The 139,727-nt window shown below is 41.6% G+C and overlaps 15 protein-coding genes, 1 long non-coding RNA gene and 4 pseudogenes across 20 annotated transcripts; 10 read left to right on the forward strand and 10 right to left on the reverse strand.

The window, feature by feature from the left end:
- Window positions 1-6,199: 6,199 nt before the first annotated feature.
- On the forward strand, window positions 6,200-9,331 carry LOC115675733 (subtilisin-like protease SBT1.7). The gene has a single exon (XM_030598486.2). It carries the CDS (start codon window positions 6,688-6,690, stop codon window positions 8,983-8,985), a length of 2,298 nt encoding a protein of 765 aa, XP_030454346.1. The 5' UTR covers window positions 6,200-6,687; the 3' UTR covers window positions 8,986-9,331.
- Window positions 9,332-10,061: 730 nt separating this feature from the next.
- LOC115675737 (protein arginine N-methyltransferase 2) lies at window positions 10,062-13,935 on the reverse strand. The gene is made up of 3 exons (XM_030598492.2): window positions 13,565-13,935; window positions 11,647-12,039; window positions 10,062-10,881 (listed from the first exon to the last, which is right to left on the reverse strand). Exons 1-3 carry the CDS (start codon window positions 13,836-13,838, stop codon window positions 10,568-10,570), a joined length of 981 nt encoding a protein of 326 aa, XP_030454352.1. The 5' UTR covers window positions 13,839-13,935; the 3' UTR covers window positions 10,062-10,567.
- Window positions 13,936-16,912: 2,977 nt separating this feature from the next.
- LOC115675736 (uncharacterized) lies at window positions 16,913-21,592 on the forward strand. Its single transcript, XM_030598491.2, has 5 exons — window positions 16,913-17,063; window positions 17,398-17,512; window positions 17,619-18,251; window positions 18,376-18,559; window positions 21,157-21,592. Exons 1-5 carry the CDS (start codon window positions 16,987-16,989, stop codon window positions 21,180-21,182), a joined length of 1,035 nt encoding a protein of 344 aa, XP_030454351.2. The 5' UTR covers window positions 16,913-16,986; the 3' UTR covers window positions 21,183-21,592.
- An 859-nt stretch (window positions 21,593-22,451) lies between these two features.
- Window positions 22,452-23,340, reverse strand: LOC115675738 (cytochrome b5-like). Its single transcript, XM_030598494.2, has 2 exons — window positions 23,182-23,340; window positions 22,452-22,924 (listed from the first exon to the last, which is right to left on the reverse strand). Exons 1-2 carry the CDS (start codon window positions 23,263-23,265, stop codon window positions 22,571-22,573), a joined length of 438 nt encoding a protein of 145 aa, XP_030454354.1. The 5' UTR covers window positions 23,266-23,340; the 3' UTR covers window positions 22,452-22,570.
- A 1,633-nt stretch (window positions 23,341-24,973) lies between these two features.
- On the reverse strand, window positions 24,974-27,732 carry LOC115675739 (protein TRIGALACTOSYLDIACYLGLYCEROL 5, chloroplastic). Of its 2 annotated transcripts, XM_030598495.2 has the most exons (4): window positions 27,131-27,657; window positions 26,913-26,957; window positions 25,579-25,611; window positions 24,974-25,478 (listed from the first exon to the last, which is right to left on the reverse strand). In XM_030598495.2, exons 1-4 carry the CDS (start codon window positions 27,168-27,170, stop codon window positions 25,327-25,329), a joined length of 270 nt encoding a protein of 89 aa, XP_030454355.1. In that variant the 5' UTR covers window positions 27,171-27,657; the 3' UTR covers window positions 24,974-25,326. The 2 variants fall into 2 exon arrangements, with proteins under 2 accessions (XP_030454355.1, XP_030454356.1); XM_030598496.2 differs by lacking the exon at window positions 26,913-26,957 and having other exon boundaries at window positions 27,131-27,732.
- A 213-nt stretch (window positions 27,733-27,945) lies between these two features.
- Window positions 27,946-29,763, forward strand: LOC115675735 (3-oxo-Delta(4,5)-steroid 5-beta-reductase). Its single transcript, XM_030598489.2, has 2 exons — window positions 27,946-28,308; window positions 28,415-29,763. The coding sequence occupies exons 1-2, from the start codon at window positions 28,270-28,272 to the stop codon at window positions 29,546-29,548; spliced, it is 1,173 nt and encodes a 390-aa protein (XP_030454349.2). The 5' UTR covers window positions 27,946-28,269; the 3' UTR covers window positions 29,549-29,763.
- A 661-nt stretch (window positions 29,764-30,424) lies between these two features.
- On the reverse strand, window positions 30,425-33,155 carry LOC115675734 (uncharacterized). Of its 2 annotated transcripts, none has more exons than XM_056317256.1 (3): window positions 32,442-33,155; window positions 31,572-31,919; window positions 30,425-31,282 (listed from the first exon to the last, which is right to left on the reverse strand). In XM_056317256.1, exons 1-3 carry the CDS (start codon window positions 32,931-32,933, stop codon window positions 30,698-30,700), a joined length of 1,425 nt encoding a protein of 474 aa, XP_056173231.1. In that variant the 5' UTR covers window positions 32,934-33,155; the 3' UTR covers window positions 30,425-30,697. The 2 variants fall into 2 exon arrangements, with proteins under 2 accessions (XP_056173231.1, XP_030454347.2); XM_030598487.2 differs by having other exon boundaries at window positions 32,469-33,148.
- A 4,855-nt stretch (window positions 33,156-38,010) lies between these two features.
- LOC115675884 (peamaclein-like) lies at window positions 38,011-39,053 on the forward strand. Its single transcript, XM_030598672.2, has 2 exons — window positions 38,011-38,580; window positions 38,698-39,053. The coding sequence occupies exons 1-2, from the start codon at window positions 38,496-38,498 to the stop codon at window positions 38,880-38,882; spliced, it is 270 nt and encodes an 89-aa protein (XP_030454532.1). The 5' UTR covers window positions 38,011-38,495; the 3' UTR covers window positions 38,883-39,053.
- A 10,779-nt stretch (window positions 39,054-49,832) lies between these two features.
- Window positions 49,833-52,747, reverse strand: LOC130139754 (pumilio homolog 11-like). Its single transcript, XM_056317416.1, has 3 exons — window positions 51,537-52,747; window positions 51,293-51,449; window positions 49,833-50,456 (listed from the first exon to the last, which is right to left on the reverse strand). Exons 1-3 carry the CDS (start codon window positions 52,409-52,411, stop codon window positions 49,878-49,880), a joined length of 1,611 nt encoding a protein of 536 aa, XP_056173391.1. The 5' UTR covers window positions 52,412-52,747; the 3' UTR covers window positions 49,833-49,877.
- A 2,534-nt stretch (window positions 52,748-55,281) lies between these two features.
- On the reverse strand, window positions 55,282-59,917 carry LOC115675880 (metal transporter Nramp2-like). Its single transcript, XM_030598667.2, has 4 exons — window positions 59,036-59,917; window positions 58,276-58,412; window positions 57,501-58,153; window positions 55,282-55,948 (listed from the first exon to the last, which is right to left on the reverse strand). The coding sequence occupies exons 1-4, from the start codon at window positions 59,647-59,649 to the stop codon at window positions 55,751-55,753; spliced, it is 1,602 nt and encodes a 533-aa protein (XP_030454527.1). The 5' UTR covers window positions 59,650-59,917; the 3' UTR covers window positions 55,282-55,750.
- A 5,876-nt stretch (window positions 59,918-65,793) lies between these two features.
- Window positions 65,794-68,805, reverse strand: LOC115667304 (cytochrome P450 81Q32-like; annotated as a pseudogene).
- Window positions 68,806-81,551: 12,746 nt separating this feature from the next.
- On the reverse strand, window positions 81,552-84,322 carry LOC115675835 (cytochrome P450 81Q32-like). Its single transcript, XM_030598617.2, has 3 exons — window positions 83,595-84,322; window positions 83,159-83,498; window positions 81,552-82,696 (listed from the first exon to the last, which is right to left on the reverse strand). Exons 1-3 carry the CDS (start codon window positions 84,140-84,142, stop codon window positions 82,076-82,078), a joined length of 1,509 nt encoding a protein of 502 aa, XP_030454477.2. The 5' UTR covers window positions 84,143-84,322; the 3' UTR covers window positions 81,552-82,075.
- A 9,447-nt stretch (window positions 84,323-93,769) lies between these two features.
- LOC115675834 (cytochrome P450 81Q32-like) lies at window positions 93,770-96,090 on the reverse strand. Its single transcript, XM_030598615.2, has 2 exons — window positions 95,074-96,090; window positions 93,770-94,455 (listed from the first exon to the last, which is right to left on the reverse strand). The coding sequence occupies exons 1-2, from the start codon at window positions 95,974-95,976 to the stop codon at window positions 93,826-93,828; spliced, it is 1,533 nt and encodes a 510-aa protein (XP_030454475.2). The 5' UTR covers window positions 95,977-96,090; the 3' UTR covers window positions 93,770-93,825.
- Window positions 96,091-96,901: 811 nt separating this feature from the next.
- Window positions 96,902-99,585, reverse strand: LOC115675917 (E3 ubiquitin-protein ligase APD2). Of its 3 annotated transcripts, none has more exons than XM_030598728.2 (8): window positions 99,272-99,585; window positions 98,958-99,184; window positions 98,739-98,835; window positions 98,571-98,648; window positions 97,950-98,170; window positions 97,798-97,867; window positions 97,394-97,706; window positions 96,902-97,315 (listed from the first exon to the last, which is right to left on the reverse strand). In XM_030598728.2, exons 1-8 carry the CDS (start codon window positions 99,381-99,383, stop codon window positions 97,237-97,239), a joined length of 1,197 nt encoding a protein of 398 aa, XP_030454588.2. In that variant the 5' UTR covers window positions 99,384-99,585; the 3' UTR covers window positions 96,902-97,236. The 3 variants fall into 3 exon arrangements, with proteins under 3 accessions (XP_030454588.2, XP_030454590.2, XP_030454589.2); XM_030598730.2 differs by having other exon boundaries at window positions 99,304-99,463; XM_030598729.2 differs by having other exon boundaries at window positions 99,268-99,428.
- Window positions 99,586-107,496: 7,911 nt separating this feature from the next.
- On the forward strand, window positions 107,497-109,811 carry LOC115666509 (uncharacterized). The gene is made up of 6 exons (XR_008817849.1): window positions 107,497-107,605; window positions 107,694-107,755; window positions 108,046-108,073; window positions 108,185-108,476; window positions 108,575-108,613; window positions 109,372-109,811. It is a non-coding gene; the product is annotated as an uncharacterized LOC115666509 (long non-coding RNA).
- A 5,422-nt stretch (window positions 109,812-115,233) lies between these two features.
- On the forward strand, window positions 115,234-117,368 carry LOC115675703 (putative cyclin-A3-1). Its single transcript, XM_030598453.2, is given in 9 exon segments — window positions 115,234-115,305; window positions 115,307-115,648; window positions 115,860-116,092; window positions 116,210-116,285; window positions 116,396-116,472; window positions 116,570-116,603; window positions 116,718-116,870; window positions 116,965-117,099; window positions 117,194-117,368. Coding segments are annotated over 9 exon segments (1,194 nt in total). The 3' UTR covers window positions 117,266-117,368.
- A 4,984-nt stretch (window positions 117,369-122,352) lies between these two features.
- LOC115675705 (cytochrome P450 81E8-like) lies at window positions 122,353-123,987 on the forward strand (annotated as a pseudogene).
- Window positions 123,988-125,143: 1,156 nt separating this feature from the next.
- Window positions 125,144-129,889, forward strand: LOC115675928 (cytochrome P450 81Q32-like). The gene is made up of 3 exons (XM_030598743.2): window positions 125,144-125,762; window positions 125,943-126,385; window positions 128,859-129,889. Exons 1-3 carry the CDS (start codon window positions 125,237-125,239, stop codon window positions 129,513-129,515), a joined length of 1,626 nt encoding a protein of 541 aa, XP_030454603.2. The 5' UTR covers window positions 125,144-125,236; the 3' UTR covers window positions 129,516-129,889.
- A 4,202-nt stretch (window positions 129,890-134,091) lies between these two features.
- On the forward strand, window positions 134,092-136,957 carry LOC115675819 (cytochrome P450 81Q32-like; annotated as a pseudogene).
- Window positions 136,958-137,663: 706 nt separating this feature from the next.
- Window positions 137,664-139,529, forward strand: LOC130139786 (cytochrome P450 81Q32-like; annotated as a pseudogene).
- The last annotated feature ends 198 nt before the right edge of the window (window positions 139,530-139,727 follow it).

Consider the following 139,727-nt stretch of genomic DNA (forward strand, 5'->3'; position numbering starts at 1 on the left):
CCGATAGATACAATGGTGGATTTGGTCATGTTCAATCCTAATCGATATTATGGGCGATTGGACAATTTATAGACATAGAGAGGCGGGAGAGAAAGGGTAGGGTTGACAATTCTTAACACTACTCGTGTTCACAACACGACGCATTATCTAAAAGGTTTTGGTTTGGCATAAACAGGTCAACTCGCCTAAGACACGAGAAACATCATGTCATGCACAAATTGACTTGTTTAATCCGTTTAAACACGAGTTAACACTTTTAAAGTAAATGCGTTGTCTTTTTAACACGAGTTTTTTTTTTGGTTGACTTTTTTTAAACACAAGTTGATTAGATATATTTTAACACGTTTAGTACCCGTATCGAAAGACTTTTTAATCGTTAAAATTTTACAAAAATAATGTATATGTTAAAAAACAACAAAGCGATAATCGAAAACATATTTAGGGTTACAAAAGTCATTTATGCCGTGAAAAAACACCAACTCAATACCCATTCCAAATGTAATTTATACTCAAATTGTGTGGAAAAGTGCCAAACATGTTAATACAACTTATACTGTATGAATGTGTTTTACATGCTTATTATTGTAAATAGGTTAACGTATCGTGTCGACACCAGGCGCAGATGTGTGTTTAATAATTGTGTTAATCGTGTCCCGTGAACCGCTTTATTAGGTGTTTTGTGTTGGTATAGATGCAGTTTGATATGTTTATTAGACGTGTCATATTTGGGTTAGCGGTATTTGTATTATAGTCTTATTTCGATGTGACACGAAACGAATTGTTGGCCTTAAGAAAGGGAACGCAATATTTGGCAACTAAGGCTGCCAGCACCTGATAGTTGCATTACCTTGTGCGTGCGACCGCCATTGTGGTTGTGTGGTCTCAAATGTACCAAATCTGTGTGTAAGAGAGAGAGAGAGGAGAGAGAGAGTGAGAGATTTTAAGGTGATCACCAGTGGCGCCACCAATAGCACTAACAGGGACGTCGCTAATGTCTACTAGGAGTTATAAGTATTAATTATCATATTTCATTTCAATTTAGAGGAGATAGTATCTACAGCAGACCCTAAATATGGGTAAGTTATTCATCATTCTATCTAAAGTATTTCGGATTTCTGCAATATCATGCGAGGGACACTATCGAACGTTAGACATGATATTTACCTTATTCAGGCTCAAATTCAAGAACATTCAGAGCATATTGGGGGGCGCGACTGAGTCCATGCACTTGTTTGGAGATCATAAAATTTCTGCAGCATTGCCTGTGTTTTGCCGGAAATGCTCCCGCAATAAAATATAATTTACCTAAAGTCGTTCTTCGGTTCTTAATGAGAAGAAACCGGGTTCTGTGACTAATTCCGGACATGAGATATCCAAACGTGAACAAAGAGCTTGTTTGTTTTGATTAGCAACATAGGTTTCGTACCATGACGAAATTTGGCTAATAAAACATTGAATTTTATTGACAGTTCAGACAAATCCGTCCAGCTACTGATTGGCGGTATCCAAACTCCGTTGATGCAACATTACAAAGCTATTGGGCTAAAAACATAGATAATTACAGCTATGGAAACTAAAAGTGCCATACTGAAATTTTTCTGGCTGTCTGGTAATATTTATACTACAGATCTAATAACCGCCTTCTGATATCATATTCAATAGCCACCGTTGATCTCATCTTCGTTGTTCATCTGATGACACATGTCCATCTACTACCATCAATCTTATCTTTTCGTTCTGACACCTATCCTTTTTTGTGCGATAACCGTCGTCAATTTCCTTCTTGTCTTGACATCCTTCCTTCTTTATCAGAAAGTTACTGTTCACGCACTGTTCATCACTGTTTGGCAAGACAATTGATACAAAACTCTCAACTGTCCAAGCCCACCAGGAAAATACCAATTTATGGTTTCATATGGACCACCCAGTCACAAACTCCTTCTCCAGCTCCTTAAATCCGTCGGACGCCTTAAGGAAGGTTTATAATATCTTCCTCCTTTGCAAATCTCTTTTACTGGGAAGAGAGTTCTGCAGATAGATGCCAGTGATCTCTTTTCGTCTTGACACCTATCCTTTCACTATGTGATGATCGTCATCGATCTCTTTTCGTCTTGACATCTGTCTTTCCTGAGGCGATGACTGTCTTCGATCTCTTTCCGTCTAAACACCTGTCCTTCCACTATGCAATAACCGTCATTGATTTCTTTTCATCTTGACATGTGTCCTTCCTGAGGCGATAACCGTTATAGAACTCTTTCCGTCTTGACACATGTTCTTTCACTATGCGATAACCGTCATCGATCTCTTTCCGTCTTGACACCTGTTCCTCTACCGTTATTGATCTCCTTCCGTCTTGACACATGTCCTACCTCCTTTTCTCGTCGATAGCTTCGATGACTTGGACTCCATATAGCAGTTTTCATCGACGACTTTCGATACGAAAGCTTAGGTGGCGCTTGCTTCATCTATGATTCCAGTCTTTTCAATTTCAAATTCTCAAATTTCCCATCAGGATATTTCAGTGCTTGCCAGCTGTCCGCTTATATAAACAGCTTTCTATGGGCTACGTCATTTTTTTACGATCTTCATGCATTTGTCTCTGTTACTTTATTTATTTTTATTATCAACAATCTAATTAATTACAGGTGACAACAGTAATCCATACCCAGGCAACCATCCAAATCTCCATCCACCACGCCCCTGTCATCAGTCATTACCCGTAACATCTTGTTTGCCGATGCGAAAAGGAAACATCTCTTCCCCACCCGAATGGTCCAATCCTCACCTTGCTTTCGCCCATTAAGTGTTGGACACGACCTGCGAATTATCCTCAGAATTCTTTATTACAAGGCTAATATAGAGTATTAGGTTGTCATATGAGTCCGAACGTCAAGAAGAGTCTTTGGAGTCCGCATTTGCTTCATGTGTAACTCTTCACTTTACTATTGTTAACATCGGATAATCATCATCGAAAGCAGCCTCAATCTCAACTTTATCTGCACCGAAATTATGAGTGGTAGGGTCCAACTCCAGCCAACATCCCCCAATCATCCCACGTAAAAGCTGGGGGACAATCTCATGGTTATGCTTCTCTGTTATGCTTTATGGGTCATTAAGATTCTAAGTGTGATGTCTTTTCAATAGCGACATGTCTTTTCTCTTGAGTACTCTTAATAATTGTCTTTGATTATAAACCCTAGACGGCCAGATACGTCCAAATTTCACCTCGTTTGATAGTAGGGTTCCTAGGCCTCCACGATTCGTCTTCGACGGACATTGGTGATCGGAATCCTCAGCAGGTAAATTGCCATTAAAAAGCTCTGAAGATAAGATAGCCCACCCCAAATAATATGAAATGGAAATCAGTGATGATTCCACTACAAGCTTAATATCTAATACAATTCACGTTTTGGTACGCTGAAAGTGCTAAAAACAACGAAAGGGGGACAGCTAATCTAGTGCCTACAGGAATAAGACGGCTATGTAAAAGTAGAGGTAAAAGTAATCCGATTTTTTTTTTATAGCGATTAGTGCTTTTTATTGGCACGTTGGCAACGTAATAATTATTAATTGAAAGGGCTAAACGATTTGCTCGGCGGACATTAAATTCTTCAATTAATGTTCTGATTGGTGAGATACGCACATCGACAGCACCCATATTTGCTTTTTGTTCAGTCAGTATGTGCATTATAATGGTAACTATGTGCATTATCATGGTAACTTGCTATTTGCCTAGAAGGAAAATATAACCCATACTCAATTAGCAAGGACGGTAGGAACTTCAAATTTTCTCTTAACGAGCTGCTATCTCAATTCCTATAGCAAATGATTCGTGTTTTAGTCGGTAGGTTTTTGTCTGGTTGTGATCTTGCTATTAGGGTTGACCATGTGGAAAATTCGCATTAGCGTGCCATAATCGTATCTGCAATTCATGCCAACTTAACTTTTATCGGAATGACCATTATAATTTTTAGTTTCTCAAGCTATATAACCGACTTATAACAAAAACGCGTTGACTCAAGTTAATACATGGATTACACACGTTGTGGCGCGTCATTTCGCTTGAACATGTCACGTACTAGCATTGTTTAGACCTTGAGCTCGGTGTGATGTGATTTGGTTCCACAGGATTTTGGTGTCCGCCCTGAACCGTGTGAAGCTGTGCACCAATTTTCTAGAGGTGATTATAGATACTTGTAACGAAGTAAGAAATGAATCCACCGAACATTTTCCTCTAAATTCTTTACGGGATAGAGTCACGTTGGATCACTACACATCCAAAACCTTGTGTTATTGATTGATTGATTGATTGATGGGGCAGTTGGGTGCCCAGCTTTTCAAACTTAGGCTCGAAAGCAACAGCATTAGGCAATGGATAATGACTTGTAAAGAATACACGATCATGTCCTCACGCTAGGGTCCGCCAGGCATCCCACTAACACCGACTCTTGATGGAAATAATTAAACCATTGGCCAATTCCTCATAGGCAACAGTATTTTTCTGAAGATTCCACCAATTCGGTGCCTTATACCCTGCGAAAATATACTGTTGATCTCAATAATGGTACTATTGTACAAGACTACCAGATAATCGATTCGTGCCCGAAAAGTGAATTGTTTAAAGATGAACCGAAGTTGCGAGAAAAGACCGGCTTCATAGGTGCCAATGATCAGGATGGAGTCCATAAAATATCCTACGAGTCTCACAAAAAAGGTTGAGTTGAGATGTGTGGTCTTTGTAAGTGCCCTAACGTAGAATTGCACATAGTTGGTGGAATTTGATCGGTTCCTCGGTTGACGATCCCCCGAGACCTCGACCAATTGCGTCGACTCAAGCGGGTTTACGAGTGGGTATTTACGACACACTAATACATACAAACATTCACTCTGTTCATTCTCACTACAGAAGTTGAGGCAATCATAAGGATCCCGGCTTGCCCCTTAGCTACCCATTTATTCAGTACAAAATATAACACGAAACCCCGGGAGAAAATATCAATACGAACTAACATGTTTCCATCGTAACTTAACTTGTTAATAGATGTTATGATGTGAATTGTCAGACTTAAAGTTGTGGGCCACTGATATGAAATTATATACAGAAAACCTCTTCTACCCGCATACGTCAATATCTTTTTCCCCTTCTTAAGAGGTCACATGAGGGTATGGTTATATCAATGGAGAGAATCATTTCATCTTTTGATTCTCAAAATCTTTCACTCAATTACACCCCGCAAAGATGGCCTACTAACTTTGTCATCCTTTCCCCTGGTCTTTTGCAAAACCTATGGCTCTAAACCATCGGGGAACACAAACGGAAAGGCTTTTGAGTTTGTCTTTCTGATGTCCAATGACATGACGCTCCCCAATGATTCCAAACGTATTGTATGATCGATATGGACTTACATTTCTCTCGACTGGCATCAAGGAACCTCTCACGAGTGGTCCTCGTAGATGCCTTCAACTTTCTACAGTGAGTGGTGAAATACACTAGGTCATTAGCCCCCACGGGGACGTGGTGTGCCCACAGCCACCAAAAAAACGAAACGCCTCTAGAATGCCTAGTGCGCTCGACATGTTGGGAATTTCTCTGTGCAAGCTTCACAGAGGTATCGAACTAGTAAAACAGAAGAAACCCCATTTTAAACGAAAAACGAACCAATCTGTAAAACAAAGTGTAGGGCCACGACAAGATTCTCTCCTTTGATTGCGGGTGTAATTATAATTTTAGGAGAAAGAACTGGGGACAAACGTGTTGTCGGTGAGCGATGGTGGGGGTACAGAAACGAGTGTGAAGGTCACACACTTTTCTTGGTTTAGCATGGTCCTCTCAATTCCCAATTGCTAAAATCTCAAATCCTTACCTAATTTTCTTCAATGAACAGACCTCTCCAATCAGTAATCAGCCACCTTTGTCGTACAAGGAAAGAGAGTGCCGAAAAGTTAGTGGAGAGATTATAAGGTATTGCCTAAGTACAGATCATGCAGCACTAGGAAAAAGAGAATGCTCACCAATCCAACCCAAAGACTACCTTAGTAACTTACTTCATGCTGAGTATTACTGCTCAAAATTAATTTTGTTTTCAATTCCCAGGAAGATTACTCCACGGTCATAACTCCAAGTGGTTACCATCCTTCATTTTTACCTTTGTGCTAACATCAAATTCTCAAAGAATTCTAACACGAGGTGAGTATTTGTCTCTTGATTGCTTCCCAAACGATACAAGATCAAACCTCGAGATTTACCCAAAATCTATCTTCTCTCATCCCTCATTTGTTTAATCGTCGATGCCATTTTGTACCCCATGAATCGGAAACAACGAGGTCAACCTTGTATAATGTACTACTGCCTGTCATGCCCCACTAGAGATTCATCAGCAAAGCACCAAAGCTGAGACAGCCACTAATAAAAAGGCAAGCCTCCACCTCTGTTTCATCACTTCATTCCTCTCTGCTTTTTCCTTGAGCAAAAGCTTCCCAAAAAGAGAGAACTACGCTTGAATCACCCAGATTCAGTGAAGAAGATGAAGCTTAGGCTTCTGCATAGAGTGGCTCCAGCACTTCCGGTTCTCTCCCACTAAGAAAAAGGCCAGCCATTTCATCATTTCATTCCTCTCTTCTTTTCCCTCGAGCAAAAGCTTCACAAAGAAGACAGCTTCGCTTGAACCAACAGATTCATTGAAGAAGATGAAGCTTAGGCTTTTGCATAAAGTGGCTCTAGCACTACTAGTTCTCTCCCACTATGAGGTAGCTGAAGGTACCAAGAAACCAGCTAAAACCACCTATATCATCCACATGGACAAGTCCAACATGCCCGAGACATTTGCTGATCATTTTGAATGGTATGATTCTTCGCTGAAATCGGTATCGGACGAGGCAGACATGCTGTACACCTATAACAGTGTGCTCCACGGCTTCTCCGCGAGGCTCACGGTTGAGGAAGCAGAGTTACTCGGGAAGCAAGCTGGAATTCTTTCGGTCATGCCAGAAGTGAGATATGAACTCCACACCACTCGGACGCCGGAGTTTCTTGGACTGGGAAAGAGCGAAGTTGTCTACCCCGAGTCCAACCTGGCGAGTGAGGTGATTGTCGGAGTGCTTGACACTGGTGTGTGGCCTGAGCTGAAAAGCTATGATGACGCAGGACTCGGCGAGCGGCCCAGTACCTGGAAAGGTACCTGCGAGGTGGGGAAGAACTTCAATTCATCGAGCTGCAATAAGAAACTCGTTGGCGCGAGGTTCTTCTCTAAAGGGTATGAAGCAGCATTTGGACCGATAGATGAATCCGTGGAATCAAAATCACCCAGAGATGATGATGGGCATGGGACCCACACCTCTACTACTGTGGCTGGTTCGGCCGTCCCCGAGGCCAGCCTCTTTGGTTTTGCTTCTGGAACTGCACGGGGGATGGCCACACAAGCCCGTGTGGCCACCTATAAAGTGTGTTGGCTAAGTGGATGCTTTGGATCAGACATAATGGCAGCCATGGACAAGGCCGTCGAAGACGGTGTAAACATCATATCCATGTCCATTGGGGGAGGCATAACCGAGTACTACAGAGATACCATCTCCATTGGAGCTTTCAATGCAATGGCACATGGAATCCTTGTGTCGTGCTCCGCCGGGAACGGTGGGCCTAGCTCCGAGAGTGTGGCGAACGTAGCTCCTTGGATAACCACAGTAGGAGCCGGTACTTTGGACCGTGATTTTCCGGCCTACGTCACTCTTGGAAATGGCAAGAAGTATGAAGGCGTGTCACTTTACAATGGGAAGTCATTATCTGGTCCAGTTCCACTGGTGTTTGCAGGTAATGCAAGCAACTCCTCTAGTGGTGAATTATGCTTTACTGGTAGCTTGGTTGCGAACAAAGTTGCAGGGAAAATAGTGGTCTGCGACAGAGGAGGGAACTCGAGGCCACAAAAGAGTATGGTGGTGAAGAACGCGGGCGGGGTGGGAATGATTCTTACCAACACGGAGTATTATGGTGAAGAGCTAGTTGCTGATGCACATCTCTTGCCCTCAGCAGCTGTAGGACAGAAAGCAGGGATTGAGATAAAGAAGTATATCTTCTCAGATCCAAGTCCAACAGCAACCATTGCTTCCGGAGGCACAGAACTTGAAGTCGAACCTTCACCAGTTGTAGCATCATTCAGTTCCCGTGGTCCTAATCCACTCAATCCTCAGATTCTCAAACCAGACCTCATAGCACCTGGTGTGAACATCCTCGCAGGGTGGACGGGAGCTGTGGGCCCAACTGGCCTGGACAGTGATAAGAGGCGCGTGAATTTCAACATAATCTCAGGCACGTCAATGTCTTGCCCACATGTAAGTGGGTTGGCCGCCCTCCTCAAGGCTGCTCACCAGGAATGGAGCCCCGCGGCCATCAGATCAGCACTCATGACAACAGCCTACACAAAGTACAAAAATGGTGAAACAATTGAAGATGTTGCCACTGGGAGTTCATCAACCCCTTTCGATTATGGAGCCGGACATGTTGATCCAATGGCAGCCCTTGACCCTGGTTTGGTCTATGACGCCACGGTAGATGACTATCTCCGCTTCTTCTGTGCCCTAAACTACACCTCAGACCTGATCAAGCGCTCCACAAACAGAGACTACACCTGTGACTCAAGCAAGAAGTATAATGTGGAAGATCTTAACTACCCATCATTCGCAGTTTCCATGGAAACGGCTTCTAGCAAAGCAGGTGGGGCTGGTGCTTCAAGCACTGTAAAATATACAAGGACTCTAACAAATGTTGGTAGTCCTGGTACCTACAAGGTGTCAGTTTCTTCACAGATCCCATCAGTCAAGATCTTGGTTGAACCCGAATCGCTGACTTTCAGTACCATGGGTGAGAAAGAAAGCTACACAGTCACCTTCATTGCTGGCTCCATGCCATCTGGTACAACCAGCTTTGCTAGTCTTAAATGGTCAGATGGAAAACACAGTGTTGGAAGTCCAATTGCTATCAGCTGGACATAACCACTGTTTAAAGACACGTTGCTGCGGTTGTAATCAAGCTCTGAGAAGGGGCAGGTGGATGAGCTTTCTCTGTCGAAACAAATGCATAGAAGGCTGGATAGATTAGATTGCTGCCCTTCTCGTGAGATCAAAATGTAGGCGAAGGGAAGACTGTAATTGTACAGAAAACCATCGCTCCAATATCTAGCATACTTAAGATGCCTTTCAAACTTTGAAACCTAGACATGCTTCTGCTATAAGTACATTAATCGAAATTGAAGCATTTAGTTGTCATCCATTGTATCTACAGCACCGGCAGCATCAATAATGTGAAATACCATGTGGTAATAAAAACTATCTTCCCCAATTCTTTCCTCCTCAATGTCAAAGTCATCAGCAGACCCCCACTTCAACCTCAGAACTTGTAGTTGTAACATAACAGAGACTACCTTGAGTAGATGAAAATGGATGAAGAAATACTAAGACACCTCTCTTGAATCACAATCTTGACCAGAATCAATTTTAAGTGCTAATTTATGATGCACAAAATAATGGATCGAGAAACAATTTACTTCTTTTATAGTTTAATGAGTAAAACAAAATAACATTGGTACACAATTTAAATAGAATATAAGAAACAAGCAGGATTTGTACAAATTATGGAATGAAAAGAAATCTATTGATGTTGGGTTTCCGTTTGGGAAAACATTTAGTAACAAGATACAATATTTCCTGAAATGCCACCCTCGAACACTTTTGATCTTAGGCTTTCATTCTGCAATTTGGGTAGCTGAGCAGGTGCAAACTACTAACTTAAAAAGGTCACTGGAGGTTCATAAACAACAGCACACCGCAGCCTAAAGGCAACCTCTCAAATATTCATCAAAAGTGTTCAATTTTAACGAATGAAGGGACTTTGCACTAAAGGCAACCTCTCAAAATGTTGACCAAATTCTCTCACGTTGAGATTTTAAATAAGCGTTTAAGAGCCAAGAGGAGAATATGGTTTTACAAGAAATGATGTCGCCTTGCAAATCTTATCCAAATTTCACATCATTACATGCTGCATATTGGTGACACTTGAAAGAGCTACTGGATCTCAAGAAGAGGAGAAGGTTCTCATTGGACTCAGCATCCCACAGAAAAAGAAAATAATCCAAAGAGGATCTAAAATTCCACCCTTAAGCATTTGAACGCCGAGATTGAAATTTAATTGCAACAAGAATCTCAAAAGTGTCCACTAGTCTAGCTTCAGTGAACTGCAATAGATAGTGATTTACTGAATTGAACAACTGTGAATGTACCACATCCATCTCTTCAAGAGTAGGACATGGCTTCACTATCAATATTCTATGTTTTTCTTCTGAGTCTAACATATGATATTCTGCTGTATATCTCTACTGAAGAAGATGAAGCCTGAAGAACACCACTGGTTGAATGGAAAACCTCAAAAGATACTTGATAGATGGTAGAACATACCCATCCTTTCCACCAATTGCTTATAAAGTTGCAACCCTATCCAGATAGTGAAAGCCAACTTAAAATGCTATTTTAAGCGCCTTCAAGACAGTGCTTTCAGAGCTTAAGTCAAGAGTAAACAACATCATTCCTCGTCTTGCACAGTTTGGCAAACTGGGAGGTAATACGTATCAAGCTGCCAATATTTCTGTTTCACACCTTCCCAAACTTCTTCTCCCAGACAAGCCTTCACAGGCAAGGGAATTAATTGCGTGGAGTAGCCCAGATTCTCCAATTCCAGAGAAACTAAATGGCAATAAACAACATGGAAGAAGGCATTATCTCCACAAAGCCCATTGAAAAATGAGTAGATTCCCCCAGGTTTCAATAAAACAGGAAGATGCTGGTGGAACTCCCTCATATCTTCATAATATTCTCCATACGTGTCGAAGAATATACCTGAAAACATCAATTATATTACTTAAGCAAGACTGTAGTGGCATAAAAATTTCATCTGAGTAGAAATGAATAACTGAAAGTGATCCAATTATATCCAAAAAGTTCTAGCAGCATCTACTGGACTTTAAGCAAACTCTCATGCGCACACTCTCCTGAAATCAGATTGGTGTACTAGGTTGTAGTTTCTCCAATGAATTCTGTCTGCATGAGGAGATAGACCATTGTAGCCAAGTAATTGATAAATGGAAAATGCATACTTCAAAGAGGATAAGCAGGAAAAAAATAAAAATTGGACTCAAGCAAAAAACAACTCTAGCTGCAATCCCAATTGACCGGTATAGTTTTAATAAACATACAAGAAATCTCATAAACATTGTCTTATCCAATTCTAATACACTAAAACCATTATACAGAAAGGAGGTCCACAAGCTTTCTTTTGCAGAAATTTCGTTAAATAAGAATATAGAGGCCTTGTTGGAATTTCACTGATGTTAGAGTTTATTCTTTCAGAAACATTATTACGAGCTTGGCACAAGACCAGACAAAAAACTGATTTTCTGATGACATAAGAGCTGGTCAAGAAATGTCATATAAAGCCATGAAACATAGAAAACGGTGTGTCTTGGAAATTTTAAAGTACACCAAATTTTGAATCTCTGTGCAAAAGTAGAAGGATTGAGGAAAAAAATCACAGATGAAACGTCATGCAACACTTAGCTATGGATGCTAATATTCTAGTTAGATGGGAAATGAAGTTTCTCTTACCATCATAAGATCCAAGTTGACAAAGAACATCTTGCCAACGACCAAATATTATCCTTACATTGTCCTTATCACCCCAACCAGTGTCAAGCATTCGTTTAAAAACATCAGGGTGAGCCTCTACTATAGTGTGTGTAGCAGGAGCATATTGCCGAATGGCTGTATCGACAAGACCCATTCCAAATCCGATGTTCAGTATGTGACCACCCTGTGAACAAATGGCTTTGGCATGAGCCTCCATCAATGGCTTTTCCCAAGCCATCATGACAGCTTTGCTATTTGTGTCCATCAGCTTATCCTCACTAAAATTGACCCTGTCATCCAAGTAATCCCCATGACAGTCACCGGCTTTACTTTTCCTTGCAATTGTCCCCAGAATCAGCTCCGCTTGAATTCCTGTTGCATAGAATATCGTTGGTCAAAGTCCACGATGAGAACAACAAACGTCCCTTAACTGGACTGAAACTATGCACATACCTAACCTGTAAATCATTTCTGTGGTCCTTGAATCACACCAATAAGTAATGTTAAGTATCCAGATTTCGGTAGGTTATGCGGAAGTATTTGAGACAATGAGTTCCAGGATAAGTAAATTTGGCTTTACCATAAAAACTGCTAAGAAACTTCATAATCAATAGTCTTGGCCAAAGCAAAGGGAAGCATCTCATCATGTACAAAACTTCAAATTAAAAGAAAGTTCTCACTAGCTTATGCAAATCATTAAACGACAGACAAAATAGCAAGGTGACTCTATTACTAATCTTCCGTTACATATTCCTTGTGTGTGGCCATGGTTGAGATGGGTCTTGTGGAAGCTACAGTGTGCTGTATTCATTTATCAAGCTGTAATAAAAAGATACATTAAAGTAAATCAATTTACATGGACTCACAGAGAATCAGAGGCAGCAATGTATTGGTGGTTCTTGTACTATACTTAGCAGGAAGGTCATCTCTTGCCTGTCCTGACTAAAAGGTGTCTATGGTGGGATTCAGAGGGACAATGTATTGTTGGTTCTTGTACTATACTTAGCAGGAAGGTCCACTGTTGCCTGTCCTGACTAAAAGGTGTCTTGATGGGAATCAGAGGCGGCAATGTATTGTTGGTTCTTATACTATACTAAGCAGGAAGGTCCACTCTTGCCTGTCTTGACTAAAAGGCGTCTAAGAGGTCGCTTGCACGGAAACCAGACAGACAGAACTTTCGGCATCCCGATTGAGGCTTCAACTAGCTTTTCAGGAGGAAGCATAGCATCCCTTTGTCCAATTCTACTTTGATTAGTCATTCTGATAATCCTATTGGAAGATTCATTGGTTTGATCCTTGTTTAACTGTCATTTTGCAACGTTAGCTTGAGTCAAGTTCTACCTCAACACATCAGCACAGCACAAATTTAGACGCAGGCCAAAGCGCAAAAGAAGAAGCCCGACACCACGAATGGATCAAAGAGGGAGAAGGAAGCAGAGCCCACAACACCCACATGCTTGAGTCAGCGAATAAACTGAAAATGCATCAATTCTTTGATCATTACCGATTGCAGCATCAATTCGTCTGTCACTCATCAAACTCTGCGTCAGCGAGGTTTTAGAACCTAAAAGCGATCCCTTCAATTACCTTACATTTTCCTTGTTGGCCAAGATAGACACACCATTATGAGTATGAGATGTTTAATCATGCTGTTAAGCAATAATCCAAGAGCATTATCTTCCACAAATCTAACCTATCATGGGCCCAAGGTGAATCCTAAAAAGCCTATCTCTCCCAAAACAATTCTTCCTTTTCCTCATAAAAGAACTAGAATTAAACATCCGAACCGCAAGTTATGTGCAGAATCAAGCAAGCATCACCAGCACATACGAAGCTCATCGCTGGCCATCACCAAGGACAAATGACAACCGAAGCAGAACTGCAGATGCGCACGTACCGGCGTTGAGGAGAAGCTCGAAGGCTTCCTGATGACCCGACTCCATGGCGAAGTCGCCGGCGGAGAGATTGGAAGGCGAGAGGGCGTTCCAGGGCGCACCGGCCTCGAGGAGCGCCTTCGCCGCGTCGGCGCGGCCCGACTTGGCCGCGTGCATCAGCGGGGTGAGACCGTCGGCGTCGAAGTGAGAGACGTCGGCCCCGGCGCTGATTAGGGACTCGAGCCTTCCGATGTCGCCGTTCCTCGCCGCCTCGCAGAGCTGCTCCGCCTCGTCCATTGCCGCGCCGCCGCCGCCGAGCTCGACGCCGTGAAGCAGAATACTCCTCTTCACTTCGGCAAGCGTTCGCCGATTTCCAAGTTACTTTTATCCTCTTCTTGTGTAATACCTTTTTATGTTATCAAATCGTAATTTATTATAATACAATCTACTAATTAGTGATCATATAGTAGTAGTGCATCATGCATCATTTCAAATCGTAATTAATTAAAAAAAATGTAATTAATTGATAGGTGTGTCGTGTTTGGTTTATTTTATAGGATGCCATATAACGTTTTCCCTTGTTTTTTTTTTCTTTTTTTTTCTTTTCTTTTCGTTTTCCCTTGTTTAAGTGGCCTTTTCTTTTTGGAATGCCCATAGCAAACAAAAAATATAAATTAATTTGTTTGCAATCGTAAATTTATAGTGAGTTATAATTAATTAAACCATGGGAGTTGAGTTGAATTTATCATATTAGCCATACAAATAAATTATGGAGGTAAAACGATTAATTACAAATATGTGTTATATTAATAATGGACATCAAATTCGAAAATCAATTTATTAGCACAATCGTATATAATATTATTCTTCATAATTTTTTGAATAAAATATCATTATAACTTACTTATTAACATACTGGATTTTATGATAATAACTTCGTTTGTGATTATTATGAATTTTCATTTATTAAAAATCTAATAGTTTTACATGTATTTCTTGAATGTTAACCTCATTCCATGCGAACAATATTTTTTTGTCACGTACAAGTAAAAAGTCATCATTTTCCATTCCTACATTTTACCATACATAAGTATTATCTATTTTATTTCATTACAGTCATATTTCTATATAGGCTAGATACGAGCAAAAAACACAACAAAATTTCTTACGCTAAAAAGAACGGAGCCTCTTATGCTGGGGACGCTCCTTATGCGACCTTACAATTTATTAGGGATGATCGGTTCCCGATCCGGTCCGGTTTCAAGGTGGAACCAGGAACCGGACCGAGAGAACCGGTTCCCAATTTTGGGAACCGCGGACCGGACCGGTTAGTTCTAGGACCGGGAGCCGGACTGGACCGCCGGTCCGGTTCAATGGAACCGGTCACTTAGAGTTTAGTTTTTTTTTTTGGTTAAACACTTAAGGTTTGATTCACATTTTACTAATTTTTGTCAATGAATTTATGTCAATGAAGTTCACTTAGGGTTTAATTCACATTTTACTAATTTTTATCAATGAATTTATGATAATGAAGTTCACTTAGAGTTTAGTTCACATTTTATTAAATTTTTTAAAGAAAAAAATAACAAAAATATATATTAAATAATCGGTCCGGTCCGGTCAGGTCCGGTTCCCCCTTGGAACCGGACCGCCCAGAAACCGGTTCCGCTTTTAGGAATCGGGAACCGGACCGATAGTCCTGAGAACTGGACCAAACCCGGTCCGGTCCGGTTCGGTCCGGTCCGGTCCCGGTTTGGGCGGTCCAAGTTGCTCACCCCTACAATTTACCAATGCCTATAGAAACGGCACAGCATTTTACTCGCGGAGCAATTTTAGCATCTGTTGAGCATTTTGTAAAAATAATCACCATTGAAATCCTACATGGCAATTGACATAGATGGCAATTTGTGACACGGTTGCCATGTCATTGTCCAATATTTTACGCCCATTGAAATGCCAACCGTTGAATCTAACTTTAAATTTAAGTGAAAAGAAAAATGCGCTTTTTCTCTCGCACAGTAGCTCTTTGTGTGACGCACGTATGGTCGTTGTTGTAAAAAAAAATTGCCATTGCCCATGGAGCCATTGACATCATCATCGAGAGTCTTTCGCCTTATAAAAGGACGACTTCTCGAATTCTACTATGTCTTCATCGGTGAACTAGAATTCTACCTTCACCCTCTCACCAACATCCAAATCTTCCTCCTCAGTCGAAGTGACACTTATAGCCGTCGCTCTAAACTCACGGCGCAATTTGGCCCAAACCTTCCGACAATGTTAATGTCGGAGCCCGATCAAATTTAGATTTCGCTTTTCGGAGATCCAGATACTTGTTTGCCCTCGCCTTTCTTCTCAGCGGAACTAACGGGATTCTCTAGTTCTCTTCTCTAGACCACAAGTTCTTAGGCCCGGGCCTCCTTTGTTCGTCCATCGCTCGAGACTAATTTGCCCGGTTGATCTATAGTCGTTGCATCCTCCCGTGCTCCAGTCAACTGGCTCGTGGTATACACTATACCGACCCTTCTTCTGCCTCAACACTAAGCCAAATTTTTCAGTGCCCGGTGTCGACATTCTTGTCGACCTGAACTGGGCCTTTTTTCGATCATGCTCGCTTCGTTGACCGTGGATACAAACACTTGGATTATTATCGTTATCATTAATTTTGGTGTGTTGACAGTGTGTTTCCCACGTATTGCTGAACACTCCTCCAATTTTTCTAGATTCAATGGGAACCATGGCGGAAAGGACAGATTCCAGAAACAGACGTTGACCATCATCCTGTTCATGGACGAGCTCCAGAGGAGGAGCAGTGACGGCCGCCGTAGGCGAAGTTTGACCGCGAGTCCGAGTGGGACAGCTTTGACTCGCTGCCCCCTTGCTGGCGTGTCGTGTCCCTCGTCCGCGTGGAGACCCCCTCCCCTCCCCCGCCCCAAAAAACACAACGAACGTCGGGAAAGAGGGAATTATTACGTCAGCAGGCCTAATAATTATCCAGTCAATTTTTTTTTCCGGACAAAAACTATCCAGTTTCTCACGAAATAAATGAATAAAAAGGAAAAAAAAAGAAAAAAAAAAACGTTGCTACGTTGAAAAGCGGGAGCGCATGAACAAGTAGAATAATCATGTGGCTGCACGGTCGTGGTGCCTTTCATTTCACGCGTTAATTTAAGTAAATAAATAAATATATAAAATTCGACCAAAAATAAATAAATAAATAAATTTAAATACACATGTATATTTAGAAATCGTATGCATTGCCCCCTTTCTCTCTCTCTCTCTTTTTCTGTGGATCCCCATTTCTTTATTTTTCTCTTGAAATCCCCCAAATAACATCTGGATTTGCTGATTCGCTCCATTGAGGAAGAGATTTGTCTTGCTGCTTTTCGGGGGAAAATCGGAGTCGCGGGTTAGCTATCGAGGCGAGGCGAGGCGTTTCTCCCCCGAAATGGCTTCGAGTTTCGATCGATGGGAGAAGGATCCTTTCTTCTCCGCCGCCGAGGAAGTCCAGGAATCGGCCGACAGGTACCCGCGTCCCCGTGCCCGTTCGTTTTCGACGATAGCGATGATGTCGGATCCCCATTGCGAGCCCCGCGATTGGCTGCGATTTGGTTTTGCTTGAACGAACTACATTTGCTGCGTTTAGCGGGACCAGTTTCGGCCTAGTTGTGCGGAATTTCTAGGCTTCGTTTTTTTTTTTGGGACGTTGTTGTTCGTGCAATGCTGTTGATCGCCTCGGTTTTTCGTGGGGGTTTTGTTTGGTAGCTTTTGGTTTTTATTCCGTAGCCCGTAGGTTGTCCTCATGAGATCCTTATGTGCTGGAATTTGTGTTGAGAACGTCGTTTATATGGTTTTGAAGGATGCAATCGACGTATAGAACATGGATCCACGCGAAGAAGGACGCTTCGGTCACGTGGAATCTGGAGGAACTCCGGCGGGATCTCCATACTGCTTTAGGCACTACCCATTGGCAGGTCATTCTCTCTTTGACAAGCCGGTTTTGTGTGCAGTTTAGTGAGGGACGGAAGAAAAATTGATGTAAATGCTGATGTCGGACTTCTTAATTGGTTTTGGGTGCAGCTGGAGGAGTTTGAACGAGCGGTGCAGTCGAGTTACGTCAATAGTTCAACTGATGATTCGAGGGACAGACACCGTGATTTCATTGTTGCCATCAATGAGCAGATTTCGAAGATTAATAACTCATTGCAGGAGTCAGCGCTCTTAGATGGCGAGCCAGCGCCGTCTTGGGTGCGTTTGGACGAGCGAGAGCGCAATGAATTTGCATCGTTCCTTTCTGGTTCATCGGCATTTGATGCGGCAGGCGCTGAGTCGGACCATGTTATGGATGATGAAGACCATAAAGAGTCGCAGAAAGAGTCCACGCCTGAGTGTTCGAAGAATTCATGCCAGTCAACTGAGTGGAGTTCAATGGATGCCAGGGAGGATAAGTCATATGGGCATAGAAGAACAGCCAGTGCGAGTGCTGACATCAGTGCTTGGAAAATTGCTATAGCTGGAGAAGCCTACCCGCAGAGTTCCTCCAATGGGCATTCTGTGGTACCTCCCCGCAAGGTACCTAGCGTTTCAGGGTTCCTAAATTCCATGGGCTCTGTCTCCAAGTTGAAGTGGTCTAAAAATGGCTTTAGGAAGTGGAAAGCGGATTCTCATCAAGAAGATGATACTGCATTATTGGGACCGGCTCAGCTAGAGAGAGTGAGTTTTTGAACTCTTTTCTCTATGTTTCTAGTTTACATTCTGCAATTACATTGTTGTATAATTGTCATCCATTGATTTCTGGTGTGATTGCTGAATAAATACCTGTATTTGTTCTACAAAGGGCGTACATGCATGCTATGAACGGAGTAAGAGTTGCCTGGATAACTGTGATGACTGTTATGAAAAGCAACTTTATGGATGGTACGGAGCTATCCAAAGGCAGCTTCAGAGGTCTCAGTATCAGATGCAATACAGTCGGCCTGTAAAATTGGCCTTTTCAGCCATTCTTATTCTCTGCTTGATTGGTGAGTTGGCTCATCTATAAGCCCATTTTGGTGTTACTTTTTATGACTAAGCTACCGTTTGTGTCTTTATGGGTGCAAACAAAAATGTTGCTTATGGGTTTGAATATATTGGGGTCACTTGTGTCTCTCATTGCTGAATTTGTCTAATGGTTTATTTAGTTGCTTTGTCCCCTTGAAATGACTTGAAGTTGCTACGATATGAATCCTTTTTATGTTTGGACACTTTATGCAATTTCTTTCACGTGAGAATTGCCTGATGTGAATAAAATTTTAGCTTCTTTTGTGTATGTTTTCATTTTGCTTAATTCTGGCCAGATAGCAGCAGTTTTCTTTAATGTCAAGTTCTTTCACACGAGGATTATCAGATATTAATACAACAATTTTTGACTTTCTTTCCTCCTTGAGGCTGACCAGATAACTGCAGTTTTCTTAAGGTCCATTCATGTAAATTCGAAAGTATGTTCATGGCAGAGAGCATGCAGATTTATTCTAGTTGGTCAACCAGTCATATTTTTTAGTGTGTTTTCTTGTCATCATTTTGAAACCTCTGTCCCAATCCTGTTAGGACTTTGCAAACGTTTCAAATGTGAACTCAGGCCATGAGCTTTTGCACAAAACTGCATGTTTTCGACAAATTAATTGGAGGAGGAACTCTCTCGAACAAAAGAATGTGGTGTGGATTTCTCTAGAACCAAACCAAACTGAGTTACAGCCATCAATCAAATCGAGCTTGCCTGAACTGATTCTGATTCGGTTTGGTTTGGCTTGGCTTGGCTTTGTGCTTATTGATTTAAAACCCCATTTGTTTCAATTCCCTTGCTTTGGACGTTTATATATTCATGTACTTTCATGTTTATTTGTAAAGCTATGCGTAAAAAGAGATTAGTTAATTATTTTGTCAAATTGAAGAACTTAGGAAAGCTTAAAAACGCGATACTTGTACCTTGGATGGACCAACATCTCCTATTAAACAAAGTCTTTCATATTTATCGGGTGTGTGCTTCAGAATGATCATTATTCAAAAGATGAAGAGGCATTAAACAAAGTCGTAATTTTTTTTGGTCGAAAACAAAGTCATATCACAGAAGCAGTTTGAGAGCATATTTGGATTGATTTATAAGTTATGAAGTGCAATCTGTTGCATATTGTTTTTCAATAATGCTAGGTATGCTTAGACTGGTCTACTTAATTAATATACCAAGTGATGTGGTAGATTGTCACTGGACCTTTAAAGAAGTGGGCCATATTTTAATATTCACCCAATATTTGGCACATCAAATAAATTTGTATACAAGTCTCAGTATACATAGCATTGTTCGTAGTTTCTTTAGAACTCTGAAAACAGCTCTTATTTGCGACCTTATTGATTAGAGGACTCAACCTTATACTACTCTAGGATCTTATGATATAATAATAGAAACTGTTGCTATGATTAGAAACTTCACGGATATACTTTATATTCACTGTAGTGGAGTTCTTTTATTCTTGTTATAGCATGTTAAACTTTGAAGCTTAGCGTTTGAAAAAAAAAATGAACCATGTAGGAGAGAAATCACCAGAATTGTCCGTCAAATAGACTGATCAATGGGTGGGCAGCCACTGTGCCTGCCAAGGCCCAACTCAGGCAATATGGGTGGATTTGGGCAAACAAATTCCTTGTTCCCTGCCTGCCCATCCTGATCAACTGTAAATAGAAAATTTAACGATATTTAAGCACAGGCAGGCTTGGTCAAAGGGCACATAGGCCGTCCATTGATGTGTTCTACTATTAAATGCTACGCTGCAATACCTTCTATTCTGTCAATATGATCAGGTTAATATGCTGTTGTGTATTTCCCCGATTACTTTGATCGAACACTTTCTTACACATTTTAGTTCTTGCCTGACAATTTTACTAAAGGCATATCCTCTTTTTTTAAGGTTATTCTTTCTGCTTTTTTTCCTTGAGTTTGTTTGCGTGTTGGGACGAAGGGGAGTGCATTGTGTTGTATTATTAGTTATTTTATTTATCTTTCTCAGTTCTGAGACATGATGAATGTGAACGAGAAAAGGAAGAAGGGTACAATAAGTACAGAAAATTGGCAATGAAATGATTGATTTTGAATTTTCTTCTCTTGTTGGAAAAATGTGCTCGACTCGGTTAGTTTTAGTTTTCAGATTACAAAAACAATTTCCTTCAAGGGTGTTACTTAATAAAGCAAATATGTTAGTGAAGTCATGCAGATTATTTCTTCTGATTTTATACTGATGAATATGAGTGCATGTGAAATATCTCATAGTTGAGCATGGGAAATTCATATCATGTTGAATGTCTGCAGATCAATTCCGATTTTAGTTATGAGGCCGATTGGTCTATTTTCCTCATAGGGTTAGTTGAAATGGGCTATTGTTAAGAAACCTGCCAGTATAGACATTCAAATATTCTGATTCTAGGCAAACTGAGAACTGGGCACATGACACCTGATGGGTACCAGAGAGTTCACTTGACATAGTCTCTTGTCACTAATTATGCATGGTAATGGTTTTTACTTTTTGAGTGGATTAATTTTGATACGCTTTCTGATGCTTAATTCTGTTTCTGTTTCCGCTCTATGCAGTTTTACTCGCTTTGTGTGCAATCTAAGGTGGAGGCCTAATTATGGTTGAGTTTCCTTATATCGGCATGAACTTCCATGTTAGAATGGTCAGGATGAGTTGCGGATTATTTATGTCAGCACGGGAGCAAGAGACAAAGAACTTTGTTTCTTAGGTCTTCCATTTCCTTCCAAGTGGATAATTATGTCCCACCTGACAAGGATCGAGTCCTTGATTGCGCATTAGACACCCTTTGCAGATTTTTGAAGTTTTTGCCACGGAGAATGTAAATTCTAATAGAGTACCAGGATGTTACGATTAGAAAAATGTTGTATCCCAGGATATTGTGGCACTCTGACTTGAGACCGTGTATCCTGTTGTTTCTTATTCTCTGGGTCGATTGTATGGCCGTCTTTTCACTGTAATCTGTACAGCAATGTAATGTTATCATTTTAGCCACTTTTAGCCTGAATTTCGCTGCTCTCGGTTCACTCGGGTAGCGCGGGATGCAATTGCGGAGGAGAGACTGACCCCCTACAATGAAAACTGGAAGTTGCAAGGGGGGGTCGTCTTGAAGACTCTCTTCATCATGCGTTTCAAGATGGGTGCAGGTCCAACGGAAGCAGGTTGGGCATTCAAAATAAGCTGAAAATTAGAAGGTTTAATCAACAAACGTGGACTATTAATAATCGAGTGGAATTTTACAGTCAACCGGTTGTAGAAAAAGCCTGCCTATGGACTATGGTTGTTAACATGGGTCGGAAGACTAGCAGCAACATGTAGCAAAAGGAACACAAAAATTGAGAACTCACGAAAGTCCAATAGTAATTTGGTTCATGCCTGCAACCAAAGCTTGGTTTTCCCATTACCGCTGCACTGTTCCTTTTTTCTTGGCGTGGGTGGACATTTTGTGAGGATTGGAAATGATTGGAAATGTCATGGATCGTGGTACTGAGTCCACCTTTTTCTGATTCCACCGGACTTTGGTGAATGAGATCAAATTTTATCTGTATATTTCATGCTCTTCATACATCGACATGAGCTCGTGTGTTATCTGAATTAAGGATGTAGTAGATATATCCGTGCCCAGGCAAGGGGCTCTCTACGTCGGATCGTCTAAAATCCCAAACTAAACCTATTATGATTCGGACAGGTCAAGCACCCGATTAATCCAGACCCTTTCCAGCGCTAGGTCCTTAGGAACTTCCATTCAAGATGCATGAAGCATTTGATCCGCCAGCTTTTAAGGCAACTTTAGTCCGCTCATAGGAGAAACTCCATTTCCCAGATTTTCCCTGATATTTACACGATATTATAGTTAGGCTTTGAACTCCCATCACTTTTTGGGTTTAAACGGCTTTTATTCTGAAAAGTAACATGATACAAGAGTTCAGAGTCGGACTGAGAATCTGGGACAAATTAAAACTGGTCCTGGAATCACATGTGGCTGGCGACGGCGGTGGTGTATCTGTAGGCGAAGTAGGAGCCGGCGACCAGGAGAGGGACAACGAGCTCGATGACGGCTGCAAACTTGTGAACCGGGGCATCTTTCACGACGAAAGCGCTCATGCCCTCCTTTTTGGCCTCTTTTGGAGCAGCATACTTGTCAGCATCCTGGTCCTGGACAGTGTGGCCTTCGAGAACACCCACCTGGTACTTCAAGAGCAGGGTCTGAGCTGCTTTGCTGTGGCCAATGTCTTCAAAAGCCTTGCTCGCATCTTTCCCTGCTAACTCCAACAACACCTCCTCTCCCCCTGGGTGTTCCTCCAAGAAGCTTGTCACGTTAAGCACCTGTTGAAAGATGAACACATGGAATTCATATAGGATGAGTCTGCGATACTTTTCGAAAAGCAAACCGGGAATTTTGGTGCTTGGTAAAATAATTCCGAATCTCTTTCAGCCCAAATCATGTTTTTGGCTCAATGTCTAGAGCTGTTCTACAAAGTTTTTCCAATTTTCATTCATAGAGACATTAAAAATAAGAAAAAGGGGGATCGTGGCGGAGGAATCTAATGGATGGGGATTTGATGAAATACGACAGAAATTACCCGGCCGTTGATGACGAACCAGCAATCCTTCCTGGACTTGTGCTGGGCGACTTGGGAGAGAGTGAAGACTCTTTTCTCAGCCATCTCCTATGACTCCCAACTCCTGGAGAGAGATACGAGTTCAAAGCTAGAGATATTGCACCTAAACGAGGAAGCTCGGGGTATTTTGTAAGACTTTCGTGGGCGGTAGTTGGCACGTGAATGTTTGGTGAGAAGGAAGTAGCTGCCTCGTTTTGTAAGTTGGACAACATTGTCGGAATTAATGTCTCAATAATTTCTTTAGCAGGTATTAGTGGCGCCCTAGTGACACATCTGCAGATCAATGACAACGTCTTCAAATGAACGGATCGGGATGCGGGTGCACTATATGACAAGAAACACGTGATAGTAAAAGAATGATTATCAAGAGAATCCGTTAATAATATGTTAATCGCACTTTTCTCCTTGTGGTTAATTAACTATTGAAACAAGAGCATGGTGGTGAAGTGCAGAGGTATGAACATTTTGCAGCAAAATATGAGAAAATGAAGCAAACGCAATTTAACACAGCAGTCCCCTATCAATCACAATCTGCAACAAGCTTGAGTGTTAAGAGTGATCGAAGCCAATGAAAATTTTGCAGACAAAATCATAGTTTGACGAGTCATCAAAGAAGCAAGAAATAATCCAGAAGAACGGCTAAAATCTGAACAACTTATAAACAAAGTTTGTGCCACAACACATCAAACCTGCTTTTGCCAAATTCTGTGTGCGGTGAATCCAGACACTGAAACACAAGGAATGATTCGCAGTCTTTTATAGCCGATCTTCGGATCACTTCAGACTATACTCATTTGGTTTACCGATCATCCAAACATTGAAGCTACTATCGTTCCCGATAATTTTTAACGGAGATAATAAATGCGTATCTGCTTCCTTAACTGCAACGATCTCGCATTGATGTTTCCCGTCGAGTGAATCTTGATGGCAATAGAGACACTACAACTACAATTGGTTTCTCCGAGAACGAAGCTCCCATCTGTCCTGGGGACCTTGTCCTCATATTTAGATTTCTTTTCCACGGGAATATAAGTTGACCATAACGTGATGAAAACCGGCGAATGGTGGTCGTGCTTCAATAGCAATTCTATGCAATGATTGGGCACCTTTCTCTATACATCACGCGAAGTTGATATATCCATTACCTCTGCGATTTCCCCCCCGGCTTATTCACGAATTCACAAGTCACGAATGCAATCAATAAGTACTTCGGTTTGAGCACTTACCAGTCAACAAGGTTCCCACATTCACAGTAGTAAAACAGTTGACACTAAAGTGACTTAACGAATCAGTGGAGAGATTGGAAAACCGCTTCAGTAAGAATAATTAGAAGAATTTCCATGGCTAAGAATTCGACCGCAATAATCGCGAAGAATACACCAGGAGAGAAAGTATAACAGTATGTGCTTCATAGCGCTTTCATCAAGAAATAACGTGTTCTATTGCAGCGTAGCCAAAAATGCATTTGCTATTTCCTGATCGGACTGAGAGGATGAACTTAAAATTATGACCCACTTGCCTTTCGCTGACACTTTTTCCTGAGAATTCCAGGACAAGCACAACCAGCACTAGAATGCTTCTCGATTTTCTTCCAGAATCTCTCATTATGAGTGAACGACTCTTCTATTTGTTAACTTAGGCACTCGTAACTCATTAACCATCCGTTGCACTGCCTAACCTTTATCAGGGTGAGGATGGGGAAAGACAATCTCTCGGCGGGGATAAGGTCCATTCACCGATCCTATGTGGAAAGTTGTAGTACGATGAGCTTCCAATAATTCGACATCCCGCAAAGATGCTTTTCAGTTCACTGAAACCATGCAAAACCATCCCTATAATGTTTACATTCTCGCTTACGATGAACTTCCCAGATTAGAAATGAAAGACCACACAGAAACAGAGTTATCAGCCTTCTGTATCATTAAAATGGAGAACCAAAGAGCTCAATCAGTTGCACAAACTACCCAGATTCATACACAGTAGCGTCCTGTATGAGGGTAAAGAGCGCTTCTGATGGGATTTTGCATCTTCTAGATTACTGGGACACAGGCATAGCATGTGAAAAGAGCAGAAATGGGAAGTTACTCCAAAGCACGAACTCCACAACTACTTGGTTAGATCTTTGAACTCCTTATCTGCACCTTGATCCTTGCCTGAGAATTCAATGCCTTGGAATGTTACTGTGGATGACCTATACTGACTTCCAAAGGCCGTGCCAAATCCCCATCCGAGGCCTAATCCGACACCACAGCCTCCACCTACGAACGGGCATGCAAATAAGAGGCCAACATAATTAGCTTGACAATAGCAATTAATAAAAAGCACAATACTCCACTTGTGGGTTTTCCTAAGATTTACCTGCACCAAGGCCCAGGAAGTTTAATGGCATGCCTGCATCAATCAATGTTTATAACAATGTTAGAGATGTCTTCATCGCACCTACACAACTATCATTTGCACACCTACATCATATCCGAAATGAAAGCTCAGACACCCTCTATCTCTAAGATACATCAGCAATTCATGTCATGTAGTCCAAGTGAATTTTAGCACAAAACCTATAAAAGTGAAGCATGGCAGATATTGCTAAGCATCTCCAATGAAGCAGAATTAGAAAACAGAAGGTCCACAATTTCAAAACAGAACAATGAAAACCAATAGTGTTGGGCATAACATAGCAGAAAGAAAGCCCTCGCTTGCATTATACTAATATTTTTCAACTCAAAGTTATAACCATGCATTCCTTTTCTTATTCTTCCTAACAGGCAAATCACAATCCACGAGAGTTGATTCACCGGCAAATACGAGAACTGAATTGTTATTATGGTTATTTTCAGTCAGATAAAGCATCGCCATATGAGATTGCTCTATGAGAGAGTAGTTCAAGTGCTGTATCCACATGATACAACATTCGATGATAAGGTCCAGTTCATTTGGTTGTGATCTACCTGAGCTTAATTTGATTTTCAGACGAATAAATAAAAAAAATGAGACTTAAAGAAGACAATTTAACATACAATAAGCTGACACCACATCATCTTTCTCCATCCATTATGGATGAAAAGGACATAATTCACATGCGGAAGATATAAAATTTATTGCTTTCGTTTTCCCTCATTTTTGACATCCGCAATTGCTTCCCTCAAGTAGTGTCAATTATAAAGTGCGAACACATAACAACATAAATTTAAACAGAAAGGCAATACTTTTTCGTCACTCATAAGCAATTTCATGCATAACTAGCAAAAGATCATAATGGAAGCAAGACATGCTCAACAGATTATCAGTGGAAGCTTCTTCATCATGTCCTGCGGAGGCCAAAGGAGGTGTTCAGTCTCTTCTGGAACTAGTTGCCAGCTCGATGACTTCCGACTCCTGGCGTATGTCAGATTGCTAGCATTGCATCTCCACCGCGTCAAACAAAACTAACAAATCGAAGAGTATCATCTTCGCATGAAACCTGATCACGACGCAATAACTTCACCACGAGCATCCGCTTGAAAACAAAAGTAACCCAAACAAATCTAAGATACAACACCTTTGAAAGCTCAAGCATTCAAATTATCTGCAGAAAAAGAAAAAGACAACATTTCCTGGGCGTAACCCAAATTCCAAAGACAAAAAGCTCAACACATGACTAATAAGCCCAATCAAAGAACTGAGTTGCATCAAAATTAACTTCAGAAGCAGACCTCCAAAACCCCATCCGACACCGAACCCGCACCCGACTCCGAACCCTGAGAGGAAAAAAAACCCACAAAAAAATTCATACATCTTAGCAATACGAACGACATTCCAAACAGTCCTACTTCATAAAGACGATCACTTTTGCACATCTGGTAAAAAAATAAGCTTTCATGGTACCAAAGGGCGGAAAATAAAGATTCGGGCAATTTACAGTTGTACGTACCGAATCCAACCCCAGATCCATTGAAGTTCGTCAGCACCATCGTCGCTCGTTCCAACACTGCCGAAGAAAAGGCTTAGACGCGAGCTGGGGTTAGAGCGCCGCCGGCAATGCGGTGGTGGTGTCGATGTTACCAGCTCGCATGCTGTGGGCTCATGGGCCAAGAACTTGTGCAAAGATATTGGGCCGCGAGCAAGTTAATCGGTCAACAGAGGAACCCAACACCCCATTCAAATGTCAACTAAAAGTTGCGCACGAATCTTGAGCTGTGCCAACTTCTGCAGTGATTCAGAATCGGCGAATGCAGTCCATTCGTCCCTGAATGGTCAAGATCCTAGCAAAGCAGTAAGGTCGAGAGAAGGGTTAAGGCCACCCTGCTGCATATTCATCCACGTTTAGAACGGTTTCTACCGACTCCTAAAGCAGAAAGGTCGAGAAGGACAAGGACCCATTTGATCCGCAATCGTGGTTCGCCCAATCAATGCCGGAAGGGTGCAGAAAGGGGCAAACTTTACCGCCTCCACGTGTTAATCATGGGGCAATCTTAATCTAATCCGATGCCCCCATCAGATGGGGAGAAGAAGGGAGCGCGGAGTTGAGGTGGACAGCGTTGGAGCTGACGAGGCTGACAAGTCCCCACGGCCCAACGAAACTTGCGATTGCTTAAACCTTATTTAGGCTCTTAGCCGACAGAGAAAGAGCGTAATGACATCGTCATATTGGCTGGCTCGAGATTTTTGCTCATCGCTGATTCGTGGGGAGAGATTGAAAAACGATTCAAAGACCAGCCAGAAAGGATGAATTTGGAGGATTGATCCGAGCCGAGTCACCCCCCCAGTTTCGCTTTCGCCGCTGGCGGAAATGGTCGCTCGTGGCAAATTTGGATCAAGACCCAAATTCACACGCGACATGGAACGGAGCAGAACAGATTGAATATAATAATAAGCGGCTCAAATCCAACACCCGTCGAATCGAAAAACCAGTTTGGGTTGCGTGGGTCGAGACCGACTGGTAGCTTCCTTTCTTCATCTACTAGCCTCCGCCCCTTCCATCTCCCCCATCATCTTCTTCCCCAAAGCAACCACTCTCTCTCTCTCTCTCTCTAGCGAATTAGTCTATCTGAAGAAGGGAAGGAAGCCACGATGAGTTGGTGGTGGGCCGGAGCTATTGGCGCTGCAAAGGTGAGATCTTTTTGCTCCCTGAATGAACAATGTTATGGGGGACCTGAATTTGAGAATTCGATGGATTCTGATCTCGTGTTGTGATCTTCTTGTTGATCTTTTGCAGAAGAGGATCGATGAGGAGGAGGCACCCAAGAGCTACCAGAGCGTGGGGCTCATCCTGGGGGTCACCGGGATCGTGGGCAACAGCCTGGCCGAGATCCTCCCGCTCTCCGACACCCCCGGCGGCCCCTGGAAGGTCTACGGCGTCGCCCGCCGCCCCCGCCCCTCCTGGAACGCCGACCACCCCATCGAGTACATCCAGTGCGACCTCTCCGACGAGTCCGACGCCCTCGCCAAGCTCTCCCCTCTCACCGACGTCACCCACGTCTTCTACGTCACCTGGGCCAACCGCTCGTCGGAGCTCGAGAACTGCCGCGTCAACGGCGCCATGCTCCGCAACGCCCTCCACGCCCTCGTCCCCAACGCCCCCAACCTCCGCCACGTCTGCCTCCAGACGGGGACCAAGCACTACGTCGGTCCCTTCGAGGCCTTCGGCAAGATTACCCCCCACGACCCGCCGTTCACGGAGGACCTCCCCCGGCTCGACGTCCCCAACTTCTACTACACTCTGGAGGACATCCTCTTCGAGGAGACCTCGAAGAAGGACGACCTCTCGTGGTCCGTCCACCGCCCGCCGATCATCTTCGGCTTCTCCCCTTACAGCCTCATGAACCTCGTCGGCTCCCTCTGCGCCTACGCCGCCATCTGCAAGCACGAGGGCGTCCCGCTCATGTTCCCGGGGACCAAGGACGCCTGGGACTGCTACTCCATGGCGGGCGACGCCGACCTCATCGCCGAGCAGCATATTTGGGCGGCGGTCGACCCGTACGCCCGGAACGAGGCCTTCAACTGCAGCAACGGCGACGTGTTCAAGTGGAAGCACTTCTGGAAGGTGCTGGCGGAGCAGTTCGGGATCGAGGAGTACGGGTTCGACGAGGGCGGCAAGCGGCTGAGGCTGACGGAGGCGATGAAGGGGAAGGAGAGGGTGTGGGAGGAGATCGTGCGGGAGAACCAGCTGCAGGAGACCAAGCTGGAGGAGGTCGGGCTGTGGTGGTTCGTGGACTTGATGTTCGACGGGCCGTCGCCGTTGGACAGCATGAACAAGAGCAAGGAGCATGGCTTCCTCGGGTTCAGGAACTCCAAGAACTCCTTCCTGTCCTGGATCGACAAGGTGAAGGGTTACAAGATCGTGCCTTGAGATTGACTTGAAATCAAAATGCCCCCTTTCTCTCGCTATTGGTGCTGATGGTGATATTGATCGTGTTGGTATTGTAGTGAAGTGAATTCCCCATTTGTTCCTTTGTTTTCTGGGTACCCTTTTTGAGGTTGTATCTGTCGACGTATTGTTCCGGGGACGACGATGTTCCGAAGTAAGGTTTAATAAATGACGCTGAACAATACATTTTGCTGTAATGACTTGGTTCTCATGGCGTGTGATGTTTCTACACAAAATCTGATCCTAGGCTTGATCTCGAACTCATTCGGACTCGGGATCAATGGAGTCCTGCACTATGTGCTGTGCTCTGAGCTGACTTGTCTTTTTCTTTTCTTTGGTGGCTGAAAGCTGTTCCTTGCTAGAACTAGAAGATGGTTGTTATGTCGAGTTGAATTTCCTCTTATTTGGTTAATAAGGGAGGAAGTATCTGAAGGATATAGGTATTTATAGCGGTGTTTATTGCAGATACTATCTAGCATTGGCAATGTCTCAATGACAGAATTTCATCTGAGACCCTTAGAACGAAGACTCGTAAAGGGCTAAATATGGAACTAGCTCGATGACATGTTGCGCGATGGTGGAGTCGATCAACTCCACTGCAGTAATCATCTCCTTCGATCTGATATGTGTGTTTGGTGAAAAAATCTTTTCGAGGGTTCCTAGAACTAGCCATTTAGCCAGAACCTAACAGCAAGCAAAGAACGAGATTGCCACATGGAGATCCATCAGAGGTTGGGATGTGCACTTTTTATCATCAAAGCAATCTATGGGTCAATGCGGTTCTCAGGTACTCACCATTGCCATTCGCAAGAATCAGTTTCCATAGTTGTGAGTACCTAGATTCGATGATATGTAGCGTGACATCAAAGCCAGCAACTTGTTTACTACAGTAATCTAGGAAAATTTTCCAGTTTAACAAGCCTTGGGTCTTCCCGAAAAGCTATGAACTACCCTTCTATTTACAGTTAGAAGGAAACTGGAGTACATAATAATGGCCAAACTCCCAAAATACATCCATGCCTCACCTTCTAAGTTTGTCAGCAATTACCAGAATCTATCGTACATGACTATAATCAGCACTGAGCGCCGCCATCTATTACTTCCCTTCCTACAAAGCGATGTACGTTACCCTCATAGCTCACTGGATTTCTCTCGGCTGGCAACCCTGGCACGAGCAGCAGGCACGACATTCCTCACCCAAGGAACACGAGGTAATTCGCACGATTTGTCAAGAGAAGCGAATCTCAGCTCGGCAGGGGGGATGAAGCAGTCAACAGACAGGCCTGGAACGTTGAAAGCCACCTCCTCAATCGTCCAAGCTTCCTCCATCCGAGTCTTAGTTTGGCTCCTCGCTGTTTCTCCAAACCTGAAAAGTGTTGCCACCGAACGCCCAGAATGTGCGATCATGATCCCCTCGACAGGCCTGTAGTCATCAAGAAACGAGTTGATTGTGGTCTCCCAATACACTGCATTGCCTCCGTTGTTTTGTATGCGGGTTAAGTGCGAGTCTTCCAAGTGAACAAGGAGCCCGGTTTTCTGGCTGAAATAGCCAAAGAGAACGTGCCGTATAATCTCGGTTGGCCCTTCACACCTGGCTTTTAGAGTAGTTGGATCTGCACAAAGCTTGAGGACAAAACAATCTTCTCCGTTAATTTTCTTCTCCCCTACACATCTTGCGTGTGCAAACATGCTTGCTGTGGTTTTTGGGTCGAGGCCCTGGAAGAAGAAGATAGCAAAATATTGTCAAAGCCTTCAAAAGCCAATACAAAATTTGCTAGAGCATACGTACATTAACTCATGCTTGAGTCTTGGTTTCTTATCTTCCAGCTCCCTTGTACACCTCTTAACTAGGAATCAAAATTCTATAGTATGGACTCAGCGAATTTGCCAGCCGCATGCAAGGAGGATTAGCCAATTCTAACTAGATGAAGCTTCAACGTACAAACTTTAAGATGATGGCTTAGCAACAGTCCAACCAACATAATTTAAAAAGATGGAATTTCACCTGAAGTGCTCGTCGTAAGGGTCTAACAGGCCCTTTTGCAGCATGTGGACCGAGCCAAGGGGTGTGCCTCCACACAAGCTTCCCATTGCAGCCGGCATGAACTTTGCTACCACCAAGAGCAAGCTCCACATACCACATGTCCGGGTTCATTTGCCAAAGTACAAACCGACCCGACTCCGCGGCTTTGCAGGAATTCTTGCTCCTCGCAGCCTTGTTCACCGTTTCAAACTCGGAAGCTATCATCCTCAATTTCCCCATGGCATAAGCATTATAAATGGCAGTGTGAAGCTTCTGTGCCCCTGATGCTGCCGCATACTGCTGCAGTATGTAGTGAGCGGATGAAGTTTCCTGCCAAATTTACCGCAAGCAACCACATTTAGAGGCTTTCCTTTCTAATGCAGCTAAGATTTGAGCCAAACGGTGGCCAGAGTGTCTATTAATTGGTTCGAGAAATGCAGTCCATAATTTCACTTGGTTTCAAAGAACTTCCATCAAATAAATTTCAGAAGTCTCACCCACTTTCCGCAGCCGTAATCACTGTGAGTTTCAAACCTATAGGGAAAACGTGCAATAAGACTTTTCTAATTTACCTTCTGAACATTGACCACATTAAACTAGACCAGAGCTTCTTAGTATCCAACCAAAAAGGAAAAGAACTTTATAGCTATGAACCTAAAGACGAAGTAGAAAGTCACAAGCACAAACGTATCTTAAACAACCCAATCCTCCAGTCCACCACCTACAACGAGTATTGCCAGGTGCATAGCTACTTCAAGACAAAACTTAGAACTTGGACAGGACACAGCAACAAGGGAGCAAGACAGAGGAGAAGTAACTACCAAACAACCACAAAAATGTACAACTCGGTACCATGACGAGAGAAAGAGAAGGACTAACAATGGGGGTGTCCTTGAGGCTTAGGTGAGGCAAAGGTTCGCCGGCATTCACGTGCACCGGCGCGAGCGGGGCACCCAGCACCCCCAGCAACAACCTCAGATGCGACCCCTTATCACGCCCGCCCGAAGAAGACGAGGACGACGACGAAGACATGGAGTGCTGACGTTGACACTTCATCCACTGGCCCCACCTCCCATCCATCCTCGAATCTACACCTTCCGCCCCGTCCGGGTCGGGCCCTTCCTCCAACGGCGACAGGGCCTCCGCGCGCCACGCAACCGACGGCTCGGGGCGCTTCACGCGGCGGCCCCTCCTCCTGCCCCGGTGGGAGCGCGACCCGGGCGACTCGCTCCCGGCCCTCGGCGGCGGCGACAGGCTCTTGGCCCTCGGCCGCGACCTCGCCGGCGACAGGCTCCGCGCCACCTCGTTCTTGAGGGACGAGAGGAACCCCGCCCTCCTCTCCATTTCTCCGCGGAACTGCCACCGACCCGAGACTCAAGAGCTCTCGGCACTAGCGACGGAGAGACGTCGTCCGGGAATCGGGAGGTGGAAATATCTGCGCCTCCGCGAAGGCTAGTGCCGGGAAGAAGAAGAAGAGCGTGGAAGTAAGGAAAGCCAAAGCGAAGAAAGAACAAGAAAACGAGACTTTGCAAACGGACATATTTCTGCCTTTTGACAACACACATGCACAGACCCCATCATAGTTTTGGTCCCCTTGTCAAGGAAAAAAAAACAATGAGCGGGGTCTATTCATTTCTTGAAATTTAATATCTTTTTGTAGGGCCCCCCCAGTTATTTTGTACAAGGTGAATTTTCTCGTCATTAAATTATATTTACTTGCATCGGGAGCAATAAATTTCAACGCGTGTGATCCGTCAAATTACGTGAATCTCGTGCGGAGTCCACATGATCGACTGACGTGATTCGATGGGATCGAATGCGCCTAGCCTATATGCCCCGAATGCAATTCATATGTTGCTCACATAGTTGATTTTTTAATAACTCCACATTTGAACTATTTGGTTGGACGGTCCTGGGCCACAACCTCAACAATCTCCTCCTCACACATCGGGGGCTGGGCTTAGATTCTAATACCAGTGTTGGACGGTTTTGAGCTTCTCTCATTTCAAAAGTTAATTCAAAGGGTAAAGTTTTCCCTCACACTTATAAACCGACTACCAATCTCTTTCACAACTGATGCAGGACAACCTCAACGTACGTTTGGAGCAATCTCAAATATATCATCACGAAAGAAGTCGGTATGTTAAAAGTTTGAACTAATAGTATTTTGATTTAGGTGATAATCATTGTAAGATAGGCTCCATGCTGGAAGGGGAGGTGGAATAATGGGATCGTGGCTAAAGGATCAGCATGCGAACGAGGGGCGAGCAAGCACGCGGCAGAGGAAAGTGGTGGGGGTGGATGAAGGGAAGGGGAGGCAAAATGGGATTGTCATTGATTGTTGTTGGAGTTGGCATTCATTGCTATTAATGGGAGAATAAACAACGGCATCTGATGATGATGACGACGCTCTGTAATGAAAATATTGACGCTTTCGACGCACTAATCTGAATCGATGCGCGATCGATCAATTCGACGCGTAACGTGAAGTGGAATCGTGCACGGGATTTACCCCCCATTCACTTTCGGAAAGATAAAAAACAAGTTGCTTTGGAAAAGGGGCATTCCCATTGGTAAAAAGATGCGTCCCCGACGCGACGTGGTTGGCTGAAAATCTCCCGATTGAAAATGGAAGTGATGGCTACTTGTTGCGCAGTTCCCAAGTTTGGGCAGCTTTTATAGGTGGTGGTGAGGGAAAGAATCCGAGTACGAGCCATTGGAGAACGCGAAATTCGGAAACCTGCTCTGATCTAGGCTTTACGCAAAAGTGTTCAAGCCTTGAAACATCGGCAATGCTCGTGGAAATCCATTGGAAATTCCGGTGTTTTTTCAAGTTAAAAGACGTGGTAGTGTTAATGTCGTCGTGCATTCAGATGAAAGCATGTCTTGCGCCAGTTAGGGCGAAAGCGATTTGTCTGCGCCTGCACTCGTACCATCGCTGTCGACATAGCCTAAGATATGGGCTTTAATAACATCGTGCGGCAGCGTTGGAGACCATTCGATGGAGAAGAAATTTCATGGTAAATAATGTTACTTCGCAACCAAATAAAATGAAAAAAAAAAATCAACCAATAACTGTTTCGTAAAGGAAGAGAAAGGAAAAAAAGGGCCAAATGATATACCTCAACAGAAAATGTATGCTTAAATTTAGGAAAATGATTTTCTCTTTGAAAAATCGAAAAACATTTTTCAAAATATTACTAGATATCAGCGCTTGAACTCGAATAGAAGCCTATGCGCAGGTTCTCGAGTCCCTAGCATTTAGGACTAGGTTTCCATGAGGCCAAGCTTGGGACCCTGGTGCTCAGGCCGCTGCCCTGGCGCCCACGCCCGGGTCCATCGATGCTAGGCCCGAAGCCATGATGCTCGTGCCCGATGCCCTAGCACCCGAGCCTAATTCCATCGAGGTTCGGCTAGCAAGTTGTGGCGAGCTTGACCTAGCCAAACTCTGGCAAAGCTCGAAGCTAGTTGGCCTCGGTCGAGCTCGACCTCGCCAGATTTGGCGAGGCAAGGCTTGCTGAAAATCCGGCGAGCGTGAGCCTTAGGTGAGGCCATCCCTAGCCTGTGGTTGGACACCGGCTAAGGAAGAAAGAGGACAAAAAAGGAAAAGAAAAAAAAAGGAAAAAGAAGGAGAGGAAATAAGAAAATAAATAATTAAAAAAATATAACTTTTTGGTAATTTTCCATAGGAAAGTCAAATCATATTTTTCATATCAAATAGCGAAAAATATTTTCTAGTTCATTTTTAGATTTCAGCCAAATACAAAAAAATATTATCATTTTCCTGAAAAATGACTTTCTAGATAATATTTTCTAGAAATGTCAAGAAACAGAGCCTAAATGTTAAAAGGCAACTCTCGGAATTATGCTTGAGGTGCTCTCCTCAATCGCATCTTGAACCCGAGCATGTATTACCTAAATTCACTGTAATTCACATATCACGTGAGTCTCACCTTATCTAACATGTAATTCACATATCACATAAGTCTCACTTTATCTAACGAATTATATAAACCAAACCCGATCCAACGTCTTTTAAACAATCCCTAAATGGTCAAAATCCTATCAAAGCGGCAAGGTCGAGAGATGGACTGTGGACACCCCGTCACGTCATCGACATTCACGATAATGAAAGCCACCAAGAGAACCAGTGCAGTTTATTCATCCACGGGCAGACGATCTCATCAAATCCTAAGGCAGGAAGGTCTGAGAAGGGTTAAAAGACCCATGTTTTCCACCATCATCCATCGCCAAGAAGTACCTCGACGGGGTGCAAAAAGGGCAAATTTAACGCTTCCACGCGTGTTAATCGTGGTCTACTTTGGTTGAATTTGATGCCCCCAACAGATGAAGAGAAGGGTAGGGTGCAGTTGAGGGTCCACCCCATGTTGGAGCACAGGCAACAGGACTTGCATTGATTGAAACTCTACATGAGGTCTTAGCTGACGAAGAAAGAACGTGATGACCATCCTCGTATTGGCCGGGTCAAGATTTGTCTATCATGGATTCATGATACTTAGGGACAAAGAAAAAACTATTCGAGAGCATAAGCTTCCCTTCTTCACCTACTGGCCATTGCCCCCTTCCCTCGCCCATCTTCTTCCTCGAGTCAGTATCTCTCTCGCATACATACCCGGAGTAAAACCCATGTTTCCTAGAGGATGATGATAGTTGTGATTCTTGATTGCAGAGTACTTTTGCTAGACCTATGTGGGAAATACGAAGGGGGATGTTGTGTCAAGCCCATCGTAAACGAGTAGGACATATTGTGCTTTTGGAATTAGATTGGGCTGCCAATTATGGGCTTGGCCTAACCCATCCTCCCGAGGGAAAGAAGATTTCAGGACGTGAAATCAAAACAAGTTCACGGGCAAGCACAGAAATGAGTATAGAAACAAGGACTCCGAAAATTTTGATTTAAAAGATGGTTTTCTTGGTTCAAGTATTTTTCTCTCTGACAGATCACATGTTGTAGGTACTGTTCTTTATAACTTGGGGTAGCCGAAATAAAACCTATCTAAACTCTAAATTGCCCCACGAAAGATGCCAAGAGAATAATGCACCCAAGAAAGTTGCAGTTCTTACCTAGTGGCCATCATGAAGAGAGAGAGAGACCATGCAATTGGAGGTAAGAACCAGATCAAAAGACCCATTATCATAGCTGAGAGCTTCCTTTCCAAGGAAACGTTCACAACAGCTGTAGGTGATTCGACCCGTTTCCTCTTCAAAGTGGCAGAATCGTCCACTAAAGTCGAATGACATTGCCATAGTCAGAATCGGCAAGTGACGGGGCCGACCATTCTCACGCACATATTCTCATAACCCCACGCAAAAAGTTAAATTAAAGTAGCGTTCCATTTCCTCTCAACCTGCCAAACTTCAAGGCCATCTCGACGTTCCCAACACATCGACTATGCAGCCGAAAGACAACGAGTGCTTGGCTGGCGTATAGCCAGTCAATTTGTAGGGCAGTACAGACCCCCCCATCCTCCTGGGGATGGATAGTCTTCCTAATTTGATGATAGTAATAGCATTATTTCCATAATTGGTGTCAAGCCCATCTAGCAAATAGTGGTTCCTCCAGCTGGACTACTGGTTTTGCGATTTTATTCCTAGGGGCTCACAGAAGATCTCCCTTTTAACACGGTGGGCGACTTTGAAAGCGGCCGGCAATTTTTCTTGTCTCCATGGGTGTTATTCTGGTGGGATATGCTTTTAAGCCAAGAAATGCGAGCCTCAATAGGGAAGAAGGTGAGTATGTACGTACGTCTTCTATGCAAGCCAAGCAATACAATATGTCACATTAAGGAACCCCCATTTTTTTTTATAGTAATCTTTTCGATGATTATTTTATCAACCAATGCTACCTTGTAAGTACGCATTAGGAAACTAAAGTCATTTTATTTAGGGTTTGGTACAAGTCAAACTCACTTTCATGATCATTCATAAGACAAATCAAAGCAAAACCAGATAGGACTCGGGAGCTGGTGACGCTTCCCTAATTTTCTTTTTCCTCACATTACCAGCTTTTCTAAATCCATGATAAAAGGAAAAAGAAGAGCAGAAGAGAAGGGTTACATTATTAGGGTAAAAGCAACAATAAACTAAAGCAAGAAGCTACGTAAACGACGGTCAAGAAGCTTCCCGTAACCTTCAAATCGTTCGCTGCATGATGACGATGATGACCAACTTGTAACTTGTTAGCTTTCAAGAAATGGCTTCGGGAATCGACGCTCGGAAGAATCGGTGCTTTTCGACAGACGAGAACTCCCCGAGATGGACGAATCGCCAGGCTCCACGTGTTCGGAAAGTCAAAACATTCCTTTAAGAATTCTCTCGAGATGGCAAGTGCACTCAGTAACAAGTTAGGTAGGTCGTTCACGATTCTCTGGCTTTCTTTCTTTCTTCCTTTCTTTATTCCTTTTTACCACCTTAACAGCAAACGAGCGATTCCAACGCCGAGAGCGCAGGCTTTCTGTCACCTTTCACCTTCGCCAAAAACAACCTAGTACACACCTCTCGCGAGATTATCATGTAGGCTTCGTCTATTCCATATGATAAGATCATTAAACAAAGCCAGAGCTCTGGCATAATACCCACACGAGGATTAACCTTATCTAGGATCCACCGCTTGTCTATTGAGTATTGTTTCTACCTGAGTGTCTCGTAACGATGATTCTGACGTGGAACACATCGTTTTCGATGCTTTGCAGGCATTATTCCCCCTACACGCCGAATCTCTCCTTGTATATATACCCCCCTCTCGCCCATTGCATTACCACCTCGCAACACATCAACCACAAGACTCTTCTATCTCCTCTTTTGCCAATTGCCCTCTGTTTGGCTCTCTGATCTTACAGATACGTATATACACGCCATTCTTCTAATAGCAATACATTTGGGAAGATGAAGAACGTTGCTTTCGCAACTTTTCTTCTGGTGGCTCTTCTCCTCAGCTCCTCCTTCTTCGACGGCACCATGGCCGGTTCAAGTAAAGCTCTCTTTGACTCAATCCCTCGTGGGCGTTTCATTAGTCTCTTTAAGATGGTCTAGTTGATATTCTGATACGTTGCAAGTACGCTTTGTGTTGGTCTTGTGTGTTTCAAAGGCTTTTGCGACTCCAAGTGCGCGGGGAGGTGCTCGAAGGCAGGAAGGATGGACCGGTGCTTGGAGTACTGCGGGATTTGCTGCGAGAAATGTCAGTGCGTCCCGTCGGGGACATACGGCCACAAGGACGAGTGCCCGTGTTACCGAGACATGAAGAACTCCAAGGGACAGCCCAAGTGCCCTTAATGTGCTCCTTTTCTCGTTAACTAGCGTGCCCTATATGGTACTTTGATGCGTCTAAACTATGCAGTCATGGGTACTTTGTCCGAGTTGTTGGTGATGATTCTGTTAATACTGTCACTGTTATTGTGTTTATTGTAGAACGAATGAAGAATAAATCGTTACTTACCTTCCTCAGATTAGTGCGCTTTAATCCTTAGGGAAGGAAGCATTGGGTATATTAGTAAATATTTCGGCGAAAATCATGGACAAATGTGCAGAGTACATAAAAAGCGACACATGACATGTGATGCGATCCAATGGATAGATAATATAGTGTGATTTGTACTCAAGAGTGGTAATCGTCCGTCTCAAAAGCTTCTACGCATGCTACTCGAAATGGAAAAATGACCCAATTACAAATAAACGCGCCACGATAATCTATCATGTCAAGGATAAAACATATCGTCATCGATTGAGAGTGAACTTTCTTGGGCCAATAATCAGTAAATAACAAATCCACACCAACCTAGTAATATTTTCCATTGCATTTGCCTAATGTCCTTTCAAGCAAAACTATCCATTAAATAAGAGCAAAGGAGTTGGTTAAATAAGAAATATTCAAATAGTGATAGGTATACGTATTTATTGACCGATCAAATAGAGTTCATTTTTAAATGGGAAAAAGTACCGAAAAAGTCCGAGACCTATTGTATTTGTTCCAATTTAGTTTTAAACCTTTGAATTGGACCAATTTAGTCATAAGTCTTGTCACATTAGTACCAATTCAGTCCATCTGATTAATTCAAGCCGAAAATTGCTGACGTGGACATTGGCAATCTAACTTGGCACAACTGATGCTGACGTGAACATTTTTTTTTTTAGCTTTTAAATATTTTTCGAATTTTTATTATTTTCTTTTTCTTCTCTTTTCCTTTTTCTCTTTTTTTCTTTCTTTCCTTTCTCTTTTTTTCTTTTTTCCTTATTACCCTCCACTAGTTGGCAACAGGCAGAGGTCACCGACTACTTGTGAGGGTGAGGGTCGGGATGCCCTTGTAGAATCTGGCAAGGGGCCTCGTCGGCCTCTGGCGAGGGTTAAGCAAGGCCGCCCCTCACCAAAGGTTAGCAAGGGCGTCCCGGCCCTTGCCTTCACCAGGGGCCGGTGACTGGCAGAGGGTAATAAGGAAAAAAGAAAAAAAAGAAAGGAAAGAAAAAAAGAAAAGAAAAAATTAATAAAAAATTCGAAAAAAGTGTTTAAAAATGAAAAAAAAAATGTTCAGGTCAGCGCTGGTCGTACTACGTAGGACGGCCGACGTCAATGTCAACAATTTTCAGCCTAAATTGACCGGATAGACATAATTAGTACCAATATGAAAAGTTTTATGACTAAATTGATCCAATTGAAAGGTTTAAGACTAAATTAGTATCAATGCAACAGGCTTAGGACTTTTCTGGTACTTTTCCTATACAATGTGCATCCACAGAATTATGTAGCCATTGTCCATTGTCCAGTAGGTGACTCTATATTATTTTTGGTGTATTTATACAGTTTTGTTTATGCATGCGATAGTAGTCTTTATTATGTTTAGTTTAGTTTCGTGTATATAGAATAGTTTGTCCTTCGAAATTGGCCAGACCTCCGCTTATTGTTGGGCCATCGCTAGCTACTTTTTGTGGGTAAATGTCACAACCTGATCTATCGTTTCCTTGGCAGAATTTTATTGTTTCATACAAAAAAAAATACAGATTTTGCTCCTCCCCGGTAAATTTCAGTACCGATTTTTACACGTACTTAAAAAAATTTATTTGCATAACATACTAACCATATCGACTAAACTAACGCTTATATGCAATGACCAACCTAAGTTACATGGCTTACCAACTTTTGTTAGATTAAATTTTCAACTGGTTTCTACCAACTCTCATTTGATTTACTTATCAATGTCTAGTTATCTTTTTTTCAATTTACCAACTTATCTATTGAGTTAACATAATTTTATTTGCCTTTGATAGCAACCTCTTAAATTTATTCATTTTTTGGAGAGATTACCAAAATACATCAGGGTGACTTGAGACCTTTTTCGCATTAAATTTTAATTTATTGTTTGTTATCAACTTTTGTTTGAGTTACTTACTAACATTTATATGTTCTTTTCATTAATTTGCCGACTACTCTTATTGTTGACAAATTTTTTGTTGCATTTTTTGCCTTATATTTACCAACTCTTTTTTTTAATTACAAACCTTAATTAGAGTGACTTATCGACTTTTGTTCAAAAGTTACAAATTAGTTTTGGATTACCAACTCCCATTTGAGTTACTTAACAATTTTTTTTTCTTTTAATTACCACAATTTCTTATCATTTGCTGATTTTTATTTATATTTGTTAACCGCATCTTACATTTACCATCTCTTATTATTAACTTTAAGTTAGAATCCAAAACTAATTGGTAACTCAATTGCAGAAAAGTTGGTCAGTTACACCATAAAAATTTGTTTTTTCCTATGATGGTTGGTAAACTGGTGACATTGATAAGAAATGTAAATAAAAATTGGTTAAGATAAGAGGATTTATTTTGTCATAGATTAGAGAATTGTAAAAAAATTCAAATAATCGTTGGTAACTAACTCAAAAAAAAGTTGAGAAAAGTTGGTAATCTTGAGGTTTGTAAATTCTAAAAAGAGTTGTAAATATGAAAAGCTGGTAAGAAAAACAAATAAAAGTGGTATTCCAATAGAAAACTTGGTAAATTTATTGGTTGGTAAGCAAGTTAAATAAAAGTTGATAACTTAATAGAAAAATAGCTAACTCAAACAATATATATAGATATATAAATGTTGGATTTTTTTTAGATTTTGTTGAGCCATTTGAATGAGATCTTTGGTAAACCAGAATAATCGGTCATTTAAGGGAAGAAAAGCTGGTAACTTACATAAATAAAGGATTGGTAAATTTATATAAGAGTTGATAAATTTAAAGCATTTGTAAGAATGACAAGTAATGTTAGTAATGACAGCAAAAGTTGATAAATTAAAGAACAAATTAACTTGGGTAAGTAACTTGAATGAGAATTGGTAACCCAAAATTAGTTGGCAATTTAATCGGCAAAAATATTGATAAGTCACTCAAATAACGATTGGTTAATCCATGGATGAGTTGGTAAATTCAAGGCGTTGGTCCAAAAGACGAATAAAAGTTGGTAAAAGATAAAAAGAGGTTGGTTGGTTATTTGGAAATTGTGACAAAGTTGATCGGTAAGTTATTAACAAATTACTGAAAGATCAGGTGATCGGTAATCTTTTTATCGATATTTTTAGGGCTATGCTTTTTCCACTCCTTCCATAGCTAATACACTCCATATTTTAGTGTTTTGACAATATTATCCTCCCTGGGTCCCGCTTTTTCAGTATCCTCTGATATTATTCTATCAAAAGTGTTCCTTTTTCTTTTTTCTCTCAAATGTGATGTCCCATTGATTTCTTTATTTTTCTTTTGTTGTGGGTCTCACCTTCCATCTTATCTCTCTTAACATACGAGATTGGTGGTCATGTTGATGGTTACAATGGAGACTCGTTAAGCTTTGACGTTATGGCCTCCTGGTCGAACCCCAAGGGAGCGGCGGTAGGAGTAGAAGGCGCGGGCTCGGAGTGGTGTTTGAGGAAGGGGGAGACGACATTAGCGATGAGGGTGTCGGAGTTATTGGAGGAGGTGGTGATAGTGGTGGCGGACTTTGGTGTCGGTCTCGGTATCCCAAGAGTAGGCCTCGATGAACTAGGGGTGGATGAAGCTCGGACAATAAAAGATCCATGGGTGAACACTTGTCATGTGGTCGGACGACACCATTGATTGATTTCCCTCTAATTGCGCGCTCTCTCTCTCTCTATGTATCAATCCAAGTACCATAAGAGTTTATCGAGGTGGTTAAAAGAATAGTTTGTGTGGGTGAGGGAGAGTGAAGTAGGGAGAGATGAAAGAGATGAAAGAGAAGAAACTTTGTGCGGCATAAATACAGTACTATGGATGATGAAATTTGCTACTTCATAAGGGTAATCGCACGTCTTGAAAAATTCCGTATACAAAAGTTGAACTGAAAATCAATAATTACCAAGATGAATAGGCGCAGTAGTTTCTTTCAAAACGGACAATGTTACTCTGCTAGCGTCGTGCGGTACTAAAGAGTGAATTGAAATAGTTGGAAATTAGCTTAGCTTAGCTTAGAATCAACCAATGGATGGTGTATCATGTATTGTTTCTGCAATAGCGAGTGCATTAAGACTTTATTTTAGCAGAGTAAGTGTCACAGTTCTGAGATTTTCATGCACCAAGGACCATGTACGATCGACAAAGACTCGTCCAAAATGTTCAAGAGCTTCCAGAATATTCCCAGGGATGGACGATATGGTAAATGTACTGTGTTCTAGAGTTTTCCTACATTTAGTGCCTGGTGGATGGAGAGATGCGATCTCCTCCGCTAGATCGAAAGAACATCAACGGATATAATCAGAGGGCCTCTGGTATAAGAAGGGGTGCTCTTTCCCTCATTTGTAATCATCCAACAATTGAAAGTAATACAAATCCATTCTCTCTAAGAGCCTTCTCTCTCTAGAATTTCTCTCTACAATCTTGGATCGATCCCTCGAGACATGACACAAGTATATAGGGTATTATAAATCTCCATATCGAATTACAAAGAAGTGGCACTAGCCAAAACGAAATTGAGAACATGCTCTAATCTAGCACTAATTGAAGGTATAAGACAATGATCAAACTCGTATCGCGTGAATTAAAATGAGCATAATTCGAAAGAGAACCTCGATATATAAAACAAAATGCTATGTAAAACTGCACTGTCGATAAACACAAAACACACCTTCAATCCCTGCAAAAACTAGTAAAAAACCCACAAAACATGCCTCAGTATTCCACCGTGACAAGACAACAAAAGATCTTTTCTGATGGAAACAAGCTCTACACCCTACAATATTGCACTTGCACATACTATACTGATAGTAGCCTAGGATTGTTTGGTATATCACCCCAGTGCAATCCTCCAGTGAGACCAAACTAGAGAGTGACAACACTTGGGTGATTTTAGTGCACACAGTCATACGTTGCGTCTACTCCTCTGCAACTCCCTAAGCTTGGCCAATACATATTTACTATAAAGATTGTTTGTGAGCTTCGACTCAAACTTCCCCAGCTAGTTGAAGATCCGCCCCCAAAACTAAGCATGAATAAGAAGAATGACGAGCGGTTTGTAGAGTAAAATTATATGCACCGGATTGCTTCCAACAACTTTTGGGCGACATAGTTTCTGAATTTATCGGTGAAAAGTTTTGGGCAACTCAGGATCATCGTCAACTCCAGATTGAAGCATTTCTCGAGCACATGACAAGCATACTTGTTAGTCGACAAAGGGAGAAAACTCGCTCGAAGCACCTCTAAAACATTGTTTGTAACTCCGGCATAAAATCTGCACTACGTAGTTGCTGGAGGAAAGAAAAAACAAATGTTTAAAAAACCTGTACATTCATGAAATGAAATGAAAGCCGGAGAACGAATAAAACGGAAGCAAACCCGTATTCGTATTGAGCTACTAGGATGTTAGCTGAGCCAAGAGCTCGCTCGTCAAAATGGTTGATGCAAGCTTGCAACGTGCAATACCGTTTTGATTGGTTGCAATGTCGTAGCAATTGTTCACCAGCACCCTGAAATAAGATCCGGAGCGACAACATCGATGAATGTGCAAACTAACCAATTAACATTTTTACAGTGGCTCCTACATGATGCTCACTCTATTTCAAGCAATTCCCCGTCAGCTTGTGGCACAAGAAACAGGCAAGATCAAGCTCAGAATAACTACTGTTTTAATGTTCATGTTCTATAAAGTCACGTTCTTTGATGGCCTATATGGTATTTTGATGCATCTATAACTATGCTCATGGACACTTTGTCCGAGTTCTTGGTGATGATTCTGTTGATATTGTCACTGTTAGTGTGTTTATTGTAGAACGAATGAAGAATAAATCGTTTACTTAACTTCCTCAAATTATTGCGCTCTAATCCTTAGGAAAGGAAGCATTGGGTATATTAGTAAATATTTCGGGGAAAATCATGGACAAATGTGCAGAGTATATAAAAAGCGACACATGACATGTGATGCGATCCAATGGATAGATAATATAGTGCGATTTGTACTCAAGAGTGGTAATCGTCTGTCTCAAAAGCTTCTACACGCGGTACTTGAAATGGAAAAATGACACAATTAAAAATCAACACGCCACGATAATCTATCATTTCAAGGATAAAACATATCGTCATCGATTGAGAGTGACTTTTCTCGGGCCAATAATCAGTAAATAACAAATCCACACCAACCTAGTAATATTTTCCATTGCATTTACTTAATTGTTAGATTAAATTAGAAACAAACGGAACCTAAATGTTAAAAGGTGACTCTTGAAATTGTGCTTACGGTGCTCTCTTCAATCACATCCTAAACCCGAGTAGGTATTGCCTGCATTCATTGCAATTCACATATCACGTGATTCTCACCTCATCTAACGAATTATATAAATCAGACCCGATCCAACGCCTTCCAAACAACCCTATGTTAGAGGTATGATATTTTGTGCACACTCAGTAAGAATCAAGCTCTCATGGAAGCAAAGGGGAGAAAAAAAAAGATTCAGGTAATTTATAGTTATAAGTCTCGAATCCAACCCCAACTCGTAAGCACCGTCGTCGTTCGATTCAACAATTCCGAAGAAGCTTAAATGCAAGCCGGGATTAGGTGCCACTGCCGATGTGGTGCTAGTGTTACTGTTACCAGCTTGTATGCTATGGCCTCATCGGCCAAGAAGTTATGCAAAATATAGGGCCGATAGCAAGATAAGACATCAATAGAGGAACCAAAAAAACCCATTCAATTTCAAATAAGAGTTAATTTGTCTGAGTGAAAGAACTCTCCACGAACTAGTTTTTTAGACTTTCACACATTTGGTTTGTTTGAAAATGAATTCCCTAAACTGAAAAGGGAAAAACATTTTTGTTAGGAAATCATTTTCCTTACTGATGAAGTTCATTACACATACGTATATACACGCCAATCTCTACCTATATAAACACCCTCCCACTCGCCCATTCCATTACCGCCTTGCACACATCAACCACAAGACTCTTTCTATCTCCTCTTTTGCTAATTTCTCTCTGTTTGGCTCTCTGATCTTACACATACGTATATGCACGCCATTCTTATAATAGCATTACATTTGGGAAGATGAAGAACCTTGCTTTCGCAACTTTTTCTTCTGGTGGCTCTTCTCCTCAGCTCCTCCTTCTTCGACGCCACCATGGCTGGTTCAAGTAAAGCTCTCTTTTAACTCAATCCACCTTGGGCGTTTCGGTATTCTCTTTAAGATGGTCTTGTTGATGTTCTGATACGTTGCACGTACACTTTGTGTTAGTTTCGTGTGTTTTGAAGGCTTTTGCGACTCCAAGAGCACGGCCAGGTGCTCGAAGGCGGGAAGGATGGACCGGTGCTCGGAGTGCTGTGGGATTTGCTGCGAAAAATGTCAGTGCGTCTTGTCCGGGACGTACGGCTACAAGGACGAGTGCCCACCGAGACATGAAGAACTCCAAGGGATAGTCCAAGTGCGTTAATTAGTGCGGTCTATATGGTAGAATATTATGTTGGGGTTGTCCCACATCGATTGTGAAAGGGGCTGGAGGTCAGTTTATAAATGTGAGAAAAAGCCTTAACTTTTGAGCTAGATTTTTGGGTGAGAGAAGCCCAAGACTGCATGCCCGGCACACATGTTTTGGTCGGTGTGACGCAATAATCTACCATGTCAATGATTAAACGCAATAATCTACCATGTCAATGATTAAACATATTGTCATGACTGAGAGAAACATTTCTTGGGCCAATATTCAGTAAATATCAAATCAGCACCAACCTGGTTATCATTTCCCTTGGGGAAAATTACCAAAAAAGTCCTAAACCTTTTGAAATTATGTCAATTCAGTCCTAAACCATTTTTTTTTGCCATTTCAGTCCTAAACCTTTTACAATTGTGCCAATTCAGTCCATCCGGCCACTTTTGGCCGGCCGGCTGACGTGGCATTATTTTAACGTGGCATTATTTTAATATTTTTTTTTCCTTCTTCCCCCTGGCCGGTCCGGCCAGGGGGAGGCTCGCCCGCGAGGTGACCTTGCCGGCCATGGCGAGGTCGAGCTTGCCGGCCATGGGCGACGGCGAGGCCTCGCCCGGATCTGGCGAGACCTTGCCGTCGCTGGGCGAGGTCGAGCTCGCCCGGCGACGGCGAGGTCTCGCCAGATCTGGGCAAGGCCTCGCCGTTGTCGGGCGAGCTCGGCCTTGCCCATGGCCGGTGAGCTCGACCTCGCCATGGTCGGACGAGGTCGAGCTCGCCCAGCGACGGCGAGGTCTCGCCAGATCTGGGCGAGGCCTCGCCGTCGCCCATGGCCGGCGAGCTCGACCTCGCCCATGGCCAGCGAGGTCGGCCTCGCCCATGGCCAGCGAGGTCGGCCTCGCCATGGCCGGCGAGGTCACCTCGCCGGCGAGCCTCCCCTTGGCCGGTCCGACCAGGGGGAAGAAGGGGAAAAAAAAAAAGGAAAAAAATATTAAAATAATGCCACGTTAGCCGCCCGGCGTCCACATTAGCGCCGGCTGGCCAAAAGTGGCCGGATGGATTGAATTGGCACAATTGTAAAAGGTTTAGGACTGAAATGGCAAAAAAAAAAGGTTTAGGACTGAATTGGCACAATTGCAAAAGGTTTAGGACTTTTTTGGTAATTTTCCCTTTCCCTTGCATTTAGAGATACGTGACTCTTTTAGTGATTTTTTTTTTCTTCTTTTTAATTGGCGTTTACACATGGTTGCTTGCAAGAGCAAATCATCTTTGAACAAATTGTCATTCACGAAGAAGTTTGAAAGAACTACTTCGTTCTTCGCAGTCTCTTTCTTGTGCAATCATATTCCCTCGCATCCTCCTGTCGTTAGAGACATTGTTTTTTCTCTACTTGGTCGATGATGGTTCAAAGTCAGTCCTCCATTCGTCAAACAAAGGTCTCAACCCGGGTGCCGGGCATAGATTTAGGTTCCTAAGTATAAATCTTTTGAAGATATATGCTGGCATCTGGTAGCTATTGTTATTTGAGACCAAACTTCAAAGCTAATGTCCTATGAAGCAAAAGTATCCATTATAGGAGAGCAAAAGAGTTGGTTAAACAAGAAATATTTAAATAGTGTGAGGTTTACTTATATATGGACCAATCTAATAGAGTTCATTCTTTAAATGGGGAAAAGTACCAAAAAAGTCATTAACCTATTTCATTGGTACCAATTTAGTCATCAATATTTCAATTGGACCAATTTAGTCTTAAAAATTTTCACATTAGTACCAATTCAATCCATCTGGCCAATTTAGGCCGGAAATTGCTGACGTGGATACTCATTGTTTCCTACGTGGCATAGCCAACACTGACGTGGACATTTTAAAATAATTTTTTGAATCTTTTATTAATTTTTTCTTCTCCTTTTCCTTTACTTTTTTTCTTCTCTTTTCATTCTTTTCTTTTTTTCCTTCCTTTCTCTTTTTCTTTTTTCCTTATTACCCTCCGCCAGTCACCAGCCGACGGAGGTTGCTGACTGCTGATGAGGGAGAGGGCCGGGACACCCTCACCAGCCTTTGGCAAGGGCCGACAAGGGCTAGGTGAGGCCGCCCCTCGACGGCCCTCACCAAAGGTCCGGATCGAGTCCTAATTTTCTATGCAATGAATTACTAAATAATTAGTGAAAATTTAGCTGTCAACAACTTTGAATATTGCGGTTTTATATGTTTACACTGTACAAAAAAAAAACTATGTGCGGCATAAATACAATACTATGGATGGTGAAATTTGCTAATTCATAAGGGTAATCGTACGTCTTGAAAACTTCTGTATACAAAGACTTGAAATGACAAGGTTACTCTGCTGGTGTCTTGCGGGACTAAAGAGTGATTTTTCTTTTGGTCGAAACTAAAGAGTGAATTGAAATAGCTGGAAATTAGCTTAGCTAGCTGCATATACAAGTACTTGCCCCTTTTGAAAAGCTGGACGGTGTATTATGTATGGTTTCACTTTGGTCATGCAATAGCAAGTGCACTAAGACTCTATTTTAACAGAATCAAGTCAATCAACACTTCGAAGAAAGAGTTTAATTCTCAGATTGAACTGTATATAGGTGTAATACAAATCGTCATGTATAATTAGAAAAAGAATTAAAAAAGCTAGCCGTTAGGAAGCGGCCAGCCAATTATCATTAGGTTAGAAAATTTTATCGATAGCGTACCAATTCGCGGGATATTAATCCTATGATCTGAACAAAATCTTGAACACAAGTTCAAAGGAAATTGAGAACATGCTCGAGTATTAAGTGTGTCCTCCTCCATCCATCAAACTCGTCTAGTAGTGATTTTTTTGCGACTATGAACCAAAAGACAAATAAGACAATGCTCAAACTTGTATTGCATGAATTAAAATGAGCATAACTCAAAAGAAAACCTCCTCGATATATAAAACAGAAAGCGATGTGAAATCGCAGTGTCGATAAACACAAAACACACCTTCAATCACCGCAAAAACTAGTAAAAACCCCACAAAACATGCCCTTACCATCCAAAACAACAAAAGACCTTCTTTACTAATGGGAACAAGCTCTACACCCTACAATATTGCACTCGCACATAGTATATTGATGTTAGCCTAGGATTGTTTGGTATATCACCCAGTGCAATCAAACTAGAGAGAGACAAACACTTGGGTTGATTCGAATCACAACACTACTGCACATAGTCATACGCCGCGTCTGCGCCTCTGCAACTCCCTAAGCTTGGCCAATACGTTTTTACCGTAAGGATTGTTTGCGAGCTGTGACTCGCGCTCTCCAATCAGCACCTCCAGATAGTTGAAAATCAGCCCCCAAAACTAAGCATGGAATAATAAGCACGACGAGCTTCAAGCATTAGCATGCATAATGAGAAAAGAAAGAAGGTTTGAAGAGTAAAATTGTGCACCGGATCTAACCTGGTGCGCTACTTCCAGCAACTTTTGGGCGACATAGTTTCCGAATTTATTGGTGAAAAGTTTTGGGCAACTCGAGCTCGTCGTCAACTCCAACGCAATATGTCTGGACTGCGCTTCCTCGAGGGTATTGAAGCATTTCTCGACCACATGAGAAGCATACTTGTTAGTCGACAAAGGGAGAAAACTACCTCGAAGCACTTCTAGAACCTTGTTCGTAACGCCCGGCATCATCAAACTCAGTAAACTCTGCACCACATAGTTGCTGAAGCAAAGAAAAAAACAAATGTTTGAAGAACCTTCACATTCATGAAATGAAAGACCGAAGACAACTAAAGCGGAAACGAACCCGTATTCGTCTTGAGCTAATTGCAGGGAATATGATGTTAGCTCGGCCAAGAGGTGCTCTCGGCTCGCTCCGTCGGAATAGTTGATGCAAGCTTGCAGTGTGCAACACCCGTTTTGATTGGTTGCAATGTCGTAGCAATTATTCGCCATCACCACCAAAAGGGGCTGCAAATAAGATTTGGAGCGAGTGCACAAACTAAACAATTAACATTTCATCACTTGTGGCACAAGAAAATGGCAAGACCAAGCTCAGAATGTTGTGATGTTCATGTACTCTAGAGTCGCTTATTTGATCTTCATCAGTTATATATGGTGCTTTGTTCTTAAGCTCAATTAAAAATACAATTCTAACAAATGGAAGAAAAGATGGGAAGATCGCCAGTATATGTCGCCATGCCTAGATATGCCCCATACCATTTAAATTTTTGTTGGATGGAACAAATCAGATTTGAATTCGTCTAATATACAATTAGATACTAGGGAAAAAATGAAAGTTTGTCGAGCAAGCAAATTGATTTGTACAGTTTAATTATGGTATAAATTTAATAAAATTAATAGATTTAATATTAACTAATTTTTGGGTAGGATAAGTACTAAATTAATTTACAGAGCATATTTCTTTTCTGCGCGAATGTTAATTTACATAAGAAAGAACACACATGGGGTTTGGACCCTCCCTTATCTTTTTTAAAAAAAATTTAAAAAATTTTAATATATTAAAATTGTTTTTTCATACCTAAATACATGCTTTAGCTAGGATTGCAAAACTTTCTATTAGAAAGTACGCGAATACATGATATGCTACGAATTATATTACATTACTTGTACAGTTTCTAATTCTTAATGGCAAAACGTTGTGCCCTAGGCTGTAGGAACAACACAATATAAGAATTTTCAAACACTCAACTAAGAATTCAAGGCATCTCAGAAAGTTGCAGAAGACACTAACAAATTCACTAGGCAATGCTGCAAGCTTAAGCAAGATTACTTGCACACATTACCTCTGTATATTCATGAGGGAAGTTCTGCAAGCAATGCTCAATCACACCATTCCTCTCCAGAGCCAGCGAGACCACGCCGGGCAACAAAGCCGATACGACCAGGGCCATCTGATATGGCGTTGTAACATGGTCCAGTAGTTTCTTCACCGCGTGGATTCTGCGAAAGGGCAATGCTTACATAATGATCAGCAACTAATACAACAATCTCATTGGAAAAAAGAGGAGTAGGAAAGCATTAACCCACCCATACGAGTCCAGACAAATCCTGACTAGTAGGGGTTCCTGAAGGGTCACCTTCTCCAGGATCCGAGTCCTCTGCTCTTCGTTGCAGACCTCCACAAGATTCTGTATCACATGGTTCCAAGTCTGATGAATCATAAAGTCACCTACACGGTCGATTACCTGATCGAAAATCCTAGCTACTTTCTCCTTGTCGAGAGGTTCCCTAGTCCTCAGCAACGAACGAGAACCATTCCTAGTGGACAACAGTACGTTTCGGCGCAAGTTGTGCATCGCTGCTGAGGAAACCGGGGTCCTGTGTGCCTCGAAAAGCCGGCTATTACTCACATTCGGCCTCGAGAATCTCGAGTTATAATTACAAGAACCGGCTCCACCCAAGGCAGGCAGAAATGGGAGATTCTCGACAGACAGTCTCTCCCTGGAACCAGCCATGGCAAACACATTGGGATCGGTCTGAATCCAGCCATTACCGAGCAACGCAGGAGAGTGATTGCTCAAAGACTTAACGTTTACAGAAGGACCATAGTTGAACCTAAAAATATTCTGGCCAGAGCCAATCGAATCTGCGCTCTGACGACTCACATCATAACCATCAGTCCTAGAAACACCGACGCCGGAAACATCAGTAGGGGACGCACGTGGGTACGCACCAAGAACATCACCAGCGAATCCCGAATGCGGAGATTGCCGATTCGGGGGCGAGAGACGGAGGCTACGAAAGCCATCCTCGAGCGACTGAGCATCACAGTGGCTTCCGAGAGGAGGAGGGTTTCGCGACGAAGTGCCAGGATCTGGGAAGCCGAGGCCCGCGAAGACGGAGCGCGCCGGAGCAGCGAACGCGGTGGCCCCAAAAGACCGATCGTCGGTGGCGTGTTCCATAGCTGTCGAGAAGAGGGACAGGGGGGAGGTGTAAGGCAGATCACGGCGGTCACGTAGACGGAAAGATTGGGGTTTCTGGGGGGTGAAACTCACGGGGAGGTGTTTTGGTGGGGGTGTGAGGGGGATTTATATAGGGAGATCAGGTGAGACTTGGGGATGAATCTTCTTTGAAGGGGGACATATCAGGAAAGCCGAGATCGAATAGGAAAGAGCTTGACGACTCCGAAGAAAAGAGAGAGTCCCTTCCTTCCTTCTTTCCTTCCTTCCTCCAAAGATTGACCCTGGGAAAACTGGGAGGTTTTGAGTCTTGGAGATAGATAGGGTTTGACGAAAGGGTTTTTCTCTCTCTGCTCGTGCTGTGTTTGGTTCTGCCTTTTGAAACGAGGGTTTTATAGGTTTCGCGGAAGAAGCTAGGAGAGAGAGAGAGAGAGAGGCAGGGAGAGGGGGGACCCCCACTTGGTTGACCAATAGAATTTCTTTTTTTCCCCTTCTTTTTTCTTTTTTCCGAATTCCGTACCAAAGGATAACAGGATTTTTTTTTTTTGAAAGGACGATGGAAATATCTCGCCGAGATTCGGTTGCACACACCGCTGTGATCATGATTTCTTGATTTCGTAAGCCTCTCGCACGAGGACTCATGTGATTAACGTTTATGATGATGCCAGTTCGGTTTACGTAGAATCTTTTGGAATGAATGGAGAAATTTTATACAGTTTTGACCTACGATAAAGTAAGTTCTATAGTGAAATCCTCGTAATTAGTGATTATATTGGTTTGTATAGACTCGGTCAATATCCGACCTACCTCTCCAAATTAAGGGTTGTTGACTATCAATATTATGACTCGTCATATAAATTGAAGCATTGGTCCTGAGCAGAATCTTAAAAGGTTCACAAAGAAATAGGAAAAACGACTCCTCGGTATGGTGCAGGAAATCTCCTGCCTTTTGAGTGGTGAAGGTAAACACCACATCAGTTGCGACTAATAAGGTAGACAGTTATAATAGCATCCTGCGCCTGGGGTGATAGAAGGGGAAGCTCCGGTTTCTTACTGGTCAGCCTGTGCGTTGCACAGTATCTATTAACTGACTTGTTGACCAGTACCCCTAGTTACTAGATACTGTGCAAATGATAAGACATATAAGCCAAATTATATATGTAAAAGGAAAAAGTTTAATAGGTCAAGTATCGAATTGGTTCAAAACAGAAAAGAAAAGATTGCTCTCATTGAAGGACAATATTATCAAATAGTTTGGTGGGTTTGGAAAAATATCCTTTTTAATTTTAATTTAATTGGATTAACCATAGAAACAAACCGATTTAAAGATTAGACTAACTTATAAATTTGCGTTATTTTATAAATTGTGATGGTGGACGGGATTTGTCAATGTCGTGACGATTGCGTTGTGGAAAGTTTTCTTTTTCTTTTTTTATATAGTGTAGACATTATGGTATTGTTGTTTAAAGATAATGAAACATCTTATTCATACTCATGCCAAAACTATTTTACGTAAATATATACTACTAAAGAAAACTCGAAGCTAAATATGAAATTGTAAACTTTTGAGGAGAAAGATAAACTTATTCCGCATGAATAAATTTTAAGATAAGGTTTAAGTGAATCTTGTCACAAAGTATATATAAAACGACTGAGAGGTTAATTTACTTAGAAATTTTATAGTCGGAAAATTATACATGATTGCAAGCTAATTTAAAAAGGGAAATTAGAGCATATGTCATCGGCATAAAGAAACTTGATAATGTTTATGAATTAGTGGGCCATATTGCGATGACTACGCGCAAAAGTGAAGGTCATTCCATGAAGCACAATTCTCTTTGTAAACATGTAGACAACTACTCGACGGGGAAATTGTCCAATCAGTTCCAAACTATTGGCCTGCTAATTCGATCCTAATTTTTTTTTAATTTTACTAATTTAGTTATAAACATTTGCAAAAAATTCTAATGAAGTTTTTTTTTTCTCCAGAAATTACTGATACGGCGATGTGCCATGTAGAACGGCTGGCAATGATTGAATCGCCATGTTAGAGATTTTTGGCAAAAATTGACCTGGAGGGCTATATTGGAATTTCACGCAAAATTATAGGACTAGATTAGCAAAATTGAAAAAATTTAGGACTGAATTGACATTCGTATAATAGATTTATGACTGATTGGGTAATTTTCCCAATAGATATTACTGCTAATCAAATATAGTCTGGGTACAAGATTTAGGGGTATTGTGGTTATTAAAATGTAAAAATCAGCACAGAGAGAAGAATATAAGTAACTATACAAGAGAAGTAAAAATCGGTGCAAGTCTAATTTAGAGATTAAGAAGACCGATTGATGAAAAGTGGACGTTAGTAGACAGAAACAATTTTCAATGGAAAATAATACTTACAATATCATAATTGTTAAACGATGCTCACTCTGGTATCATAATTTTTCAAATGATCACTAAGGTAGTATATCTTTAAAACTAATATTCAGTTGAGTGATATCGGCGATTTCCCTTCCCACGTAAATAATCCGACTTACTAAAGAAACCATGTCATCAGAACGACGTCATTTAAGCCATTTCTTAGTACCTAATTGAGGATTCGGGGCTAAATTAGATTCCAATTAAAAATCCTAGACCCCACTTTTATAATACAAAAATTGCAGGTCAACGAGAACAAGCTACCCGCCAACGATAGACCGTCCAACTGAGGAGTCCAATGTCCATCATGATGGTTTAGTCGTCTCATTACCCGACTTCAAGTGAACATGCGAAGAAGAATTTAGTCATCTCAATGAAGGAGGGGATGACAGTATTTCTTCACATGTATCATGCAGCCATCAGAGAAATGGCAATCTTCAACAGACCCTCCTCAGAAATTTCGCTCCTGTATACCACCTTTCTCACACTAATCTTGAGTAGCAAAAGTCAGATATTTAACTATGATACACAGCTCATATAACCGAAAAAAAGAAAAAGTAAGAATGAGTAACCATCTTGCTCTAAAGAAACTTAAAAACAAATCAGACTTTACAAGATAAACAGATCATCTCGCAGTTGCAGGTCTCCAAGAGATAGCATGATCGGGTAAAGTGGAAAAGGGGAATCCTGCATCGGGTTGCATATGAAATCAGAGCACTATGCAAAAGGTTCGGTTGACCTTAGATTTCTTCGCTCCGAACGGGACACCCAAATGAAGTCATTCATCCCCAATTGTGTATCATCATGAAAGATCAAGCGTGTCTGCCAGAATTCGCAGATAAGGAGCCCTCTAGCACTGCCACAGATCTTCCGTCAATCAAAACTTGTCTAACAGGGAAGAGAACCAGGAAGCAGTTGTCATCGGGCAAAGCTCTTCCACAGGATTGAGGGTGGTCCATCTCGTGGAATGAGGTAAACAATGAATGCTACATATGCAGCGGTGATGCTAAGCACAACGGAACCAAACAGCACTCCCCTAACTTCGGAAATGAAGAAATCCAACAACAGGTACCCATTGATCATCATCACCAGTGACGCCACAGCCCATGCCACCCTCTGCATCATTTTATCAAAAAGTATCACGTGACATCACCAAAAGACAGAATGGTAGTACTTCTGTATGTTGTCTTAAAGTAAAAGGGCAACAAATTCTGAAGTGAGGACGTCATACATTCACAGTCTTGAAGACAAGTCAGAAAACCGATTATATCCACTTGGTGAGTACAACAAAAATGTGTTCACCAAGTTGAGCAAAACACGGTTTTTATATATACCAGTCCTTTGATAAGTACTGGCATAGATGCTCTCTTTTACAGAAATTCGGTCAGCTAGCTCTCTGCTAGTAATTTCTATGGATAAATTATGCAATATATGTTCAACTTCCAGAGTGTCGTCATGGAGGAATTTCCCAGTGTTAAAGAAAGTCTGACTTGCATATATTTTGAACTGCTTGGTACTTAAAAATATTCTACAAACATAAGTTAAATGCCAAACGGGCTTTTAGTCGGGCACTACGCCACATACTCACAAAAAACCACATGAGGGAAGCTAGCAGCATAATTGACATGCACACAATCACGACAGTATTCGCTAAAAAATATTGTGACTTAATTGCTGAAACTCTAACAGACAAATCAAGATTAAACGACACCAAACTAGCTCCACCTAGAATACACTTTTTTAGCTCTTAAAATACATGGCAGAGAATATTTATGCAGAACTTAGTAAAATGGTCGAGAGGGATATGTAAAGGAGGCAAATCTTACATCAACAAAGTATTAAGACATCTGGGCTTATATGTACCCCAGTTCAACACTAACAAGTAGAATTCCTCAGTAACTCACTCTCTTTTTACTTGTATTGGCACTAAGAAATAGGACAGTCAGAGTTTTAGACCTGAAGCGTCATCACCACAATCATCATTCATCAGAGGGAGGCATAAAATTAATCAGAAGAATTCGCGACACCAGAAGTTCAATATCTTAGAACACAAGTCTCCCCCTTATCATGTCAATGTCAATACAAGTCTTGCTCAAAACCATACTATTAACCCTAACCCATTGGTAAAATTTAGTACAAGACTAGAAAAGTTCATGGTGCCACCATGCCAGCTATGAACCAAGATGTGAAACTCCTAGAAACAAACATAGACAGAACTGCACTCAAGGTTGTGAGGAATGGGGAGGGCCAGATATCTTTAACCTCCCCCATGAAATGCAGGCTCAGACTGCTACTTGAATGCATTCCTTCCATTTCATGAATGAGCAACCTTGTTGTCACAGCAAGGCTTTCGATTGTGAAACTCACAAAACAAGACCAATAAATCATGACTAAACCTTTGTCGATTGCATTTCAGAACATAAAAGGAAAAACGTCAGGTGGCAATAGTACGTGTATGACAGACATATGGAAGGTAAGCTCATTTAGTGTCCCCCTTACCTAACTATACCACAAGTTTATGGAGCAATCCTGAGGATGAGCAGGAGATACGACATCACCAAGAATAGTCTTTATCTAGGCATCTTCTAAGTAATCCAACAAGAAGAAAGCACTAACAGTTCTATTCGACTAGAGCAGTACAACAAATATTGAAGTCATATCAACTCACCTGAAGAGTCGGTCCAATCTTAAAAATACCCATGACCTGCTCCTTTGATACTAATGTAAGAAGGGGTATGAGAGCAAAAGGGATCTGCATAGATTGAAGCACATTGAGCCATTCGTTCAAAACGTCCAATGATGCTTCGGATGTGTTAAAAACAACAGCTACTATAATAGTCGGCACAATTGCAAAGCTACGTGTGATCAATGCCCTCAGCCATTTCTTTAAACGGAGGTTAAGGAAACCACCCATGATAAATTGTCCAGCATATGTTCCAGTAATTGTGCTGCTCTGTCCCGCTGCCAATAATCCGATGCCCCAAATGTAAAGAATAGGAAAGATTCCTCCCCCATATTTTTCTTCAAGATATTGGCCTGCATTTACAAGTCCTATATTTTGCGCTTGTTTTGTACCATAAAATCCTTTGGCAAAAACTGTTGTGACAAACAAGTTGATCATAAATGAGACTAGGAGGGCCACAGACGACTCAATAGAATAGTACTTTATAGCCTCTTTAACACTGCTCTTCTTCTCAGGATCAATTTTCCTAGACTGGACCAGAGCAGAGTGCAGAAATACATTGTGAGGCATTATGACGCACCCCACAACTCCCACAGCTTGACGAATTGTTTTAGAGCCAAGTCTTGGAATCAAAAGACCTACAAAACCAGCAAAAATATGACTTTTTTAAGAAGCAGTTAGCAGAACAAGCCAGCTACAAGTCACATCTCTCAGGTAATGTTTGATGAAAGAACAGAAAATAACGTTACAGGATTCTCACCAGCTAAAAGCTCTTTGCCACTGGGCTTTGTATCACCAAACATCCAGGCAAATGACAAAGCCATGGTTCCAATGAGCACGGCAAACAGAGCCTCCAATTTTCTGACTCCGTAGTTCTCCAGAAACAAGAACATGAAACTGTTAACATTGGGGGAAACAGAGATGTCAGAAAGAGAACAGCGATCATCACCAAAGAAAGAAGCTTGCAGAAGCAATTAGGTTGCATTACTCCAGCATCAAGATGCGCAAATCACTTTCAGTAGCAATCTACCAGTGATATGGAGAAGAAGAGACAAAAATTCCATTCATGCTAAACCAATCAATCTACAGTCTTGTGCATTTTCGCATTCTGAAGGTTAACAGAGTCCATCTCCATACTCACTAAGAGAATGTATCAACTGCCAACAACTTAACCGACAATACCCTGGCATATTCAGCTCCTAGTCTAATCTCCCATCCCATAAACTGTTGGTCAACTGAATCAACCAACAAAATCAAAAGGAAACACACAAGCGCACAAAATTAACTTGACTAGATCAACAAAAGTACTGTGCTTTCTATCCACCGCCAGCTACCCAAGCTTGATCCTAGAGTAGTCACCCTATAAAAATGGAGACTCGCCATGATAACGAAAACTATGTAACACTCAGAAACACCACACTTACAGAAACATCTACATCAAAGATTAACAGCCGCATAGCATTTATTTACCTCAAGAACCACAGTGATCAACCAACAAACGAAAGATTGTAATTACCTACCAGTCTGATGCTGTAATTAGGACTCCAGCCCAAAGCGGCAAGTGCCCATTACTCAGAATCTGAATGGCAATAGCACTCCCAATAACCTCCTGTATGTCAGCCCCGATCAAAGCCACCTCCGCCATGAACCATAGCACTAACCTCGCCCAATCAGGGTACTCCTCCCGGCACAGCTCCGCCAGGTGCCGGCCCGTCGCGACTCCAACCCGGGCAGACAGCAACTGGATCAGCAGACCCATGACCGTGGCCCACATGAGGAGCCACAGGAGCGAGTACCCAGCAATAGCGCCCGCCTGCAGATCGCCCTCCAGGTTGCCCGGATCCAGGAACGCTATGCTCATCAAGAAACCCGGACCCGTGAACAGCCACAGCTTCTTCCACGAGAAGCGCGGGCTCGCCGCCGCCGTCGCGTCCGCGGACTCCACGTCGACGATGAGGATCTTCTCTCGGGACTGGAACGCGACCTCGTCCTCGTCATCGCCGTCGCCGTCGCCGTCGCCGGGTGAGGGCGGGGCCTGGGGAAGGGGTAACAGGGTATTGGACTCCTCGTCTCGGTCCGGCTCGCCGCCGCCGCCGTCGCCGCGGTCGTCTCCCCGTGATGGGTCGGTGCTCATGGTGGCGTCGCCGGAGCCTTCTTGAAATTCACCGCCGTCGGCGGCCGATTCGGGAGGAGCAGGAGAACAAGAACGGAGACGGATGTTCCGGCAATCCTACTCCTCCCTATTCCGGCTTGTCAGGTCGATGAAACAGGGGAGGATCTGCAAGACCCGATCCGCAGAAAGATGATGAGAAGTTACTCTTCCTCTGTTTTCACCGTTCTGGTGGAAAAAGTGTTCTCCTTTTGCCCCTTGACATCAATATCTTGATAAGAAAGCATTGATGCAGCTATTGGATACGCATATAAACAATACATGTACGTATGTCTTAACGTGTGTGTACGTACTGTCGGGAAATACTAGGTAAACTACGCGTTACGCTAAACTTTGAATAAGTGTTGATTTTGTGGTGCTGTCGAATGTCGATGTCTCCATTGCGGTCCCGGCAGGAAAAAGGACAAGAGAATCCTAGTTTGTCTCTTTGAGCAGGAGGATTTGGTGTGATTATTATATTTTCATAATAAATCGTAATAGCTTAGATTGATCCGATGTATCATGTGAGTGCGATAGAAAAAATTCAATATACATTCACCAAATCTAACTGGTATTAAATTTCTAAAAAATCAAAGCAATCGCTCGTTTTAGTTGTCCAAAGCCATACAACGAAACGAATAAATTAGTAGAATAATAATAATGGGTATATCGAAACAAATTTACTTAATGGAGTTTTTAAAATTGGGTGGAAGATTGTTGAATTTTGAGTATGACCCATTTAAAGGCATGAAATCACATATTTATCAATTACTTTTGAGTTGGCTTCGTTTCTAAATTTTGAAAGAAAAAATATTTCATTTAGATTTTCACGTATTATAGAAAGAATCGTACACGAATCTACGTATCAATATTTAAATTTTTAGAAAATTTTCAATTTTTCAAATGTTTCAAGTTAAATAAAAGTCGGTTCAAGTTCCATAAAATTTAGAAAAGGTTAAAATTCAAAAGTAGAGGTCGTTCAATATACATCCGAATATTTTGTCGAGTAAAATAACATCGTATTTATAACATTAAACGACTTGCACAAAATTTTTTTACCCTTCATCTCTTCAAACAAGCATACATATACTGTCATTTGTATGCAAGACGCAACACCAAAATACATTTGACAGGTGCTAGGAAGAGAGATTAACAAGTTGACATCCTCGTTCAAAATTACTAATATCACTTACATTTTCATCCTCTTTCATATTCACTTTACTTGTAAAAAGCGTTCATGTCGAATGTGGGTACAGTTCTGATGAGCGAAAGGAGGTAGAGCTCTTTCAATTTCGGCAAAAGACATTTGTATATTGATGACAATACATATTCACCAAATCTGATTTTTTTTTTTGGTCGAACACGAAATCTGATTTACTTTAGCGATTCTCATTAAGAATGACCTAACCTAAGCCATTTCTCATTAGAATGGGACAGCCCCAACTTTTTTTTTTTTTATCTATCTTACTCTAATTCTCAACTCACTTTCAGATTTTTGTCCTATCTTTTTATAGAGCGTGGGAGTTAAAACCCACATCTAAAACTAAACGTCTCCACCTCTAGCCCCCTAAGAAGGTTGGGAATCCTACTTCAATTGTTATAAGTTGACGCCGCAGTCACATTTCTACTCAACATACTATTGTATGGTTCATGCATAACAAAATTGGGGAGGCATTGACCCTAGTCATCGATTTCAATGGTGTGATGATCCATACTTTCTAACTTTTTGCGAATCTTACGACTTATCCACTTTGATTTTATTGATCTGGACTCCACAAAATGTTCATAATATATGAATTTGGCACATGGATCTCATTATTTAAAAAAAAATTTTTTGATCATATCTAGGTTTTTGACAAAAAAGAGTAACATAATTACTTTTGACTTTTGATACGTCAAGACAAACAACTCCTAAATAAGGCGTTAAGGTAAAATTAGGAATATCGAGACCAAAGATATTTCTATGTTAGATTAAATTTTAGGATTAATATCACGAAAAATCAAAAACTAGTACACTTATAACAATTTTACTCAAAACTAATTGTTGGGCCATAAAAAAAAATACCAAATCGGTAACCTGTGACGAATTTATCACAAATCAATTTTTGGGTCACCAAAAATCTCAAACCGGTATACTCGTGACATATTTACTTTGCGTTAACTTCCATTAAGTTTTACCATGAAATTGCTAAGTTGAACGACACTTGACAATAACTCAATTGACATGGCAGATCTATGTGAAAATCCATGTAAGTTTATGGCAAATTTGTCACAAGTGTACCGATTTGAGATTTTTGGTGATCCAAAACTTAGTTTTGAGTAAATCTGTTATAAGTATATCAATTTGGGGGTTTTTCGTGATATTAATCTCAAATTTTATGAGGTTCAAATTTCAGTATACCTCTTAAAGAACTAATGACCAAATTGGACACTAACTTCTTTGTTCTCTCTCACTCACTCGCCTTGTGTCATTTTCCTCCTTTTGGCAAAAAATTTGGCAAAAACTCAATTCATTTTCTCTCTCAAAAGTGAACGCGCAGACAGACGTGGTGGGTAGACGGCCCAAATCGGTAAACTTCCAAATGGACAACTTGGACTAACACAATCGATGAAGATGCTCCTTCTGCTGGGCCCATTTGGTTTTGGGGACATCTCGAGGGGCCGGGCGATCGAGGCGTGTGCAAGCCACGAGCACTTTGAAGTCTGACCAGCCCTCTTCCATTGCTCCATTTATCGATGCACGAATGAAACCACATTCCAATGAGCTGGATTTGCGTGTCAAAAGAGGAGATCGCATCTACAAAAAGTTTGAAACTTTTACTTAATCAAGTCGAGGCATTTACTTCATAGCTGTAATTCAACTACGGTCTAGGCGAGGCACTTATTCTAGCAGGGTAGCAGTTACACCCTATAATTTGGAGCCGGTGATCATAGGTTTGAAACTCTGCATCCTTTTTTCGATTACAAGAAAATCTTGATTCGGCGACCTAAGTTTGGATCGTGTTGTGAATTAAAGGTGTCGCAGCTCTACTCCCACTAATAATGTTAAGGGTGAACTTTGATCCGATTCAATACCGGAACATATTGAAACTAACTTGGTTGGGTCGTCAAAGTGACCTTGTTGGGTCGGTTCCAGACCGATTCTCGTGAGAATCGGTTCGATCCTCAGTTCTTGCTTTAAGACCAATGGTTCAATCCAAGAATCAATCCAAGAATCGATTCCCAATTTGAATTGATCTTTCTTTTTTTATGAAAAAAAACAAATCAAATCGTCGAGACCGGAACGCACGGCGTCCAATAAAGGAGCACGAGCACGATCCACTTAGCCAACAACAACTCCTGCCACTAATTAAAGCGAACCATTATTATAGTACGTTCAGTTGTTGGAATCAATACACTTGATATATAAGTAAGGCGTTGGCGCACAAATTAGGAATATCAAGGCCAGAAATGACCGCTCCTATGTCCTATCGAATCAGTTACTAGATTAACTTTATTAGCTTTAAATTTCAACGTACCTCTTAGAGCACCGACAACCAAATGGACATTCACATCTTTATTCTCTCTCACTCACCTTGTGTCATTTTTCTCTTTTTGGGCAAAACTTTGTCGAAAACTCAAAAAATTCAGATGCATTGTAAGTCCTCTCTCTCTCTCTCTCTCTTTCATAAGTGCACGCACAAGCGTAGTGAGAAAACGGCCCAATTCCGTACTTCCAAATTCACAAGTTGGACTAATCAATCGAAAGATGCTCTGTTTGCTGGGCCCATTGGTTTGGGGCTTCTCGAAAAACGGCGTGATTGATTGAGGCGTGTGGAAGCCACGAGTCACGCTGAACACCCCTCCCCTCCTTTTCATTGTCTTCATTTTCTAGTGTAAATGCTACTCTCAAGTGGCGTGAAGCACTTGATCACAGGTTGAAATCCTCCCCCCCTTTCATTATCTTCATTTTCTAGTGTAAATGCTACTCTCAGGTGGCGTGAAGCACTTGATCACAGGTTGAAATCCTCCGTAACTCTTCGTCTTCAAGGAACCTTGCTTCGTTTGCGACGTTGGTTCGATTGTGTTACAATTTAAAAGTGCACTCGGTTCTACTCCCGCCAGTACCATTTAGGAGTGAGCATTGAATCCCATTCAATCAAGGAATATGTTGAAATTAACCTAGTTGGATTGGCTCTAGACCAGTTCCAGTGAGAACTTGTCTGGTTCTCAGTTCCTGCTTTGAGTTCGATGGTTCAACTTAAGAGTTGATTTTTAATTTGAACTGACAACTCTTTTGAGAAAAAAGAATTAAGTCATCGAGATTTAAAAAAAAATCACTTCCAATCGTGGGCCTTGAGCCCACTAAAGTGGCTTAACAACTATTCAACCCGCAAGGGCGTCGATCCTAAGAGAATGCCATACAAGACCCCACATGCCCAAATACACACATGTTGCATTTGGTTCAACTTTTCCTAAAACCCTTAGGATAATTTTGAGGTTTTTGGAAAGCTTTCTCAAGAGGCTTTAAGCCAAATACCAGCCTTGAGAAAGCCGAAAGTCTAAGACAAATGAGAACCTACTTTAAACTTTCAGCATTTTCGGCATGCTGAAACCATCAACTAATGAATTTTAGCTTGTTGTTTTTGTTGTTTTTATTGCCCTCGAAAGATTATTGAAAATCCAATTTTGCTCCTTTTAAAAAATGAAACCCTATCCTCCAGGAATGCTTCACTCCACTACACGGCCTCTCCTTTCTCGCTCAACTGCTCTCCTTTTTTGACTACTCGTTCCCTTCGTGAAGCTTCGCATCGGTCGCTCGCCTGCTCGTTCCTTCGCTCGACTGCTCGCTCCTGTGCTTTGCTTGTTGACTTGCTCCACTGCAGGTTCCCCTCCCCCTCTTTTTCTCCGGCGGATGTGCTTTTGATTGCTTAGATACGTGCATTTCGTGGTTTGTAATGTGCGATGTGTGTGGGTATCCATATGTTATGATTGTCGATTTTGGATTGTTCGAACTGATTACGATGCTTACCCTTCGATTGGTGAGTGAATCAGAAACCTTTTTGGGTTTGAGATTCACACCCATTCTTGTCTGTAATGTACGGGCTTGTTGTCATGGCTCATGCAACTTCTAAATTTCTTCCGCACTTCGGTGCATGTCGGCAGCTCAGCCCGCCCACCAAGGACACTTTTAACCCTCAAAAGGACACCCCCACGAGAAAAGGCGGAGGTCATTTGCTCAAAGGGCAAGACAAATCCTCCCATGTTACATCTCTCAACAAGGGTTCTTTCTCCTCTGGTCTCTCTCTTTCACCTGCCTCTCTCCATCCCTCGTCCACCGACTTAAGTATTGGATGGTCCTCTTGAGACCAAGCTCAGGCGGCTTGCTTTGTGGCGCGCAATTAGGTCGGTTCATTTAGACGTTCGAGCAAGCTCGGCGGGACTCAAAAGACTAGGCATCAATGATACCAAATGACAGATAACATAATTTTATCATGTCCGTACTCCATGTCTACAATTATTCAGCCAATGTTGTATGAACAGTCTAAGGTTGGCCATCCCTGTTCATACATCATAGGTTGCTGCCAATGCTGAGCTCATCAGTGCCAAGCAGGCAAAGAGGCTCATATCAAGGCCCAAAATTGTTTTCATGAACCATGGAAGATTGATGGATCAATGATACTTTTGTACTTATTGAGGTGGCGCGTCGTTACGTTTCGATGCGTTAATAACATTCCTGTAATTAGTTACGATGGCACATTTATAATTATATCGTGGAATTGTGTTCTGAAAACAAGCCATCGGACAAAGGTGAAGGGGAGCACTAGAGTTACTTGAATTGTCCGTTCGCCGAGTCACTAAAATACCTACTCCTCGAATAAGATTCGAACCTAGCTACTGGTTTCCTTTCCCGTGTACACACATCACTATGCAAAGACCGACATCACTTACCTGCCCTTGGTTATAATAGAAGAGTTTGATTTATCTTAAACTCTTGCTGGTCGCTATGTTCTCCAAGATTCAACGTGTTACCGCAAAGAACATTGAACCTTTCATTGGGACATGACTAATTCATCCACGGGAATCAATGAAGGATGCTAATCTCTCGTTTCCATCATCTCTTTGTTTTTCTTTTTGGGTCGCCTATCGTTTCCGTCATTTCACAAGGCGAAATTTCATAATGCAATGAAGAAATATCGTAACATCAACGAAGTGCTCCATCTCCAAATCTATTCAAGCCCGAGAAAGAAGGTCTGATGTGGCGGAACGAGGCCAACATTTAGCCAACAACGGGTGAGCTTTCGTCATGGTTGGTCCGCTCCCTTCCATCATATCGATCAATTCGTCGCTGATTCTGTTCCACTCGAAGCACTGGATCAACAACCCGAGCGTCAACCCAATCATGCGTACGGCGAGGTCTTCACCCAGACACCCTCTCCTCCCCAAGCCGAAAGGCATCATCTTGTACCCGTCTCTCACGCCTTCCATCCCTTGGAATCTCTCCGGCTTGAATTCCGTCGGGTCAGGCCAGTACTCAGGGTCGTTCTGTATGTGGAACAGGTTGATCAGGAGCATCGTGCCTCGTGGGACTCGGTAGCCTCCCACGCGACACTCCTCCGCCGATTCGTGAGGCACGAGGAGCAGACCCACAGGATACATCCGCATCGTTTCCTTTACGACGGATTGGAGATGGGGGAGCTTAGGCAAGTCCGATTCGCCGACTAGGCGGTCGTGACCCACGACCTCGTCTATTTCGGCCTGCGCCTTCTTCAGAATCTCCAGATGGTTGAGCATAGCTGACATTGCCCATTCCATGGTCGTGGCCGACGTATCGGGTCCCGTTAACACAACCTGGCAAAACAAAGAACCGGATATCCACATTTCATGCTGTAATGACTCTTCATGAAATGGAAAGGAATGAAATAGGATGTAGGTGTGACTAGCTTCCAAGATAAAATCCCTACATCATATGGGCATCTGTTGTCGCATATATAGTATAGAAAATATACAAAAAATTTATACGAAAAGGACCACCTTTCTATGTCGGCTTGTGAGCATCATTATGCTCTGTTTTTCTTGTCATTAGATTTATTATATGGTCGTGAAGAGATTGACCAGACGATAGAGCTGGTCCAGATAATAGTCAAACAAAAAAATCAAGGAAAACTCCAAATAAGGACAACCAGCCAGAGTATTGCAGCTATATTGGTGTCGGCAACCGCGGGTGAGCGCCGTGAAGCCCTCGACGGTCAATGACCTTGGCCAGATCTGGGCAAGGCCAGCCTTGCCATGGCCTCGCTAGTCGAGGGTACGAGTGGCCAGCCAACAACAGCCTTGCTTTCTGAGACCCAAAACCCCAGCAAACTGGTCGATTTCATCTGCTTGTCTCTCAAGAACTCAAATCCCCATCTTGAGCTCCTACATGATGACCTAAAATCGCTACTTTCTCATCTGAGTAATGACGAAATCTCGTGGGTTTTGTTGAGATACCAATCTAATTACGACTCGAATCTCACTTTCTTCAATTGGGTCAAGGATGATTTGGGTTTCAGACCCAGCGGCCGGCAAGGCCATGGCAAGGCCATCTCTTTCGACCAAAATGCCTTTAATCAGCCAGAAGATTTCGCCGTCCGGCGAGATTAGACCCTTTTTTGAGACTAATATAAAATTTTTTTACTTGAAAGAATGTCCACTTTGAACCATTTTTGATAAAAATGAAGCATGTGAACAGCATCTCGAGTTTAGACGTGAAAAGCAAAAACAACAGTGAATGCTTGCTAATTTTAATATCAAAATCGTAAATTAGCATATATCAAATAAAAGATTAACCAAGTGTAACATATTCAGCTAACCCAAAAGAAAAAAGAAAAAAATTAACAACTTCTAGTTGATCAATTTTGTAAAACAATTTTGGTGTAATTAGAGATATTCGGCTGAAAAAAACTAGCAATTGGAAAGAGACTCACCAGCAGAAGGCTCTTGATAGTTTCATCGTTGTAGTACTCTGGCGCAGTCTCTTGCAGAGACAAGAGCACCTGAATCAACGTTTTCTTCTTCCTCCCGTCCGCCGCCTCCGGTGACTCGTCGCCTCCGCCGCTCTGGCTCTCGTCGATCAACCTCTGCATGAACTCATCCCTCTTCTTCTGCAACGCCATGAGCTTCTCGTCCACCCTCTTCAGCCTCATCCACCTCAGGAACGGCGGCAAGAACTCGCTCATTTTTGTCGTGCCGCTGATCCTGAACGACTCCGTCACGATCTCCATGAACTTTATCGCCTCCTCCGACTCCCCCACGTTCTCTCCGCAGTACCTGCGCAGAAAAAGATCAATTCAACTTCAGCTCAGTTTAAAATTTAAACGGTCAAATATATATTCTGGGGGTACCTCTTTCCGGCTATCATCTGCATCATCACGTTCAGCATCAGCTCGAAGAAAGCGGACTTCATGTTCACGCTCTGGCTGCGGCTCCTGGCGAGCCAACGGAGCAGCGACTTCACCTCGTCGGCCCGGATGCTCGAGAGGGTCAGGGGGCGGTCGGTGGAGAGGATCTCGAGGGAGGCGATGAGGCGGAGGTTCCGCCAATGGTCGCCGTAGGGGGACCAGGCGAGGCTGGTGTAGTTGTAGCAGAGGTGCTTCCCAGCAAAGAGACAGGGGCGGTTGGCGAAGACGATGTCGTTCTTGGCGAGGCACTCCTTGGCGGCGTCCGGGGAGAAGACTACGAGGACGCAGCGGGAACCGAACCGGAGGAGGGCGACGGGCCGTAATGCCGGGAGATCCAGGACAGGGAGCGGTGGAGGGGATTCTGGAGGAGGTAGAGGTGACTGATGACCGGCAGGGCCAGGAACGGGCTCGGCGGGAGGTTCCGGATCTTTTGGAGCAAGTGCACCACGACGGCGTAAACGACGGGGAAGAGAAGGAACTGGTGCACCGTCCAGATATGGAGGAGCAAGTGCTTCGCGACGGCGCTAAAGGCGAGGAAGCCGAGGAACTGGAACGCCTCCCGGGCGTCGTGGAGGAAGCGCTTCGACATCTCGTAGAAGGCGAGCAAGAAAAGGAAATGGATCACCTCCCCGATTCGGAGGAGCAGGCGCTGCCCGATCGCGCAAAAGGCGAGGAAGTGAAGGAATTGGATCAACATTTGTGTGCGAGTATGGGGAGAGTGTTCTTGTGTTTTTGGCTAGGGGACGAAGCAAAAGCGAGCGGAGGGGATGCGAGTTCGAAGTGAGGCTTCCATTTGAAGAACATAGCTCAACTAAAATAAATAGGGGGACAGTGTTTGGTAACTAACGACCTGTCTGCTGTGTGGGCAAAAAGCAATTAAAAGTTCAAAAGAAAGGAGTCCGTTGCCTCGTGGCATGTGGAAGAAAAGAGAAAAGATAGAGAATGGTGGTAAAGACCTAGCCGTAAACGTGGACTAATGGAACCTGGAGGAACAACATGAATTGGACCGACCCTAGGGCCGACGAAGTTACCTGGAAGGGACGGGTGCTGCTGGATTTTCTTGAAGAAATTGATATCGCAAACCCCCCATTCTGACTTATATTAACACGAATGAAAATCATTATCTTCCTCTCAGCTCAATTTCTCAAAAATAAATATTTTTATTTTTATTCTCCGGATAAGTTTCGAAACAAAAAGTAACGTTTGATAACGACACAAAATTTCTGTTCATTTAATAGGTTATTCTTGAATTTATGTTCCTACGGTCGGCGGTAAGGACGAGCGATATGAAAAATTGTTTTTTCTATTTTTGTTCCAGAAAAAAAAATAAAAAATAATTTACTTCTTATTTTTGAAGTAAAAAATATATATTTTCAATTGACTAGTCATTAACATATCCGATTTTAGCTTTTAAATCAATGGAAGAGGCTCACTTGATATCATGATTGTGATGTACAATACTTTGCATGGGTTGAACTTGCTCTTTGCAGTTGGATTTTCTTTTTCTTTTCGGATTTACGATATGTTGGAATTGTGTACTTCTATTCCTCTCACACCAGTGGAGTTCGATCGCGACTAAATCGGACATCTAGTAGTTGCATTCCTATTGTTAACGGGGTAGACGTGTCTAGTAGTTGTAGTTGGATATTGCATAGAGACTAAACTTCAGGCGAGAAATTAATCTCTAAAAGATAGTGGTGCTCGGTTCGCAGCACAAATCTTTGAATTTTCTCGCCATTTTAGTGGGAGCAATTGCTTTATTTATTATTTATTGAGGGAAAATTGAAAGAAAGAAAGTGGCAGTGCACTCTAAAGAACGAGAAAATATTGCGTGAGCGAGATACTGTCAACTCCACAATAATTCGACCAGAAAAAATGCACAAATAAATTTAAAAAATTGAATCATGTGGTAAACGAGAATGTTGGCAAGTGGGGTAGCGTCTGGCGTGCAGATCGTCTGGATTCTACTCTTTTTTCAAAATCTTCAGTCTCGCTTTTCTTCGCCACTACATCCTCCACGACTCTCTCTTTCACGTAGCATAAAAATAGTGTCTTTTTACAAACAAAAAATACAATTTTTACTTGATTTCGCTTGTGCCCTTTAAGAATGAAAAGAAAAGAAAAGAAAGAAAAAGGGAGTGGGATTTAAGGATGGCATCGAGCTGGATCCATGTAATCGTTGCACGCCTCGAGATCTTTTGTTTACCTGTTTTATACAACCGAAATGCATAGGAGATGGTATCTATTGAAAATTCTTTCCAAATGTCCCGGTCTATCCAATATTTTGATTATGAGCAGCTTGATTTAGCATACTTGTTTTAGACCCCACCATCCCGTGCAGATGTGGGTTGTGAATATAAAGAAAAAGTCACAATATCATGACAGAAAACTATTGTTTCGTGCCAAAAGATATGAACATTTTTGTCCTTTTGTGGTAAATTTCAAGAAGTGTTAGTGAATGTCAAAAACTGTGAGTAAAAAAAAGGTTAATATCATGAAAAATCACAAACTGGTACACATCTGATAAATTTTTTCCAAATTAATTTTTTTATCATAAAAAATCCCAAACTGATACACCTATGACAAATTTACCTAAAACTCCAAACTGGTACACACGCGACAATTTTACCGTTCGTTAGCTTCCGTCAAATTTTATCGTTAAATTTGCTAACGTGGATGCCACATGGTGATGTGATATGGTGATGTGACAAGTCTATATGGAAATCTATAAGGTTAATACCACAAAAACTGAGGTTTTTCACAAGTGTACTGATTTTGGGTTTTTCGTGGTATTTACCCTAAGGATTTTCACGTAGACTTATCACGTCACCATACCACGTCACCATGTGTCATCCAGGCAAGCAAATTTAACAATAAAATTTGACGGAACCTAACTAAGTATGAATTTATCACAAGTGTATCAATTTGGAGTTTTTGGTGATCAAAAAATTAACTTAGGTAAATATATCACATGTGTACTAGTTTAAGAGTTTTTTGTGGTATTAACTCTAAAAAAAATCAACGAATTATTTTCCGAGTAAATTTTGGTAACCTACCAACACTTTTGTGAAATAACCGACTCTATTTCATAATATGCAAATGACCGATTTTAATACGAACTTACAAACTTGTATTTGCAAAACTTACAAAAGCTTCAAATTGACTACTCTTCTATGAAACTTACAATCTAAATTAGAGTATTGCAACCTCATTGGAAAATCGATTTGCACCACAGCAAATGGATCGAGGCATCTGGGTTTTGTGCCCGGATTGGCCCTCTCATGCTTAAGTTAGCACTAGACAGTGAGGGAAATTAGGTAAAAACAGAGAAGATATGAGCCTAAGGAGAGAGAGAGAGAGAGAGAGAGAGAGAGAGAGAGAGAGAGAGAGAGAGAGAGAGAGAGAGAGAGAGAGAGCATACCAAGTATTCAAATTACTGTTTTTATGTCGTTATTAGTGGGTCGTTAGATTGTGTTTGACATGTGGTAATCTGCATAACAAATAGCGAAAGAGCATAACAAATGTAATTCATATTGTTTTGGGGACCAATGCATGTCGAACACTTCAAATAATGGTAGGATCGTTGCATGCTCTAATGATTAGCTTGTTGAGTATATATATAGCACCGATTACTTAACTAAAATCACCTTCGTCGGGATTGAATACCGATTGGGGCAGTACAACATGGTTTCATAAATTAGTATGATTTTCCCCATCTAAATCAATAATTATTTTATATTAGTTAAAGTCCACCAAATCACTAGTTTTCCTATGTCAAGGCGCACGATCTAGGATAGATGACGTTGCTTGTTCAACTACCAAAGGAAAGGGGTGAGAATGAGTCAATTTCTTCAAAGCTTAAGAAAATTATCGAGCCAGCCGATTTGAGTTATTTAAATAAAGCAATACCAACACCTTTGCCCCACTTTTGCGGTTTGATGCTTGACAGCCATCGAAGTCGATACGCTCGAGCTGGACTAGTCAAGAATTGAGATGCTCGAATTAATGTACATCGAGGAAACAATTATGATTTGATTTGGCAGCATCGAAAGGGATTGCCACTAGATCATGATGACGGGTGCTGTTGACTTGTCCTTCGATCAGTGACTATGATGTAGGGAGAGGAAGAGGGAGAGGGACGTTTGCTAGACAACGTGATGGAAAGAACCGGGTAACAATTCTCCAAAAACTTTAACCCAATTCAGGATCAATTCTTTCCCAAAAACTAAACCAATCAAAATCGACTTAACCTCAGCAACAATCAATAATATTCCAGCAATACAACCTCGCAATATGTAAATATAAATTATAATGTTGAAATGTTAAGGAGACAAATCACTAAGATTTTACATGGAAAACCCAAAACGGAAAAAACGGCTCAAAAACTTCCACTAATCACGAAAAATAATAGGATACATAAAATATTCTTCTCTAGTCATACACTATAGGCACAATATCAACAATACAATAGTATTTCCATCACCATGAAAGTGGATTAACACAAATGGAGCAAGAAACCGTAATTGTGATTGGAGAATTCGGAGAAGGTTCTTAACAAATGAAACCGATCAACTCGTAAACCTCAATCCTACGAATAACATACTAAAATTTGAACCAATTTGACAATGTTACAAGCTGCAACCCTCTTCTCCTGTGCTCTTCTCGCTCTCGGTCTCACGAAGAATAGTAGGATACAGAAAGTGTTATTTTTTAATTATACACTAGAGGCACAATATTAACAATACAATAGAATTTCTATCACCACGAAAGTAGATTAACACAAATGAAGCAAGAAACCTTGATCGCAATTGGAGAATTTGGAGAAAGTTCTCGTAAAACGAAACCAATCAACACGTAGACCTCAATCTTACATATTTGAGCCAACTTCGCCAATGTCATAAGCCGCAACCCTCATTTGCCCTCTTGGGCTCTCCACTCACGCACGGTTCCTTCTCTCTTTTCTTCTTTTAGCTTGAGACCTTTTAACTCTTTTTTTTATTTGATCAAAGTTAGCATGCCCCGCATGGGCAAACCCGGCCAACGCAATGGTAATTAAAGGGGCATCGTGCTGTGTTCTCTCTCTCTCCGAATCTCTTCGAGTTATTCTTTTCACCCATCCTTTTTTCTATTTATCCCATCCTAGCTTAATTGATTTCCATCTTCATCCTTTCTTAAAAATTTCTTCGAAAACATATTCAAATTTGTTAGAATGATATCCACTAGAGCCAAAATTTTCACTTCCAATCACAGGCTCAAGCCCAACCGAAGTGGCCGAGCCGCAACTTCTAAGGGGCGCGGCCCCCGAGACCCAATCATGGGACACAAACACACACAAACTCTGACCTCGAAGGCCTGGAATGAGTGGCCAAACCCCCACTCAGCACATGTGTCCGCCTATTAACGGCGGTTCGACCCTAAGAAGGACATCCGACGATAGTATTGAAAAAAGGAAAAGATTATTTGCTCAAAGGGTAAGACAAATCCTTTCTTGATACATGTCTCAAGAAGGGTTTTGTCTTCCTCAGTCTCTCTCTTTCACTTACCTCTCTCCATCTCTCGTCCATTTACTAAAGCATCGGATAGTCCTCCTGAAGAACGAGCAAGCCCGTCACGACCCAAGAGACTACGTATCAACAATTCCAAATGACAAAGAAGATAATTTTATCATGTTCATTTTATCGCGCAAAAGGCGAGGAAGTGAAGGAATTGGATCAACATTTGTGTGCGAGTATGGGGAGAGTGTTCTTGTGTTTTTGGCTAGGGGACGAAGCAAAAGCGAGCGGAGGGGATGCGAGTTCGAAGTGAGGCTTCCATTTGAAGAACATAGCTCAACTAAAATAAATAGGGGGACAGTGTTTGGTAACTAACGACCTGTCTGCCGTGTGGGCAAAAAGCAATTAAAAGTTCAAAAGAAAGGAGTCCGTTGCCTCGTGGCATGTGGAAGAAAAGAGAAAAGATAGAGAATGGTGGTAAAGACCTAGCCGTAAACGTGGACTAATGGAACCTGGCGGAACAACATGAATTGGACCGACCCTAGGGCCGACGAAGTTACCTGGAAGGGACGGGTGCTGCTGGATTTTCTTGAAGAAATTGATATGGCATCCCCCCCAATTCTGACTTATATTAACACGAATGAAAATCATTATCTTCCTCTCAGCTCAATTTCTCAAAAATAAATATTTTTATTTTTATTCTCCGGATAAGTTTCGAAACAAAAAGTAACGTTTGATAACGACACAAAATTTCTGTTCATTTAATAGGTTATTCTTGAATTTATGTTCCTACGGTCGGCGGTAAGGACGAGCGATATGAAAAATTGTTTTTTCTATTTTTGTTCCAGAAAAAAAAATAAAAAATAATTTACTTCTTATTTTTGAAGTAAAAAATATATATTTTCAATTGACTAGTCATTAACATATCCGATTTTAGCTTTTAAATCAATGGAAGAGGCTCACTTGATATCATGATTGTGATGTACAATACTTTGCATGGGTTGAACTCGCTCTTTGCAGTTGGATTTTTCTTTTCTTTTCGGATTTACGATATGTTGGAATTGTGGACTTCTATTCCTCTCACACCAGTGGAGTTCGATCGCGACTAAATCGGACATCTAGTAGTTGCATTCCTATTGTTAACGGGGTAGACGTGTCTAGTAGTTGTAGTTGGATATTGCATAGAGACTAAACTTCAGGCGAGAAATTAATCTCTAAAAGATAGTGGTGCTCGGTTCGCAGCACAAATCTTTGAATTTTCTCGCCATTTTAGTGGGAGCAATTGCTTTATTTATTATTTATTGAGGGAAAATTGAAAGAAAGAAAGTGGCAGTGCACTCTAAAGAACGAGAAAATATTGCGTGAGCGAGATATTCCACATCAGCCATGCATAACACCACCGAACGAATGACATGTGGCAAGGGGTAGCGTCTGGCGTGCAGATCGTCTGGATTCTACTCTTTTTTTCAAAATCTTCAGTCTCGCTTTTCTTCGCCACTACACCTCCACGACTCTCTCTTTCACGTAGCATAAAAATAGTGTCTTTTTACAAACAAAAAATACAATTTTTACTTGATTTCGCTTGTGCCCTTTAAGAATGAAAAGAAAAGAAAAGAAAAGAAAAAGGGAGTGGGATTTAAGGATGGCATCGAGCTGGATCCATGTAATCGTTGCACGCCTCGAGATCTTTTGTTTACCTGTTTTATACAACCGAAATGCATAGGAGATGGTATCTATTGAAAATTCTTTCCAAATGTCCCGGTCTATCCAATATTTTGATTATGAGTAGCTTGATTTAGCATACTTGTTTTAGACCCCACCATCCCGTGCAGATGTGGGTTGTGAATATAAAGAAAAAGTCACAATATCATAACAGAAAACTATTGTTTCGTGCCAAAAGATATGAACATTTTTGTCCTTTTGTGGTAAATTTCAAGAAGTGTTAGTGAATGTCAAAAACTGTGAGTAAAAAAAAAGGTTAATATCATGAAAAATCACAAACTGGTACACATCTGATAAATTTTTTCCAAATTAATTTTTTTATCATAAAAAATCCCAAACTGATACACCTATGACAAATTTACCTAAAACTCCAAACTGGTACACACGCGACAATTTTACCGTTCGTTAGCTTCCGTCAAATTTTATCGTTAAATTTGCTAACGTGGATGCCACATGGTGATGTGATATGGTGATGTGACAAGTCTATATGGAAATCTATAAGGTTAATACCACAAAAGCGAGGTTTTTCACAAGTGTACTGATTTTGGGTTTTTCGTGGTATTTACCCTAAGGATTTTCACGTAGACTTATCACGTCACCATACCACGTCACCATGTGTCATCCAGGCAAGCAAATTTAACAATAAAATTTGACGGAACCTAACTAAGTATGAATTTATCACAAGTGTATCAATTTGGAGTTTTTGGTGATCAAAAAATTAACTTAGGTAAATATATCACATGTGTACTAGTTTAAGAGTTTTTTGTGGTATTAACTCTAAAAAAAATCAACGAATTATTTTCCGAGTAAATTTTGGTAACCTACCAACACTTTTGTGAAATAACCGACTCTATTTCATAATATGCAAATGACCGATTTTAATACGAACTTACCAACTTGTATTTGCATAACTTACAAAAGCTTCAAATTTACTACTCTTCCATGAAACTTACAATCTAAATTAGAGTATTGCAACCTCATTGGAAAATCGATTTGCACCACAGCAAATGGATCAAGGCATCTGGGTTTTGTGCCCGGATTGGCCCTCTCATGCTTAAGTTAGCACTAGACAATGAGGGAAATTAGGTAAAAAAAGAGAAGATATGAGCTTAAGGAGAGAGATGTTTTCCTCTAGAGAGAGAGAGAGAGAGAGAGCATGCCGAGTATTCAAATTACTATTTTTATGCATTATTAGCGGGTCGTTAGATTGTGTTTGACATGTGGTGATCTGCATAACAAATAGCGAAAGAGCATGACAAATGTAATTCATATTGTTTTGGGGACCAATGCATTTCGAACACTTCAAATAATGGTAGGATCGTTGCATGCTCTAATGATTAGCTTGTTGAGTATATATATAGGGCCAATTAATTAGCTAAAATCACCTTCGTCGGGATTGAATACCGATTGGAGCAGTATAACATGGTTTCATAAATTAGTATGATTTTCCCCATCTAAATCAATAATTCTTTTATATTAGTTAAAGTCCACCAAATCATTAGTTTTCCTATGTCAAGGTGTACGATCTAGGATAGATGACGATGCTTGTTTAGCTACTAAAGGAAACGGGTGAGAACGAGTCAATTTCTTCTAAGCTTACGAAAATTATCGAGCCAATCGATCTGAGTCATTTAAATAAAGCAATACCAACACTTTTACTCCACTTTTGCAGTTTGATGCTTGACAGCCATCGAAGTCGATACGCTCGAGCTGGACTAGTCAAGAATTGAGATGCTCGAATTAATGTAGATCGAGGAAACAATTATGATTTGATTTGGCAGCATCGAAAGGGATTGCCACTAGATCATGATGACGGGTGCTGTTGACTTGTCCCTAGATCAGTGACTATGATGTAGGGAGAGGGCGAGGGAGAGGGAGAGGGCGAGGGACGTTTGCTAGACAACGTGTTGGAAAGAATCGGGTAACAATTCTCCAAAAACTTTAACCCAATTCAGGATCAATTCTTTCCCAAAAACTAAACCGATCAAAATCGACTTAACCGCAGCAACAATCAATAATATTCCAGCAATACAATCTCGCGATATGTAAATATAAATTATAATGTTGAAATGTTAAGGAGACGAATCACCAAGATTTTACATGAAAAATCAAAAACGGGAAAAAATGCTAAAAAACTTCTACTAATCACAAAGAATAATAGGATACATAAAGTGTTCTTTTCTAGTCATACACTAGAGGTACAATATCAACACTACAATAGTATTTTCATTACCACGAAAGTGGATTAACACAAATGGAGCAAGAAACCCTAATCGCGATTGGAGAATTCGGAGAAGGTTCTTAACGAATGAAACTGATCAACTCGTAAACCTCAGTCCTACGAATAACACACTAAAATTTGAGCCAATTTGACAATGTTACAAGCTGCAGCCCTCTTCTCCCGTGCTCTTCTCGCTCTCGGTCTCACGAATAATAGTAAGATACATAAAGTGTTATTTTCTAGTCATACACCAAAGGCACAATATCAACAATACAATAGAGTTTTTATCACCACGAAAGTAGATTAACACAAATGAAGCAAGAAACCCTGATCGCAATTGGAGAATTTGGAAAAAGTTCTCATAAAACGAAACCGATTAACACGTAGACCTCAATCTTACATATTTGAGCCAATTTCGCCAACGTCATAAGCCGCAACCCTCTTTTGCCCTCTTGGGCTCTCCACTCACGCACGGCTCCTTCTCTCTTTTCTTCTTTTTGCTTGTGACCTTTTTAACTCTTTTTTTTATTTGATCAAAGTTAGCATGCACCACATAGGCAAACCCGGCCAACACAATGGTAAGTAAAGGGGCATCGTGCCGTGTTCCCTCTCTCTCTCCGAATCTCTTCCGGTTATTCTTTTCACCCATCCTTTTTTCTATTTATCCCATCCTAGCTTAATTGAATTCCTTCTTCATCCTTTCTTAAAAATTTCTTCGAAAACATATTCAAATTTGTTAGAATGATATCCATTAGAGCCAAAATTTTCACTTCCAATCACAGGCTCAAAGCCCCACCGAAGTGGCCGAGCCGCAACTTCTAAGGGGCGCAGCCCCCGAGACCCAATCATGGGACACAAACTCCGACCTCGAAGGCCTGGAATGAGTGGCCAAACCCCCACTCAGCGCATGTGTCCGCCTATTAACGGCGGTTCGACCCTGAGAAGGACATCCGATGATGGTATTTAAAAAAGGAAAAGATTATTTGCTCCGAAGGGTAAGACGAATCGTTTCTTGGTACATGTCTCAAGAAGGACTTCGTCATCCTTAAGGCCCGTTTGGCAACTTGGTAAATAATAATTTTTTTTTGTTCTTTTGTTTCCATAATCAGTTTGGGAGCAGAAATTCGTTTGTTAAATTTTTTGTGCCCGGGCACAATTTTGCAAAAAATTATTCCCATAATCAATTTTAAAACAGAATCAAGAAGCAAAAAATGGTAGCTTCTTGATTCTGAAACAATTTTTCCATTTTTGATTCTTCTTCATTTTCTTCTTTTTTTTGGTTTGTTGTTGTTCTTCGGCTTGCCGCCTGCCGTTGGCCACAGGCCAGGGCCGGCGAGGGCGGCTTGCAGCCGCGATGGTGAGGCCTCACCCAGTCAAGGCGAGGTCGACCTCGCCGTCGCCACCCAGGCGACGGACCTCGGTGGCGACGATGAGGTCGGCCTCGCCTTGGCTGGGCGAGGCTCGAGCCTCGCCGTCATGACCGACGAGGGCCGCGACGCCCTCGCCGACCCTGGCCTGTGGTCGTTCGCCCGTGCCGGGGACCGGCCTTGGCCAAGGAAGAGAAGGGAAAGAAAGAAAAAAAAAAAAAAAGAAAAAAAAAGAAATAAATATTAAAAAATTCAAAATATTATTAATAAAATGAAATTTTGTGTAGTTACCAAATGCATTTCTGTTCTTTTTCTATTCCAAGAATAGAAATTTTGGGCAGTTACCAAACGCCTTCAAATGCTTAGAAATTGTTTCCGGGTGTAGAATCAAAAGGAATCATTTCTGAGCAGAATCTATTCCCGGATACAGAATGGTTGACATGCGCAACCATAGTCTCTCTCTTTCACTTACCTCTCTCCATCTCTCATCCATTTACTAAAGCATCGGATAGTCCTCCTGAGAATGAGCAAGCTCGTCGGGACCCAAGAAACTACATATCAACAGTACCAAATGACAAATAAGATAATTTTATCATGTTCATGCACCATGCCTAGGCCACTAAAGGCGACCTAACGATTTCCCATCAATTTCAGGTTAGATATACTACAACTATTCAGCCAATTTTGTTTGAACCTTTTTAGGTTGGCCTTCATCGTTCATGTACCGTAGATTGCTCCGATGCTGGACCTACCAGTGCCAAGCGGGCAAAGGGGCCCGTATCAAGGCCCAAGAATCTGTAATTCTAAACCATCGAATATCGATAGAGTGTACTAAGCACGCGATGAGAAATTTCCATGTACAATAGTGTGAAAGACAGGGTGATTGAGGCGTGTGGAAGCCGCGAGTATTCTGAAAATCCCTTCGCCATTATTTTGATTTTCCATGGAAGAAAGAACCCACACACCTATGAATGGATTTGCGCGTCGAACTCAAAGAGCGGAGAAGATCACATGTTCAAATGTTCGAACGTGACTCAATCGAGTCCAGGTATTTGATTCGCAGCCGTTATTCAACCGGCATACATGATTGTTCTAGTAGCGTAGAGGTTACTCTCAAGCAATTTGAAATCGCCATTACATGATTGAAATCTTTCTATCACTCTTCGGGTTCAAGAAACCTTGGTTCATTTGCAATCTAGGCTTGACCTTATTATGATTTGGGTCCTATTCCACTGAGAACCGATCGGAACTGACTTGGTTTGATCTAGTGGTTCTTGCTTTGGGATTGCTGATCAACCCAGCTCAACCCGGATTCCCAATTTGAACTGGCTTTTCACTAACTTAAGTATCAGATGGTGCTCCCGGGTCCAAGCTCAGGAGGCTTCCTTTGTTATGCGATGTGCAATTAGGTCGGGTCCTTTAGAGGTTCAAGCAAGCTCGACGGGACTCGAAAGACTTGGGCATCAACATCACTAAATGACAAATAAAATAGTTTTATCATGTCCGCACTCCATGTCTTGGGTTAGACGTACTTGAATAATTCAGCCAATGTTGTATGAACCTTCCAAGGTTGGCCTTCATTGTTCATTCATCGAGATCGCTTCGGACGCTAAGCACCCCTAGTGCCAAACGGGCAAAAAGGCTCATATCAAGGCCCAAAAATCAACCGTTCCTAGATTGCATCAAGCACGTGAGGATCGGGAATTTTCCAAGTACAACAGTGTATGGTTTGATCACACTATTTACGATACTTTTGTCCTACATTGCGATATGATGACACGTCGTGACGTTGTAAAATTAGTTTACAGCGTATCATGGCATTTTTACAATTAAGTGGAACCCGTCCACATCGATGTGGATACACTAATGTGGCCTTCATAAAGTTTCGAAAACGTGACTACAATAAACATTCTCTTGTTATCACTAGAACAACACTCCACACACAACACACACCCATGGTGGAGTCCTTTCTACTCCACACCCCAAACAGATAACACTTGCTCCTACTCCATACCCATGGTTTATTATATGCGCCAACTCGCCTCCTGCCAACTTTCCAAGTTCCTACTTGTCGGCAGCCAAGTTTGACTTTTCGTCTAGGCAAGTTGCGGCTTCTAGAGCAATGGAGAAAATAGGGGTGTTTCGGGCGGTCCAATTTTCATCCAAAAATTAGAAATTGGATAAGAAAGACTGGTTTCCAATTTCTGAAACGGTATCGGGATGGACTAATGGAACTAATAGCATATTCAGTTTTTTTTATTAATTGAAACTATTTTTGTTAATCAATACATTTCTAACGTGTGACATTATAGGCTTCATAGAAATTTTTTTAATTTGTGGCAAAATTTGATTGGAACAAGCAACTACTATTGTGTTTTGATTTGTTTTTATCGTCTTACTCATATGTATAAGTAAATACAATCTCTCCAGTCTTGATAGATCTTTCTTTGTGAAATGGAAGATGGTTTAGGGTTTTTTTTTACAGGTTTTTAAGAAATAAAAAAATTTTAAAAAACCGATGCGGTCCAAGTGGACGGTTTCACATTGAACCGAAATCCACCGATTTTAATTTTATGGAACCGGACCGTTGCCTCCGGGAATCGCCCGAAACTGATGGATCCGATCCAGATAGTTTCTTTTGCTGACCTCTAGGACAGAAGAGAGAGAGAGAGAGGCACTGCTTCTTCAACAGCCTCCACTAAATTGAAGGCGAGCACCGGAGTTGACTTAATTTGTCCGTTTTTCAGAGTCATCAAAACACCTTCTTGTCGAATAGATTCGAATCCGACTCCCGTACACGGGAATGGGGACCACCCCGCAATTAGCGATCCGCCTGTTCCCCTTTCCCCGCGTGCACGGCACCGCTATACCCGACAATACCTTGTATCCTTTATTCTAGTGGAAAGACTTGGACTCTCAAGAGGTCGTGCCTGTCGCTATGTTCTCGAAGATGCATCGTCATCCTGTGTTTGGCCCCACCGAACGTCGAATATTTTTATCGGGATTTGATTAATTCATCGCCACGGAGAAAATCTACGAAATCGCAAGTGTAAATGATGCTAGCCACTCGTTTCAAATCACTCCGCATGGCGAACTCCCTTATTCAAAGAAGAAGGCTATTGTATCAACACCCCAGAGTGCTAGTGCTACATCTCGAAACATCGACACCCCTCGCCCCTATCGATCGATTCAAGCCTGAGAAAGAAGGTCCGATGTGAAGGAGCGAGGCCTGCATCTAGCCAACAACGGCTGAGCTTTGGGCATGGTCAGTCCGGTCCCTTCCGTCATGTCGATCGGTTCGTCGCCGATCCGGTCCCACTCGAAGCACTGGATCAACGACCCGAGCGCCAGCCCGACCATGCGCAGGGCGAGGTTCTCGCCCGGGCACCCTCTCCTCCCCGAGCCGAAGGGCATCATCTTGTACCCGTCCCTCACGCCTTCCATCCCCTCGAATCTCTCCGGCTTGAATTTCGCCGCGTCGGGCCAGTACTTGGGATCGTTCTGTATGGAGAACAGGTTGACCAGGAGCATCGTGCCTGGCGGGATGCGGTAGCCTCCGACGTGACACTCCTCCGCCGATTCGTGGGGCACGAGGAGCGGACCCACGGGGTACATGCGCATCGTCTCGTTGATGATGCAGTGGAGGTAGGGGAGCTTAGGCAAGTCAGATTCGCTGAATAGGCGGTCGTGACCCACGACCTCGTCTATTTCGGCTTGCGCCTTCTTCAGAATCTCCGGATGGTTGAGCATAGCCGACATCGCCCATTCCATGGTCGCCGCCGACGTATCGGTTCCGGCCGCTAACAGAACCTGCCAGAAGAAAACACCATACATCCAAACTTCATGCTGTAATAAACTCAAGTTAAAAGAATGAAATAAGATGTAGGTGTAACTAGCTTCCAAGATGAAATCGCTTGCGTTATATGATTAAGTCAAGTCATATTCAAACGATTGTGTAAATCTGCTCGACACCCGCTAACTAGGAGCGCCAATCTCGACGAAGCAGAAGTCAAGATTTTAGGCCTGGGAGTATCAATATTTTTCTGCTTTTCTTAGTAATAAATTTATTGTATGGTCATGAGAAGATTGAAGAGATGATAGAGCTGTGGTCCAAATAATAGTCATATAAAAGATTAATCGAGTGTGACATATTCAACTACCCAACAAAAAAGTCTACAACTTTTAGTTGATCAATTTTGCAATTTGGTTTTGATATGATGAGCAATATTCAGCTAGGAAAAACACGAGGAAATGAAAGGTAGAGAGACTCACCAGCATAAGGCTCTTGATAGTCTCGTCCTTGTAGTACTCTGGGTCAGTCTCTCGCAGAGACAAGAGCACCTGGATCAGCGTTTTCCTCTTCCCTCCTTCCGCCGCCTCCGGCGACGCATCGCCCTCACCGCTCCGGCTCTCGTCGATCAAGGTCTGCATGAACTCATCCCTCTTCTTTTGCACCGCCATCAGCTGCTCCTCCACTCCGTTCAGGCCCATCCGCCTCAGGAACGGCAAGAACTCGCCGATGTTGGTCGCGCCGCCGATCTTGAACGTCTCCGTCACGATCTCCCTGAACTTTCTCGCCTCCTCCACCTCCCCCACGTTCTCTCCGTAGTACCTGCGCAGAAAAGGATTGATTGAACTTCACTTCAATTTAAAAGTTTAAACCGTTAGATATGGAAGTGCGATTAATGTTAGAATATTCTGGCAGTACCTCTTTCCGGCGATCATCTGCATCATCACGTTCAGCATCAGCTCGAAGAAAGCGGACTTCATGTCCACGCTCTGGCCGCCGCTCTTGGCTAGCCGGCAGAGCAGCGACTTCGCCTCGCCGGCCCGGATGCTCGAGAGGGTCAGGAGGCGGTTGGTGGAGAGGATCTCGAGGGAGGCGATGCGGCGGAGATTCCGCCAGTGGTCGCCGTAGGAGGACCAGGCGAGGCTGGTGTGGTTGTAGCCGAGGTGCTTCCCGGCGAGGAGGCGGGGGCGGTTGGCGAAGACGACGTCGTTCTTGGCGAGGCACTCCTCGGCGGCATCCGGGGAGGAGACGACGAGGACGCGGCGGGACCCGAACTGGAGGAGGGCGACGGGGCCGTGGCGCCGGGAGATCCGGGACAGGGAGCGGTGGAGGGGCTTCTTGAGGAGGTGGAGGTGGCCGAGGATGGGCAGGGTGGGGAACGGGCTGGGCGGGAGGTTCCGGATCTTGTGGAGCAGCCGCTTCGCGACGGCGTAGAGGGCGAGGAAAAGAAAGAATTCGATCACCATTTGTGAGCGTTCCGTGTGTTTGGCTGAGGGACGAAGCAAAAGCAAGTGGTGGGGATGCACGGAAGTGGAATTGGTGGGTCTCTATTTAAACGCGAACGTTCAAAGTTCTAAGAATCATAATTCTCTTTGGAATATAAGAGAGAGTCTTTCGTAACCATTGGGTTTGCCATCCTTTCGTATGGGAAGGGAAGATGGGAAGCTCAAATCCCTACCTTTTTAAGAGGGTTAGGGGTAGAGATGTTTAATTTTAGATATGGATTTTGATTCTGACGCTCCGTAAGGAAACAGGCAAAAATTAAAAAGTGAGTTGAGAATTCTCATAAAAAATAGCTTTGCATGTCGTGGGCAAGAACAAGAAAACAGAAAAATAACAGGTGGAGTCTGTGTCAATCGTCAAATGGCATATTGAATAGAAGAAAGGGTCTGAAAGTAAAACCCATTTGGTGAATAGAACATAAAAAAGCCAGTCGCAAATGTGGACTAACGGAGGAACCTTCCTCACCCATCGAACACGATACGATGAAGGAAAGAAAATGAATAGTGGCGGGACAGCGAAGTTACCTGGTAGGGACGGCTTGGTAGTTGATTTTCTAGAAGACGTCGACCCCCCATCCTGGCTTCTAAGACCGGGGGATTCACAAGGTCGTCATCGATAGTAAACATGTCCGGTTTTAGCCTTTAATTTAATGGAAGGTGCTCGCTTTTTCTTGTTGTTGCTAAATTGAACCTTCCATTGCATCAGAAAAATACAATATTACACAGAAGAGTTAGAGCCTACATCAACACGATAAATTAAAGAAGACTCTGCTAACACTAAGTTTTTGATTCTAGGTGGAGATCATTAAAAAAGAAAGACGAAGCATTTCCCAAATGATAAAAAGCCAATTTTGCAAGCTCATGAGCAGCAACATTATTAGATCTGTTGATCCACTTGAAACTCCATTCTGGGTTGTTGCTGAGAAGTAAGCGAGTGTCCGAGACGAAAGGATGAATACACCAAGGACAAATGCCCTTTTGTTGAATAGCATCAATTAACTGTTAGTGGTCTGCCCTAAGAATCAATCAAGGTTAATACTCTAATATTAGTTGTGGATTAGGTTGTGTCGGAAAACCGATCTTCACTATACTTAGGTAGTCATAATGTGTTGCTAGAGACCGCTTATGACTTGTGGGCCAAAAGAGTTTTGGGCACACTGCTAATGTTTAGTGAATCTACAGGGTCGCACACAATAGCGAACGGACTTAATATTGTCTATGCGCCTTGATCTACTTAAGAAGTAGATTTTAATTTATTCTCCTATTTAAATTATCTATGCGGTCGTGCGCGTTATGAGATAACGATTAAACGTACGATTGAAGGTGGACGGTTTGGCGGGCCCAAATAGCCCGGTCCACTTCTTTTAATTCCGCTAGATAATGAAATTTGTATAAATAGATAGAGAATCGTTTCTGTCTAGGGTTTTTCGATAGAGTATCGAAAAGCAAAATGCGTTCAAGAAAAAGGAACTTCAAGATCTTTCGCTAGCACGTGGATCGTTGGAGAATTCCGTTCGTGTGTGTGGATACCGGTAGAGGCGCAACACTTGGGGCGCTCATCCGAGACACAATCGATTCTGCCGATTTATCTTCGATCCGTAAAAGGTACGTATCGAAATTCCTTTCCGATTTCAATATACACATGGATCCTGTCTAGGGTTCTATATTCCGCTGCATTGTTTTTCGTTGATGAACCCTACATTAACACCTTACAATCACTTTCAAAAACCGCTTTGTGGATGCCGAGGGATTGAGCAGCTTTGCATGCGAGAAGAAGAGCTGCAGCTTCCACTTCCATTGGCGAGTTCCATCTTCCTCGTCTTGTCCACGCTTGGACAGCCGAGCCTCTAGACGATCGTGTAATAATACCTATGGCACCTCTGTTATCTTTCCACGCACCATCTACATTAAATTTCAACTCTTGGTTTGATGGAGGAATCCAAGAATTTGATCTTACCCCAATAAAATCCGGTTTCTCGCTTAACCTAACTTTGTCCTCCCTCTTGAGCATATTTGAATATTCCAAGAAATCTTGTATGATCATCTGAATCGCGTGGGAAGGCACTGGAATAGTCTATTCATGTAGCTTTGCATTCCTGTAACGCCACATTATAATGCAAAGAATTGCTGCATAAAGGGTGAAGAGCTTGCAATCCACTCCCGTTGTCTCTGCTATTTTTCCTGGATCAAGAAAGTGATTCACCATCTCTTCCGGAGACCTGAAGTTCCAAGTAGACGAGATAATACCCCATGGGCTCTGTCTCCACAAAATTTGGGCTAGAGGACATCTTGTGAACAAATGTACTGAATTTTCCTCCGAAGCTCCACACAACGGGCAAGAGGAGTCTGGGATATGGATCAATTGAAACAAGTTAACTCGACAAGGTAAAACGTTAGACACTATCCTCCACAACATCATTTTGTGTCGCTCATGAGCTCTAGCTTTCCAGATTTTGTTCCAAATCCCACTATTGTTACCATTTTCATTTTGCAATTTTATGAGTTTGTAAGCAGATTTAACAGAAAACACTCCATCGATAGCTGGATGCCAAATCAGTTTGTCTACCCCAATGGAGTTTGGCACATGAATCTGAAGGATGGCTTGTACTGAGGTTGGGCAAAATGTCTGATTTAGACTTAATACATCCCAAGTTTTTGTCCCTGGGATAAAGAAGCTTTCTATCTTTCTGTGCTTCAAAGCAGGGTTTGGATCAATAAAAGAAGGCATATGAGTTGAGACATTAGGAATCCAGGGGTGATTTCCGACCTCGATCGACTTTGCATCCCCTAATTGATATAGAGTTCCCAGATTAAGTATTTCTCTGCTATCTATTATTGCCTTCCACAGAGGAGAGGCTGATGCCTTGACCTTGTGATTCTAGAAATTTGAGGTTTGCAGATATTTCCCTTCAAGTACTCGACCCCATAACTTGCCTCTATCTTGGATCATTCCCCAACCGAGCTTCAAAAGCAAAGCATTGTTGAAGTCCCTATTCTGCCGAAAACCCATTCCTCCACTCTTCTTGTTTCTACACAGAGAATCCCAACATTTAGGTGTAAAATATCTGTTTTTCTTGGTTGGCACACCCCACCAGAATTTCCTTATAGAGGCATCGAGTCTGTTACCAGTACTCCGAGGTAGCCGACTAGATTGCATAGCATAAATTGGTGTGCTCTGAACAACCGATCGGATATGTGTTGCTCTCCCCGCCCAAGATAGTGTCTTTCTTTTCCAGGAGCTAAGTTTATTGTCAACCTTTTGTTCAAGGAATTGATATTTTGTCCTACTTTTTCCTGGATTGAAGAGGGGATTTCCAAGGTACAGTGATTCAAGATCTGTCTTTCGCATGTGGAGCTCATCCACACAAAACTTTTTCATGCCCACAGAAGTATTTTTAGAAAAAAAGACCGACGACTTCTGATGATTCAAGCTTTGACCTGACCACGAGCAATAAATTTCAAGGCATTCCTTCAGTGATCTCACTTGATGTTTAGTGGCTCCAACAAATAACAACAAGTCATCGGCATATATAAGGTGAATTAAAGGCGGACTTTTTCGCCCTACTCTTATACCTGTAATAATCTTCAGATCCTCTGCTCTAGATAGAATTTTGGAAAGAAGTTCAGTATATATCACAAACAGGTATGGCGAGATAGGGTCACCTTGTCGAAGTCCCTTCTGAGGTTTAAAACTTCCCGCCAGTCTACCATTAATGAGAAGAGAATAATGAACCGACGATACACATATTTTTATGAGCCTGCAAAAGTGAGACGAAAACCCCATACTACAGAGTATTGCATCAAGTATATTCCAATCAACTCTATCATAAGCTTTTGACATATCAACCTTGACTCCCATGAATGGACTCCCCTTTCTTTTCTTCCTTATGGAATGTAAGATTTCCTGTGCAATTACGGAATTCTCTTGAATGCTTCTGCTCGGAACAAAAGCTGATTGCTGAGGTGAAATGATACGACTGAGGAACCCTTTCAGTCTATTTGCCAACAACTTAGAGATAAGTTTATAGCTCACGTTGCATAGACTTATGGGCCGAAAATGGTTAAAGGTGTGTGGATTATGAGTTTTTGGGATGAGTGCTATAAAAGTATGATTGAGAAGATGAGGCAACTGACCTGTGTTAAAGAAATGTTGCACAAATTGGACAACATGGGCCTTCACCACTTCCCAGCATTTCGTAAATAGCATGGAATCCGTCTGGGCCTGGTGATTTAAGAGGGGCCATCTCTTTCAAGACGTTATATATTTCATCCTCAGTTGGAATCGCCAAAAGATCCAAGTTTTCTTCGTCAGAGACTACCTTAGGGAAGAGTTCCCTAATGAGAGGGTGTGGATCAAGTGATGGTCCCGAGAAAAACTCTGTATACTTGGATAAAAAGAAGTTTTTAATCTCATCTATACTCGTAAGCCATTGGCCTCCATCATCCTGAACTGCGAGGATACAATTTTTGCGCCTTCTGATGGTTGTAGAAAGATGGAAGAATTTGGTATTCCGATCACCCTCCTGTAGCCATGATTGTCGCGATTTTTGCTTCCATATCATCTCCAATCTCTCCCATTGCTCGTTAATAGCCACCTTGATTTCTTTTTCCCTCCTGCTATGATCTTCTGAAGGGTCATCACTTTGAATGGAATCAAGTGCTACCATCAATTCCTTGAGGCGTTGTTGGCAAATACCAAAATGTTCCTTATTCCACCTTTTGAGAGCTGTTTCTGTCGATTTCAGCTTCCTATGCCATGTGGTTAATGAATTGCCTACCACATTGTTGTTCCAAGCCTTTTCCACTTCATTAACACAAGTTGAGTCCCGTAGCCATGCAGCTTCAAATTTAAAAGGACGTTTTGAGTTATCCTCATTAGAAGTTGAATTCGGCAAAATAGGAGAATGATCCGAGTTTACCATCGGCAAGTGGACAACCCCTGCTCGAGGGAATTTCTCACACCATGATGTCGAACAAACTGCTCGATCAAGTCTTTTCCGAACGCTTGCAAAGCCTTCTATGCTATTTGTCCAAGTATAAGGTTTGCCTTTGAACCCAAGATCAACACAACCCAATGCATCCATAAAATCTACCAGAAAGTGACGAGATGGGCCCGGACCCCTTCTGTTGGACGCCTCATAGCCATAGATAGTCTCATTGAAGTCACCAATTCCAACCCAGTCTTCCCCCAAGTTTTGAACCCAGCTTGTGAAGTCTTCCCAAAACACTCGTTTAAGCCCACAATAAGGAGGTGCATACACCAACGAAAGCCACCATAGTTGTTCGGGATTTTCTTTGTTAGAAACCTCTGTATGGATTTGGTTTTTGTCTGCAAAGGAAAATGATAAAGCTACAGGATCTTTCCACATGACTGTTAAACCTCCCGCATTATTTTCCGCGGGGATAGAGAAGGACCGAGTAAATCCAATCCTTCTTGTAATAGTTTCTATCCGTCTAGTATCACATTTTGTCTCCGATAGAAACACAATATCGGGGTTATAAGATCGGCATGTGGCCTTCAGCTCTTTCATTGTCGAGTTTCCAGCAATGCCTTGACAATTCCATGCTAAAATATTCATGGCTACAATGGGCACATAACTTGGCTCGCCTTCAGAATTCCACTTCTTTCACCTGACTTGGTGCTTGCGGGTCTTGCGCTGTTGAGCGATGCAGGTAGATAACCACTGGATCACCTACTTAGCAATACCTTCATCTCATCAGGAATTTGCTCTCTAAATGGATATGACAAATGTCCAAACCCGTCTGAATTTTGCTCTCTAAATTTATGGAAGATCATCGCATAATAAGTACATGGATTTGACCACTTTCCCTCAGGCAGTGGACACTAAGGGAGAGGAAGACTCCCAAATAGGGAGATGGAAGCTCTCGGGAGAGAGAGCAGCGAAATGTTCTCTTTATCTTTAACACTGATCTGACTTGAGCACAACGTCGAACAGATGGTGAGCAGGGATCAAGAAAAGGATATTGACCATTTTTAGGACTTGAACGCAGATCTAGAATCAAAGAAAATCACCAGGAAAAGCTCAACATCAGACACCAACTTAGTTGGAAACAAAACGCTCAAGAACCAGAGAAACCAAATTCGGTTCTTCCATGAAACAGAAACGGAGCGAAAGGGGTTCGTGGGAGCAGGGGGGAGGTGTTTTGTGAAGCTATCACCAATGGGATAGCAGAGATTGAGATTAGGGTGTGGAATTGAAGGGAGCTACCACAAAGAGGCTATAGTAAAGCTATCACAAAAAGGGCAGAGAAAAGCTCTACGAGAGAGCAGATGACGATTGTCACACTATATGGAAGGTGCTCGCTTGTATCGCTATTGTGATGCACGACGTCACAAAATGTCTACAAGATCACGATGAATTAAGCTTGTCGAGCTACCATCTCTTTGGTGCCGGTAGAATTCGATTCCGGCTAGTTCCGATATGAACCGGGTGAATCTCGATCGTTGATGCGGGTGGAATCTCGAGATTCACATCAGTGAAATTCGTAGAGATTAGCCTAGAGATGGTCCCCCTTAAGAATGAGAAATAAATGAGAGAAGGGTTGTGGGATTATGGATGGCAATGAGCTGGGCCAAGATAAGTCAAGCCACTAAAGCCTTCAAGGTGGGGATGATGACACGGCAGGCTCCTCAGATCTTGCCTCTTGGGGCTTCCTCCAAGAAACCGGCATCGCCCCAGTATGTTTTCCGTGACGAAGTTTTCGTCTTTTGATATGATTATATAAATGATCTCTAAATTTTAATTTAATGCGTAATATCATTCTCAAATTTTTAATTCGTTCAATATAATCTTTGAACTTTTTGTATATATTTAATTTAGTCTTTAGACTATATGGAAATATCCAATGTTATCTCTCAAACGATTCAAATTAATGGAGTTAGCTTTCAATCCGTTAATTATAACGGTGGAAAAATAAATATGTTATGCGTGAATTTTCTACGTAAGATATGCAACTCAAATTATAACATAATAATATTTTTATTTTTTTAATTTGTTCAAACGATTATCAATGTTATTTGATGACATGGAATATTAGTTTTTGTTTTGAGTTGAATATCTTCCACGTAATAGTGCTATTTTTTTGTTCGCCATTCAAATGTACCGAATTGAAAGCTAAATCAACAAATTACATTAACTTGTATCAATTGAAAGATAATATTGGATATTTTCATATAGGTCATTGATCAAATTGAATATATACAAAAAATTCAGGAATCACATTACATATTGGACCAAAAGTCAGAGCTTAAATCTCACTTTTAGGGCCTGTTTGGTAACGCTCAAAATTCTCTGATTCTCTGTTCTTTTGTTTTCCGGAACAAAAAAAGAACAGAAATTCGTTTGGTAACGTCAGTCAATTTTTTTTGTTCCCCGAAGTAAAAAAGTGGTCAGGGAATAAATTTAAAACAGAATCAAGAAGTAAAAAAAGCTGTTTCTTGATTCTGGGAACAATAATCATAAATAGAAGAGATTTTTTCTTTTTCTTCTTTTCTGTTCTTCTTCTTTCTTGGCCGGCGGCCGGCGACCGGCGATCGGCGAGGGTTGGACCCTTGCGGCCTGGGCGAGGGTCAACGAGGTCGCCCAAGCCGCAAGGGTCCAGCCCTTGCCTGTGGCCGATCGCCGACCATGGCCAAGAAGGAGAAGAAGAAAAGAAAGAAAAGAAAAGAAAATATTTAAAAATATTAAAAAATATTATTAATAAAAAGAAATTTTGTACAGTTATCAAATGCATTTCTATTCTTTTTCTATTTCAAGAATGGAAATTTTGAGCCGTTACCAAACGCTTTCAAAGCTTAAAAATTATTTCCGGAAACAGAGTAAAAAAAAATCATTTCTAAACAGAAATTATTTCCTAGAACAGAATGGTTACCAAACAAGCCCTTACATTCTACTTATGAGTTGATTATGTTCAATAGAATTTGATGCTCTGACATTTAATTAAAAATGTGGACTACCATTTCTCCGATATCGGTAAAATTCGATCATGATAAGATCTAGCATGAGCTAGGTGAAATCAATCATTAATGTGGTAGAATCTCGCGAGAGATCCACATGCCTAATAGTTGTAGTAGCCTAATTCATAAAGGCTAAATTTATGTGAAAAAGTTTAACCTAGTAGATGGCCCTTTAAGAATGAAATGAAAAGAAGAGAAAATAAAAGAGAAGGGAGAGGGATTTGAAGATGGCATTGAGCTGGATCCAAATAATGTCAAGCCTCTAAAGGCTCCACTAATCTCGGGGTTTCCTCCAAGAAATCGGTTTTTCCATAATTATGAAGTTTCATCTTTCAATGTAATCACGCAAGATGTGATAAGGCAAATAATAGTTGTTAAATGATTAGAGGGTAAAAATCACTAAAATTCTTAAATTTTGCTCATTGTGACATATTTACTTTGAACCTTTTTTGTGGTATTAAAAACTCATATTTATACCAATGTGAAATATTTATCTTATAGTTTTTTACGACATAAAAAATTCTAAACTTGTACCCGTGCGACATATTTATCTTCCGTTAAGATTTTTTTTCCTTTTCCTTTTTTTCCTTCCTCCTTCGTCTTCGCCGCCGCCCTCGCTGCCCTGCTGGCCTTATCGTCGCCATCAACACCGTCCTCACCGTCACCAAACCAAGGAAGAAAAGGGAGGAAGGAAAAAAAAAAGAAAATGAGAAAAAAACATACAACAAGTTGACATATTTTAGCTATGTGGGTATCACGTTATCACCGTTTGCTTTCGTTTATTAACAAATGTTAAATATGTCGTACGAGTACAAGTTTAGAATTTTTTATTTTTAAAATATATTTGAGGCATAAAATTCGTGGACTCTATGTTAAGCCCACTTTTGTGTGAGGATTTTTGGCTTGGACCTGCTTTTAATTTCATGAAAGGCCTGTTCATGGTGGCAAGAAATCCACGGACTTGGATCAACCTTTTGATGTTGCCCATTCACACTCAATTCTGTCGGAACTGCAAAACGGGAAAATTGTCTAAAAAGTCCTAAACCTTTCAACTTTATCAATTGAGTCCTAAATATTCTCATTTTTACCAATTAAGTCCTAAACATTTTTATTTCTTGCCAATTGAGTCCATCCGGTCAATTTTGGCCGGAAATTACCGATGTGGACGCCGGACGGCCATGTGGCATTGACGTGGACATTTTAAAATAATATTTTAATAATTTATGATTTTTTTCTTCTTTTTTTTCCTTTTCTCTCCTTTTTTTTTTCCCTGGTTCTGAAATTGGGGCCGGCAAGGGTGGCCGGCTGACCCTCACCGGCTCTGGGCAAGGGCCAGCCAACCCTCGCCGGCTCTGGGAGAGGGCCGATCGACCCTCGTCGGCCAAAGCGAGGGCGTCGCGGCCCTCGCCCAGATCTGGCAAGGTCCGCAATGCCCTCGCCGGCTCTGGGTGAGGGCTGGCCGACCCTCATCGGCTCTAGCCGAGGGCGTCGCGGCCCTTGCCGGATCTGGGCGAGGGACACGATGCCCTCACCGGCCAAAGCGAGGGCATCGCGGCCCTTTGATGTTACCCATTCACACTCAATTCTGTCCGAACTGCAAAACACACACATACTAAACCCAATTAAAGTTGAAATGCACATTTCTTAACATAGGCAACACATACATTCGCTAGTCACGGCACTGAGAAATTAGGTGCGAGATGGCTTTACGCGGTCGGCACTTCGCGACTAACGGTCGAGCTTTGGGCATGGTGAGGCCCGCCCCTTCGCTCATGTCGACCATTTCTTCTCCGATTCTTTTCCAATCAAAGCACTGAATCAACGTCCCGAGTGCCAAACCGACCATCCGCGTCGCGAGCGCTTCGCCAGGACATCGCCTCCTGCCCGCCCCAAACGGCGACATTGTGAAGCCTAGATTACTTTCCATTCCGAGGCCTTGGAACCTCTCAGGCATGAACTTTCCGGGCTCGGCCCACAACTTCGGATCGTTCTGGATGGCCCATATGTTGACCAATAGCATCGTGCCGTATGGGACCCGGAAGCCGCCGACGGTGCACTCTTCGGATGATTCGTGGGGCGGAATCAGCGGAGCAGCCGGGTACATCCTAAGCGTCTCGGTGACGATACCTTGGAGATAAGGAAGCTCTGCCAGGTCCGATTCCTCGATCAGCCTGTTCTGTCCCGTGTAAGCGTCGATCTCGGCCTGCGCTTTCGCCAAGGCCTCGGGATTGTTCAAAAGAAGAGATAGTGCCCATTCCATCGTGCCGGCGCTAGTATCGGTCCCCGCCGATAGCAGGACCTGAATCCATATCCCAAATGAGTATCACTTCACTAAAGTGTCGAATCAAGATGCTGACTCTATTGAAATTTAAAAGCACACCTAGATATCCGATATACTGAGCAAACAAAATCAAGATTTAAGCTTGCATTTAGTAACATCAACAGCCGTGCCGATTGGATTGGAGAACCGTAACACGTACAGGGCTTATAGTTACTCTGTTCTAACCCAAATGCAGATAGGTTCTGCAATCACTCGGGTTCAATCCGCAGATACAAAACAAAATATGAAGTAGGATTGTAGAAACTACGTGCAAGTATTCAAAAACCATAGTTTAATACATTCGTTTTAGGTACTCAAGAGCTCAGAGTATAAGTCATTATGCATAAAGAGGGGAGCTGGAAATCCTAGTCCTCAATAAACTTTGACAACTCTTTAAGGTACAATGAGAAAGTCCTTCAATTCCACGACAGACCTTCGACAGGACTATTGACGATCGATCTTCTACAAGTTGCTTATCAGTGCCAATCCAGCCAGAGCATACAGAACAAGAGTCACAATCCATTAACACTTCCCTAGAGCATGAGATATCTAAGGCAATTACAAGTTACAAAAGAGAGAACCAGAAGGCTGGCTTACCTGTATCATTCCTCTGATGATTTGATCAGTGTAGTACTCGGGCTCTGCTTCTTGCCGCGACAATAGAACGTCGATCATTGTTCTGCTCGTACCTTCACTTGTCAAAAGCGGCCTCTTTGTCCTGTGTTCTTCAATCAGATTCTGCAAGAATCTGTCCCTCTTCTCCTGCAATATGATCAGCTTCTTCTCGATCCTGCTCATGCCAAACCACTTCAAGACTGGCAAGAAATCGACCATATTCGTGGCCCCGCTTAATTGGAAGGTCTCTGCTACAATCTCCTTGAACTTCCTGGCCTCCTCGCATTCCTCCAATTTCTCTCCATAGTATGGTTTCCCCGCGATCATCCTCATCATGACATTCAGTGTCAGCTCGAAAAACATTGTCTTCATCTCCACGGTCCCAAACTCTTTGCTCTCTGATGCTTGGAGAAGGCGGCCGACCAATGATCTGATCTCCTTGACGCGGATGCTATAGAACATCTGAAGGCGATGGGAGGACAATATCTCCGTCGAAGCGATGCGTCTCAGGTTGCGCCAGTGGTCACCGTAGGAGGCCCACACAAGGGTGGTGTAGTTGTAGCCAAGGTGTTTCCCCGCCAGCAGCTGAGGGCGGTTGGCAAGGACGATGTCATTCCTGGTGAAACACTCCTCCGCAGCTGAGGGGGAGGAGACGAGGACCACGGGGCGGGACCCAAATCGCATGGACAGGACCGGACCATAGCGGTGGGCAAGGTCAGCAAAGGCCCGGTGGATGGGTTTCTTGAAGAGGTGTAGGTGGCCTATGATGGGGAGGCAATAGGAAGGGCTTGGTGGGAGGTTCTTGTTTTGTCGGAGGAGTTGCTTTGTGAGGAAGTACGAGATGATGAAGATAAGAAAGCAGAAGAACAAAGCTTCAATTTCCATGGTTTGGCCTGGTTGTTTTCAGAGATCTGGGATCTAGCCTTTCTATGATTATAACCATTGACAACCTTATGGTGCTTATATTCATGATCATATTGGGAAAAGCAATGGAATTATTGATTTCCTTTTTTTTTTTCCCTAAATTTGACAAAGTCAATGAAATACAAGGTAATGTTTGGCTTTTTTCACGGACCAAGATAAAGACACCTAGTTGAAAGAGTTTGATGCCTTTGAGGTCATTTTCAGAACTTCTATTTTCTTTTAAGAGTTTTGGATAATCTGAGATATATTTTAGAGAAAACCTTTCTTTGGAAATAGATTCTGCTTGGTCTGATTAAGGTGTCTTGTTCTGTATGTCCTCCTTTTTCAGTTGTCCTGAGGACTATGCAGAGACAGCAGATGTACTGTCTTTATATGCCATTTCATTCTTGTATTTTGTAGGGTTCTCTTGATGCTGTGTTTCCGTGCCCCGGTCTGTCATTTTGCTTTCAACGTATGCGCATATCTACATCACAGCTTGAACAATTTGGACAACTCATTCTGTAAATGCCTTGCTTCTTGGGTACTTCTCCTATTTGAATCTAAGTGCATCGGTTGCATTAAAAGCTGGCAACGCAGGAGTCTCGAAACTGCGAATCAAAATGGTGGCTAGACCTTTTGTGTATTTTTCGATGTAAGAGACTTGCTCCTGTGCTTTTATCTTTCTGAGACATTGAATTTGTCTTAATGAAATGAGTTCCCTACTGTGTCAGTGGCGATTGGAGAATTATGTAGAAGCGTGCACATTCTAATAAACTCTTCCACAGTTCATACAACTTTCGTGGAGATCAACTTTCTGCCACTTTTGAGACATGTAGTTATTGTCAAAAGCGAGCTCGAAACTCAGATTCTCAAACCAGTTTTTATGACTGCCGGATGCTTGTTGTCATCACCATATAAATTCTGGACTTCACACCGACACAAATAGATACAGAATGACATGAGACACTTCTCAAGTATACAATTGCACCGATCCTTTCTCGGTTGAATTCTATCTCTGAACGATTCACAATTCATGCTGGTAACAATAGTTTAGTTATAAATCCTCTCAAAATTCCTGCCAACTTGATCCAGCAAGTTGAATGGCAATGAAGAATCGGATTAGAAAATTGAGAAGTCAGACAGAGGACTCGGGTTACAAAAACAAATGACCCTCTCTCTCACTGGACTGTAAATTTCTTCTTCCTATAGATAATCACGCAATCTACAGAGTCGAATTTCTATTTATGGGCTAAACAATCTCCTGACTTTATGAATAAGCCTCCGGCAAATCGGACATACCTTACTCTCCCCCTCCATGATCCTGCAAAAAATGTTCTTGTGTGAATGATTTTTACTCGTAACACATATATTACATAGTACATGATCGTCAAACGAATACCTTTGAGCACAGTCATAACAAGTAGCACAGTGCCCACAAGGGACAAAGAAGCAATTCCTTTGCTCGTCATAGCAGATCACGCATAATTTCGCATCATATAAATCCTCTGAAGAGCTACTAGATGATCCCCCATCCTCCTCCTCCTCCTCATTGGTTCCATATGTGGGCCTCCTTGATTTCTCCGGCATTATAGGAGCAGTCTCCGTCACTTCCCGAACAGGAACTGTGGGGGTGTCGTCTACATAGACCTCATTCTCAACATCACAAACTCCAAGGTACTTCAGTATTAGATAAATGACAATCACAATGAATCCTGCAAATTTAGAAATTGTTAGGCTGAATCTCAGTCACTAGTAATGAACGAAAAGGGCATGTTCTCATGGGAGATTTCTTGACTTCCGTACCTAGAATTGCAATGTAAGTCACAACACGAGCCACAAAAGAGAGCTCGATATACCAATCGCCAAGGTCACCCTGAAGTTATTGTGACCACCAGAAGTTAAAACTTCGGAGGTTCCATTGAGTTTACAAAACAACCCAGGGGATAAGAAATTACATTGCTTGGTGTGGTTACCACCACGTACTGAGTATTAGGGAAGAGGAGCTTCAGCTGACAGGACCCCTTCAATGTCGAGCACATGATCTTTGCCTTTGCTATGTCATATATCTTCGATGAAACGTTCACGCTCATCGACATGATGATGCTCCTAGGATTGGCATTTATGACTCTTACATAGTATTTGTCGTCGTCTTCAATAAAGTACTCGGCTTCTTTAACTGAAACAAAGCAAAATCGATCCATTCACAGTACTGTTTATCTCAAACTGTGTCTATATCACTTGTGTGAATGCTCTGCCAATTTATCTACTTCCACAGACAAGATCACTCAAAGCTGCAAGAAAATTAGTATTACATCGACTGGGAACATCATGAGCCCCCTGAAATCCGTTCAATATGGAAGATCTTTTGGTTCATATTGAGATTAATCTAGATCTATTACAAGATATAATGCACTATTGCTGCTAATGTGTGGAAAGAACCTGGTAAAACTATTCTCTGCACAGCTAAAAAGTCCTACGTCTGAAGATGAACAAAAAAGATCCGGGCAAGACCTAGTATTTCTGTGAAAAAAAAACTTGTGGTGTTATAACAGGAAACTGTTGCTATAAAGTCTTACAGTTAATTGGTTCTTTGAGCGCCGCAGCATCAGGGGAACTCGCAAAACTCGGCTGCAACATTTCGTACTTAAGCTCTCCTGCAAAAATTGAGATTACTAGCCTGAGTAAACAATCCAAGATTACAGGGCTATTTTTCCCTTACATTCCTATTGCAAGTGATGACTTACCTTTAATCATAGCGACTTGCAGTTGATCTAAGTGGCTAGTCTGAGCTTCCCATCGCATTCGGATTTTCGAACCTCTATTCAACCACAGGTTGAATCCCTACACCGCAGAATTGGAACCATCTAAATCTCACAGATTCAAGTCAACATCGTCGTTTCTGTCCTGTAATCACCATGAACATAAAGCTGCAATAACAGAGTCTGATGAATTCTTGATTCTACCTTTCGATTGTAAGAGCCCACGATCAGATAATTCGACACCGTCCAGTTCGTCTCGTAGATCAACTGAGGCTTCTCAGAGAAGCCATAGACACTGACCCCTTTCCTATCTTCATCCCGCACTTCCACCCGGTCCACGAACAACGAGCTCGCCTTGATCAGCCTCGACGAGCTCGGGCCAATCACCATACGAGAGTCCCCATAGTACCCGTACCTCAGGCTCACCGAAACTGCAAGAACAAGAAGGTGACTCTCGATTCAATCAAAAGGCGTTCGCCGAGATTTTGCATTGCCGTGAAAATCTAAAATTTACATGCCACATAGCCAAAGAGTCAAAGGAGCTAGCAACCGAGCCCAGGCCTCCTGCCACCGCTGCGACGGCGAAGAATAGTGGGCGCCGCTCGCAAGAGCGGAGACGGATCTGTACATGGCGAGTTCTCCGGTCGAGAACAGAGGGGGAGAGAGGCGCGGAGAAGAGGAGCAGGGAAGGGGATAGCTACTGGTCTACTGAACGAGGGGCTGCTCGAGAGAAAGGAAAGACTAGTAGATTTGACGGTGGCAATGAGTTAGTTTGTGGTGCGTTTCCATTGTTTAGGACTTCAACTAACCGTTGTTCTTGGTGTTTGGCGGGTCATTCCGGGGGTAGTTTCTTGAATGTTAGGTATCAGTTATTTTGGCTAAGCTGTCTCCGATGATTTTTCTTTGCAAGCTGAGGGAATTGTTTAGTTGCGACGATGCCCATGTTGGGATCATACTAACAACATGATTACTTTTGTGATGTCAATAGCTGTTTTTTTTATTAATTAAAATTCCTTTCTTTAAGGTGTAGGCGTGGTTTTTTTTTTTATCGGTAAAAGGACGAGAATAGGAGATTAGGGTCAACAATTCGCTTAAACGTCACTTTAAGAATTTCACATCTCCTACGAAACATCCAATTGCATTAAAGGTATTGCTTACAAGGAGGAGCCCATCGTCACAATTCCATCACGGTGTGGTGCAAATGCATACAAGGCCAGAGAGGTACCCTAATCCGAGCGCTGCGAACTTGAGATCAAGATACTTCCAAACCACTTCGGAGTAAACCTTGTACCGCTTGGCCAGCTATCGAGCTGGTTAGTGCTCGGTACGATTACTCTTGGGTAAAAAGCTCTGATTCCAAATCGCAAAAATGCTCATTTTGCATCCAACCCAAGTTCGTGAAATCTCCTTTCCCGACGAGGTTTCACGGCGGTACCATAAGGAAAGGAAACTTCACACAATAAGCGGAATCGAATAAGGTGCGATTCCAACAACTATTCAGTGAAATGAAATAAGAGTAGGGATATCGATCTCCGGTTCCGACGCCTAATTCAAAGTCTAATTAAGTTTAGTTATGTCATCCAAGTCGAAATCCAAACGTGGATTGAAAAATGCAGGAGCTTTTTGTCTTCTTTTCCAGCTCCTTTTCAACTCCCATCGATAAATCCCGGTCAAAAGGTGGACGTTCCTAACTTTCGTTCGTATTCGACAACGTACGCTCCTTCTTTTGGTCTCCTTTCGCCATTGCTGTCATGGTTTTGACTTGTCATTAGAACAGTGACGTCTGGGGCTGCCAAGAAAAAGTAATTTTATACGACGCTAACCCCAACTTTTTCTTAAAGAGGACGAGGCTTTTTGAGCTTTCCTTCATCGATTCGTCTTGGGCCAAGTAAATTGATGTGTTACTGGACCCTCAGTTTCTGGTGTAGTGGGAAGATATGAATACACCAGTTAAAACCCCATATGAATAGCTGGTATTGCCCAGGATGTGAGTCCTGAATATTCAACGAATAATTTGCAGATGGGATCCATAGTTTTGTTTCACTAGCTCCTGTTTGCTCCGTGGATACTCAGGAATTTGTACAACCATTTTTCCAATTTCAATCTTTTTTATCCCTTAAATGGATGAGGTCCACCAATCGCATGAAAAGCGAGAGGGTAGATTCGCAAACTACTTAATGATCTCCGATTGCTTCGCAAAGTATAAGTGTCACAAACTCATGGTACGGTCCAAATATGTAGCCTAGCAAATGGGAAAATCGTCGAAAACGTCGTAAACCTATTGCACTTTTACCTATTCAGTCATAAATCTTTTAATTATTACAATTGAGTCATAAATCTTTTTACACTTTACCAATTAAGTCCATCCCGCCAATTTTTGCCTGCAATCGTTGACGTAAACATCGGCTATCCTATGTAATTCGGTCAGCGCTGATGTAGACAATTTTAATATTATTTTAATTAGTTAATTATTTTTTTCTTTTCGTTTTCCTTTTTTTCTTCCATTCTTTCTCGTTGGCCTCTGGTGAAGCTCGCCCCTGCTAGCCACTTGCGAGGGCGAGGTCAACCTCGCCCAGCCACTAACGAGGCCGACCTCGCCTAACAAGGCGGGCGAGTGGCAAGGCCAACCTCGTCGGCCAGAGAAAGAAGGGAAGAAAAAAAAAGGAAAAAAAAAATAAATAAATAATTTTTTAAATTATTAAAATTATTTACGTTAACGTCGGCCGCGCTACGCGGGACGGCCGGCATCCACGTCAGCGATTTCCGATCAAAATTGGCTGGATGGACTGAATTGGCAAAATGTGAAAAGATTTAGAACTCAATTGGCAAAAGTAAAAGGTTTATGACTCAATTGGCAAAAGTGTTGTGTTTAGAACTTTTTAGACTATTTTCCCCCAGCAAACAAGGGAAAAAATAGGCTGAAAATGAATCTCAGCCCTTCAAAATCGTGGTTACAGATATGATTAATCATATGAATTTTCACATGCAACGATGCCACACACACCTACTAATACTCCAATGACATGTATATTGTCATCTCTTTAGATTTTCTCCCGCCCGATGAAAGCGGGCAAGATCAACCCTTAAAGAATGGCGAAACTCCGACGATGGAGGCTTGACACTTATACAGAACTTCTTCTACCCGAGGGGCATGGACAGAATCCCTCCTCCTAAGCCCGAGGCAAGCACAGCTGGACCAACTGATGATGTCTGGCTCGACCAACCACGTCCCTTTGCCATCGTTGTCGTATCGACGGGATCGACATGCCAGCGACACGAATGGTGGACAGTAGAAACCGAGGAAGAGCAGACACGTCGAGAGAGTGCAGACGAGGTGGCAGTGGACGCGGGGGTGGGGGCTGGGGGCTATCTTCTTCGTCAAGCTCGTGTCCAACCCCACTCCCCTCAATTTCTGCATCCCTAAATGATCGTTACGTCGTCTTCTTCTTCTTCTTCTTCTCTGCCGCTTTTCGACAAGCACATTGAATTCATTAATCTTTTTTCCCAGATGAGATTCACCAAGACACATCGATTGCTGTCGCATGCAGCAACAACGTCATTCCGTGGAAAGACTGAATCTAGGTTTCTTTAGCTAGTTTTCCGGCCAAAAAAAAGGGTTTTCCAAAGAAAAATTTTCCTCGGAAATGAATAAACTACGTGAAACTAATTAATGCCAAGTTCACAAAAGAAGGATTTTCTTTTTCTCACAATTTATATTAGGTACATATATAGCCTCGATCGATTCATTTTTTACTTGCACACACTTGAAAATCGCACCAACTTCCAGACCTTATGTACAAAATGCAATTAGTACCAAACATTTTAAACTTATTTAATCAAGTGCAACTACTTTACCATAATGTACAATTGCGTCCTTGACTTTCAATTGAGTCAATTAAACACTAAAACTTATGGTGAAAAGTGTGATTTAAGGATGCTACTTGAGCATTTTTTGGAGTGACGTGTGGATGATTTTAGGTACTAATCATTGAAAGAACCTAATTGTACTTTTCATGAAAAGTTTAAGATTTGTTTGAACCATTCGAAAGGTTTAGAACTTATCGCATTTGATCATTTGTGACTTATGGTGCACTTTTCCCTGTTTGTGCACATGTTTTGATTGGTAATGCCCTTACCTAGCAAAATCATCAACTTGTATCATCAGCTTATTATACCAAGTGTGTGCTATGTAAAAACTCTTCTTTTTATCTAAAAAAGAAAGAAAATCTTACAAGCAAGACTGGGTATTGATTTATTCCAACCTCCCTGCCAACGCAAGAGGGAAAAGAAACAGACCTTCTGGTGGGAAAGTACAAGGCAACGTGTATATCTCGAAGGTTTAAGATGTCGCCGAAGAAAATTTAAGAAGTCGTCCAAATGGCTATCATCTTCAATAGTCCATTTGGGAGGTTTTGAGCTGGACAAACCCGGCCTGATTGTTATAAATGAAATCAGAGTAGAACCTCCCTTTAGGATATATGTGATAAGGATGTGTAGGCCCTAAGCCAATCTAACTGGGTGAGGAGTTGTTAAGAGACGAGCTGATAATGTGGTTCCAATTTAGAGGTAGGAGGGAGAGAGAGGGGCGCCATTGCTGCCCCTTGGAACCACTAGCAAAGGTCATTGAACCCTTGTTGCCATCACCGTAAGGGTCGCGAGGCCCTTGCCTTTTGCTAGGCTAGTGTCGTGAGCCTCGATGAGAGCTAGGTTGTCTTTTTTCAAGGGGGTGACGCTGCCCTTTTGTGTATTTCTGTGTGTGCATGTGTGTGCATATGTAAGTGGTTCGACAACTTTGTGTAAGCATGACAGGAGTTTTTTTTTTTTTTTTGTGGACGATGGCACGACAGGAGTTGCGTAGCAAGGTTAATATTCAATATGGAAGCTGAAACAATAAAAAAAAAGGCTATTACATCCTTGATTTTGAAATTTACATACTTATGTGTCTTTCATTTAAGGGGATAAGTTAAAAGGGATGTTTCTATTGTTTCATTAACAAAAATCCATGCTAATATGTATCGGAAAGAGTTGATAAATGTCTAAAAATGTTGGCAAAAAAGAATACTGAACACATGATTTCCTGGTAACTTATAGAAAATTTATTAATTCTTTTATAAATTTAACTCTTTTTTTGACAGTTTACACATTATCAATTTTTTTTATCTCTTACTAACTTTACTTTCCTTTGTACCAATGCCTTAAATTTATCTCTTCCTATATGAATTTATCAATCTTCGTCTAAGTGACTTACCAACTTTTTTTAATTAAATTACTAAGGATGCCAACTTTTAGCTGAGTTATTTATGTGACTAACTAACTTTTCTCCCATGAAGTTATGAACTAGTTTTGGTTTACCAAGTGTCATGTGAGTTGGTTATCAACGTCTTTTTACCAATTTTTATCCGCTAGGCTTACCCACCATTAAGTTCACAACTATATTTTAAAATTATCGATTTTCATTAGAGTGATTATTGATTGTTATTCAATTAAGTTTCTAACAAGTTTTGCATTACCAACTTTTATTCAAAGTTAGTGACCGAAGTTTATATAGTTTTTCAAAGTTATCAACTTTTCTTATCTCTGGCATATAAAAACTTTTCTTATCATTTGCAAACTTTTATTTATCTCCTTACCGACACCTTAAATTTATCAACTATTATATGAAATTACCGAACTTGATTTGAGTGACATATCACTATTCTCCAATTAAAATACCAACTAATTTTGAGTTACCAACTCTCATTTAAAATTAGTAATTATTAACCCATTTTTTAATTCACCAATTTTTTTATTGAGTTACCACCTTTGTTGCTTTGCTCTCTTTTTAGAAATTGCCAACCTCAGTGATTATCAAGTTTTCTCTTATTAAGTTGCCAAGTAATTTTGCGCTACCAACTCAGACTTTAGTTAGTTACTAATATTTTTTGGGAAAAGTGTCAAAAAAGTCCTAAACCTTTGGTCTTAGTGCTAATTTAGTCATAAATCTTTTTTTGGTGTCAATTCAGTCCTAAACCTTTGGCATTGGTGCCGATTTAGTCCTAAACCTTTTATTTGTGCCAATTCAGTCTTAAACCTTTTGTTTTTATGCCAATTCAATCCTTCCGATCAATTTTGGTCGGATTTTGCTGACGTAGCGCCGGTTGATCATCGGCGCTAACGTAGACAACTTTTAATAATATTTTAATTTTTTTAAAATATATTTTTTCTTTTTTTTCTTTTCTTTTTTTTTCCCCTCCCCTCCCTCCTTCCTCCAGCCGGTCGCCAGATCGGCGACCGGCCACTGGCAAGGCTTGCCTTCACCAGTGACGACAAAGGCGAGCCTCGCCATGGCTAGGCGAGGTCGTGCCTCGCCCAGCCGTTGGCGAGGTCAGGCCTCGCCTAGACATGGCGAGGCTCGCCCTCGCCGGGGTGAGGCCCAACCTCATCGGATCTAGAGAGGTTGGGCCTCGCTTAGCCTCTAGAGAGGCTCGAGCCTTGCCCGCCCAGCGCGAGGCCGCCTTCGCGGCCATTCGGAGAGGGCGAGCCTTGTCGGCCTCTGGCCTCTAGCTGATCGTCGGACCAGCCTCGCCCGCCAGCGCGAGACCACCCTCACAGCCATTTGGCAAGGGCGAGCCTCGTCAGCCTCTAGCCTCAAGCCGGTCGCCGGTCCTGCGACCGGCTGGAGGAAGGAGGGAGGGGAGGAAAAACAAAGAAAAAGAAAAGAAAAAAAATTCAAAAAAATTTAAATATTATTAAAAGTTGTCCACATCAACACTGATGGCTGGTCGTCCATGTTAGCAAAATCCGGGCAAAATTGACCGGAAGGACTGAATTGGCACAAAAATATAAGGTTTAGGATTGAATTGACACCAATACAAAAGGTTTAGGACTGAATTGGCAAAAAAAAAATGTTTAGGACTAAATTGGCACAAATGCAAAAGGTTTAGGACTAAATTGGCACCAATGCAAAAGGTTTAGAAATTTTTTTGACACTTTTCCCAATATTTTTCAGTCTTTTATAATGTCTACTTATCTTATCTCTAACTAAAATAAGTTCTCTTACCATTTATCTAATTTTATTTATCTTTCTTTTTTACTAACAGCTTAGATTTACCAACTATAATATGAAATTATCTAATTTTTTTGTGTTCTTACAAACTTTTCTCCGGTCAATTAGTTTTGGGTTACCAACTCTAATTTGAGTTACGTACCAACTTGTTATTATTTTCTTTATAATTCACTAACTTTTCAATTAAGTGACTATCTTTATTTGCCTCACTTACCAACTTCTTATATTTATGAACTCTTTGTAAAAATTACCAACCTCAGTTAGAGCGATTATCGACATTTCTCTGATCAAGTAACCAACTAATTTTGCATTTCAATTTACCAATTTTTTTTATCTCTTAGTTTTGGCTAACTTTAATTGCCGAATATTTAGTAGCTTAAACACGAGTTGGTAACCTAAAAGTGTATGGTAATTTAGTCAAAGAAAAGTTCGTAAATTGTTCTAATTAAGGTTGGTAATTTGTATCAAAAAGTTTGTAAATTTAAGGCATTACTAAGAAAGAGAAAAATAAAATTTTAAGAACAATAAGCAAAGTTGGCGCATTTTAAAAACATATAAGTATTGGTAAGAACTCAAATCAGAATGCATTACTCAATATTATATGGTAATTTGATGGGAGAAAAGTTTGTGAGTTATAATAGTTTAGGTTAATAATCTCTTTAAAAAAAACTTTGATACACGGTACATGTAGAGGTTTGCTAAGTAAGGCTAACAGACTTTGATAGATCAATAGAAAAGATGGCTAATCAGAAATAATAATTAAAATTGGTAAGTAGCTTAAATTAGAATTCGTAACCCGAAACTGTTGAGTAATTCAATATAGCAAAAGTCGGTAAATCCTCTAGTCATATAAAATTTAACAAATTTGGAATTACTTCAGCAAATAAAAATTGGTAAGTTAGGATAAAAATGTAAATTTGCAAACAATTATAAGTTATTATTAATTGCCAGGGTAGAATTTTGCAAATTATTTACCTTAGTCTTTTTTTTAAAGATCGCAAGTCCACCAAGCACCGCCATCTCTCTCTCTCTCTCTCTCTCTCTCTCTCTCTCTCTCTCTCTCATTTCCCCTTCGTCATGTTCTGCACGCAGCCTGATACTGACAATACACGTCGTATATACTGGTCGTCACCATTCTTGCACTTTTTCCTCTTAACCCTAAACTTCACGACTTTCTTTCCGTCCGTTCAAAGCCGTTGCAATACATTCAAATGACTGTATCATCCTATGTTCTTTAAATTTGATGAAAGAGTATACAAAACACGATCACCGGGGAGGGAGAGAGGGAGAGAAAGAGAGAGGCAGTGATGGGGAGAGTGACGCTTCAGATCAAGAGAATAGAGAACACAACAAACAGACAAGTGACCTTCTCGAAAAGAAGGAGCGGGCTGATCAAGAAAGCTTACGAGCTCTCCGTTCTTTGTGATGTTGATGTAGCCCTCATCATGTTCTCTCCTTCTGGGAGACTCAGTTTCTTCTCCGGAGATAAAAGGTCTGCTTAATTAAGACGACTAAGCAACGACGCTCTTTATCTTCTTAATTACAGTTCTCTCTTTCGAAATGCTTGAAATGCGCAAACGTATCGATCATTGTCAACTAATTGGTGTTGTACTTGTTCTCCCGATGAAGCGTTGAAGAGGTTTTTGGACGGTACGTGGATCTTCATGATCATGAGCGAGGTAGGTAAGTAGATTTTTTTTTTCTTTGATGATTTCTATGTTAATATTCATCTGAAGGGGTTGATGCTCACGTAGTGTCTTGTTTGACATTTGCTTACCGCCACCGAAGAAGGCTCCATAATCAAGAGGTAAGCTCTCCCCCAGAAATAGATTTTACAGAAAAATATGGAAAGTTGATTTTGATGCTGAACATTAATTTGGAAGTTCCTTTTGCAGTTTCTACAAAGAATTATTTGTAAACTGAAGGACGAAGCCAAGGAAACCCATCAAGTGGCCAGGTTCTCTCGGAATTGTTTAGTAAAATCCTCTTGCATGACATGAATTTTCGTCTAATTTTTTGCTAATTAAGCTTACTAGACAAAATCGCACATCGAGAATGTCCACAAGGGTTGTGCGGCTTATCATTCTGGTTTTGCAATTACGAAAATCAACCTTTTCAGTACGAGAGGTTCATGGTCCAAAATTGAATGTCTTGCTTTTGATCCCAATTGTCACGTGTCTTCAGAAACAGTTCACCACTACTAAGTGTGTTGTGGTTCTGACATGTGATTGCTTTCCTATGAAGCAGCCCTGTGAGTAGTGAGTCTCAACTCAAGGTACTTCATGACTAGAACAAGATTTTCTTTTAGGAAAATGAATGGGAAGCTTCTTAGCTAAAGCTTCTCTACATTTCTAATAGCTTTGGTGTGTATATGTGAATGTTGCAGGATGCACATCAGGAGGTCCAGAAATGCATGTACCATCTGGAGGAGCTGGAGAAACCACTCAGGCATGATCAAATATCGATCCAGTTTCTTGATCCAATTTGAACGGTTGACTTGAGAAGGCCATTGAATTAATTAGTCACAATCCATGTTTTGGTAATGTTAACCTGGTTTAATTAATGACTATCGCTGTAGAATATATGAAGGTAATCCTTCAGCAATCACCACTGCGAGTGATGCCGAGTACCAGGAGCAGATCCTCGAGGAAGCCTTGCGACTTGTCCAGATTCGGAAGGTAAAATTTTTTTTTTTTCTTTTAACAATCATTTCGTACCTCGAGTGTACTTTTATGCGAATTCACCTGATGCTCTAAGCAATATTCTTATGCAACAGCAAATTTTGGAGGAAAAGTGCCGACCCACAAGTTCCCAGGTATATGTGTATATATTCTGAAATACATGCCAATATGCTATTCCCAGAAATCCCAATCCTCTCAATAGATGTGTAACGATTTTATTGTGAAATTAAAGCTTTCAATTCACTGCAGTTCGCAACTATTAGTACGCTATCACGGGTGTCCAGCTCTTCCATTAATATGATACCAGATTATACGCAGATTTACTTTATCGTCTAGACTAAATTGGTCACTATTTCCCGTATCATGTATGGAAGAATTTCAAACAATAACATCTCAGTTCATTAGGTGCAACTTTTAAGGAGTGAAAACTGTCTAGAAAGTTGCCAAAATGAATGTTTTATGGAGTGACAGCAATCTCTTTTGCTAATGTTAAAAGGTACATTTACATCTAGCTGCTTGTGTGGATAATGGTTTTGTCGCGAGAAATTTAATCATGTTAGATTTGCTTCCACAAGAAGACTCTCAGTTGCAGATCCTGGATGCCTTGGGCTCATATGTGCTACTTCCCTCAAGGTAGGATGCTTCCGAAAAATAGTTTTTGAACAATTAACATGGGTTATTAATATATTATTCTCTTTTTACAAGCAATGATCAATGTATATATATGTATGCTGCATAGTTATACGATGGGAAAAGAGATATATGTCATTATCAGAAACATCTTGTAGGGGAAAGAAAAACTTTTCACGCAGACGATATGTTTTATAAAAGCCACATTATATGTGAATTGCTATATAAGGAACAGATTCTCAGTTCACTCTTTCATCAACAGAGATCAATGGCAACCAGGACTGGGAGTGTTACCACCAGTTTCAGCACCTCACGAGCAAATTGAAAATCTTGATCATGGCATGAGCCCCACAAATGCCATAGAGCATCACAGCAGCACCGATCATGCTGAGTTCGGACAACTTGTCGATGCAGCTTACTCTTCCTGGACCAATGGATTTTGTCCAGCAGGTATCGCAAAAGATTGACTTATTCTGAATCTGTGTTCATTCGACTTTGGCTTTATCCTAAGAGAAAGCCTCTTTAAGAAAGAAAACGGCTAGGATAAAAGTAATGTCTCAGTTGGTTCACCTTAGATTGGATTGCTCGATCGAGAAATGAAAATCTTAGTAGTAGAACTTTCATGTTTTAGGTGTTCACATGTAAAGTTTAACCCAAACGCGAGAATACCGAGTAATAGGATTATCATTTCTATTGTGTAAACTAAGTCCATGATGAACCAAACAAGGCCTCGGGTCATTAGCCTTTGCCTTAATCAACCGCTGTGAGAATATCCTGCTAAAATTCAATTTACGATCTCAAAAAGTTGTGAATTTGTTGGATAACTCTAGGCTAAATTGTGTGTTGGGGCTAAAGCATGCTGTAACTAAACTCTTGAAGCTCTTTGATCACGGACAAAACCCAATAATCCTTTTTGAGCACAAGCTAAACTTGGTAGTATGAAACTGCACTTCAATTCTGCAGGAAGGGAACCCAGTTCGGCCATCCAGAACCATGAACAAGTTTAGATCGAACCCTGTTTGTCTGATCAATTGCTGTCATCAACACCGGCCGTCATAGCACGAGATCAGAATTTCATGTAAATCGAGCAGATTCTCTCACCAATGCATGGAAAGTTTAGTAGTTTACCAATGCTTTATTCAAGGCCCGTGATTGTGTCATCAATTTCATGTAAAAGATACCAAAATGATGCCTTTATACGCCAGTTGAACTCTCATATGGGATGTGTCGATACAAAGATTTCACGAACCTTGAGAGCATTGATCAGAGAACTAAGAACGTCCTTTTACACTTAATGTGTTCATACAAAGATTACGGGATGCATGAGCATTCATGGTGTAAATTTACAGCCCGAATGTATGAGGATTAAATTTTAGTTAAGGCCTATGTCAAGAAGAAGGATTAGACTGTAGGAAGAATTGTGCAAAAAGTCCTGTATGATTGCCAATTCGGTTCTAAACTTTCCAAATTTGGCCAATATAGTCCTAAACCTTTTGAGAATTTTCCAATACAGTTCATCTAGAGAATTTTGGTTGGAACTTGCTGACGTAGTGGTCTAATTAATGCCGGTCGCTCTACTCGGCATAGTCAGCGGTGATTTGGGCGATTTTTGCAATTTTCCTAAAATTTGGCTGGAAATCGCGGCCCTCCCTTGTGGTTGGCGAGAGGGGCGAGAGGGAAGAAGATGAATAGGAAAAACAATGAAAAAAAAACAGGAAAAATTCAAAAATGAAAATTGCAAAAATTGTCCATTTCAGTAATTTTTTTCTATCAAATTAGCCAGATAAACTACATTGGAAACCTTACCTAAAAAAACTTCATTGGAAAATGTCAAAAGATTTAGAACTGTATTGGCCACATTGAAAAGTGTTGAGAAAACCTCTTAATATATTTTGAAGTTGACAAAACTATCCAAGAGTTACTATAAGTTTAACAAATACTTTTGAAGAATTTCTAAGTCCAGGAAGTCATTTTCTGGAAGTCTAGACTTTACAAGGATTAGAAGGAAAAGTTTAAGTTCTACATAGCAAAAGACAAAGTCCAGACTTTGTATACGACAGTTGAAGAATTTCAGTTGGAAACAAAAGATTCAGAGATTAAAGAACAAACCATTCTGACTCAAGTTCTGAAATGCGAAATAATGATCAAAACTTTATCCGGATGTTATCGCAAACTCAGAACAACGGCTAGTAAGCTGGCTTGGATTTCAACATTGGAGAGTTTTGATTGATTCGATCTTAAAATGCTATTTTGCATAGAATATTTACATCTTGAAATATCCTTGATTGATTGACAATCAATCACACTACAAGTTTATTTCCAAATGAAGAAGCTCTGCTTATGGAAACTGAAGTTCTGATTATATGGGCGATCAGATTCAGCGAGATTCAGACTGTGTCACTCAACGCCTACTCAATCCCTTTTATACAAATCTGTCCAAGGTGAAGATTGGAAGATAATCCTCTGAAGACTGTCCAATGGCTAGTATGGAAGTAGATGAGTATAAAAGGAGACAAATTGTCAAGGAGCAGAAGTAGAGAGACAATAACCAGAATCATCCATTCCAAATTCTGAGCATACTTCGACCAATATAACTTGTCCATCTTGAGCTAAATATCTGTGATATTGAGATACTTGTTGTAAGAGTGACCGAGTGAGATAGAGTGATCCATTCTTCACAGAAAAGTTATCACTCAGAACTTGTAATCTCTTGATTGATCATCTAGTAAAATCCAGCCAGTAGACTATCATCGTGGGAGAGTGGACGTAGGCTTGATCTAAGTTGAACCACTATACATTTGTGTGCAAATTTTCTCTTCCCTAAAACTCCTTTTATTTATTTAATTGCACATTTATCTGTTTGCCATTCAAAGATTGATCAAAATCTGAACATTGTTTAGACTTTACCCGAGTTCAATTACTTTCACATTAAAATTGATCAAATAGTACTCAAATCACCTATTTACCCCCCTCCAGGTGATATTTGCTAATCTCATTAAAACGTTTATGATTGAGTTGACAGTCGTACGATAGGTTTAGAATCTTTTGGGCTATTTTTCCTCAAAATGGAAGAGTCGGGTTATATTAAGTTCAACCTTGATCTTGACCTTAACTAGGCTAATTTCGACTTGATAAGTACAATGATTGTACATAAGTAAATTGCAAGTCTAAAATTTCGGACAAGAAAGTTGGTGCCAAATTCTGTTAATATAAGAGAAGTGAGTATAATATATTATTCTTTTTGAACTTGAATCTCAAGAGGCTCTAATTCCTTCCTTCGCAGAAACATCAATTTGAGTGCTTTCCCTTCTGAGCTCGAATCAAACAGATGGAAAAGCTTGAATTCTCGAAATCTCTAAAGGCTTTAAAGCTTGATCCGATGGAAATTAGACAGATGCATAACAAAAGCGTGACATTCACACAAATCCATATTAGCAATAGATTCAAAGAATATCGGTAGACTATCATTTTGCTTTCGTATGATGAGTTTTCTTACAAGAGAATATATCGAGTAAGGGTGCGCATGAAATGAATTCCGGAATAAAAATTCTATTCCGGAATGCATTTCGGAACAGAATGGCGTTTGTTAAAAAATTTCCGGAATGCATTCTGGAGCGATTTTTGCATTCTGAAATAAAAATGCGTTTGTTAAAAATACTTGATTCCAGAATGCACTTGATTCCAGAATGCATTTTTGATTCCGGAATGAGTTTTTGGCAAGAAAAAGAAGCTACTTTTTGTAGCTTCTGATTCCGAATGCATTTTCCCTATTTTCTCACAAATTTTTTTTTTCAGAAAATGCATAAAAATTGAAAAATTCTAGAAAAATTCATAAAAATTTCCAGAAAATAAAAAAAAGTCAGATTTCGGGAAAATATGAAATTTGGTGAATTTTTTTTTAAATAACAAAAAAATCAAAAATTTCAAAACTTCACAGAATAGCTTAAAACACATGTGGCCACCCACTTTGAGTGAAATTTAAATTTTTTGAGGTGCCAAAAAAAAATCAAAAATTTCAAAACTTCACAAAATGGCTTAAAATACCTGTGGCCACCTACTTTTAGTGAAATTTAAATTTTTTGAGGTGCCAAAAAAAAAAAAAAAATAAAAATTTTCAAAACTTCACAAAATGACTTAAAATACCTATGGCCACCCACTTTGAGTGAAATTTAAATTTTTTGAGGTGCCCAAAAAAATAAAAAAAATAAAAAATTTCAAAACTTCACAGAATGGCTTAGAATATCTGTAGCCACCCATTTTGAGTAAAATTTTTATTTTTTGAGGTGCCCAAAAAAATAAAAAAATAAAAAAATTCAAAACTTCACAAAATGGCTTAGAATACCTGTGGCCACCCACTTTGAGTGAAATTTAAATTTTTTTAGGTGCCCAAAAAAAATTAAAAAAAATCAAAAATTTCAAAACTTTACAGAATGGCTTATAATACATGTGGCCACCCACTTTGAGTAAAATTTTAATTTTTTTAGGTGCAAAAAAATTCAACAAATCAAAACAGATTTCTGTTCCAGAAATCAATTTTTGGAGCAGAATTAGTCATGTTTTACCAAACAGATTTCTCCTCCAGAAATCAATTTCTGGCAAGAATTTTATTTCTGGAGCAGAATGGTTACCATTCGCACCCTAAATTGCTATTATTTTGACTTGGCATTGTTAGTCAAGAGTAACAATTTTTATTTATATGATGCCATAAGAAACTTTTAGCATCTTAAATTATCGGGATAATATGACATGCATATAATATATTGACGTGTGGGGAATTAGGTATTCATATATTGACGTGTGGAGATTTTTAGTGTCTACAAGTTGGTCTTGATCTGAGATTTGGTGGGGTTGCTTCGATCAGAGTAAGAGTAGGAGTACCTTGATCTACTTGAGCTAAGAGTGGGAATGATTACGAATATAATCAGGTCGCCAAAGAAGGAAGTTATTGCAAGACACACGACTATTTGGGGAGTTTATTGAAATCATGGAAGTTGAGAAGATCATGAAAATGTGGAGAAGATAAAGAAGAAATTGTGCACGTGAATTCCAATAACTGTTGAAGGAAAATCAAGATGCATAAAAAGCCAAAGAACACAAAGGAAATTTATTTATTTAAATTTACCTTATTTTTAATGGAATTCAAATGAAATTTATGTTGTAAATCAGACCTGGACCAAAATGGCGTCATTTTGGCCACGTCATCGCCACGCGGGATAGAGAAAATAATAAGAAAAAAAGCCACGTAACCATTTCCCCATCGGCCAAATTGGACAGAGTCAACGGAAAGACTCGATTGCACAGATTCGACAAGTTGTAGGACTTCCAATGAACTTATCCCAAACCAAAAGCCGTTAAGACACAATCGATCCGGGAAGTTTACCCTCCCTCCGAATTAATCTCATTTTTGGAGGGGTTAATATCCAATTAGTCTTATTAACGACCCCCCTTAATCGGGTGCAGGCGTCATAAATTCGTGAATGGGACTTTAAATTGGATCCGATTCCTCCTCCTCCCGAAATCGACAGCTGGCCTCCCAATTATTTACTCCATCTTTCATAAAAAAAAAAAAGAAAACACAAAGAAGAAGAAGAAGGAGGAATCATCGCGCCCAAATTCACCGAAAAAACTCGAATTCGCCGGGTCAAATCTTGCCCCAGATCCGGCAAAAAACCCCCCACCAAAGCCAAAACCCGTTTTCAAAAATTTCGAAACGCCACCGCACCCCATCCCCCTTCCCACCCAAAAACCCCCCCAAAACCCAAACCCGAGCGAGCGAGCGAGGCGCCTTCGGTTTCAGTTTTCAGTTTTCATTTCGAAAACCTCCCCCTCCCACCTCCCACGCACGCACGCACGCAAAAAGGAATAAAAAGAAAAGGAAAAGGAAAAGGCAAAACCTGCGAGCGAAGCGCCAAGAAAATGGCTTTCAAACATGGCGCTCCTCTGTCAAAAAATTTCCCCCCTTCCCTTCTCTACTAAACTCCCCCCCCCCCCGCCTCTCTCTTCTCTCTCCATTCGCAAGACGAGGCACTCGTTGAGGAGGAGGGTTGAGGGGGAGGGAGGCAGCCAGGCAGGCTCGCGCGCGCGCTCAGTCGTCGTCGTCGTCATCATCAACTGCCGACGGCTAATGGCGGAGCAGGGGCGGAGCTTGCGCATCACCCGCGCGTCCAAGAAGCGGGCCGCCGCGGCCACGGCGGCGGGGGGGCGGCGAGGAGCAGCGGACCCCGGCCACCAAGAAGCGCGTCGTCCTCGGGGAGCTCCCCAACCTGTCGAACGTCGTCGCCGCCGCCGCAGCCCCCCAGGGCGGCGGCGGGGGACCGAGCGCCATGAAGCCCAAGCCCAGGCGGCAGCCCAAGGCGGTTCGGGGGAGGGTGGTCAGGAAGCCCGCGGCGGAGAGCGCGGCCAGCGGCGCCTCCCTGAGCGGACCCTCGCTGAGGTCCGAGGATGGGGATCCGAAGATCGACGTCGAGCCCGCGTCCGACGATCCCCAGATGTGTCGAGCTTACGTGGCCGACATCTACGACTATCTGCATAAGATGGAGGTCAGTGCTTTTCGCTTCATTTCGTCAAATGGGTTTGTTTGTTTCTTTGCTTTGGGTGGCAATATGAGAGTGTTCATTGAGGTTGATGAGCGGAAACATTTGGGTCGAGTCGGGGTCATGAGATGAAGCTGTGAAATTAATGCATGATGCTCAATCGAGCATGATTCGATCAACTGGGGCTAATTCGAGTGATGGATGTGATTATCTCCAGATGGAGCCTCACAGAAGGCCTCTGCCCGATTACCTCGAGAAGGTTCAGAAGGACGTGACGGCGAACATGAGGGGGATATTGGTGGATTGGTTGATTGAAGTCGCCGAAGAGTACAAGCTGCTCTCCGATACCCTTTACCTCTCCATCTCCTACATTGATAGGTTCCTGTCCCTCAATGCTCTCAACAGGCAGAAGCTCCAGTTGCTGGGCGTTTCCGCAATGCTCATTGCCTCGTAAGGATTCAGCTCCTGTAAATGATGATTCATGTCTATTGGAAGTTTCCCATCTGTTACGTGAATGGGTCCTGACTGTTTTCTAAAATGGGTTTTTGCTTCTCTTGTGGTAAGTAGAAAGTATGAAGAGATCAGCCCTCCTCATGTGGAAGACTTCTGTTACATAACCGACAACACTTACACGAAGGAAGAGGTATGCCCTTATCCTATCATTTCAATTTCCACATCTTCCCTTTCTTGAATCTGCATATCATAGTTGGATAAGTGTGTAATTTAGCTGACAAGCGTTTCATTAATATGAAGGTCGTTAAGATGGAGTCTGATATACTCAAGTCACTGATGTTTGAGATGGGCAATCCTACAATAAAGTCATTTTTAAGGTAAGAACTCTTGGAATTTCATTGCCTTGGCTGATTTTTTTTTTCTTTTTAATGCATATAGCTAATGGTTACTCTACCTTTGATGATTGATATGCAGAAGGTTTAATCGAATTGCTCAAGAAGGCCATAAAGTAAGTACAATCCGCTATTATATTTTCATGTGACCAGATCTTTATGCATTGGCATTTGTTGTTGTGTTCCATTGTCTAACTTTAGTCCTTTCTTGCTTATGCTGCTATCTGCAGACGAATAATCATCTGCAACTGGAGTTCCTAGGCTACTACCTTGCCGAGCTAAGTTTGCTCGACTATAGTTGCGTGAAGTTCTTACCTTCTCTGGTAGCTGCTTCGGTGATATTTCTCGCCAGGTTTATGATCCGACCAAAGACCCATCCTTGGGTAAGAGTTTGGCCTTGATGCAAGTAGACATTAATGTGCTTTTTTGGGTGTGATGTCTTTATATTATGTACTTACGATTGCATTCTCCCTCCAGAGCTTAGCCCTGCAACAATACTCAGGATACTGTCCCAAAGATTTGAAGGAATGTGTGCAAATCCTGCATGACTTGTATCTGAGTAGAAGGGGTGGATCTTTGCCTGCTGTGAGAGAAAAATACAGACAACATAAGGTAATTCTATTTTCCAATGATTTATAAGCACCGACTTTGAGATGAAATGAGTGTTGATTTGGAGTGAACCTTCCTTTTACCCCTTGGAACACAGTTCAAATGCGTCGCAAGCATGGCCTCTCCACCGGAGATTCCTGCTGGTTACTTTGAAGATGTTGGAGAATGATGAGTTGGATTGCCGTTGGTCATGAAATCAAATCACATTTTTCAGCAAATGGATAGAGAAATGCACGAGTCTCAAGATTGCAGGATTTGCCATCAGCTCTTTAAAGTTGCAGATTAACTTAGCTGGAATGCACATAAAGCAGAACACGAGATGCTGAAAAGGAGCTCGCTACTGTGTCAACGTCGCTGCAATCAGAAGGCAAAGTTGATATCCTGGATACCAACATGAGCATTTAAATTGGTCCTACGCCTGATACGAGGATTGGAAACTAGTTGATATTTGTTTCTGATTACCAGACATTGAATTCCCACTGTACATAGATTGACAGTGGTCAAGTTTTGGCTTTGTCACTACATTAATTCTGATCTGGTAATCCATGTTCAATTTTTTTCACCATACATGAGGAAAACAGTGAATGCTCAGGTCCTTTTTAAGGACGAAAGCTCGATGGGCTAGAACATTGCTATGCCAGAGAGCCATTACTAATACAGAGGAGTGAAGTTGAGGAAGGAAAAGTGAAGTTTTCTCTCTACAATTTTTTTCTTGAAGGAAGTTACTATGGGACTACAACTTGGTCCATCAATAAAAGACTCGAGGGCAACTAGTTTAAGAACCAGATTTTTCTCCCCAATGAATCAAAGCGCGCTAGGAAGATGGTGCATAGAAGCGATTACTTGGTAATTAGCTTTTTGGGTGGGATGGTGATTTCTGGTGGGCAGCAAGGATTAGTCTCGGGGACATGAATCACTCTTATGGTTCATTATTTCTTCTAATTGACTTCATCGATTGTTTCTTCTAAGTGACTTAATAAGACCACCAAGGAGTATATGCCGGAAGGATCCATTTGATGTTTTCATGGATTGAGAGGAGAGGTGGACGATATAATCGTGGACCATACTCTTTGTTTCATGTCACTAGTGTTACATGAAGATTCAGTGCCCAAAATACCTATTGAAAAAAAGCCGTGCATATCTATTTACAGAGGCCAGAGATTAGAAACCATATGCAGCAATGGACATTTTGGTGCACCTTAGGAAATCTTCTCGAAATAACAAGCTGAAAAGTACACCAACCAAAAAGGAGAACTATCAGCGTATTTTATACTTGAAAGAAAGATTCTCTGAAATTTTGTTCTCCCCCCAACATGCTAGATTTGACCCGATGAGCAGTCCCATTTTAGCTGTATAGCAAAACAGAGCCAAAATTGAAAACTGATGAATTATTGTACTTGAAAGGATTTCGCACCATCTTTTTCCTGGCATGGGCCAATGGATTTTCCTTGTCCTGAGAAAAGGAAGCCTTTTCAGGGGAAAGATTGACCTGCCTGCCGAAGCCGACAAACGCTACCCAACAACGAAGGGAAAAGGCACAATGAGGCACAAGAGCCAAACATGCAATCCTATAATGCTCATGACTCGGACCTGGCTTGGGAGGAGGCAGAGAGTGACCCTCATTTCAGGGGACTGATGAATGCAAGAGAGCATGTTTTCCAAGAAAGAGAGAAGAATCATGAAAGGAAAGGTCTCGTGAAGCGTAAAGAATCCATATAAAATAAAAGGCAGAAACAAAAAGCGAGCCCTCGTTGGACGTGTCCCTTGTTTGCAGGGCAAATACTCATTGGCTTTATTTTGCTTCTTCCTTCTAATTCTCGCTTCACATTGCCAAACAAAAAGCCACATAGCTTTCTCTGCTCTCTCTCTCTCTCTCTCTGCTCTCCTCTGTGTGATGGCGATGCTCTGTTATGAGCTGGACCCATCATCCGTATAAGCGAGAGAGCTGCTCTTCATTCTTGCTTCTTCTTTTATGTCTGGTGTTTATACTCCTCGTGCAAGAGGAAGAGGAGTGGGTCATTGGTTAATGGAGGTTCTGCACAAAGTTCTGGTCTTGCTTCTTCTCTCTTCGTTGCTGGTGTCAGGCGATGAGAGGGAAGAGGCCGTGAACAGCAATGGCATGAGCACAGGGACGCCAGGAGAGAAGGAGAGATCAGAGAAACAACAGAAGAGTCGTCATCCGCAGCCACCGTTCGGGCGCTCATCACCGCCCGACAAGTGGTTGTCGAGCAAAAGGAGAGTCCCGAACGCTTCAGACCCTCTCCACAACCGCTGAGCCATCTTTTCTTCTGTTAGCTGTACTCGGAGCGTTTCAGGTTGACTTGAAAACCTTGGTCGCTCGAAAGTGGCCGGCGCTTTTTGTGGACTTCATCGTCTGTGTATTGCCCAACTTTTCATACTTATCATTACAGTGTATCATCTTGCTTTTTAAGGGCGAAAAAAGGATGTACCGTGTGAATTTAGTAAATATTTAGTCATCTTCTTCATCAAGAGACTCGTCCACTGTGCAGAAGAATGTTTAGCTTTTACTTCCATGTTCGTCGCAGTTTGCTCTGCTCTCTCCCACCCTCCCCTTTCGAATCAATATCAACATCACGTAGATTTCTGCGGATTCCATGGCTCACCAACAGATGAGGCTTTTCGAAAATTCAATGAGGGAGAAAAGTGACCAAGGGAAAAAAATATAAGAGAATGACGATGCAAATGAAACACAACACTAATACACTTCAGTCCAGTCATGCAAAGCAGCAATAAGTTTGTCCTTTCTTTGCTCTCCGAAAGCAATAAATTCAATGGTTGGGCCTTTTCAAGTTGGGACTATTTGAACGAAATTAACTAAAACAAATTCTTGAAAGTCAAATGTGGCAAGTTTCTTGAACATGAGCCTGATCCGAAATATGATCAACTTCTCGTAAAATCTGTTTTCAAATGACAATAATTAGGCACAGAAAACATCGTGAATTCAAATTAAACAGAATGATCACAGTTGATGGAATACCCTTAATTTATATTTTTAATACTGAATGCCATGCACATGATAGTCTTTTGACTAATCATGTCAATATAAAAGGTCACACAGAGATTTTGCGATACTAACTTGTTAAAGTAAATGGGTATACGGGTTCGATTTCGTGTCTAACAGGTTTGACACGAACATGATGCGATGACTAATGTCGTGTCTTTCGGGTTGACACGAAATTAACTCGAGCGCGAATAGCCTGACCCAACTTCACTAGCTCCATGTCATGTTTAAGCCCTGTCAGAAACTACCAACCCTAATAAAGCACCCTTGCGCTTTCGGAACGGAGCCATACATCTCCGCATACCGAGGATGTGTAAAAGAACTGAGGAATTTTGGAATGAGAATTCTGTTCTTCATTGCCCCAGAAACGTAACATATATACTAGAAGATACAGCTATCAAACAAACTCCTAATTAGGCTAAACTACTAAAAATACAAGGATCACACAATAAAAAGGAATAAAAGATGTGCACACAAAACTTCCTAAGTAAACGGCCTAAATAAAAGCAGATCACAGCTGCCTTTCCAATACCCCCCTTCAAGTTGGAGCATGGGGATCTCGAATGCCCAACTTGCGAAGAATAAAGTTAAATTGATCATTTCCCAACGCCTTCGTGAATATATCAGTGGTCTGCATTGAACTACGTACGTAATCTGTTTGAATGTTACCATTAAGTATCTCATTACGAATAAAATGACAGTCCACTTCAATATGCTTGGTACGCTCATGATAGACAGGATTGGCGGCTATATGTAAAGCTGCCGATTGTCGCAATACAAGTGCATAGGTTGAGAATGTGCCACACCAAGAGAATCCAATAATCCTTTTAACCACTTAAGTTCACAAACCGTAGTAGTCATAGACACGTATTCCGCTTCGCGGATGAGCGAGACACCGTCGTTGCTTCTTAGTCTTCCACGAGATAGGAGATTCTCCCAAAAGAACAAAGTAACCGTCAAAGATCGTCGTCAAAGGACAACTAGCCGTCAATAATCGCAGAAGTGACAATTTCAGTCACAATTGGCACGCAATATAATACGACCTGGATTTCCTTTCGATAACGTAACTCTCACGCCTTCCTCCCAATGAGCTTTCTTTGGCCATCGCATGAACTGTGCAAGAATATGCACACAGTAAGACAATTCGGTCGAGTTATTGTTAGATAAATAAGCCGACCCACTAGGCGCCTATCGAGCGGGTTGTCTACATCATCGCTCTCGTAAGGGCTAGCTTGTGATTTTGTTCAAGAGGAGTTTTAGCCGGCTTAGAACCCAAGAATCCGACCTTAGAAATCACATCCAACGCATACTTACGTTGACACAAGAAAATACCATCCGAGTTTCTCGCCACTTCAATCCCCAAGAAAAATTTCAGCTTCCCCAAGTCTTTCATATGAAAACAACGACTCAAATAGTTCTTGAACGTTTGCACATGACGGAAATATCATTACCGGAGATAATGAGATCATCAACATAAATAAGCACATTCAATTGAACAGTCCCAACTCGAAAAGTGAACAAGGAGTAATCTGAATATGATTGTTGAAATCCATAAGCTTTCAAAGATGCAGCCAATTTCGCAAACCAACATCCAGGTGCTTGCCGCAAACCATATAGAGATTTCCGGAGTTTGCATACCTTCCCTGATGATTGAGAGGCAAAGCCGGTGGCATCTTTATGTAAACCTCTTCCTCTAAATCGCCATGTAAGAAAGCATTTTGAACGTCCATCGATGAAGTTCCCAATTCTTTGCGGCCGCAACGGCAAGAAAGGTGCGTACGGTGCACATTTTTGCCGTAGGAGCAAAGTCTCCGATAATCTATGCCTTCAACTTGATTATTTCCCAGTATCACCAATCGCGCCTTGTATCGTTCAACACTTCCATCGAATTGTACTTAATTTTATACACCCACTTGCTCCCAATTGCTTTCTTTCCAGCGGCAAATTTTCGACTGTCCATGTGCCATTATCTTCTAAAGCCTGTATTTCTTTACTCATGGCCTCTCTCCACCGTTCATCTTTAATCGCTTCCGCATAAGAGTTTGGTTCATGTCCTGCAGTAATTGCTGCCAAGAAACACCGGTGTTGCGCAGAAAATTTTTCATAACTCACATAACGTGCTATAGAATAAGGCGTACCTGAGGAATCAGATTGGGTAGATGAGCATGTCGAGGGGCTTATTCTGATGGCGTTTGTCACATAATCTTCACATAACGCCCTTCCGACACCCTCGCCAGCTCTGCCGAGAGGAAGTAGCCCACGACGAATCTGCCCCCGGCGTTCACCATCGTGTACGAGTGAAGCAGCTTCCTAAAAGTAGATTTTTATAGTTGTATTCACTATTGCTCAATGCTCGTCGTATTTTGAGCAATAGTGGACACTGGACAGCTCATGAGAAATTAAGGAAAACTAACGTACACATCTCCGCGCAAATCAAGGTATATAAATCCTCCTTCATGTTAATACCATATATTATACTTATCAGTCGTGCACTTTTCCTAACTATAACTTATTCTTTAAATGGTTTTAAAATGATGCTTTCCTCGTCACTTAAGTCTTCAAGAACTTCAACTAAACAAGCAGCTCAATCAATGCTTTTCCACTTAGATGATGGAGGAAGAAGCACCTCATCAATGGCTGAACCTAGAACTGATCTCTCTCTCCCTCCTCTTCCTCCTCTACAGATTCTTCCTCCATAAAAACACAACTCCCAACCACCGCCTCCCACCGAGCCCTCCTTCCCTCCCTATCATCGGCCACCACCACCTGGTCAAGGAGCCCCTCCACTGAACCCTACACGACCTCTCGCTCCAGCACGGTCAAGTCTTCCTCCTACGGCTCGGCTCCCCCAAAACCGTGGTCGTCTCCTCTTTGTCGGCCGTCGAGGAGTGTTTTACTGAGAAGGATGTCGCCTTCGCCAACCGGCCTCGCTTGCTGTCCGGGGGGCTCCTCAACTACGACTACAGCACCGTAGGCGTAAGCCCTTATGGGGACTACTGGCGCAACCTCCCCCGCTTCACAGCTGTGGAGATGTTCTCCGCAAGGCCCCTTGCCGATCACTCCGCTGTCCGGCACGAGGAGGTTCTTTCCCCGGCGAAGCAACTATTTCGAGATCACGGCTGTCTCGGAGACAGGAGTAAGTATTGCCTAGACAAATTTTACCTAGCAGCCACATATGAAGAATCCACCTCTTATCCAAAAAAGGCATAAAGTTATCTTGCAGTTTTCTCAATATAATTGATTGTGTCTAACATGTCACTCACAAAGAGATGTTATATGTGTGTGTGTATATATATTTGTTTTTTCCTCTTGTTTTTTTTTCCAGAAGATAGGGAATGGCTGAAGGTGGACATGCGACGGAGGTTGTTAGATCTTACATTGAACGTGATGATGCGTATGATCGCCGGAAAGAGCTATTTTGGGACGGACCAGGTGTCGGAGGAAGGGAGGGAGTTCAGAGAGATAATGAGCAGAGAGTACTCGTAGCTTCTCGGAAGCGCCGGGTACATCGGGGATTTCATCCCAGCGTTGTGGTGGGCGGATTTTCAGGGGGTGAAGAAGAAGATGAAGATGGAGAGCGTGATGAAGAAGGCGGACGGGTTTACAGCCGCTGGTGGACGAGCACCGCCGGAAAAGGAGTGAGTCGTCGTCAAAAGGGGTCGATGGGACGAGATCATCAAGGACGACGTTCATCGATCGGATGCTGGAAGTCCAAGAGCAGGATCCGGAATTCTACACCGACAAAATAGTCAAAAGCCTCGTTCTGGTGAGCACCGTGACTCCTTTATTACCATATTTGTCAACCTCTTTATCAATTGTTTTAAAATTTTAAATTGTTAGAAATGGGAATTACTGAAAAATATATGAAAGTCTTCAAAAAATTCAAACTCAAAATCTCGTGTTTTCCTACGATGTGAGATACTAAACTGTTTATAAAAAAATTAAATCGCTAATTGTTAAATAAATATGTGGTTGATTTTTACATGTTAAAATACGGTTTTGATTGAGCGACATACAATTTCTCATTTTCTCGGACGTACAAATGCATCGCGAGACCAGCTACGAAAAATGCAATATTTCCATGGTTAGTGTACGATCGGCAAAATAAATAACTTCGAAATAAAATTAAGAACATTTCACAAGAATTGCTTTCCATCACCCATTGTTTTAAATCATCAGACAAGACAAACGACTCTAATATATCTAGTATCCGCTCCAACATGTCTATGTGTCTGCCGGTCCTTTGAAATGACTAATCGATCAACGTTTTCATCCGACACAAACTGACAAGCCAAAGAAGTTTCGGGGGCAAAGACCAAGATTATCGCGTAAGAAAAGCCAATCTCGCAGTGCCTTCCTTGGTCGAATTTCTGGAGCTAGTGCCGACATTTTCCACGCAAAGAGAAAGGTTAAAGTGAAAGGAGGAGTGACTCATGCGTCAACAATGCATAAGATAATGGTAAAAGTCACTATCATGGAGATAATATCGTTTGATCAAATAGTCTTTCTCAAAATCTTATTATAATCACATGATTTTAAGAATGTAATAGCAGCCTTAATCAACTGATAGCCTAGAAAAAAAATATCGTTCTTACTTCTTACATCCTTCCAAACACATGCGCTACATAGTCAAGAGGGTCAACATCCGACACATATACCAAACCTCAGAAAAGAATAAAGGGCTACCAACAGTCCTCACATCCTTATCAAATCAAGAATAGACAACTAAAGGGGAAAATTTAAAAAAAATCATAAATTTATTATATTTATGTTAATTCAAATCTAAATCTTCTAATTATGTCAATTAAGTTATAAATATTTTTACAATTTATCAATTGAATTATTTCGACTAATTTTAGCCGGAAATCGCTGATATAAACGTCAGTGATCCTAAGTGACATGATCGACGCTGACGTGAATAATTTTTAATTTTTTTTAAATTTATAATAATTTTTTTTTTCTTTTCTTTTCTATTCATGGCCCGCCCGAAGCGGGCCGCGCCCTTGCCCAAATCTAGCACTGCGGTAGATGGTTTTAAATTGATGCTTTCCTCGTCACTTATGTCTTCAAGAACTTCAACTCAACAAGCAGCTCAATCAATACTTTTCCACTTAGACAATGGAGGAAGAAGCTCCTCATCAATGGCTGAACCTAGCACTGATCTCTCTCTCCCTCCTCTTCCTCCTCTACAGATTCTTCCTCCATAAAAACACAATTCCCAACCACCACCTCCCACCGAGCCCTCCTTCCCTCCCTATCATTGGCCACCTCCACCTGGTCAAGGAGCCCCTCCACCGAACCCTACACGATCTCTCGCTCCAGCACGGTCAAGTCTTCCTCCTACGGCTCGGCTCGCGCAAAACCGTGGTCGTCTCCTCTTTGTCGGCTGTTGAGGAGTGTTTTACTGAGAAGGATGTCGCCTTCGCCAACCGACCCCGTTTGCTATCCGGGGAGCTCCTCAACTACGGCTACAGCACCATAGGCCTAAGCCCTTATGGTGACTACTGGCGCAACCTCCGCCGCTTCACAGCCGTGGAGATGTTCTCCGCGAGGCCCCTTGCTGATTACTCCGCTGTCCGGCACGATGAGGTTCTTTCCCTGGTGAAGCAACTGTTTCGAGATCACAGCTGTCTCGGAGACCGGAGTAAGTATTGCCTAGACACAATTTACCTGGCGGCCACATAAGAAGACTCCACCACTTATCCACAAAAGCCAAAAGTTATCTTGCAGTTTTCTCAATATAAATGATTGTGTCTAACATGTCACTCACAAAGAGATGTTACATGTGTGTGTATATTTATTTGTTTTGTCTTCTTTTTTCCAGAAGATAGGGAATGGCTGAAGGTGGATATGCGACGGAGGTTGTTAGATCTTGCATTGAACGTGATGATGCGTATGATCGCCGGAAAGAGCTATTTTGGGACGGACCAGGTGTCGGAGGAAGGGAGGGAGTTCAGAGAGATCATGAGAGAATACTTACAGCTTCTCGGAAGCGCCGGGTACATTGGGGATTTCATCCCGGCGTTGTGGTGGGCGGATTTTCAGGGGGTGAAGAAGAAGATGGAGAGCGCGATGAAGAAGGCGGACGTGTTTTTCCAGCAGCTGGTGGATGAGCACCGCCGGAAAAGGAGTTCGTCATCGTTGTCGTCGTCAAAAGGGGCCGACGGGATGAGATCATCAAGGACGACGCTCATCGATCGGATGCTGGATGTCCAAGAACAGAATCCGGAATTCTACACCAACAAAACAGTCAAAAGCCTCGTTCTGGTGAGCACCGTGACTCTCTAATTGCCATATTTGATTTACCAGCACGTTCGTGTGATGGTGCAACCTTTTTTATCAATTGTTTTAAATTACTGAAAAGTTTATGAAAGCCGTCAAAAAATTCAAACTCAAAATCTCGCATTCTCCTACAATCTAAGATACTAAACTGTTTATAAAAATTTAAATCGCCAATTGTTTAATGAAACTGTGATTGATTTTTACATGTTGAAAAACAGTTTTGATTGAGTAACATCTAACTTCTTATTTTCGCTGTCAGCGTACAATTGCCAACTAAATGAAGACAATTTCGAAATGAAATTAAGAATATTTCATAAGAATTGATGTCCATCAACCATTCATTGTTTTTAATCATCAGACAAGACAAACTACTCTAATAAATCTAGTATCGACTCCAACGTGTCTCTGTGTCTACCGTTCCTTTGAAATGACTAATCGATCAACGTTGTCATCCGACACAAATTGACAAGCCAAAGAAGATGTGGGGCCCAAAGACCAAGATGATCACGTAAGAAAGCCAATCGTGTACTGCCTACCTTGGTTGAATTTCTGGAGCTAGTGCCGATATGTTTTCCACGCAAGAAAAGGTTAAAGTGAAAGTGGGAGTGACTATCCGTCAACAGTGCATAAAATATTGGTAAAAGTCACTCTCATGGAGATCATATTGTTTGATCAGAAAGTCTTTCTCACAATCTTATTATAATAGGAAGAATCACAAAAAAAAAAATTATAAATATATTACAATTGTGTCAATTCAGTCTTCAATCTTTTCTGTTTGTCAATAGAGTCCTAAATCTTTTATATTTGTATCAATTCCGTCTATCCAATCAAATTTGACGGATGCCGGTTGTCCTAGATGGAGCGGCTGACACCGACATGAATATTTTTTAAATAATATTTTAATAATTTTTGAATTATTTATTATTTCTTTTTTTTCTTTCTCTTTCTTTTTTTTTTTCCTTCCCTTCTTCCTCTAGCCGATCACCGGACCTCAGTGACTGGTCAGAGGTGAGGGCTAGAGGTCGACCTTGCTTAGCAGAAGAAAGGGAAGAAAAAAAAAAGAGAAAGAAAAGAAAAAAAAGGAAAAAGAAAAGAAAAGAATAAAAATTCGAAATTTTTTTAAATTTTATTAAAATTTGTCAACGTCAGCATCGGTCATTCCACGTAGGACAATCGGCGTCCATGTCAGCGATTTCCGATCAAAATTGGCCAGTTGGACTAAATTGATACAAATGTAAAATGTTTAGGACTCTATTAGCAAAAAAACGATTTATGAATGAATAGGCACAATTGCAATAGATTTATGATTTTTTTGGTAATTTTCTCTATTATAATCACATGAGATTAAGGCTCCATTTGTTTTGCAAAAAAATAAATAATTCAAAAAATATTTTCCAATAAATGATAGCATGTGTTGCTAGAAATAATCATTTAATAGAAAATTTTTTCATTATCGACAGAATTTATGTTTAACTAATTCTCGGATGACGAAAAATTTTCTCGCTTGTTCATTTTTATAAACAATACAAGCAATTATTTTTAGGTTATTTTTTAAATTATTCATTTTTTGCAAAATAAATGTACACGAGAGGCAAGAGGATTCTATGAAGTAGCTTATCCTATAAGAATGTAATAGCCGCCTCAATCAACTGGTCACATAGAGAAAAAAATATCGTTTGGGTCCTTACATCCTTCCAAACACATGTGCTACATAGTCAAGAGGGTCAACATCCAACATATACTAAACCTCAGAAAAGAATAAAGGGCTACCCGACGGTCCTTACATCCTTATCTAATCAAGAATACACAACTAAAACTAGCCAATCAAATGTGTGGTTTGAGTCCAAGATAGAAATTTAAGTTGAGTGGCGCATGAGATTTTTTCCCTAGCTTATTCGACAGATTAAGATTACTCGATCAAATAAATGGTATGGTGATCCAAAAACATAAGAAACATGCACCGCACCTAAAACGGATGGGAAAGGAGAATCCCGGAAACAAACATGAAATACCATGACAAGTTAAACACGTGATTTGGTTTGATGCATTTTCTTACGAACAATGCTGGATGTACTAATACCGGTCTAAAGAGTCGGTTTACTAAATGGTGTGTCAAATTGTAAATATCACTTTAAGAAATGGGTCATGTTTAGTAGCTAATAACAGTCTGATACACTATTCGGTAAACCCATTTTGTAAACTAGTTTTGGTAAGAATTTATATAATGTAAACTGCCGGTGTGAAATATTTTCTATATAGATAGACATGATTCCCAACTATTAATTGAATGTGTTCATTTACCAAAATTGAAAAGTGTGTACTTGTTGAGTATTCAATAATTTTCATTTCACTGTCAATCTACCAGATGAAAGTATTTTTAGTAAACCTAGCAGTTCCTTTTTTGTTTATAACATGAAGACCCACTTTAGGTAGATTATTAGTCCTGTGAATTGTCCAGGTAATGCTGCTTGCTGGAGGCGACACCACGGCCACCACAATAGAATGGGCGATGATACTTCTCCTCAACCACCCGGAAGCAATGCGAAGGGCTTGCGACGAGTTAGAATCCAAAGTAGGACATGATCGCCTCCTCGAAGAATCTGACCTCGCTAATCTCAACTACCTTCAAAACGTCGTTAGCGAGACAATGAGGTTGTATCCAGCAGCTCCGCTTCTGCTTCCGCACGAATCCTCAGAGGACACGTCCATCGGGAACTTCCACATTCCGCGAGGTACGATGTTGCTAGTAAATGCATGGAGCCTTCATCGGGACCCCAAGCTATGGGTGGATGCTGAGAGGTTCGTGCCCGAGAGATTTGACGGCGGCGAAGAGAGCAACGAAGGGTTTAAAATGATTCCTTTCGGTGCTGGAAGGCGAGCTTGTCCCGGGGCTGCTCTTGGGAGGAGAGTGGTGGGGTTAGCGTTAGGAGCATTGCTTCAGTGCTTCGAGTGGCGGAGAGTTGGCTTGGAGGAGATCAACATGACGGAGGGCAACGGCCTCACCGCGCCACCGGCGGAGCCTTTGCAGGCCTTGTGCAAGCCACGGGAAATCATGGCGCCCTTCCTAGCCGGTGGAGATGATCGCTTTGGTGAGGAAACAATGAAGAAATGCTAGCTAGAGACACCAAAAACCTAAAAAGTACACGTTGGGTTAGGAAGCGACATGGAATAATATGGAGTAAATCTCACTCGATCTTTCAAAAATAAGTTATTTTACACTAGACCTATAAAGTCAGGGTAGTTTATTCAACATACATCGTTTTATGTCATTATTCGAGTCTATCCAGTCCACTATAAAAGAATAATCACATACTCTATTTAAGTGAGCATTCTTTTTTATTTTGGCCATTGTTAACCACTTACACCTACATCGCACGATGGCGTGGTGTGTAATGACATGTTGTGGTAACGATGATGTATCATGCGACAAGCGAATGTATGAATCCTAACTGTGATGTGTATGAATGAAAATCTGTCGAGATGACATGAGCGACCAGATCACTATTACCAGTCAACCCATTTGGGCATCTTTATTGTCTCAAAGGATCCACATGATCCCCCTATAGCAACTTTCTCTGATAGCCAGTTTTGAAAGATTAAACTTCTTCACTGAACTATTTATGATTTTTCCGAAGACATTCGTTAACAAATATACCCGTTGCACTTGTTAAGTAATTAATTAACAAAATATTACAGCTTTCAATTAGATGAAATCAATGGGCAAGCTGGAAACGGGCTTATAAATCAGATTCATTCTCAATACATTAATTGTCCTAGATATCAAAACTTTTCTCGTATACGTTTTAATAAGTACCCCAATTATTTGTTAATAAGATTTTTTTTTGTGAAAAAATGTTCAAAACTAAATTGACACAATTATAATAGGTTTATGACTTTTTTGATAACCCCTTCTAAAATGAAACCAAGATATTGAGCTTGTTGGGATTTTGTGGGCACCTCATGCCGAATAATAAGGCGCGAGCAACCTCGCCTTACACCTTCAGCACAGACTAATGGGTCACGACATTGAACTCGAACACGACATCATGCCGACACTTTACAAAATGATTTCGCGACATGTTACAATGTTTTCGAGCTCAATTACGGCAGCACGTCATGTGATTGTACGATTACAATCGAGATGCGATAGAAGTGTCCTCTGAAATTGGTATCCGCTTGTTTGGAAAGGATAAGACACGACATTTTCCATTTGCCTTTTCTTCCTCAATGAAGGGCCACAAAAGTAAAAGAGCCTTCATCACCTTCGACCGTGCCGTTCCATTTTTTGGTTTTTTCGTATAGCGAGTGGCGAGGAGGACACGACGCAAAAAAATTGGCGTATCGGCCGATCAACCTCCACGTTTTCAAAAGGAGTGCAGAGATTTGGGATCCGTTCGTATCCATTCATTCCTCGACATTAATAGAACTGATGCACACTACTTCTTCATCTGATTGAGAAAAATGCATTAGGACTCTTTGCAATTTATATTCGAGTTGTAATGTTATTATGAATTTTCTGTATCACGGGATTAAATTCTAAAACTTTTAAAATTGACGTGGTCGAGTATTCAATAAATCGAACTTCTTTATTAGGTGAATGAAAATTTCAGAATAATTCTACTCAATATCTATTTAAAATAAGTGTAATCTGCCTTTTGACTCGATGAAAGCACCCAAGGATTATTGCCTTATATGCTATCCCGTATATGCATCTTTATTATTTTGTACGGTAACTCTCTCATTTTGCTCATTTTACACTTTTAAGTAGCATCGGGGTAATCTAAATTCCAAGCTTTGGTTAATATAAACTTTCTTGAATGTAGCTATAGTTATAACGATCAAGTCTATTGAAAGTACACAATTTCCCTTGAGATAATCTTTTACGCGGAATGGTCACCAACATATCGTTCCCGTAAAAGCTATTAAAGGAAGTGCTGACTCCTATATCGAACAATGCCAAACAAAAGTTGGCATATGAACTTTCATTCTAAGACCTTTTGCCTCAGACATTAGTTAATCAAGTCGTGTGGTGTACAAACACATCTAGCGGAGGTCAAATTGCCTTGGGACTAGACGGCAGGTGCATACACCGATCCAAATATCAATTGGTCTTACTAATAAAACGTGGTATCAGATTTAAAAAAAAAAGGCTAGTTCACTGATTGATATGTCGTATAATATGAGGAATTGCAATCGACGGTTTAAATTAGTGGATCATACACAACATCCGATAAAATTATATCATATTATTTACTATATATATATATATATCCTAAAGAGGCCTAATAAAAAATTTCACATAGTGTCATCTACTTTTGCTTATCCAAAAAGGAACCAATAACACACGGATGGACAACACGCAAATAATAATAATAATAATAATAATATTAATATTAAACAATGAGCAAGAAGTAATAAAAACAAATCGCCTACCCTCCAACCGGGGATAAAGTAAAATAGTGTAAAGTTCTCCTACCCTCCGAGCAAGATAATAATAAGAATTAAAGATAATAAGAATTGATGCCATTGACCATACATTATGGCTTTGAATATGATATTAACTCGGGTCAATTTTAATGAGAAAGTGTCAAGACCATTGAGACAAAGAGGAATATCTCAAGTCGGATTATAGTGATAAAGCAGAGTCATCAACTAAATAAAGTTAAGTCCGATTATGAATATTGACTAATTAATAGAACATGACGGGTATCAACAAGGAAGGGGGTAAACAATATATTGACCAACACAAGTGATTTGATATAGACTATGTATAGAATCGACAGTTAAACACCGACATTGATTATGAGAAGCCAATAGAATTAGGTCGACAATGGGGGATCTGTCTTCATCCATTGACCGATATCTAAGTCGATGGCATTCAAGTCAATGTCATTCATGGCGAGTAGCATTGACGTCGATTCACAAAGTTTGGCTGAAATCAAATCGACTATAAGGATAAAAATAGAGGGAATAGCAAATTAATCGAAGTCTTAGGCTGGAGCAATTACCAAAGGTGTTGTTTGAAAGTTGCAGCCATAGGGTTATTGCAGTCGAGTCAACTAGTTATTACGGTCGAGTTTCCTAAGGCGAGAACAATTATACAATCAAATATATAGTCGAAATTTGATTTCAATGAGTGGGCACAATTATAACTACAGGCCAACCATCCATAGACTATTAAAGGAGCACATCTTAAGAATAAAGGATGCAATCAAAGAACAATATTTACTTCTTTCAATGCACTTTACTCATAATTTATTTTGAGTCATTTTCCAGTAGTTTTTTTTTAATCGTTCGAGTTGTTTATTTCATTTTGCCTATCAAAGACTTGCTCTTCTTCTTTATGAAAGATTTGTGTTACCGTCAAGGAATTCATATTTATTAATTTTAGAACCCAATCATCAAGTTCTTCGTCCCTCTTTCGGTACACAATCATTCATCAATTGGAAGTACAAGGATTGCGATGTTTGATTAGGATGATGATCAATCGAAATGTGATAATTTTTACTATTGAGTTGACGATTTGAAGCGAGTGATTTTAAAAAAAGTACTTACATTGACTAATATAAATAAAAGATTCGTGTCAAATAATAAGTAATTGTAGTTATAAGTCATGAATGTAGAAATAACAAATAATAAAGGCAACATAAATTTTTGGGTAAAAGAACACTACAAGATCATAACTTGTGACGACGTTCACTTTAGTTATAACTTTTTTTGGATCACTTTGTGCTAAAATTTTTGAAAACGATCACTTAAGTGTTAAAATTTTTGAAAAACGATCGCTTAAGTGCAATTCCAGTGCCGTACACAATTTTTTGCCGGAAATCGACGTGGCATTTTTTTATTAATTTCGAAGCGACGTGGCTCACGGAGTCTCGCCGGAGATTGGCACTTAAGTGATCGTTTTCAAAAATTTTAGCACTTAAATGTTCGTTTTTCAAAAATTTTAGCACTTAAGTGATCGTTTTCAAAATTTAAAGCACTAAAGTGATCCAAAAAAAGTTATGACACTTGTGATCGTTTTCCTCCGACTTCAGACCAAAGTGATCCGAAAAAAGTTATGGACCAAAGTGAGCCGTAGTACACAAGCTTATGGCACTTATAGTGTCCTTTTGCTAAATTTTTGTATCCCAATTTTGATGTATAATTTTGATATGTGTTACTCTAGGGAAAATTACCAAAATAGTCATAAACCTATTGTAATTCTGCTAATTCAGTTCTAAACCTTTTTTTGTGCCAATTCGGTCCTAAACCTTTTGTATTTGTCAATTGGCTTTATCTAGCCATTTTGGCCACGGATGATGGGACGCTAGCAGGCTACGACGCCGACATTTTTATAAATATTTATTATTATTATTATTTATTTCTTTCTTTCTTTTTTCTTTTTCTTATCTTCTTCCCCGGTCTGGTCGCCAGACTGGCCAGAGACTGAGGCCGACGAGGTCGAGCCTCGCCATGGCCGGGCAAGCTTGACCTCGCCGTCGCTGAATTGGCCGGATGGACTGAATTGGCATAAATACAAAAGGTTTAAGACTGAATTGACACAAAAAAAGGTTTGGGATTGAATTGGCACAATTACAATAGATTCCTGACTATTTTGGTAATTTTCCCATTACTCTACATTGAGAAATTGTATAAAGAGTGAAAAATTAGATCCAACCTTACCTTATAAAACCTCTAACCTGTTACATCTCTCTCTCTCTCTCTCTCTCTCTCTCTCTCTCTCTCTCAGCCTCCGTCACAGGTTCATGGAAGATGTGTGGGTGTACATCATCTCAGCATCCTCCTTCCTCTTCCTTCTCTGCTTGTTCAAATTGCAGAGAAGCATCAAGAGGAATCTCCCACCGAGCCCACCTTCACTCCCTATCATTGGCCACCTCCTCCTTATAAAAGAGCCAGTCCACCGGACCCTCCAATCTCTCTCAGACCGTTACGGCCCTGTCCTTTCCCTCTCCTTTGGCTTCCGCTCCGTGGTCGTCGTATCCTCCCCATCCACGGCTGAGGAGTGCTTTACCAGGAATGACATCGTCCTCGCTAACCGCCCCCGCACACTCTCTGGCGAGATTATGGCCTACGGCAACACCACCATCGGCGGCGCCCCTTACGGCCCCCACTGGCGCAACCTCCGCCGCTTCATGACCCTCAAAATCCTTTCCCCGCACCGCCTTGCCGGCTCCTTCGCCGACTGGCTAGAGGAAGTGAGGCTTGTCATGAAGAATCTCCACGAGATGGCTGCGGAGGTGGTAGGGGGTGGCGGTTTCGCATGTGTGGAGATGAGATCGAGGCTGCAGGAGCTGTCCTTAAACATCATCATGAGGATGATCTCTGGGAAGTGCTACTTTGCGGCCGCCGTCGATGCGGTGACCAGGCAGTTCAGGGAGGTGATAAGGGAGGTATTCGAGCTGAGCGGGACAGACCCGGGCGATTTCTTGCCGGAGCTGAGGAAGGTGGTGGACTTCAAGGGGAGAGAGCGGAGGATGGTGGACATCACCATGAGGTCCGATAGGATCTTGCAGGGCATGATAGACGAGGTCAGGTCGAGAAGGAAGAGAAGCGAGGGCGGTAGAGAGGTGGAGAGCAGAACGATGATCGATTCCATGCTGTTGGAGGGCTATTCGGACTACATCATCAAAGGCCAAATCCTGGTATGTGTATATGTCATGTTCTGTTCACTTGACCTATGGATGTTTCTGAGTTTGTGAGACTAGTCTTTAGGGGCTCACAAAAGAAAAATGCTAATGTGGCTATCCTTAATTTACTGTGAAAATAACAGTGGTAAGAACATATTGGCCTTGTTTCTGTAAAGAAGGGAAACGAGAGATGAGGGAGCAAATGGACAAAAATATGACCTACTTCTTCCCAAACAAAGCATTTTCTATGACCCTTAGGTTTAAATGATGGTTTAGAATCTCCTAATACATGTACCTAAATGGATCTAGATTGTTAAAAACGGCATCGCTTTTTAGGATATTACAAATCTAACGGTCTATAATAATTTAAAACTTTTTATCGTATATCCTGTAAAAGATCTAATTTTTCTTTCTACTATAAGTATTTGGTCTTATTTTTCTTAGTCATTATTGAATGATTTCGGTGCATGTGAGCGCAATGTATATGCACCATTGGATCATGTGGTCTCATGTGGAGCCTTTTTCATCCACTGATTCATATGAATTGGGCTCACATCCAAGGACTTGCGTGCACCGAGATCATGCCATAACTTTCTTCGATAGTGGCCGCTCTTTTAGATTGTTGTATATTAAAATGGAGAAAGAAGAGGGAGGATAAAATGAAATTGCACAAGTTGATCAATCTTTTGTCATGTGTGTGGTAAATGATTTAGGTCAAGTTCTATTTTTCTTTCTTGAATTTACTCATGTTTTTCAACTCCGATCGATTCAAGCTGAGTACCCGTCTGAACCATGCATGAAACAGATAAATTTTGCACTTATACATGAACAAGACCATAAGAGTGGCCAATTATTGATACTGACTTAAACTGAAGCTTTTCCTTGCATTTTACTCTTTACGTCTAAACTCGATTGTTCTTCAATTTCAAAAAAAAGTTTCATCTCTCTTTGAAAACAATGAGCATACTTAGCAAATTACTTAACCACAATCCACGGCATACGATGTTAGCTGCGGGCACGGACATGTCCTCAGTGACAATAGAATGGGCCATGTCCCTCCTACTCAACCATCCGGACGTCCTGAAAAAAGCTCAAGCAGAACTAGAAGGGGTCGTTGGCCGAGAGCATCTAGCTTACGAAGCAGACATCTACAAGCTGCCTTGCCTTCAAAACATCATCAACGAAGTGCTCCGGTTGTTTCTGCTGGCGCCACTCCTAGTGCCTCACGAGTCCTCTGAGGATTGCACGATCTGAGGGTTCGACGTGCCCAAAGGCACCATGATCCTAGTAAATGCGTGGGCAATTCAGAGAGACCCAAAAGTGTGGGACGATCCAACAAATTTTAAACCAGAAAGATACGAGGGATTGGAAGGGGATCATGCGTATCGGTTGTTGTCGTTTGGCAAGGGGAGGAGGAGTTGTTCCGGTGCTGGCCTTGCCAATAGAGTGGTGGGTTTGGCTCTAGTGGCGTTTATTCAATGCTTCGAGTGGGAACAAGTCGGCGAAGAGCCGGTGGACTTGTCGGAAGGGACGGGACTCACAATGCCCAAGAGAGAGCCATTGGAGGCTATGTGTAAAGCGCGTGAATGCATGATTGCTAATGTTCTTGCACAGCTTTGAGAAGGTCGTTCTCCAGTGAATTTTATTTTGGTCGTGTTCAACCATCGCAATACTTATGGACTATTATGTAATAACCAAGTAAGTTGGTGTGAATGAAATGAGGTGGAAATGAATGGAGGAAAAAAAAAAAACAGAAAGTAGAGAGGAATGGAATAAGAATTCTAGATCTTGCGTCTAATGATAATGTATTAAAGGAAAAGAAAAGAAGACGGGATGTATAATGTATTAATGAAATGCCCATTCATATGGGCTTTCATTAGGTCTTTGAACGGTCTAAGAATACTTTGGACGATTCTTATTGTAAGATGATATCTATGTTTGAAGAAAAGACCTGCCATTAACTAAAGTTGCAATATGATTGTCGTTGTGATGGCAACACGAGCATGACCGAGTTGACGAAGCTAGAGAGAGAGAGAGAGAGAAAGAGAGAGAGAGAGAGAGCAATGTTAGGCAGTGATGTCGACCATAGTGGCCGATGGCAACAGGTGGTGGCTACTAGTGGTGGTGGACGGTGGCTTTGCATAGGACCTAGAATGGGTGATCTTTTATGTGTTTGCATGGTTAACATCTCACAATATTTACTCGAAGTGAGTTGCCCATACTTGATGGTTTGAGTCGGACTATTATAATCGGTACATATCCTGCTCCTTGGTGAAGTAATTGCTGCTAGTTTCTTGGTGTATCTTGCTCCTTGGTGGAGTTATTGCTACTAGTTTCTTGGTGTCTCCTCGTACGTTTCTTTGCCAAGTGCGACTTCCTTTTTTATCTTCTCCGTTAATAATTCCACTAAAGATGGAAAGCTTTTCTTGGAAACATCTCCTTCGGTTTTGTCTTTCCTAACTTGCCATAACCCCCGCTTTCACTTTCACATGGCGGATCGGTCTTAATTATCGCTTTAGGAAATTCTTGAAGCTTTCTTGGTCTCCCAATGAGAACTAGTTGCGTTCTGGAGAGAGTTCTTTAAACTGGGCTTTGCTTGGTTGGTTGCCTTCACTGTGCCAGCTCTGAAAATGAAGGTCTCCGCACAGGTGGCTTGTCCGTTGGGGGTTCTTTCTCTCTGCTTTCGCTGGAGTTAGCCGTGAAGATATAAAAAAGAAATGGACGCTCACGAAAAAGAACACTAGAGGCTCAATAGAACAATACAACTATATTTCGTCACCACAAAGGTGGGTTAACATAAACGAAGCAAGAAAATCCTAACCGTGATTGGAGGATTTGGAGAAGGTTCTCGATGAATGAAACTGATCAACTCGTAACCCTTGTCTCCCAAACAACATACTAAATTTGAGCCAATTTTGATAACCTTTGGCCTTCGAATCGGGACCACAAAGCCGCAACCTTTTTCTCTCTTCTCCGCGTGAGTTCCCTCGGTGAACCACACTCTGTTTTCTCTCTCCCCTCCTCTCTCTTGGGCACACACTCCACGCACGAGGACTCTTTTTTCTTTCCTTTTACTTTTGACTTTTGACTTTTCTTTCCTTTTTTTTTGTTTAAGTGTTAGCTGGGCCCCACATAGGCGGACCCAGCCAACACAAACAAACCAAATAAAAGTGTTCCCTTGCATTACTTTTATAAGTTTTAAGACTTAGCTTGTGTAATTTACACTTTTTTCATTCAATTGCGGTTGTACCTATACACACTTATATGAAATTTAATTACTTTGAGTGTGAAAAACTTTTTAAGGATTATATTAATGAGAGCCCATGCACATTTGTTAAGCAATCGATTAAGAAAACTTTATAGTGTCCAATGTATCAATTGCCTTTCTGCTATGCATAATTAGTGCCGTGAAAATCAAATTATTCCGGATGAAGTATACTTAGTAAGTGCCTAACATGACCCATATTTTAAAATGGCTTGTGACCATTTAAATAATTACTCTCAAATGAAGTTCATATGGATCAATGCGGACCATTTAATTGCATTTCAGTACAATGTGGCAGTCATTGAATACTTGTCAGAGTATGAATATTGAATTTTTAATGATTTTCAGTGTACCAGATTAAAGTTATTTTTAGTAAACCTAGGAGTTCTTTTTTTATTTATAACATGAAGAGCCACTTTAGGTAGATTATTAGTCCCGTGACATGTGCAGGTAACGCTGTTTACTGGAGGTGACACCACGGCCACCACGATAGAATGGACGATGATACTTCTCCTCAACCACTCGAAGGCAATGCAAGGGCTTGCGACGAGATAGAATCTGAAGGAGGACATGATCGCCTACTTGATAAATCTAACCTCGCTAATCTCAACTACCTTCATAACGTCATTAGCGAGACAATGAGGAATTGTATCTAGCAGCTCCGCTCCTGCTTCCACACAAACCCTCAGAGGACATGACCATCGGGAACTTCCATGTTCCGCGAGGCACGATGCTGCTGGTGAATGCGTGGAGCCTTCACCGAGACCCCAAACTATGGATGGATGCCGAGAGATTCGTGCCTGAGAGATTTGACAGTGGCAAAGAGAGTAACGAGGGGTTTAAAATGATTCCTTTCGGTGCCGGAAGGCGAGCTTGTCTTGGGGCTGTTCTTGGGAGGAGAGTGGTGGGGTTAGCGTTAAGAGCATTGCTTTAGTGCTTCGAGTGGCGGAGAGTTGGCTCGGAGGAGATCGACATGACGAAGGGCAATGGCCTCACCGCACCACCAGCGGAGCCTTTGCAAGCTTTGTGCAAGCCACGGGAAATGATGACGCCCATCCTGGCCGGTGGAGATGATCGCTTTGGTGAAGAAACAATGAAGAAATGCTAGCTAGAGACACCAAAAAACTTAAAAGTACACGCTGTGTTAGGATGCGACATGAATAATCAAACCATAACTTCATTAGGGACTGCTATGTCGAAATTCTGTGGTACATGTGAGGAACGGTTAGCATCTCTGCATGATCTTTTCGGCACCACATATTTCAATTCAGTTTCAACATGCATTTATCAACTGATTTTCTAAAATATGAGATGCAATTGTAATTTTCGGTGAAGTAATCAAGTGAAAGATTGACATCAAGTCGTGCTTTGGCTTAGTTGTGTGTTTCGTGTCTGTTTTGAAAACATGGATGTAAGTAGAAAGTATGAC

The sequence above is a fragment of the Syzygium oleosum genome, unplaced genomic scaffold (genome assembly GCF_021117445.2).
Source record: "Syzygium oleosum isolate NSW1041296 unplaced genomic scaffold, Sole_v2.1 Sole_v2.13, whole genome shotgun sequence".
NCBI classification, from domain to species: Eukaryota; Viridiplantae; Streptophyta; class Magnoliopsida; order Myrtales; family Myrtaceae; genus Syzygium; species Syzygium oleosum.

Coding starts and splice junctions, on each gene's coding strand:
- LOC115675733 (XM_030598486.2), top strand. CDS start 6,688: ATGAAGCTTAGGCTTTTGCATAAAGTGGCTCTAGCACTACTAGTTCTC.
- LOC115675737 (XM_030598492.2), bottom strand. CDS start 13,838: ATGGACGAGGCGGAGCAGCTCTGCGAGGCGGCGAGGAACGGCGACATC. Junction 12,040..13,564: donor CGAGCTTCTCCTCAACGCCG/GTACGTGCGCAT, acceptor TCTATGCAACAG/GAATTCAAGCGGAGCTGATT. Junction 10,882..11,646: donor TCAACTTGGATCTTATGATG/GTAAGAGAAACT, acceptor TGATGTTTTCAG/GTATATTCTTCGACACGTAT.
- LOC115675736 (XM_030598491.2), top strand. CDS start 16,987: ATGGCTTCGAGTTTCGATCGATGGGAGAAGGATCCTTTCTTCTCCGCC. Junction 17,064..17,397: donor GTCCAGGAATCGGCCGACAG/GTACCCGCGTCC, acceptor ATGGTTTTGAAG/GATGCAATCGACGTATAGAA. Junction 18,252..18,375: donor GACCGGCTCAGCTAGAGAGA/GTGAGTTTTTGA, acceptor TGTTCTACAAAG/GGCGTACATGCATGCTATGA.
- LOC115675738 (XM_030598494.2), bottom strand. CDS start 23,265: ATGGCTGAGAAAAGAGTCTTCACTCTCTCCCAAGTCGCCCAGCACAAG. Junction 22,925..23,181: donor GGTTCGTCATCAACGGCCGG/GTAATTTCTGTC, acceptor ATCTTTCAACAG/GTGCTTAACGTGACAAGCTT.
- LOC115675739 (XM_030598495.2), bottom strand. CDS start 27,170: ATGGTGCTGACGAACTTCAATGGATCTGGGGTTGGATTCG. Junction 26,958..27,130: donor TGGATCTGGGGTTGGATTCG/GTACGTACAACT, acceptor TTTTCCTCTCAG/GGTTCGGAGTCGGGTGCGGG. Junction 25,612..26,912: donor TGTCGGATGGGGTTTTGGAG/GTCTGCTTCTGA, acceptor TGATTGATGCAG/GCATGCCATTAAACTTCCTG.
- LOC115675735 (XM_030598489.2), top strand. CDS start 28,270: ATGAGTTGGTGGTGGGCCGGAGCTATTGGCGCTGCAAAG. Junction 28,309..28,414: donor GAGCTATTGGCGCTGCAAAG/GTGAGATCTTTT, acceptor GATCTTTTGCAG/AAGAGGATCGATGAGGAGGA.
- LOC115675734 (XM_056317256.1), bottom strand. CDS start 32,933: ATGGAGAGGAGGGCGGGGTTCCTCTCGTCCCTCAAGAACGAGGTGGCG. Junction 31,920..32,441: donor CTTCTCTTTCTCTCGTCATG/GTACCGAGTTGT, acceptor TAAATTTGGCAG/GAAACTTCATCCGCTCACTA. Junction 31,283..31,571: donor CCTTACGACGAGCACTTCAG/GTGAAATTCCAT, acceptor TTCTTCTTCCAG/GGCCTCGACCCAAAAACCAC.
- LOC115675884 (XM_030598672.2), top strand. CDS start 38,496: ATGAAGAACGTTGCTTTCGCAACTTTTCTTCTGGTGGCTCTTCTCCTC. Junction 38,581..38,697: donor CGGCACCATGGCCGGTTCAA/GTAAAGCTCTCT, acceptor TGTGTTTCAAAG/GCTTTTGCGACTCCAAGTGC.
- LOC130139754 (XM_056317416.1), bottom strand. CDS start 52,411: ATGGAACACGCCACCGACGATCGGTCTTTTGGGGCCACCGCGTTCGCT. Junction 51,450..51,536: donor ATTTGTCTGGACTCGTATGG/GTGGGTTAATGC, acceptor GCCCTTTCGCAG/AATCCACGCGGTGAAGAAAC. Junction 50,457..51,292: donor TCCCTCATGAATATACAGAG/GTAATGTGTGCA, acceptor TCTTATTTGCAG/CCCCTTTTGGTGGTGATGGC.
- LOC115675880 (XM_030598667.2), bottom strand. CDS start 59,649: ATGAGCACCGACCCATCACGGGGAGACGACCGCGGCGACGGCGGCGGC. Junction 58,413..59,035: donor CTAATTACAGCATCAGACTG/GTAGGTAATTAC, acceptor CAATGTTAACAG/TTTCATGTTCTTGTTTCTGG. Junction 58,154..58,275: donor TGGCAAAGAGCTTTTAGCTG/GTGAGAATCCTG, acceptor CTGGTTTTGTAG/GTCTTTTGATTCCAAGACTT.
- LOC115675835 (XM_030598617.2), bottom strand. CDS start 84,142: ATGGTGATCGAATTCTTTCTTTTCCTCGCCCTCTACGCCGTCGCGAAG. Junction 83,499..83,594: donor CAGATGATCGCCGGAAAGAG/GTACTGCCAGAA, acceptor TTTTCTGCGCAG/GTACTACGGAGAGAACGTGG. Junction 82,697..83,158: donor CTATCAAGAGCCTTATGCTG/GTGAGTCTCTCT, acceptor TTCTTCTGGCAG/GTTCTGTTAGCGGCCGGAAC.
- LOC115675834 (XM_030598615.2), bottom strand. CDS start 95,976: ATGGAAATTGAAGCTTTGTTCTTCTGCTTTCTTATCTTCATCATCTCG. Junction 94,456..95,073: donor TCATCAGAGGAATGATACAG/GTAAGCCAGCCT, acceptor ATATGGATTCAG/GTCCTGCTATCGGCGGGGAC.
- LOC115675917 (XM_030598728.2), bottom strand. CDS start 99,383: ATGTACAGATCCGTCTCCGCTCTTGCGAGCGGCGCCCACTATTCTTCG. Junction 99,185..99,271: donor TTTGACTCTTTGGCTATGTG/GCATGTAAATTT, acceptor TTGTTCTTGCAG/TTTCGGTGAGCCTGAGGTAC. Junction 97,316..97,393: donor TGTTATGACTGTGCTCAAAG/GTATTCGTTTGA, acceptor CATTTTTTGCAG/GATCATGGAGGGGGAGAGTA.
- LOC115675928 (XM_030598743.2), top strand. CDS start 125,237: ATGGAGGAAGAAGCTCCTCATCAATGGCTGAACCTAGCACTGATCTCT. Junction 125,763..125,942: donor CAGCTGTCTCGGAGACCGGA/GTAAGTATTGCC, acceptor TCTTTTTTCCAG/AAGATAGGGAATGGCTGAAG. Junction 126,386..128,858: donor CAGTCAAAAGCCTCGTTCTG/GTGAGCACCGTG, acceptor TGAATTGTCCAG/GTAATGCTGCTTGCTGGAGG.